Source organism: Manacus vitellinus, unplaced genomic scaffold (genome assembly GCF_001715985.3).
Source record: "Manacus vitellinus isolate BGI_N305 unplaced genomic scaffold, ASM171598v3 scaffold_5_pilon, whole genome shotgun sequence".
NCBI classification, from domain to species: domain Eukaryota; kingdom Metazoa; phylum Chordata; class Aves; order Passeriformes; family Pipridae; genus Manacus; species Manacus vitellinus.
The window spans coordinates 33913598-34057776 of record NW_021940682.1 but is presented as its reverse complement, the minus strand read 5'-3'; the positions used below and the strand labels follow the sequence as shown (position 1 = coordinate 34057776).

The 144179-nt window shown below is 40.3% G+C and overlaps 3 protein-coding genes across 6 annotated transcripts in view; 2 read left to right on the top strand and 1 right to left on the bottom strand.

Annotated features, from left to right (window-relative positions):
* Positions 1–2099: 2099 nt before the first annotated feature.
* On the top strand, positions 2100–27203 carry TBK1 (TANK binding kinase 1). The gene is made up of 21 exons (XM_018080787.3): positions 2100–2185; positions 3042–3162; positions 5000–5140; positions 5944–6073; positions 6641–6822; positions 7637–7797; positions 10686–10796; positions 12550–12729; positions 14181–14377; positions 15601–15659; positions 16384–16475; positions 16908–17009; positions 19557–19635; positions 20515–20636; positions 20743–20819; positions 21165–21204; positions 23466–23567; positions 23657–23753; positions 24780–24886; positions 25191–25262; positions 26032–27203. Exons 2-21 carry the CDS (start codon positions 3076–3078, stop codon positions 26081–26083), a joined length of 2190 nt encoding a protein of 729 aa, XP_017936276.1. The 5' UTR covers positions 2100–2185; positions 3042–3075; the 3' UTR covers positions 26084–27203.
* An 18247-nt stretch (positions 27204–45450) lies between these two features.
* Positions 45451–137430, top strand: RASSF3 (Ras association domain family member 3). Of its 4 annotated transcripts, none has more exons than XM_008926524.3 (6): positions 45451–45752; positions 61312–61436; positions 131370–131477; positions 132800–133067; positions 134108–134223; positions 134580–137430. In XM_008926524.3, exons 1-6 carry the CDS (start codon positions 45632–45634, stop codon positions 134727–134729), a joined length of 888 nt encoding a protein of 295 aa, XP_008924772.2. In that variant the 5' UTR covers positions 45451–45631; the 3' UTR covers positions 134730–137430. The 4 variants fall into 4 exon arrangements, with proteins under 4 accessions (XP_008924772.2, XP_029819448.1, XP_029819449.1 ...); XM_029963588.1 differs by lacking the exon at positions 45451–45752 and adding an exon at positions 59821–59872; XM_029963589.1 differs by lacking the exons at positions 45451–45752; positions 61312–61436 and adding an exon at positions 127333–127401.
* Positions 137431–141630: 4200 nt separating this feature from the next.
* Positions 141631–144179, bottom strand: part of GNS (glucosamine (N-acetyl)-6-sulfatase) — a 20362-nt gene continuing 17813 nt past the window's right edge. The window contains exon 14 of the mRNA XM_018080609.2: positions 141631–144179. This exon is cut by the window's right edge and continues 707 nt beyond it. The gene's annotated coding sequence lies outside the window, so the exon portion shown is untranslated.

Below are 144179 nucleotides of genomic sequence, written 5' to 3'. Positions count from 1 at the left end.
CATCCGTCTCTCCTTGATGGTGAAATTTTACGTTGCAGCTGTTAACAGGGGAACTGTACCTGCTTTGTGTGCTTATCCTGCGTGCCTGAGGTACAGCAAACTTCTTTTATTAATCAGAAGTCAGCACTCCTGCTTCAAAGCATTGCAGTTAAAAAAAACCCACATAAGCAATTCAGATGTTTTCTATTACAATCCCCTCTGCTGATAAGTTAAAAAGTAGTAGCATGACCAGAAGCAGAAAAATATTCAATAAAAAAGCAGTCCCCAAGCTCTTGAAATGCTAATGAGTCACGGGGGACAATAAATCAAACTTGTGGCAGGAGAGATTTCTTTAGATACGTGTGAGGAACTTTCGACTCATCTCATCACAGAGTTAATGACCATAAGTGAGATGTGAAGAAATAGAAAGTTCAGCATTAAGTCTCATGACAGGACCAGTCATACAGTTAGAGCTATTTTTTTTTAATAAGAAGCTCTAGGAAGATATGAAAAGAAAACTTGCCATGCTAAGTGTTTAGCAAAGATCAGTTCTGAATCTGTCAGAGAATGGAAAGCTATTAAATTGAAGGAGGTCTAACATTAGAAAAGTTATTCAATCAAATTATGATAATTTGAAGATTAAATCTGAATGAGACTTTATGCCTTAAAAGTGAAGACTGCTGAAAATAATGTAGACTTTGTTATTATTATAAAAATATTATTTTGACAAATAAAATGTAATACAATACTGACTTTGTTTTGCTGCTGAATATGTACCCTGGAATTAGTATTGGCATATTTATGTATGTATTTTTGAGAGTGAAAAAACCCAGACCTTGATAATCCATTAAAACCTTGCTGGTTTGGGGTTTTTCTTAATATCCACTGAAAGTTATTGAGGCTCATCTGTCACAGACTTGTATTTTGACCTTCCTGCAAATTTAATTAGAAAGTAAGAAGGTAAAGGAAAAGAGATCATGTGCATAAGCTACCTCATCTTTATCACTTTGGGAAATTTAATAACTCAGTCTCTTATTAGGCTGCTAATTTTTTTTGTATTTGAATAGACATTGATGAAGAAATTCTCCACACTTTGTCTGCTTAGAAAAGATTAATTATGTTTCTTTGTCCTGGTATGAATCTAACACATGTTGCTTTGAAGTAAATGACAAAATACAGGTTTACTGGTAAAGTGCAAACTGGCTTCTTACAAGCAGGGTTTTAATTATGAGGATTTTTTTTAATTTGAAGATTTTACAAATTATTTACAGAGCAGGCTATGTGTTATTTCTTTGCATCACCTTTTCCTTACTTTTTGTGTCTGCATCATAGATAGTTCTTTGGCATTTACAGTAATTGCCAGCTGGGAGAAGTTATCTTATTCTATTATTACAAATTGTCTTGTCAGAGTTAACCAGGAATTGTAAGGGTTTGGGGTGTGGTGGTGGTGTGGGGTTTTTCTGGTTCAGATTTGACATGAAACTTTTCATCCCTTCTAGAGGCATTGAGAACTTTATCTGGATTTTACATGTGGTGTTGCTGCATGACTGAATTTATTTTAGAGTAATGTCAGGGCTTTGCATTGTGTCATTGCATTCTGTAGGGCACATGTTATTGCCTGGATATCCTGGGACTGCTTTGGAAGAAGCTTTGCATCTCCCATGGGTGAATAGCTAAATGAAAGTATGAAATCTGCAGTTGGAGAAATGTGTTCAAAGTCATGAGAATATGTGTGTGTCTACAGCGTAGCATGGGTGGGATCAGGAACAGTGCAGAGGTGGATGCTCCAGCTGGCTGCTGGAGCAGGATGGGCCAGTGGCGCTGCGGTGGCTGCTGTGCGGCTGTCTCCGCGCTGCTGCGGTGCACACCGTGAGGCTCCTGGTGCTGTCACCTTATGCACCAGGGAGCTCTCAGAAAGTGCCGGCCACCTTCTGGTAAGAAACGTGCGCAGGCAATTGTCATACCTCTTCCTCAGTAGTTACAGGAAAGGCTTCTTTGTTTGAGTATCAGCAGTTTCCTGTCTATTAACACAGGCACATGCAGTGTCCCCGGCCAAGCTGAGGAAAGACTGCTGCTGTAGGACAGTCCCCTGATCCAGTTGCCATTTTGCTCATGAGATTCTTTAGATTTGGGAAGCTGCGTCTTTGATTTTAGAGCCATTTGCTAAATTTAATGTCAAAATCAGTGCTTTAATTAAATGAAAAAGGTAAGGGTATTCACTCGCAGCTCCTGCTGTTTTGGCAAATGGGAAAATCTAGCACTTCTAATGTTTTGTTTTGTTTCAGTCATTTTAATTTAATCAAACTTTTTTTTTCTCCTTCTTTTGAATCTGTGAAAACCTGAGTATCTGACAGTTTACATTTCAGGAAAGGTAGGGAAACCAGGCTGTCTCTCTAGAAATGATGTGACTGTCTAATGTGAAATTTTAGAAATGAGAAAAATGTTCCTTAATTTCTTGCAGTAGTAATTGGTGGTTCTAGCAAGTAACTGAAAATACTTGCATCAATTGTGACTTTTATCTAACTCATGTAAAAATAGCTATTTGTGAGTAGTTAGTCCAGTTCCTTTACACTTGTACTGAAATGCAACTTCCAGAGCCAAAAGGATTTAAAAGATCTGTATACAGATCTGCTATGTCCATTCTTTGGCATATGTACAGAATAATGGAATTCAGTTACAGGTCTTGATTATCTTTAGAAGACCTTGTGCACATTTTTTTGACGCTTTTCTGTAGTTTTTGTTCCTTTATTGTTTAAACTTTACTGTGTACAAGAGGAAAGGGATTATAAAGCTTTCACTCTTCCAGTTGATTTTTCAAAGTTGGGGGAGTACAGACCTTAAATGCAGAGAGGTGTTGTGTCTATCACATTAGTTTTGATTGTTGGGTTTGGTTTTGTTTCCATGCTTCACCTCTTATTCCTCTGCTTGGTTGTTCTTAATTCTACATGTCTTTGCAGTTATGGTTGGGATTTGGTTTTTTATTTTGCCTTCTAATTAAAATAAGTCCCTTTCATGTATTTTACTAAATTGTAATTCACTGTATTGAATGCTTTGGTTTTAAGGTGAAAAAGAAAACTGTCTAATCAAAGAGCAGAGATGCAGAGCACTTCAAATTACCTCTGGCTGTTGTCTGACATTCTAGGACAGGGAGCTACTGCAAATGTTTTCCGAGGGCGACAGAAGGTATGTGAGGAATTACTAATCTAAGTAACATGTAAACTTTGAATTTTTTTGTATGTGAGTAGCTTCACAAAATCAACAAAAAAAGTTCAAGACTTAGGCCTAAAGCAGATGTATTCATACATAGTTTTTAATTTTTAATATTCGTCCATTGAATTAGAGTTCTGTCATCATTTCTGAGGATTTGTTTTTAATATTGAATTATGTGTCCTTGTAAAATACTACTGTGATTAATTCTTCATTCCTTTATTTTTCAGTTTTATGGAAAAAATAATCCTTGCCCAAGAATTTAAATAGGAATAAAAGACCTACCAGTTTTTATATGACATGAGTCTATGATTTATATCTTTGTTAAATTGTCTTTTTATTGTTTTTCCCTGTTCTTTTAAAACCTGTTATGGTGATTTTTATGATTTTGTACCATAAGTGAAATATTCTTACGGTATTGGATGAAATTGTTAGTCCTTGTCTGTAAGTCAGTGATTTGATGTCTAGGACACCATGTTCTTGGTGACATGCCTTGAGTAATCAGCGCAAAGCAGTACATTATTTTTGCCACGTAAATGATATACTGATGTGTATGTTGCAGCCTTACTGAGGGACTACAATGACCTTGCTTGTGTGGGTCATTCTATTTCTATAAATTTCACAGTGTGTCTCACAAAGCGAAGATCAGCAGGGTTGTGAAAGTGTGTTTCCTGATACTAACGATAGTCTGTGTGGAGTCAGTACAAGTGATTTATAAGCTACAGTGTTTCCGTCTTCCACATTTAAGTGTGAAACAACATAAGCAATAATTTAGCAGTTAATGTGCTTTCCTTGGTGAGTGAATTTCAAGGCAGAATGATTGTCCTGTAAAGTTTATGGTTTCATGGTTGCACCTCTCATCACCCTCACTAGTCTGAGCCTGTGACCTGTGGCTTATTGTCAGCAGGAGCAAGCTTTTACCTGGGCACCCATAGTGCATGTAAGTGTGCTGTACAACACACCTCATCTAAGCACAGGAAGGCTTTGTCCTTAGAAAGAGTCTGTTGCACAAGACTCTAATGTAAGCTTATTCCTAGAGATGGCACAGGGAGGGACTTTGCCCTAAGAGCAACAGGAGTTGCATCTTCAGCTGGTGCTGTGGGTGGCTGAGCAGGTTGGGACTTAGTCCCACTTGAGAACTTAAGTTTGATTAAGCTCACGACTCTGCTTCTGACACTTATTATGTGGGTTTGAACTGCTTCAGGATTTTGCATGAATGGTACGTAGTGCTTGAAACTGCCTTCTTTGAAGAGACAAAATACTAATTTATCACTATAAACAGAACAGTAAAGAAGAAGAGAACAACATTCAACTACTGGAAATTGTCTCTTAACTTAAGCAAGTCAAGATCCTCAGCTGTAATATGTGCTTGCCTCTCATTGATTTGTCTAAATAACTTACCTCTTGCTCAAAAAATATTTTTCAGCTAAGTTTATGGGTAATTCTTAAATGCGTAGCCTTTCTTGTGCTAACTGTTCTTTTTTTAAAAGCACTTAGATTTTTTTGAGCTAACGAGTTTCCATTCTACTAGTTAGTTTGCTTCTAGTCTATATTAAACTAAACCAATGTACACATGATTTTTGTAGTAGAATCTTAATTTTCACCTTCAAACAGAATAATATTTTGAAATATTTCTAGTCTGGTTCTGCTCATATGCAGAAGATCTCAAAGCGATTGGATAATGTCTACGTGACATTATCCAATATTTTACATTATACAATATTTATATTGTATTTATATTTATATTTATCCAATATTTATATTATACAATATTTTGCTTCTGTTTGATGAGTTGTTTGTTTGTTTTGAACAGAAAACTGGGGATTTGTATGCTGTAAAAGTATTTAACAGTATAAGTTTCCTTCGTCCTGTGGATGTTCAGATGCGAGAGTTTGAAGTATTGAAGAAACTAAATCATAAGAACATTGTTAAACTATTTGCCATCGAAGAAGAGGTAATGAATTGTTGTAGTTGTGATCTGAAATGCATGGACATAACCACAGTAACTCTTTGTTTTATCCTAACCTGTAGAGCATATAGTTAAATTTTTAAGGAATGGTAACATACATGATGATTTAAATACTCCAACCCAACCACCACCATTTTCTTCTTTTCTTTCTTTTTTGTTGTTGTTGCTGTTGAAAGAATACACTTGATTTCTGTTGGTGAAACACCTTCAGTGTTTAGGCAAAGGTTATGATTCTTCATCTCAAGAAGCCGCTGTCCTAAGCTTTATCTTGAATTAGGATTTGTAAGCTATATATGCCTATGAATATTTAATACATAGTGGTAGTTTAAGGTGTTTCAGTAATCCTGGCAATTTTACACTTTTGCTTTGCAACCAACTAGAACAATGACATAGGACATGTAAAACTGTATAACAGTATAAATTGCAGTAGTTGATCTAAAACTGAGAATGCTGAGATTAGTAAAGAGTAAAGAAGGACAGTTGGTTCTCTCAGCTTTTCTAGTGTGTAGTTTCTCATTTGTCCACCTATCAATACTGCTGTCAACCTGCTAAGTGCCTAGAACTTGAGGCTTTCTTAGTTTTTTCCCCTCTCCAAGGTGGAATACATGAAAAAATATAAAAATCCACCTGCACTTCTTTTGAAGATGATCACCAGAATGAGATTTTTGATATAGCTACAGACTTTCTTTTTCCTTTCTTTTTTGAAAGTAAGATCTTGTGGTTATATGTAATTTCTAATATTGGTGTCACAGTAGTCAGAGACTTAATATTTTTAAATTTTTTTCCAGACAACGACTAGACACAAAGTACTAGTTATGGAATTTTGTCCCTGTGGGAGTTTGTACACAGTTTTAGAGGAGCCATCTAATGCCTTTGGTTTGCCAGAGTCTGAGTTCTTGATTGTTTTGAGAGATGTGGGTATGTAGACTTTGCTCTTTAATTTTTTGATCGAAACAAACTCATACTTGTTTTGTTTATCTTGAAACAGCAAGAGATAAATTTACATGACTGTCAACTAATTGAACAAATTAATATGGTCATATGGAATCACATCTTTTATTTTTGTCTGTGTTTGTATAAGTAACTGCATTAAGAAGCCATTTCTGTTTAAAGCATTGATATAGTTCTTTTTTCTTTCTTTGTTTCAAGATTATTTTTCACACATTGAACTGACTTCTAGTGATAATTAATTTCAGAAGAGTAAATTAAAAAAATATAGTTTACCTGTGTTTACCTCTTACAAAACTTTCCTCTGTTACTTTATGGGAAAGATATTACTGAGAGCAAGAAATACTGTAATTTAGATGTTTGAAGGGGAAAAAACCCCAATCTCTGGTCATGGTCTTTTTGTTAATTGAGTGTCCCTTCTCATTCCCATTTCCCAAAGAGAACTTGTGTGTCTTCCTAGCATCAGTTACAATTCAGTGTTCGCACAGTCAGTGTCAAAATGTGTACATGAATTCTGTATTTTCTTTTTAATTGAAGTGGCTGGAATGAATCATCTCCGTGAGAATGGAATAGTGCACCGTGACATCAAACCAGGCAATATAATGCGTGTTATAGGTGAAGATGGTCAGTCTGTTTATAAACTTACAGACTTTGGTGCTGCAAGAGAACTTGAAGATGATGAACAATTTGTTTCTCTCTATGGCACAGAAGAGTATTTAGTAAGCCCTTATGATTTCATTTTCTCTTGAAGAAATGTTTGAACTCTGGGGTCCTTTGTGATTAGAGTTGAATAGGTGAAGGTCAGGCTGTTGGGAATTAGTGTTTAAGCCTTTGTATTATAATTGTTTCTATAACTTTCTGCTGGAGTTGTTCACCTTGGGTCATGCCATCTTCTGCTACTCTGAATACATTAGCCTTGAAATAATTTCCAGGTCCAACTTAAAATGTTGCTTTGTGTGAAAGGAGGAACAACAATATTCTAGTTATGAGCATCTTTGCTTTCATCTCTGTAGATAGTTTTTAGTTTGTGGTTGAACTACTTGGATGACATTAGATGGAGTTATGATTCACTTGACACCTTAGTTAACCAAAGAGAGGCAGGCAGAGAAGCATCAAGAACCTTAGGCATTATTTTCTTCCTGCCATGTTTTCCCACATGTGCACTGTAACAGATATTCTCCTCTGCTATGGATCTTTTTTCAGTTTGATTTCTGTTGTTTCAATATCATTTAGAGGAATACTGACTTTCTCCTCTTCTTTAGTGGTGTTTCATACTAGTAGTCACTGTTTAGCTGAACTTTAAAATATTTTTTGCAAACTTTTCAGTAAAAGTGACTGTCATACCTAGAACACTAGTGATAATCTGTCAGAATAGCTTAAGCAAATTCTGTGATACAAGCTAACTTTGCCTTTTGATTGAAGAGCTGAAAGTTTAGAATGACAGTTTATCCTGCTGTGAAAGGATAGACTGGGGGTTTGTTCTTTATATTGTTCATAAAGCAGTTCTAACTTTTTTTTTTCTTTTGTCTTTAGCATCCTGATATGTATGAGCGAGCAGTCTTGAGAAAAGAGCATCAGAAAAAGTACGGAGCAACAGTTGATCTGTGGAGCATAGGGGTGACCTTTTACCATGCTGCAACAGGGAGTTTGCCTTTCCGACCTTTTGAAGGACCTCGTAGAAACAAGGAAGTGATGTAGGTAATTTAGAAGGAAAATTTTATCTGTTGGTAAATAAAATCAATCTGTGAAATACTTTTTAGCAATAAATCCTACACATATATAGTAATAATTGAAACAGTGAAAATAATTAAGAAAAAATGTTCTTTAAATTTGTGATATAGCCCCAGTAGGAGCTGAGCCCCACACAGCTGTTCGGTCACTCCTCTGTAGTGGAATGGAGAAGAGAATTGGAAGAGTAAAAGTGCAAAAACTAGCAGGTTGAGTTAAAGACAGTTTAATAAGTAAAAAAATCCCAAAACAAACAGCAACCCTTGCCCCTTAAACCCAAAACAAAACCAAGAAAAACAAGTAACGCAGAAAACCCCCAGTTCCTCACGGCCAGCCAACTGATGCCCAGTCAGTCCCTGAACAAATGCTACCCTGGCAAATTCCAACCCCTGGCCTCAGCTTCTATTGCAGAGCAATATAGTGTGGAATATCCCTTGGACTCAGCTGTTCTCCTTTGTCTCCTTCCAGCTTCTTGCCTACCACCAGCCTACTCACTGGTGAGGCAGTAAAGAAGTAGAAAAGGCCTTGACACTTTGTAAGTGCTGCTCAACAATGACTAAAAACATGCCTGTGTTAATAACACTGTTTTGGTTACAAAGCCAAAACACAGTACCATACACTATGAAGAAAATTAACTCCATCTCAGCCAAAATCAGTACGAACATTCTGCTTCAACAAGGATTTTACTGTGTGGCAACTTAAGACCTGAATTAAGTATCAGAGCTTCCCCAAAAGACTGATGTTTTTTCACACATCTTTCCTTCAGCATGGCACTAGGCTGGTCTGTTGCAGTGTGGTGTATCATGGTTAGGCTTTGTGTACAAAGATTTGGGAAGGGCTCTACCCACATTTGCTACAAGCGTGCTGGTGGCTGAAGAGGCCAATGCGAGATATGCCCGTTGGCCGTGGTTAACCAACGGGGTGAAGGGTGGAGATGAGCTTTGGTTAGGCCACCTTTTCTAGGCCCCTCTCTGAGTGGAGCAAGCAGTGCTCTCCTTGAAAAAGGCTGCTTGGTCATTCAGGATGCTGCTGAAGGAGACTGTCATCTCTGGGGTCAGTCTCAGGTGACCAATGTCCTGAACTACCTGCATGCAGAGTTGGGTCTGCAGCTTCCAGTGCACCTTTCACCTGCTGTTTCATCCCTCACCTGTTGCTACAGGGCTTTACAAATGTGGGTATAACCTTTGGGCCTGCGTAATGGATTTTTTAGGTGAGACGCAGCATGTGCAAACTGGACCCACCCTTTAATCCTAAGGTTCATCTGCCAGGGCCGAGCGAGCTTGGATGGTGGCAGCGAGGTCCTCAGGATGCAGGTTTAATTAGCGTGTCCTTAGATGGGTGGCCTTACAGGGCTAAGCGAGCTCCATCTGCCCGGCTTTGGAATCAGAGTTGTCCTTCTCCTAGGATGACTGCCAGAAGGCTAGTGAGCCCATCCTGCCCATGGACATATTTTACTACAGGACTTCTCTCGCACTGCCCATCCCCGACCCTCCAAGCAGGACTGCCCTGTCCACCCTCCCGCCCGTCTGGGGTCCCCATGGCCCACTGGACCCCCTCCCACTCCCCCAAATTGGACTGGAAAGGCACACAAGGTAACAGACTAATAGCATAGGAGAGTTTAATAGTAGAGGCAACTGAGTTTAGTGCACAGCAATACGCTCAGGTGCCACAATTAACTAGAGTAAACATAGCCAAAGAGAGCAGAACAATTCAAGGGGCATTTTGAAAAGTTAATCTGAAGACAAGTTTCTTAGTGGGGATTCTTGATCTGCCCCTCACTTTTCTTTAGGCAGTCAGACACATTTCCTCAAAGGGAAAGAAATACAGTGTGGTGTATATAACTTGGATATTCGGGCAAAATTATGGTATTCTGAAATTGGCTTTCAGTGCTGTAAATTTTTGTTGTCCTTTAAATGATTGTCTTCCCAGGCAGTCTTGAAATGCATGCATTACCCATGAGACTAACATTTTAGTACAGTTGTGGACTGTGGCTGAAGATAACAGGGATAGCTTCTGAATGGGAAACAGAAGCTATGTCTATGGCATGATGACTGCATTGATTCCTATTTCATCTTAGTCTAGTTCTATTTTGTTGTTCTGTGTGTTGCATTTGAAAAATAAAACAAGGTGGTACTTGGGAGCTCTAACACACCAATAACATCTCTGTTACAGTATTCCTTGTAAAGCTGACTCCAGTTTTCTTAGTTGAAGAAATTTCCCATCTTGTGATTTTCCTGCAGGCACCCTTGTCATTGCTGCTGCTTGAGAGATAAGCAAGGAACATATCTTTTGTATGTACCTTGTCCTCCAAAAAGACAAAGCACAGCTGAAATTTTCTGTTGCAAAAAGCCTGTTGCTCCTGATTCATTTAATGAGAAGTTTGAGAAATACTGGCCTGTGCAGTACAAAATTAGACAATACTGAATTGTATCCAGATTTCTAGATGTTTCTTCTTTATCCCCAAACCACTTGGTGGTGGCTAAACTTCATCTCTTGCTGTGGAACATGCTAGAATTTAGTTATGTTAATGTCTAAGTTGAACTAAATTGACTTTGATTAATTAACACTTGTGAAAAACTTTGATTTTCTTCAGTATGCTGGAAATATCTCCCAGATTCATCCCCAAGCCCGAGGTAGACAAATTTGTTTCTCCAGCATAACTTTTCACTCTTTGCTCTTTTAGCACTGTTCTGTCAGCTTGTAAGCAAAACTTCAATTACTGCATCATCTACAAATTTAGGCCAACCTGTTGTTTAGATTTATATAATTGCTGGCCCTTTGAGGATAAGTTACTAGAGCTATATATGTGTAAGAGGTAGTAGTTGAAGTCTATTATTTTTGTAATGTTTTGCAGGTATAAAATAATCACTGGAAAACCTTCAGGAGCTATTTCTGGAATACAGAAAGCAGAAAATGGACCAATTGAGTGGAGTTGGGAGATGCCTATTTCTTGTAGTCTCTCAAAGTAAGTTTGAACTGTTCACAAAATGCTTCAGTGCTAATTGATTGCGTTTGTTGAATTATTTTCTCCGGATCGTGTCTTTGGAACAGAGATCTGATGCACCTTTTTTCTTCAAACTCTTCGGTACATCAGTACAGTCTGATATTAGGTTATCAAGTATCTTTTCTTCCAATCTGTTCAAATAGTTTTATGATTGCTAATTTACAAATTGGCACCTGAGAATTTGAAGTGGTATGAGTAGAAGAAAGATTATTACTGTATTTTCTCCACCTTCAGGAATGAATATGAAGAACCAATAACTTTGATGGCTCTCCCTTCTTGCAAGAATGTGGCTTAAGACATGACAAAGATTAGGCAGTAGGAAGGAAATGATAATAAAAGACAGTTCAGAGGCTTACTTTTTGCTAGGAAAAAGTCGCATCAGCACATTTTAACATTTAGTATCTTAAATTTTATCATCATATTTTTGCTTCATAATATTCAGTAGGAAGAGCCATGGAACATATAATCTCAGTATGACCTTAAAAACACCTCCCATAACCCTTTAACCTCTTTATCTTCCTGAGACTTCTTCAGTATTTTAAAGTTACTACTCTTTCATGGTAAGGAGGAAAATAAAGTCGTCTGTGAACCGACTCTAGAAACAAACTTTTCTGAAAGCCAAATATGTAGTTCTGTAAGAGGTGTAAGAGTCAAAGTCTGGTTTTTATCAATTCATTAGTTTACAGTGTACAGAACTTGCAATTTGTATGTATTTTTCATGATACTGCTCAGTTGTTTCCTCTGTTTATTCCATGTAATTGAACTGCTTGAAATAATAAAGCAGATTTTTTCATTAAACATCTGTTCACAGTAATATTTTTAAGTAGGATTTAAACAGTATTTACTGTTATAAGTTTAGTACTAAAGTGAGTTTGAGCACAGCACCCGCTGGCCTCTAAAGGGGTCGTCAGTGTGCTTGCAAGCCACTGGAGCTTGCCTCAAAATGTTACCAGTTTTACCACCGGTTTCAGGTTTGATATGTACATAATGTTAGAACTTGGGGGAAGTTGTTCGTGGTAACACCAGAGTAGGATGCATAAAGTTCCTTGGAATTCAGATACTCAAAGTAGAAATGCAAGAAATTTAAGCTGACCTTTCTCTTAGAATAGTACCGACCGTAAGGCAATAGTATGCTCATTTTTCTTTGTGGCATGTGAGCTGCATGTGTGGAGTACTTACTTAGCCCCATCTCAATCAGGATGAATTCTTAGTGTTGACTCATTTAAATAATGAGTCTTTGCTAACCCAGCTGATTTTGACTGAAAACAACATAGTGTGCTCACACAAGCAGCTCTGCCAGCAAACCATAAATGGCAGTAGCTTCCTTCAAAGTGATACACTGCGGTAAGTGCACATGTGGGATGAGCTGGGTAAAAGGCTACAGCAGTGATAAAAGGTGACCTTGGCTCTGCAGTCTAGACTTCTTTAATTGCATGTCATTTTTGCAGTGTCTGTGAAATTTGCCAAATATAAAGAAAAAACATGTGATAGTTGAGCCTAAAAAGGAAAGAGAGAGTTTGTGTAGTAATGAAAAATGATGGACATTACTGCTGAACATTTTGTTGCTCAGTAGAGGGGGGAAAAAAGGCACTGACCTTCAAGGGATAAGAGATTTGCATTCATGAGACAAGCCAAATAGAGTGTTGCAATAGGTTACAAGGTGAAAAGTTCCAAGTAGATCCAAGTTGTCTTATCTCTGCCTGGTGTCCTCTAGGGGTCTGCAAGTTCTCCTCACACCTGTCCTTGCGAATATTCTTGAAGCAGACCAGGAAAAATGCTGGGGATTTGACCAGTTTTTTGCAGAGACAAGTGACATACTGCACCGAATAATAATCCACATATTTTCGTTACAGCAGATGACCTTGCACAAAGTTTATATTCACAACTATAATACGTAAGTGTTCTCTCTCTCTGTTTTCATTACTGTGCTCTTATTCAGGCTAACAGCACTGTGACCTCAGATCACTGGTGTTACAAGTTCAGTAGCCTTTCCTTGGCAGTTTATCTGAGGAAGTGAAAGGATGCAATTATTCTGTGTGGTCACAGTGCATAGAAGCATGTTGACCAAAAATAAAAATAAAGTAATTGAATCAATGGATCTTAAACTTGGTCTTATTTATTGACAGAACAGAGACTTAATCCTTGACCTGTTAGCAATGTGTCTGTTTTCACAATGAAGACCAACTCATCCCACATTTGTATATGTTACTTATCTACAAAGTAATTTTCTACAGACTGTGTTCAGATCTCGCTTTTCTTATCTTGTTCTCAAGAACACAAAAGGCACACATCATCTCTATCTGATGCAAAACTCTCACAGGGGTTCTGAAGTGATAATTGGTACAGTTTAGGATCTTAAGTTATATGGGGTTCACTTTATGGCCATTAAGTGCTGATGTTAAAAGGTTTAAAGTGTACAAATATAAATGCCTTTTCTCTGCCTTATTACAGATAATACAGACCATATCTTATTCTCTAATACACGAACACAAATACTGTTATTTCATCAAATGTATAAATACAGTTCTGGTTTTTTTCAAGTTTTCTGTTCTGTCTTTTGTATTTTGAGAAAGCCCATATATTGTTTTTGCGGAGAAATCTTGCTTGTAGCTCAAGCTGCTCCTTTTACTTTATTTTTTAAAATTTATTTTATTATTATTATTTACTTTTATGATTATGTATGACCTAGCTGTAGTATTAAGAAGTGGTAGCGTACTGCTGCTGCACAGGAGGCAAACTGGTCCTTCCTGTGGTGGGTTTTTGTGGGTTTTTTTTGGGGGGGAGGGGGGTATAGTGTTACACATTCTTATGCCTTGTATCCACTGATTGCTGGAAATAGAATTCCAGAGTGTCTTCGGTCTTCCTTATCACTGTTGCTTTAGGAAACAATCTGGTTGTCTGCTAGCTTACAGGATGAATTTAATTTTTAAAATTTTTTTAACATGTAAAACACCAGACTTTTCTTTTGGAGGGACCATCCGTCTCCTCTGAAGAAAAGGGTATGCCTGATAAAACCTAAGTATGCTTCCTTCCCCTCATCTGCTGTTGCCTGTTTTTACTGACCTTCAAACCAGAGCAAGTTTGTTTACACAGACGTGCTTTGGAAAATCAGAGGTAGAAAGGAAGTTTGATATTTTGCAGGAAATAGCATTTATTTTTGTAACAGAGCAACCTGGAGCCTTAGGCAGCATGCTGCTTTTTTTCCTAGTTACAAGTCAAATGCTTTATGTGTAAAACCAGTTCTTAATTAATCAGAAGTAAAAGCAGTTTTTATTTAAACTCAGAATCTGAATTGTTGAACTATAGTAAGTCTAACTACTACTGAATATATTGTTTGTATTCCAGAGCTGCTATATTTCATGAATTGGTCTACAAACAGACAAAAATTCCATCTCAGAATCAAGAACTGATATATGAAGGTCGGCGTTTAATACTAGAGCCTGGCAGATTGGCACAGCACTTCCCCAGAACAACTGAGGAGAATCCTATCTTTGTATTGAGCAGGGAACCTGTCAACATTGTTGGATTAATCTATGAAGAAGGTATATATATGAAAGCAGTTTCCCCTTTCTTATAGCTATCTTTTGTAATCGTTTGGGTTATTTAATTTAATCGTTTTATGTCCGTTATGTCTTAGAAATAGCATTGGAAATTTTTCTTTGTTGATACCTGAAGTTCTAAGAAAGTGATCCAATGTTTTTCAAAACTTCTAAGTATCCAGAACATTTGAACAGAAACAGCAGGTGCTTGTAATGTTCCAAGGGCTTTGAACCTGAGCATTTGTGTGTTGAGATGTAGTCGTGCATATTAAGTTCTGAGTTTTTTTTTGAAGCATAGCACTTTTAACAAGTAGAAAGGAACATTATAGAAGGTAATTCAAAGATGGTTCTTTTGTTCCATTACTCACTAAGTGGAAAATCAGGTTTTGTTTATATTTGTCATGGCTATGGTTAGCCTTTCAGTTCCCAGAGAAGGTTTTAATAATTTACATTTACTCAGAAGATAAGGTAATGCTATAACAGGAAAAAAAAGAAATCAAGGTTTTGAATTTCTGTTTAACATTGAGAGGCTTATAGAGGAACCTATGCCAGAGCCCTTTTTTGTATGTGATGAGGTGGAGGCCATGGCTTCAGTTGAGAGATCAGTGTTGCTTTTGTCAATATGTCCTAAATACTGACTGCTCAGGCCAGCTGGCACTCACACAGAAGTGCTGAAAAGTGTGGGTAGGTGAGCTGTTTGTGGAAGGATCAACAGGGCCTTTATATTTTGTCAGAGCCTTCTGAGGGCTCTGAGCATGAGAACAAAGGAGATTCAGCTGACAGAGGCTACCAGAAGTTTAAAAAAGCTCTTTGGTGAAGTCCTGCCCTGAAGAGTCTCAGTGAAACTGAGCAGCCATGAGATAAAAAGAGAATGGTCTCTCATGCAGGCAAACAAAAGGCTGAAGCACAGAACTAAACAGTTGGCTTTCTCAACGGAGAGAGATTGCTAGTGGAGACCTGCATGAGATTTGTGCTGTGCAGCAAGTTCAAAAGTGAGTCTGTAAAAGGAAGTGAAGGTCAGTTTGCTGAAGATACCAAGTTATTAAAAGCATTTAAGACAAAGGCATGAGAACCACATGACATTAAAAGGCATTGCAGTAACAGATTAGATTAAAATCCATGTAGATACGCATAAAAACAGTGTACAGGGTGGGGAGGAAAAACAATCTGAACTTTTGAAGTCTTATGGAAAACAAAAAATTACAGATACGTGTTTTATATTTCAGTTTTACTTCCAAAAGTACATCAACGTTATGATTTGGATGGGGATGCCAGTATGGCTAAAGTGAGTAATTTTGATTTGATTTTATATACCTGACTCAGATAATGATACTGAGATGAAAGCTACTCAATTTTCAGATGAATAATGTTAATAAAACTATTTTAATATGCTAATGAGGATTTCTGATTGACAGAAATATATGTGTTAACAAAGGATCTAAAAGCGTATTAAAGCCTTACTTTGCGTACAAAGTATGGTTGTATATTTAAAAAAAAAACAAACAACAAACCCAAAGTCCAGTCTTCTAAATTTCAAGTGCTCTGTTATTGCATAATTCAGTGTTAGGGGAAAAGGAGCCTGACACTGTGGAGTCCTGAAGTAGCTAGAAGATTCATAACATCAGCTGTGATGATGCAAAATTTAATGTTAGAAAAATAACTGTCATTTTCTCTCAATAGAGAGGAGTCTCTAGGACTCTGCAAAAGGGTGGAATTTCTGTTACCTCTTAGAAATTTTCAGAATCTGTGGGGGACAAGTAGAGCATGTTTCATTCTTTTGGTCATTTTCGTAAAACTCCTGAACTGGAAAAACTCACTACCATGTTTAGCTCTGCCTCCATAATGAGTTGTCTCTGACTAAGGTTTAGGCCAAATTATGCATTTTAAAGCACCATCCTTATGTTGCTCTTTCTTTTATTAATCTGTTTTGCTTTGTTGTGATGTATTGACTTGAAGCAATAGTAAAGAGAATGCCAGATTAGTTCTTATGTTGCTTATTTTTTCTTCAGTCCGTGACAGGTATTGTATGTTATGCCTGTAGAGTTGCCAGTTCTTTGCTACTTTACCAGGAGCTGATGCGAAAAGGAATACGATGGCTAATGTAAGCAATTGATTGCATTTCATTGTGCCTTTTTTTTTTTTAATTGAGGTATGCCTTTATTATCAAAACATAATTCTGTGATCTCTCTGTCTTGGGAGGTTTTCCTTACTCCCTGAATATGAATAGGCTTTCTGAATTTTTTTCCTTCTTGCAGTTATTAGGGAAACAAAAATATTTTTTTTCTGACAATAAGGTTAAGCTCTTTGCAAATTCACTTTCTTCTGTGGATAAGTTAAGTTTAACCTCTGGTAACATGCAGGGACAATTGAACAACTTGCACAAGGTATCTTTATATGAGGATTATGTAATGCATTTCTAACTGAAAGCAATTCCTAGTGATAGTTATTACTGCAGGTATATTGTTCTATTACTGATTGCTAGTAGGATGGCAGTTGAATGCTTTTGTTATGGACTAATGCTTCACTTTTTTAGTGAAGTAATCAAGGATGATTACAACGAAATGGCTCATAAAAAGACAGAGGTTGTCATCAGGCTGGATTTCTGCAGCAGAAACATTGAAAAAGCTGAGAAAATGTGAGTAGAAGCACTACACCAAATTCATTGATTTTTGCATTATCATTTTTAGTGACAATAGTATTTCAAGTTATGGTTATTTGCAGGGGTTTTGCGTATAAAAATTAAATTTGAATCAGCATGGATTTTCTGATGGCAATGACTTAAGCAAATTTAGTTGTATGCTTTTACTCAGAGTATTAATTTTGCTGCTTAACCTAGTGAGAACAAATAATTACTATTGAGTAGTAATTGTGTGTGTTCTTTTTCTCTTTTCTTCTCTGACTCAGCTCATTTGCTGTTGTTGACTCTAGAAGCTATAGTAAAGCCTGGACAAAGAATTGAGTAGCTTTCCTTTCACTAGTGCTTTTGTCACGGAGTTTGGTTGTGTATGACATTAAATACTGCCCCTTTCACAGCTTTAAGACCATAGCATGTTCTGCATGGAAGAAGTTTTATTGTTGAAATATAACATAGAGCAGCTGCAAATGAAACCAAACCCACCCCTCACCCAATTTAGAAAGAAAAAGGTAAACACCCCCAGAAGACAAAGCTGCATTAGGATATCACTAGATCACGGTGCATGCTTGTAGCACACCAGAAATAAACTGCACAGGAAATTCTACATCTGTCGTTATTTTAAGTGCTTGACCATTATTTCTACCTATTTTGGCTAATTCAAATGGAGAGGTCTTTATCACAGAATCTTAATGTTGCCCATATGGACCCATTTATGTCTCTATAGCAGAAAGATTTTTAGAGCTCTTCCTGTAAAACTGACACAATTTATAATTAGGCAACTAAAGAATTGTCTTTTAGCATAAGAGACCTCCAGGTTTCAAAAGATCAGAGAAGACACTTATTTCTCTTGTCTTTCATGTTGAGGAAGCAAATGTTTTCCATTGGTCAGACCGTTCTGCCCTACCTCTCTCAGTCAGGTCCTAGTTGAAGGAGATAGGATTTCACTGTTCAGTTCTCTCTCCAAGTATCATTTTTTCTCTCCTCTTACTTTTGTTTAGTCTTCAAATTCCACTCAATGTCCACTTTACAGTCACATTCTTTTCCACTTTTAAAGAATCCTCACAGTGTTTTGTTCAGTCTTTCCACAAACTAGCAGTAGCTCTGTCTTTGAGGTGTTTTATGCAGTCTGATATGAACTTCAAACACCATCCCTTCTTAGGATTCTCCTATGGGTGTAGTTATCCTATGCAACCTAGTGGCAGTCTTGCCCAAACGCTGTCTTGGTCATAGGATGATTAGTGCACACATCTATAGCCAGTGGGTTTTCAGAGTAGACTTAAGAATAGACTTAAGCCTGTTGGAGCTGCTAATGCATGTGCAAATTGAACACCTTGTACGTAGTAATTATGGATACCCAAGGATTTGACAGATTTGCTCTGTGTGTGCCAAACATACCTTAAAACCCAACTGTGTCGGTTTATATTTGCTTCAGAAAAAAAACCAAAAACACAACAGTGAAACTAGTGAAGTTGGTAGCTAGCAAGGTAACAGTATACCTGTGTAGCCTAGTTACAAATCATTAAGGTGGTAATCCAAATGCCTCTTCAAGCCAGTTTCCACTAGTTGGCAGGGCTGGTTTTTGTTGAACTCTGTGTTTGGTTCATGTAGTTTTTTCCTTCATTGTGCCAGAAGGAAGCCCCTTAGAGCTCAGAAGAAACAGTGTAGGTTCTCATTTGTAACTCTAGTGCAGCAATGTGAAAAAAATTGTTCATTTATGAACGGGAGTAGTTCTCATGTTGAACAGGAATGTGTTTGCATTCATCTTTTGGCCTCAAGAAAGGGCAGGATTTTCAGGTTTTTGACTTCAGAAGACTTTTATGGGGCTAGCAAAGGACATGTCCTCTTGTTTGTCCTTCCTTTTCAAGGCTATGCTTTGAAGCATGACAATGCAAAGTTTTTATTTTAAAAGATAAATGAAGTATTGAACTTGAGCAAAGTATGTATTTTTGAAAGCAGTTGAACTGGTTGTTACTGTATTTTTAAAAATAAAAGGTACCTGAGACTCAACAGGAAAAATATTGTCCTGAATAAGTTGGCACTTAAGCTATGGTCATATGGAAAGCATCAGTATGAACAGATGGTCTTACTATCCCATCCTTTAAACTTTCAGTAGCACAGCCTTTCCAGTAAGTTTCCTTAGAAAAGCATTTTGGTGCACTGAAGTATTAGTTTATGTGTCATTGACTACTTTAAGTAACTTTAGTTTGGTAACATTTCAAAAGTTATTTGATTAAAGGAAGTAGTCCTCCACTTCCTGTGAAGTACAAGTAATGAGACTAGACTAAAGAATTCAGGAATGGAAGCTGCAAATTTCTTTTTTACAGTTCCAACATAGGAAAAAAACTCAAGGAATATTTTTTTCAAAACTAAAATATTTCTATTATTAAGGGCTGCATAACATTGTCAGTGTTTCATGGTTGTTGTTTCACAGAGTCTGTATTTTATAGACAAGAAAAGGCGGTTATTGTTACAGCCTGGATTCAAAAAGTATTTGAGTGTGTTCACTGCTTGTCTTTTTTCTCTAACTGTGGTTTTTTTGGTGGTCAGATATGAGAATTTGATGCAGATCAACTTGGAAGCATCAGAAGTGGATGAAATTTCAGAGATACACACAAAGCTGTTGCGTGTAAGTATCTTACAAAGATTCTGTGTCATTCTGAAAATGGTGTTTCTAAAGAAAAAGCCAAATACATGATAACACAGGTTTCTGTGAAAAACAACTCTGAATTTTCAATGTAATTTCTAGACTGCCCAGTTGTTGTTAAAATGTCCACAGTAATGTGAATATCTTTCTGAAAACAGGGTAAAACCTTTTATATTAGCTCAGTATAGTGAAAATAAGTTCCTGAAAATACAGTCTCGTTTTCTAAAATACCCAAGTAAAGAATTATAACCTGGAAATATATTTTACTTTGCTGTTATTTTCCCTTTCCTTAAGAAATTCTTAACTACTTTGTTGGCTTTCTAAAATGTTACATAGACAAACACACATCAGAGTGATCTGATTTGAAATGCGCATGATGTTTCCAGACAAGTAAGGAAAAATTGAAAATAATTTTACACACTGGTGTCCTGGGAGCAGGTATAAAGTTCTTCATTGTAAAAGCAAAAGGTGATGAGTGCATTTTTATTTTGAATGTTGTATGAACTGCAGAGAAAGGAAGGTATGAATTATGTGGATAGTCCATATATGAATTCTTAAGGAACCAAAAGAACAAGTGTAGAAGTAAATCAGGGATATATGAAAGGTTGAAACTTACTGTTGAAAGATAATAAAATTTAACTAAATTAACAGAAATGCCACCATCAGATAAGATTCTTTCTTTAATAATACCATGCTTTATTTGCTTTTAGAAAAGCCTAGGCAGATAATTGGACTTATTTCTTTAATGGAGATCATTGAAATGAATGGGTCTATAGTATTAATGTGTTTGGACTCAAGTAATCCTTGAGTAATTTTTCACTTTATCTAGTGGTAAGATTGAATTTTCTTGCTCTTATGTAGCTCTCCAGCTCTCAGGGCACAATAGAAACTAGTCTTCAAGATATCAAAGCCAAACTCTCTCCTGGTGGTTTACTAGCTGATGGCTGGGCAAATCAGGAAGGCATGCATCCAAAAGACAGAAAGTGAGTAACTGTATTTATTGGTTACATTGAGTTGAGGTTCATAAAACTCATTAATAGGTACTTGAGTTTATGTGTTAAGTCTCATTTTCTTCTTTTGTCACTCTAGTCCAGAAAGGCTGCAGGCGCTGCTATCTTCCATCACAGACATTTATTATCAGTTCAAAAAAGACAAAGCAGAACGAAGTAAGTAACTTATTTGACTCACTTTAACAAAAAATGTAATGTAAAGGACAGATCAGTCTTTGTTTGACTAGGATATTTGTGGTAGGTATGGAGAGTTAGCCACAGTGAATATGTCTGTTGGTCTTTCTTTGTGTGATATCATCTTAAAGCCCGTATGAATGAAACACCTCTATTAATATCATAAATTTCAATTGCAAGACTGGAGAGGAGGAAAAAAAGTAAGTGACCACTTTTACCTATCAGGAGAAGGAAACTGTATAGGAAATGGGTAAACTCAGTTGACTTTTGCATAAATACAGCTAACAGAATTGAACTGGTAATGTCTGTCATCTGCTCTGATCCTAGGGCTTCCCTATAATGAAGAACAAATTCACAAGTTTGACAAGTAAGTTTTGAAGTTAACTTTGGGAAATACCATGATTACTTTCAGGTCCTTCAGGTACTCTTGCCAGTAACCTCTTCCGCTGATTTTTATTGTAAATTATAACCTCTTTAGGATTGCTTTGTAAAAGACTTATTTTAACTATCCTAAAACATAGAGGTGCCAGGATATGATATGAGGTGCTTTTTAGCTGTGGCATTTCTTCACTGATAGGCCTTCTAAATGTGAAATACCTGTTCATTATCTGGGCATAACTGTTATATAGGAAGTACACTTTTTCTCCTGGTTTTTTTCAGGGAGGAAACAGCCCTCAGTAATTAAAGTTACAAAGAGATAATTTTCTGCAGATAAAAAATGTAGTACTAGCTGAATGAAATTCTAGCATGATTTAATCTTCCAGGAAATATAGCTTGAAAAATAAATTTTAATGCAGTTTTCCATGCCTGTTTAAAATTGTCACTTATGAGAAGTGGCCACATTAAGTGTCTTTGTGTAACCTGAGTGTCTAGACTCCCATTAGGCTCCACTGACTCTATACTGCTACACTTGGTCTCAGGAACGATTTGGTTCCTCATACACAGTTTCCCTATGCCATTTAAGTTGCCCTAAGGTATTTGAGACAGGCAGGTAGGACACAAGTCAAATGGGTAATCTAAACCTTTCTGGACAGATGGTCATAAGCAGGGCGGGGTATCCTTTTTGGAGAAGAGAGGGTTGCATGGAGACCCTCATGGCAGCCTTCCAGTAGCTGAAGGGAGGCCTACAAGGAAGACAGAAAGGGAGTCTTCATCAGAAACTGTAGTGATAGGACAAGGAATAATGGCTTCATACGGAAAGAGGGGAAATTCAGGTTAGATATATTGAAGAAATTCTTTACTGTGAGGGTGGCGAGGCACTGGAACAGGTTGCCCAGAGAAGTTGTGGCTGCCACATCCCTGGCAGTGTTCCATGAGAGGGACATTGGTGATCTTTATGGTCTCTTCCAACTTAAGCCGTTCTATGATTCCATCTCAAATTGTGCTAGATGCTTATATATAATTATTCTTCTAGTGGCTGGTCAGTTGAGTGGTTCCCTAGACTTTTCTAGTGCTATATGAATTTAGATACCACTTCTGTAATTCTCTAAAATGTCTTGCTCTTGCTACCATGAGTGTGGCTTCACTAATGACTACAGATAGAAAGCTGCTATGCGGAGGGCACTGTTTTCTCACAAGCATGCCCCTTGATTTTCCCACAGTGAAAGCTAAATTGTTTAACTGGAAGCAGAAGAGAGATTTTTCTACTACTCAAACCATGTCCTTGCATACTTCAAATAAATAGACTTCATTTTCATGGGTTTGAATACTGGTATATTTTCTACTACAAGTGTCTCCTTGAGATTGATTGTTCAAGTTTATTTGAGATCCTAGGTACCTCTTACTTTACTTGATTCACCTCAGAGAGAAATGGCAGTAGTTTTTGTTAAGGACTGTGCCCTATTAGCAGCAGGAGCTGGCCTTTGTAATATTTACCTCTAAGCAGACAAGAGAGCAGCACTCAATTAGAATTTTTTTTTCTAGTTAAATGATAGGTATGCATTCCTGATAACAGTCCAGCTACACTCTAGCAAGAATTTAATTAACCAGTAGCTATCATGCAAGACTTAATGAAATACTAGAAACAGACTGTAGTGTCCCAGTATCCCTTAGTTTCACTTACTGGTTCAATGCACAGCATGGCAAGGCAGTTACACTGGGATTACTGTCTGCTGCACTAACCAGAACTGGGTTTTGTTTTGCTTTCCTGTCCTTTTCCGCCTGTGTTTTTCTCTTGTCATAAATTTAGACTGAAACAAAACTCCTGTTCTTTTTCTTGCATATATGTTACTCAGTGCAAAGGATTATTCATATATACTGGAAGTTCCAAGTATCTGCAGTAGGCAAATAAGAAATAATGAGGATTTCTGTCCTTTCTATTTAGAATCCCTTTTCCTTAAATATACCAGCTTGGGTAAATACTAACTCCAAGAAGACATCTGACTATTTGTTCTTAACAAATAATTGCAACTAAATGCTTCAAATAATTCTCCCTGCTAGGGAATGTTTTTGAGACATAAACTGTCAGTTCCTATAGGATGTTGAGTTCTTACACATTGCCACAGGATGAATAAAGGTGGCTGAACAGATTTTTAGTTCACAAATCTCTTTTCCAAATTTCAGAAAGTAGGTTAGAAGAATGGGTTCTCAATGCAGTACAACACTGTTTTGGTTGTTTCTGTGTTGCAGGCAGAAGCTGTATTTGCATGCTACAAAAGCCATAGCTCTTTTCAAAGATGAATGTGTCAGCAAGTATGATACGTTTTTGGACAAAGCTGAGGACTGGACAAGGCAAGCTATTGATTTCTTTAATACTTGGTATTATTCACTGTAGCACTGTTATACAGGCAGCTCTTTAAAGCAAACTTTTTTTCCCTTAGGAAAATGCTTCACACAAGGAAACAGTTACTGGCTCTCACCAACCAGTGTTTTGGTATTGAAGAAGAGGTGTCCAAATACCAGGACTATATAAATGAGGTAGAATGCTTCAAAGTTATGTGAAGTATTTGCATAGATAAAAGACTTGCACATATTTTAATGTCAATAGTGTTTATAGTGAGTCTTATATTAATGCAGTTGTATTAAAATACAGGGCTTCATGGATGCAGTGTGTGGTCTCTAGTAACTTCATTGCTGATGTCAGAGTGGACTAGAGAGTGGTGTTATTATTTGAATCATGACAGTTTTGGAGTTTGGGGGGGGGTGGATTTGGGGCGGGAGTTTGGCAGGGTTTGTGGTTTTTTGCTGATTTGTGTTGGGGTTTTTTTTGGTAATGCTGGCATTTCTCCCCAAAAAAATCTGTGCAAATGGATGTGGTTTCATTGAGAAATGTTCTGTGCAACTGTTACCATAACATTATCTGAGGACCTAGAGGATTATCTTAATACTCTTATGGAGCATAAAAACACTACTTCCATAATTAAGATTTAGGGGATATATGCTAAAGGATATAGGTTATACTAATGCTGCTGGTGACATGAAAGAAACTGTTTTGTTAAAATTTGGGCATTGACTCTGCAGGATGCAAGCTTAACAGAATTACCTCAAAACTGAGAGAATTAGAGTATTTTCATGTGGTAAAATTATTTTTTAGAGAGGTAAGATAAATGAAAGAAAAGCACTGGATAAGTTTAAAATCAGTTAAGTAATGGTGAAGAGCAGCATTTTACTTCTTATTTGTATTTTAGTAGCACCACCAAAGTCACTGTTATGATCCTGCTGCCTTAGGATATTTACAAACATAACAAATATATAATACTTCCTTTTGAGAGTTTATTGTGAGAGTTTTAGACAAGAAGATGGAACAAATCAGGGAACTATAAGTTGTGTCAATACAAAACTTGCCATGATCATCTCAGCTTGAGAATATCAGCCACCTTAGTACTGTAATGATTTTATCAGGTATCATAGCAATGGAGAATTTAAAGAAGGATTTTAAGGTGGGCATCAAGATATACATGACAACTTATATTGTAACTTAAATTTCCTGTTTATCTGTTACAGTTACAAGATGCTCTGCCACAGAAAATGTTTGCAGCTTCCAGTGGGATGAAACATACAATAAATACAGTCTATCCAAGCTCAAACACATTAGTGGAAATGACCCTTGGGTAAGAATTTCTTAATGGCATTGATGTAATATTGTATACCTTCTATGCAGGGAAATAGAAAAAAAAATAGGTGACTTAGTGATTGCTGTATTAAGATCAAGAATTTTATATTGCTGAAGTGGTGGTACAGATTTGCAAGTGAGTAAGGGACAGCACTAGTTTATCTTTTGGTAAATAACCAACTGTTATCTGTCCTTATTTTGTATGTAATGGCAAGTTGCTGAAAGCTGCGTGGTGGTGAGTGATCAGAGCAGGTAACTCCATATAAAAACTGTAACCTCTCTTTTGCTTCTGGTTACTACAGTATGAAGAAACTAAAGGAGGAGGTGGAAGGTGTTGTTAAAGAGCTGGCTGAGAACAATCACATTTTGGAAAGGCAAGCAATTGTTATCCCTTTTGGGGCTGATACTAAAACAGGCTTAATTTGGTACATTTTGTAGATCCAGAATTTAAACTGAGGGACAATTCTATAATGTCTTTAACTGTGAATATATTTTGAACTATTGAAATGAGGTGTAACAAAAAAAAATTATTCAAACCCTTGGAACATTGCTGTGAAATCATTCTGACATAGCCATTTTTGTGGCATTTTTGTTTCATGTTACTTAGGTTTAACTAATAAAAATATCTGTTGCATAGACAGATCAGTCCTGAATTTGAACACTGTTGCAGCAATCCAGTGATGTCTTTTAACTCCTGGCTTTTAGACATTATTTTTAACAACTGTGGAATTCTACCAATCTGAATGAATGATTTTGCAGTTTTCAGATTGCTTAAATAAAGCGAAGAGGCAAACATTTCTTATAATCCTGTGAGAGGGTGTTGTTGTTATCACATACAGATTGACTTTGCTTTTTTTCTGTGATGATGATAAAATATATAAAAATAACCATCTCCTGAAAGCTCCATGGTAAGTTGCTGGTAGAGCAGAGTTTAGCTTCAAGATGAATTAGTTATATTTTGTTCCCCGCCCCCAGTCCCATACTTGGACCAAAGCATCCTCTCTTCTCTCTTTGCATGTACAAAAGTTAGGTACAAATGCCTCTGTTGGCATGTGGCAAGGGAAAGGATACCCCACTAATGAATTAAAGGTTGATTCTATAATCTAGTCAACCACCTAAAAAAATACTATTTTTTTGGTTTAGATTTGGTGCTTTGACTACGGATGGTGGCCTGCGGAACGTGGACTGTATCTAGCTTTCAAAGGACCGGAAGAGGACTTGTAAATTTTTTCAAAGGGAAAAAAGTACTGTTGGGACATTTAAAGGCAGATAATAAATCTGTATCTAGGGTTTTTTCCTTCGACAACTGTAATATTAAAAAAAATGTAAATATGTATAAGATGTAAATATAAAAGAAATATATATCTTTTCTTGGTCACTTTTAGGATAGAATTACTTCTGGCAGGGAATTGAGCCCCTTGGAGGATTTCTGAGAAAATCCTAAAGGAAAAGGTGTTGTTGATGAAATTGACCTTTGTCTGCTTTGAATATTGCCTTTTTTTTCAGAATGCAGTTTGGTCTTCGCTGCAAGAGGACTTGGAGAACTCCAGAACACCCTTGTATAAAAGGTGTTTTAGATTTCCTTTAACAACTACTAGTCTAGCTGAATGATTTTGATCATCACAGAACATGACAAATGTTTTAAATGAGATGTTTTTAAATGAGTGTGAGAATAGGGACTAAAAGCGCATAGGACAGAGCGGAAATGCATTTCTCTTTCCGTCACATCTAAACTGTTAGTTCACTTCTACTTGAGAAAGAAAACTCAAAATATTTTTTTAAGCTCTCTCCATATTTAGTGCCATGTTGTCTGTAATCATTTGACTGCTCTCTATATGGAAGTTTTGCAGTCCAGCATGTCAGACTGAATGTCAAAATTCCTTTTTTGGAGTACAGCACTTTAAGAATTTCCCTGTAATCTTATTGCTCACCACAAGAGAAGCGGGTTCTTAAAATAGCTTTTTCAGGATCTTGTTTGCAGGTATAATTTTTAAAAAAAGGTTAAAAATTTATAGGAGGAGAATTTGTGGGTAGTCAGTAGACTGGATAGCATCATGCTTCAGTAGTAACTGAAAATTGGAAAAATAAATTACTGGTCTAGATCTTGAAAAGGGATCACCCCCACTGCTGAGTTATGACTGAGATATCAAACTCAGATGGAAAATTTAGTAAGACTCTATATTTATTTTCCAGCATGAGTAGTTAGTACTTTCAGTATCAGGAACAGTGTGGCCAACACAATCCAGGGAAGTGATCCTTCCCCTGTACTCAATGCTGGTGAGGCCACACCTGGAGTACTGTGTCCAGTTCTGGGCCCCTCAGTTCAGGAAGGATATTGAGGTGCTGGAGCAGGTCCAGAGAAGGGCAACAAGGCTGGTGAAGGGACTCGAGCACAAGTCCTAAGAGGAGAGGCTGAGGGAGCTGGGGTTGTTCAGCCTGGAGAAGAGGAGGCTCAGGGGAGACCTCATCACTCTACGACTCCCTGAAAGGAGGTTGTAGCCAGGTGGGGGTTGGTCTCTTCTCCCAGGCATCTATCAGTAAGACAAGAGGGCATGGTCTTAAGCTGTGCCAGGGGAGGTTTAGGCTGGATATTAGGAAGAAATTCTTTACAGAGAGGGTAATCAGGCATTGGAATGGGCTGCCCACGGAGGTGGTGGAGGTCCCATGAGGTTTTTAAGATGAGACTGGACGTGGCACTTAGTGCCATGGTCTAGTAACCGCGGTGGCAGCGGATAAGGAGTTGGACTTGATGATCTCAGAGATCTTTTCCAACCTGGCTGATTCTATGATTCTGCTTCCAAATATGTAGGAAAGGAAAAAGAGAAGAGAAAAACAAGCAAAATCTCAGAAAACATCCCTTTGTTTGGATCTTACAGGTGTACTTACTTGTTTCAGATGAAGAACATGCAAATATTACAGGACTCATTCATTCCTTTTGGAAACCTGACCATAAGTGTTCAGTGGTGTCCAATAGTACTTCTCTTTGGTATAATACATCTGTAAGTAGAGCTGGACCAAATATATTTAGAATTTTCTATAATTAATGGTGAAACATTTAGGTATAAACTAAACACACTGACCTGTGATAGCATTCAATAGTTTTGTGATGCTTGTTCCCTGCATATCTGTCCAGGTCAGAATACAAAACATTTCCATTTAATTTTTTTTAAATATTTTGATAGAAACTTAACAAAATTTATAATCGAGCGTTTCATTGCTAAAAGAAGAAGAAATTCACTGCCTTGATGTCCCAGACTTGCTTTCCAGTGTTCTTGGTGAGAATCAAATATTAAAAGGGAATTCGGAGATTTTTATACCCATATGAGCAGCTTCTTTCTCTGCAAGCTTTATCTCCCAAAAAACCTAGCTATGCAAAAGGAGTGCAGCAGTTTGTCACTCATCTGTCCTTGATTAGCCATGGCATTCTTAATTTTTTGTTCTAAAATACTGGAATCATGTCTAACTGGAATATTTTAGTGCCTGCTTGTACATTTGTTCATTCACATACACGGTTTCACTGAATGTCAGTAAAACACATGAATAAATATTACAAGAATTAGACTCTCTGTGCATAAATTTTATTTTTTCCAATATTATGTCTGTAATACTTTGTTGTTTCAAAGTTCTTAATCCTGAAAGAAATCAAATGTTTGTTGGAATATATAATTTTAACTTATCTATACTGAAGCAGTCTGAAAAAGAAAGTTAATTGTAGTAACAGTATAGTCTGTATATTGAAATATGTGCAGCATTCTTTTATATGGTTGAAAACATTTCGTTATATTTTACGTTCATTTTAAACATTGCTGGGTTTAGTGTTGCTGAATATATCAGCAATCTTAATCTGGTTAAAATTTCTTTTTCTAAAGCAATTTTAATGAAGCAGTAGCTAAGGAACTTGAAGTAATCAGTTCATAATCTACTGATTACATTATTATGAAGCAAATAATTTTTCAAGTCAAAGTGTAGTGTACAGTACCATCAACTTTTTGCTCAAAGTGTCCTGATGCTATGAGTCATGCTACTGATTTGTCAAAAAAAGTAATAGAAAATAATATATGGTTCTTCCTCCTGAAGCTGGTTTACTGGTTTGTGGGGGTTTAGCTGAATATATTAATTATCGTTACTTGAACAAACGTGTCTTCATACGAACTGTGAAAATGCATGAGCAAATGATTTAATGGCATAAATACATTGTCAACTACTTATTGTACAGTGTGTTCTTCTGCCCTTCCATAATTTCACCTTCTGGTAATTTCAGTATTGCCTGGAGAGTTTTATTTCCTTGTAAGCACAATACAAAGCCTGAAATCTGAAGTAGCAAATTGCAGCAGCTGTCCAGAAAATGTGCCCTGCACAACAGAATCACTAGTATAGGTGATATGGTAGAGTGACTAATCATTTTTACTTTAATTTTTTTTTAAACTACTTTGTTGATATATGTTCTGAACAATATTAGTTCTCTGTAATGGTGGCAAAAATCCTAATCTCTTCTCAGTGTGAAACAGTCCACTGGAGGAGCTCAATCAGTACCAATTTGGTTAATCACAGTAGAAACGGTAATTATAGAATAGTTTTGGATCTAATAGTATGGCAAGGATTGAAAAAGCTGAAAGGGAAAGATTACTTTTTGTGGGTTTTTATGCTTGAAGGCTAGAAGATGAATAAGCTGCAGTTGCATAAACTTGCTTGAGTAAAACTAAAGCCAGAGCTATTCTTAAGTAGTTGCACAGCCTGCTGTTATTCTGAAATCCCTTCCAGAGAGGGCACAGTAATGGGTCTGAGTAGCCACATTTGGTTAGCTACACCTGTGCTGGCTTCTAGCTAAGGACCTGAAAAACGGTGGGATTCATGCCCACCCCCGTCTGTGCAGAGGAAAACTTGGTTGCCTGTGACCAGCCTGATGATGAACACTTTTAAACTTAAAAATTAACCTTTTAAAACACTTTCAAAATTAAAAGAAATACTGGCCACTTAAAGATAATTTAGGAGAGAAAAGAAAAGGATGGCTGGGGTCTGGAAAACTCACCTGAGTGGGACTGGGAAAAAAATGGGAGTTGTTGGCTGAAAGAAGGGAATATTGGAAGGAGAAAGCAAAAGTCTTTGGTAATCAATCTAAAGGCTGTTACAGAAGATCAGCATTTACCATGTCTGCAGTGAAAGGATTATGGATTATTAATATAAACTGTAATGCCTGAAACAAAAAAAATCCAGCTTACAAGTTTGGAAAAATCTTTCTACTAGTGAAGATAGGCCAGGTGCCAGAACAGATTATCCTGGGAACCAAGCAATATCGTTTGAAGAGGGGTTATAGGAACAGGTTAACTGTTGGGAGCTCCTGTAGCCGGTTCTGGCAGTGGCAAGGCTGCCTCACGACCTAATCTTCTGTGCTCTTAACAGCTTTTTTTGGGGGGTTGTTATTTGTTCCATCGATCATTAAAAAAAAAATGTGGTTAGGGGTAGTATCCCTCAGTGGCGTTTGCTATTTTGACACTGGTACCTGCCCAGTCTGCAGTAGTTGTAGATGTACATCTTTTGGAGAACTTCGCTGCTTGTTGGCAAGTAAGGTCGGCAGCGGCAGGTTGAGCTGCTGATGCGTTGCAAACAGGGGCACGCTGCGCTTGTTCCAAGTTGTGGTCTGCTCCTGGAAACGGACACAAGTGTTGAAGGAGCGCTTTGACTACCCAGGCTTCCACCCAGGCTACCCTCCCCATCCAGGTGTGGGTTATGTCACCGCTGTCCAGCCCTGGGAAACATTTCCCCTAGTAGCTGCTTTAAGGCACTGAGGCATATCATTTTAATGGGAATCTACTGAAGCGCATCGCCAGCTCCTGCCAGCTCCCCCTGTGCCAGGGGCTGCTTCAGCATCCCCGAGTGCGTCTATGCCGAATGACGCGGAGTTTGTCCCTCCCGGGCGCGGGGCCGGCAGACCGGCGAGACGTTTCACGGCGAGAGGACTCGGGAAGCGACGCGACGGCCGCCAGGTCGAGGGAGGACGCGGGGGCAGTGCCTCTTTCCCCTCCGCCGCCTCCCCGCTCCCCTCGCCCGCGGGTGTCGTGCGTGAAGCGGGGAGAGGCGGCGGCGGCCGGCGCGCCCCGCTCCGCATGGACCGGCGGGAGAAGCCGCGGCGGGGCCGGTGGTGCTGCTCCCGCCGCCGCTGCTCCCGCCGCCCGACGCGCCCGCCGCGCCCCGGGCCCCGCGTTCGCCGCCGCCCGCGCCGCCGCGGCGCCGCGGCCCCGCCACGTCCGCACCATCTTCGACGCGGCGCAGCCGCCAGAGCCCCCGCACCGGTTCGGGCCGGCGGCGGGCGGGAGCGTGGTGCGACCTGTGTGCCGCTTCGTCCTCTCGCAGGGCCTGCGCTGCGCGGGTGAGCGGCTCCGCGGGGAGCGGGGCCGGGAGCGGCGGGGCCGGGAGACCTCGGGGTTCACAAAGCCGAAAGACGCGGGGCCAGGGCGGGCGTCTTCCGATCCGCGCCAGAAAACGTGTTCCTCGGCCGGCCCGGACGGGGGCCGCTGTTTCCCCACGTGAAGCGCTGGAGCACGAGGGGTGCCGAGCGGGAGCTGTATGGCCGGGAGTACGGGCCGGCCTGGGGGTGGATGCAGTGTGATCCAGGTAAAAGTGGTCCGTCCCCACCCGACAGGAAGGTAACGCGTATTACAAGGTGTGGGTAGTGCTGCTCCGAAGGGTTCGTGTGCGCTCCCACCCCTGGCAAAATCCATGCGGTCTGCTCCCTGTCCGTGAGGTGGAAGGAGGAGGAGGCTGTTTCCTGTGGTGTCCCACGTCCCATGTACACACCACGTACATGTCCTTTTGCTCTCTGGGCTCTGACTCATAGAAAGCAACTTTTCTGCTTTCCATCCCTTTCATTACCACTGCTATGCTCTAAAATAGAGTAATTTTGTTCACCTGCTAGCTCCTGTCCTTTACAGTAGGAGAACATACATAATCTAGTGCTGGTGAAAAGTCCTCTTTTGCCATCCTTTGATTTGAAAAGGCTTTGGCCACCTTGTTGGGTTTCATGGTGACCCCAAGAGTTATTCCAGCACGGAACCCCATTGACGTGCTCACTTCACTGGCTGTTCCTCACCCATGGCTGCAGTGCTGCTGCACTTTCTAGGACAATCTAGTGCTTTCCCTAGTGGAGTGACACGTTAAGGTGTGTGGTTTGTTTTGATTTATGTCACTCCTTGTTTAACAGCTGATATTTGAAACACAAGGTGGGAAAGAGAGGTCAATCTTTTATTTTTTTCTGTCTTAAGGAGATGTAGTAACGTCATATGTCTTCTGCTGATATATAAAATTTCTGTTATGAGACTGTTCTCACAGTTACATTCACTTTCAACAGCTCTATTTTTACAGTTACTCTGGGAATGGAAATACTTTGGCTGTGAAAATAAAATATTTTTTATTTATCATTTGCATTAGTGCACTGTTTGTTCTGACAGGATGTGTAGTGCACTGATGTGAAAATAGACCTTAGAAGTAATATTTTTTCTTTTATGATCAAATGCTCCATGACAAGGACTTCAAGTGTCACACTGGATTATGTATCTTCCAGCAACATTTTCTCAGAACAATTACAGTTTACAATGCTTTTCCCTTCTCCTCTGTGACAAGCTCCATTTTTATGAGGCATATTATTTCAAGCTGCTCTCTTAAATTGCTTTTTAAGTAGCAGAGGAAACATTCAACTTTTATGATCTAGCATGAATATAGTATTTAGAAGCTGTAAAGTGCTATGGAGATTAAAGGAAACAACTAAAGCAGCAAGAATTGCTGTGAGAACCTCTGTTCTTGCCCAGTTTGCAGGTACAACCAGCAAGCCAGATTGATGAACAGATCTGGCTGAAAAATTGGCTGAGGGCAACAAAAGAGTGACTGAGTCAGGGCAGCTCAGTGGCTGGAAGGAGCATGTGACCGGCTGCCCTCCTGGCTCAGAGCTGCTAAATCCACTCTGTGACCAAAAGTCAGTCTGCACCCATAGTCACCGGCTCTTTTGTAAGCAAAGATAGGACAGGAAGATGTCCCCTGCTTTGGGAAGCAGGCAGACACTGTTGTGCTCAACATCTAAAGTGTGTCTAAACTGGCCTTGAGAGCTGATTTGGATACATCCAAGACTACAGCTGAATTTGTGGTAGCCTCCATAAAAATGCCATTGTCTCCTTTGGGTATCCCTTGGGAAGCAGAGATTACAATGGAGGTTAAAATTGTAAGTACCTTTGCCTGGCAAAGTGTCATAGTGCTGGATGGTTCCCAGATAACCCTGTGTTTTCCAGAGGCCACAAGTGGTAGAGAAGTTAATTTTATATCCTTTAAAAAGCAACAGCATCTTCCAGATGGCCCACTGCTGATAAAGAGGGAGGAACGTACTGAATTGTCATGATTCTGAGTCACAAAGACATAGTATTATATTTATTTAAGTTACCGTCTCTGAGTATTGATTGAAGTCAGTCCTCACTAGATCATTGCCGTCAGACATAATCAAAGTCAAAGGTGGTGAATTTGGTGACAAGAATTAAAAGCCATGAGAAATTTCCTCTGGGATAGGGATGCAGTCAAAGAGCACATCAAAGGAGTAATTTTAAAGTACTTAGATACAGACCTTTTTTCTAAAAGAAAAGATCTGTGACTTCTTTATGAGAATGGGTGTTTTCTTTGAGTGTCTCTGTCCTGCCTTCCCTACAGTGATAGGAAAAATTACTGAGCTGAACTTCAGCAGAGACTAGACTTTACTCTTACCATTTTTCAGTGTGGCTGTGGTCGTCTTTGGGGTTTTGTACACATCATAAAGTGAGGTGGGATCCCTGGAGTGAATAAAGAACTACTGAAAAAAAGTCTTTCTGCCTTTTGTGAGATTTTTGTTTGTAATTCACAAGTTTGTTTTCAGGCTTCTGCTAAAAATTGAAAAAATACTTTCATTTAATTCAGGGAAGAGAGATCAGAACAGAAAAAAAATGTCAAGGAGATGAATGATTGTCTGTTCTAATGCAGTGCACAAGGTGCACATTATTCAAGCAACTTATTTCTTGAAAAAAAAATAAGGCAGTGCTGATATTTCTGGACCCCAGCCCAGGAAGAAAGCCAAGTGTAATGAAATACCTCTGAAAAGGATGCTTTGTAGTATCTGACCTCTTGCTGTTGTTTTGGATTCCTTTTCAAGAGAGGCTTAATTGGTTTAGCAGTCCAGACTTGCTCTGCTATTCACCTTTTCACCTCTATTATTTGTGGTAAAAATCTGGTGCAGATGCAGAATTCCATTGCCTGGCCTGACTTCTCTGCACAAAGTCATTTGAAACAGAAGCAGTCAGGATTATTCCATGTTATACAATGGAATGGTGTACAGTAAAGAGGGTTTTTTCTTTTCCAGCATTCAGTTTTTCTTTCAATTGAAGAGTGGTCTGGAGTGAAAAATCTTGGTTTCTTATATCTTATTGATGGTCTGTAATGTTAGGTAGTGTAGTTGAACTGGGGTTCTTGTGTTGTTTCGCCATGTCATTTGGCATTTGAAAAATGAGGCATTTCTCATGATTTTAGATGGAAGTCTGTACTTCCAGGCTTTGGAATTCAGTTTCTGAACAGTCTTACTTTCCCGATAGTCTGGTCAACAGACTGGGTGTACCTAGGTGGTGGGAGTGTGAAAGGAATTACTTTGTGGACTACTTACTCCCTAGTTAATTTCTGTAACTTTTGCTTTATATTTTACACTTTTTCATTGAACCAAATGGAAATGTTGCTAGGCCTTTTCAGAAGTTTTATTCTTCATTTAAGAGAATATAGAGATATTATAGGTCCTACATGACTTTCATTTCAAACTTTATAAGGTATTTAAGCAGATGATGTTTAGATGTGCCATGGAAACCAGATTGCTCCTTTCCTGTATTTAGTGATAAGACATGGTTGGGAATTCGTGGATTTCATTAAAAGCACTGGTGAACTGATATTTATTACTCTTACCAACTGTATATTGCCCATGCAACAACATATGTATTGGTGTACATTCTAGGTTTGTGTGGCAAGCTTGGAGGGGCTGCAGGAGTGAGAAGACCAGGACATTGTAATACTGTAAGGACCTGAAGCAAACAGAGACTCACAAGTATTTGTTAAGTGGCCTGTAAAAGGTTACCTGCTACTGGAAAAAACAGAGTATTTCTGTCAGATTTCTGGTGGTTAGAGTCCTTTATAAAAGTGCAATTGATGAGCATCAAGTCAGTGGGTATGCTTTAAGCAGTAGTTGGAAGTGATGTCCCCCAGCCTGTTTCCTGCTTGCCTATAGCGTTACTGCAGCATTATGCCTGTAATGGTACCTGGGCGTTGTGTGATCCACACACAGGCAGATGCCACTGTCCCAGGAGAGAAGCCTCTCCAGTTGCAAGGTGCTCTGCAGAGGTGCAGAAGCCCATGGGAGCAGATAGGACTGCAGTGTCCTCTTCCTCTCAAATCTACCAGGCAGGCATTTCAACTTTGTTCACTGAATCTTCTCTACATCGTTCTTTTACGCATTTTTTGGACTTTGTTTTTTGAATGACTTTCCCTTGTGAAGTATATAGCTTAGTGTCAGGGTCTGTCAGGCCCTTCTGGTTGGTTTTTCCCTGCTGAAATGGGTAGTTTGGTGGGGGCCTTGTTCAATTTCTAACATGTTTTTATATTGGCTCTGAATATTTCGTAGCTGACTCCTGGTTTAGTGCAGCTGAAGAACAGAGGTGTTATGTTTTAATGTGTGATATAGCTCTCCTACTACAGGGATTTTTAAATATCTGTAAAAACAAGCAAAGCTCAGAACAAAAACCCTGGAAAAAAGTAGAGTATATTATCTATATGCCTCCTAATTGTCAAGAATGACAAAGAAATAGATTCCCTTACAGAGCATAAAGTGCAGAGGAAAGGAGCAAACACAGGGATTAGCAGGATTTTTTCCTTCAGGAGGATATTTTTTTGACCATCAAATTTCTGTAACATATTTTTTATTATTCTTAAGTAAAAGAATAGCCATTGACCATGTATCTCTGCAGTAGGAGTACATCCGTATTGAATTACATGTAATGAGGGAGTTAAGATGCTAAAACTACTACAGATACAACTTGAATTACCAAAACTGTTCAGGGTTAAAGGAGCCTCCTAAACTTTTTATCTATAGAATGAGGACTGAAAGTCAGATTAAAAGTAATGGTGGTAGGAGCCTGCTTCCCTTTCCCATTCTTTCTGCAGAGAGTTGTTTAATGATGCACAGTTGCCACAATGCTATATATTTTCTTTTAAATCCAAAATTACTACATTTTCTCATAATCCTTAGGGGCTGGAACAGCAGGAGGTAGTAGGGTTTACGTTGTGCTGGTGGAGCTCAGCTTTGAAAAAGTCCCACTTTCCTCTTTGTGGGATTTGAAGGAGGGTGGATGGTCTGCTGTCCCAATGGGGTATTTGCTGGAGCTGGTGGAGCTGGAGAAAAAAATTATTCCCTGTGCAGCGCAGTGGGCACTGTGCTCTGCACTAGGCATTGGACCATTCCTGGTGCAGAGAGGAAGGCAGAGGTGTGGAAATGGAAAGCAAGAAGCAGCTTTGGTGGAGCTTGCTCTTCAAGAGTAATGCTTGCTGTCTTCTTGGTGCCTCTCCACATCCTGGGGCGTTTCTGTGGTCTCTGTAGCCACAGCAAGGTTTCCACTGCTGGAAAGCTGAGCCGTTTCCCCCACTGTTTGCAGAGAACAGTAACTTCTCACCAAGATCCTTGGTTAGTGTGGGTCCTGTTTTCTTGGCCTCTGACATTTCTTTTCCCATGTGAGTCCATCTTCCACCCTTAAGCCATACGTTTTCATATGTAGAAGCTTTCACCTGTTTTGGAGCACCTCTTCCTTTGTTGTTTTCACCATCTCATGAACAGTTAATTATTAATTATGGTGTTCTTCAGAGTTTGGGTGTCCCAAATACAACCCTAAGAGACTACAGAGAATATCAGCACTTGTTTTCAGGTTGCATAGCAGCGAAGAGAAAAATTTTCAAAATCACCCTGTAACATTCAGATGCCAACACTGAAAGGCTCTGAAAATGCTGTGTGGTTTTCCCACTTGTCTTCCTCATACGCTTTGGAGCTGCTCTGTAGGGAGTTCTTGTGGAGGCTTTTTTGAGTGAGCAGAAGCCCCCTCTGCCCAGGGCATCTTGACATGGAGATACCCTGTGTTTCATTTCATATGCAGGGGGGAAGGAGACCAGATGCTGTAAGGCTTGGTTTCGAACAAACGAGCATTTGAGAGATGATACAGAAGTAGAAAGGAGTCTGCTAATGAAAAAGTGATAAAACAGGTGTTTCTGCAGGCAGTGTTCATAACCTTGGATGTATTCAAGATGTGTAATAAAATATCAAAGCAATGATGTGTTTAGAAAAGCAAAGAAGATCTTAGTGCTAAAAATGTTGCCATTGCTCACCAGCATGATAACTCCTGATGGTCTGCTTGCTGAGAAAGCCTTGGGGAATCAAGGAGAAGCTTGACCTTGTCACGTGAAAGCTTTGAAGAGCTTCCTGTGTCTTGATGCCTGTTTAATGCAATCATACCATGCTCAAAGTTCAACAGATGGTTAGCACTACTTGGCCAGGAGTTTGGGTCATTGTAGGAGGTAATTATACAGGTGCCTTTTAAATGATGATGTGCCTGCATGCTATATACGCATTGCTAGTATCTGTGCTTTTAACACACTGGTAGAATTGAAGGTTTTTCTGAATAGTGTATTTTATGATAAATGACCAATACAGTTCATTACTAAAGGGGTTTTTTCAATAGCTTTTTTTTTTTTTTTGCATTTACTGATAGCAATATCAGTTGGTCACACAAGTCCTCGATAGAGAGTATGCTTGTACAGGAAGAAGCAACCCCCACTCAGAAGGGCTATGAGCAAAGCAAACAGATGAAAGCACAGAGATATGAAGTGACTTTTTCAGTGTTACCTGTGAGGTCACTGGCCAAGCCAGCATTAGAGTTCAGCTCTTGTTCAGGAACTGTGGTCGTCTGTTCCTTCTGTTGCTAAGTAGTGTTGACCAGAAACCTCCAGCCTGCTTGGAAGGCTCTCTTTATCCAGACAGTTAAATGCAGGTCAGCAGTGTGGATTTGGAGCTGTTAGACGTGACTGTTTTATCTGCACTGTACTGAGTGCTGATGAATGCCTTTTTTATTTTGCTCAGTAAGGGAGGAGTACATTGTGTACAGTAGCTTGGGTATAGCCTGACAGTGAGTGTAGGAGCTCGGAAGAAAGGATGAAGTGCTACACTGAAAGTTCTTTTGCATATTTTTCTCTTATAATCCTGTTCTAAATACTCACCTATTACCTAGGAGCTGCCATGGCTAAAGTAAGAAACAGTAGAAATGTACAAGGTGCACCCTTGTTAATCTCAAATGCAAACAGCATCTTCACTCATACTACATGCAGATATCTAAATAAGGATGGTTACGACTAGTTTGTACCCTCAAAAATGATCAGGTTTTAATCAGACCAGATTAGGATGATCAACCTTAACTGTTTTAGCAACATTTAACATATATTTCAGTTTTTCTGCCTGAATCTGATTTCTCTTAATGATAGTTCCATGCAAGCTCTCACTGAGAAGTCTACTAATTTTGGCACAAAATCACCCGAAGCCCACAGGCAAGTTGGTCTGTCATGTGCTGAGTCAAATCCTATGTGTCAAACTGTGTTACGAGGCAACTCAGTATCTTCTCTCTGGTTTTAGCCTTGAGTTTTATTTTTCTTGTACTCTTAAAGTGTAGCTGTTTATGTACAAAAGTGTTTTTTCTAAAGACTGTTCAGTAATTTCCCTGAATTTTCTGCAGCTAGTATAATATCTACTACAAAACTAAAATTAACAGTAATCTGTTATTTTCACATTGCACTACTATTCTCTGCATTTAGCTTTTTAAGCTTATATTCAACTTTAATTTTGATGCACAAACCTGCAGACATACGGTAAGCCCATAACCAAACTACATTAAAATGAAAATGTGCAGCGCATGGTACCAGCAGCAGTCTCCAGGAGATAGTGCATCATCTTCCCGATGCTCAGGTGGATCAAGGCAGCAATGCCCTCTCCCACACACTCACTTCCATCACAGTACTGTGCCCGTCCTACCTGCCTCTGCATATTCCCAGCATCTGGAAAAGAACATAAAACAAATTACAACAAATTTTACAGATTGAAGTATTCTAAATGAAACCAGGAAAACCATACAGTACAATGGATGATGCTGAAAAGAATCAAGCAGACATATTGCTGAAATACAGAGAGATATTCTTTTCCAGGTAAGCATGTTTGAAAATGTTTAGTTACAGTGTAATGTGTTGTAGAGTGAAATGAGAGCTAACTAGATGTGAACAAATGTGCTTTAGCACTGTGATTTTCTTCCTCAGAATCCAGGGGATGTGTTTCATTGGACCTATTGCCCAGAAGAAACCTTCCTACTCCTTACCTCTTCAGGGGAGTAAACCACTTATTCTCTAATAGATAGCCTGTAGAAAAAGCAGGCAATTCATCTCAGAGGACCTTGAGATGTGATTGATAGGCTGAATTTGTGTTACATATTTTATTTTGAAGAAAGTTAACTGAAATACCACTACATTTTTGAGAGTGCTTCCGTGTGTTTGTGTCACAGTTTTGAAATGTTACCTGCAGTTGTTGGTTGCCTTCTCTGACAGAGATGGCATACCTGAAAAACCTCAGGATTTTTCTTTGAAGACAGTCTTAAGCTCTGCCAGGGGAGGTTTAGGTTGGATATTAGGAAGAAATTCTTTACAGAGAGGGTAATCAGGCATTGGAATGGACTGCCCAGGGAAGTGGTGGATTCTCCGTCCCTGGAGGTTTTTAAGATGAGACTGGATGTGGGACTTAGTGCCGTGGTCTAGTAACCACGGTGGTGTTGGATCAAGGGTTGGACATGATCTCAGAGGTCTTTTCCAACCTGACTGAGTCTATGATTCTATGATTCTATATGCTCTGCCACAGAAGAGTCAGGGCACTGCTTCTTTTCTGTGCTGCTGCTCAGAGGAAGTGATGAGAAGGGCTCTCCCAGCCTCTGTTCTGCTTTCTACAATGGCATCCTGGCTTCTTCAGAAACTGTGCAGGGCACAGTTCATCTCATGGATTTTACAGCTTTACTGCAGGATGGGAATGAGTATGCCCAAGAGGCACTGGACTTTCTCTACTGACTGCAAAGGGAGCCGTGACGACAGCTCAGCTGCAGACATCTGTATTCCACTAGACAAAGCCTAACTACCTGCTCATACAGAGAGACTTCCACAGGCCTATGAAAAAGGGTTGAAGCTGCTCATGCTCGTTTAATGCTCATTAATGCTCATTTGCTTCCTCTCCAGTTTCATCCAAATCTCATTATATTTTACTTAAAAAGTCATTCCAATCAGGAATATGTCTGGACTAGAAGCGGTTTTTTTTTCAGAAAAAAAAGGTCAAATGAGAATTTTCCAGCAAACCCAAGCACAAACACAGGCTGGACAGAAAATGGATTGAGAGGAGCCTTGAAGAGAAGGATTAGGGGGTGCTGGTTGACGAGAAGCTCAACACGACTCAGCAATGTGCATGTGCAGCACAGAAAGCAACCACATCCTGGGCTGCATCAAAAGTAGTGTGGCCACCAGGTCAAGGGATGTGATTCTGCCCCTCTACTCTGCTCTCATGAGACCCCACCTGAAGTGGGGCCCCCAACACAAGAAGGACATGGAACTGTTGGAGCAAATTCAGAGGAGAGCCATGAAGATGGTCAAGAGGGCTGGAGCACCTCTCCTTTGAAGACAAGCTGAGAGAGCTGGGATTGTTCAGCCTGGAAAAGACTCCAAGGAGACCTTAGAACAGCCTTCCAGTACCTAAAGGGGACTAAAGAGAGCCAGAGAGGGACTTTTTACAAGGGCAGTAGTGACAGGACAAGGGGGAATGGCTTTAAACTGAAAGAGGACAGGTTTATTTTCGATATTAGAAAGAAATTCTGTACTGCGAGATGGTGAGGCACTGGAACAGCTTGTCCAGAGAACTTGTAGATGCTCCATCCCTGGAAGTGTTCGAGGCCAGGCTGGATGTGGATCTGAGCAACCCGGTCTAGTGAAAGGTGTCCCTGCCCCTGACAAGGGGGTCATAACTACATGATGATTGAGGCCCATCCCAACCCCAACCATTCTAAGATTCTGTGACACTGTGATACAGATCTGGTAGTGATTCAGTTTGATGTGCAGCAAGGTTTGGGTTGTGTGATCTTTTTGTGGTATTTTTGTCTCATCCATAGTGCTTCTGTAAGATTTTCAGCACTTCTCCGATGCTCTTTTGTCAGTAGTAGATCATTAAATCTGATAACAGATGTTTTACATCAGTTTGAATGCTACAGTTCTTCAATTTCCACCTCAAAGTAGGCAAGATTTTGGAAGTTGCAGATTGCCAATCACAGTTTAATTTTTAGTAATTTCTTTTTGTGTATGTGCAGCTGCTGAGAACTGAAGGTTTTTTTTAGAAAGCTCACAAATATAGCTGCGTATTTGGATTAGGGAAGGATGAACAGCTGAGCTGGAAATTGGAAGTATTGTTCTAGTTTTGCTGAACTAAGGTAAAATGCAGCAGTTTTTTGTTTCTTTTCTTTTAGTAGTTGTGTTCTTTATAACCTTCCTAGCAACTGCATAGCTTTGTCACATATGACGATATTATAAATTATGTTTTAATATGAAAACAATGATGCTGTCTTGACAGTGTCAGGCTAATGCAGTAATGCTGAAGCCCAGGGACTAGTTAGGCAGAACCCCTCTCTTGACAGTTGGATAAAATTTACTCTGACACACAGCTGAACAGGTTTTAAGGAAGGAAGTGGGTTTTGTTTGTAATTTCTAGATAAATATGTTTCACACATTCCATTTTGTTCAGTGCATGGATACAGTGTTTCTCTGCATAACCCAGTTCTGGATTGCTAAAATCTTTTAGTCCATTTCAGATCTCTGTCAGGCAAAAAGTGAAGAAAAACAGCTCATGGAGGTCTGGAAGTCTCTTCTTTCTTCTCTGAAAGTTCAAGGTCCATTGATATGGAAAACATCCTTGTGAAGGCTGGCTTGTGAACACTTCTCCACACTGAACAATGACTGTTGGTGTGGCATATAGCATAGTGATACATACCCACACGGTAACAGGTTGGAAAGACACCACCTCATTTTCCAGATACTTTATTGCCTACAAAGAAAGCAAAACCTCATTTTGAGCCCAGTTAATGGGGCCATTTGCTAATGCACACAAACAGATATTCCTTAACACATTTAGCTTTTCCTGCACAGAGCTCTTACTGTGAAAAGGTATTTGTGATCTTTGTTCGGGAAACCAGACTAAATGGAGAAGTTCCAGTTGAAAGCAAATGAAATCCTGTGCTCATCCCAGCCTTTTGCTACCTAAGAAGTGGGGGGAGTGGAAATGGCCATAAGTCCTCACTGAGGAAAAATGCTCTTCTGCCCCCGAACAGAGAGACTTCTACATCTGCCCCACATCTGGCACAACTGTCTGTGCTCCTCCTCATTGTTAGACTTCATTTCTGTGGTATCTCAGCACTGCTGTGTTGCTCTACAAATGCTTGTCAGCAAAGAATTTGCTTTATATAAACTCAACACACTCCAAGAGAATATTCCCAGTCAAACACCACTGGTTTTTTACAGTTCATCATTTCAGACTATTTTATGCAACAGTAAAGGTTTGTTTGGGGGTTATTTAGTTTTCTCAGCTCTGTCAGTGGGCATGGGAGGGCTGCAGTGAGGCAGCCACCAGGTCACTCTGTATCCATCTGTGTTCAGAGCTGGCCTGTCAAGGGACATGTCTGAACTGCTGGATGTTTCATGAGCACCTCTTTACTTTCCAACTGGTGTGCACAGGTTTCCATGTAAAAAGTGGGTTATGGGGCAGATGCTGAGAGCAGTATGGTGTGCCTGGCTCTCCTGCCAAGGTGGTGACTCCCCACACATCTCAGGCACCACACACATGGAGCCTGCATGTGCCATTTCTGCCCTTCTCAGGGGCCTGCTGAGATCTGACCTTTGCACTGGTGTGGGGAGGTAGGAGGTCAGAGGCTGCCTGCATAGCAGAGAGGACAGCTGCTCACCTCCCTTCCCAGGCAGGTGGGATGGCAGTGTGGGCAGCAGTCATTCCCTCCCCTACTCCAGACACTGCTTAGATGAGCAGAGAATGACCTGGGGGTTGAAGTCTGCTGCATGAAAAAGCCTTACATGGCTTTTTTCCTTAAAGGGAGTCAGGGATCATGAGCGTGACTCTGCTCACATTTCAGGTCCTTCTGTCCTCCATGGAAAGTATCTCTGTGTGCTGTCTCTTTGTCAGAGTAGATTGAAAGGTACACATGTAGCCCTGTGTAGTACCTTTTTAATACAGTGAATTCTTAACTTTAGTAAGGCATTGGTGTAATGTGAGGAATCAGAGTTGTCTTAGGAGGAGCTGTGTGGACTTTCCTGAGCCTGGTTGATGCTGGCTGACAGCAGTGCATTCCTGTGCAGAGCACAGTAGCTCATATTCTAAAGATGACAGTTCAGGTTGGGAGGAACCCCCATCATCGTCACAGACCCCTCATGAACTGTGGGGGACAGGTTATTGTTCATTGGCTCTACATTTTGGCCTAACTAGGGCCTAGAAATGTAAAGTGATGGGGCAGTTATGAAATTATTGGAAGGCTAATTACTGCTGCTGTTCAGTTTAGCTTGAATTTAGGTCCGTATTCACATTGGTATTAGTTGGTTTGTTGCATAGCATAATTGTCAGATTCATCCCACTGACTTTTTTTGTATGGAGTAAGTTCTGTTTGCCTTTAAATAATATAGAGTATTTTATGCTGTTGCCTATTTTTTGTTCCTGTAAGGCACTAAAGGTATAAACCTCCTGTAAGGTGTGTATATATATATATATATATATATATATATATATATATATATATATATATATACACAGGTATATATACCTGTAAGGTATAAACCTCCACAGGTTTGTTATTCTCATTAGCAAAGACAGTTTATCCCCTTGTATTGTTACAATCTGATATGTCTTACTAAGTATTTTTTTAAGCCTCAGAAAATGCCAGTACAACAAAAATACTGTACTGGTATTTCTGTTAAGAAAAAAAAAAAAAATTCCTGTGCCCTTCATAGCCTGCTAAAGGTCAATATATCTAAATGGATTCTTTATCAAATTACAAAACTAGTCATCTTATTATATATTTATATATGGTCTGAAATAGTAAAGGTTTTTATGCTACTTTGATTTTCATGAAATTTTATATGTATAAATTTCAGAAAAAAATAATTGTTTCATCTGGTATTTGGCAGATGCTCTTAAACATTCAGACCTGTGCTATTTCCTGAGAGAAGCAAGTTAGCTGTTGGGTCTTTAACTGTGCTCCTTGCCTGTTCTGAATTGGGTGACAGACCTCCTACTTGTGCTAAAACCATCACTTTGCTACTAAATTCCTTCTGATATGACGGAGTGGAGCTGAAACAAGAGACAAAGTCCAGTGGCCTGAATCCCGCCTGCCTTCTGCTCTTCCACTGACACTGGCTGAAGAATTATGGCAGATACAGTATAAATGGAAATGTTTATTTGTTTACAGAGATATGTGGACAACAGGAAATGCAATCTATCTAGCTTGTTCCCTAGAAGCCGCAGTATGTTAAAAAAGTCAGATGTATAAAATGGGGTTAAATACTTCAAATATTTTAGTGTAGAAAAATACATTGTGAATTCTACAAGAGTTATTAACTATGTGCTGTGAACGTAGCTGCTGTAACAAAGCCCTTACTTTCTGTAGTTCAAAGGTTGATACAAAAGGATCTTTGTTTTGTAATGACATTAGTCATGATTTTTCAGGGGTTTCTACCATTCAGATCTAGCAGAAGAAAAAAATCAAATGTGAGAAGCTGAAGAGAAGCTTGACATACTCAAGGAAATCGTACCAAGCTTGGGAAATGGTTACATAGTCTTGCTGTTAAAAAATTGTATGCTAGAATTCCTGATAAATGTTACAGGGGGCATATATTAGTTCATAGCATCTCTGTATTTATAATTTAATATGTATTGTGCTTGAACCATGTGTAGTCTATGTACTGAGATGTTTTTAATTTCTTTGGGTAGTGATATTTTGATAGATGCTCAATTCTTAAGTAAACTTTGGCAGTGAATGATTTGGCTCCTATGTTTGCCTTAAAATGCATTAAGAGTAAAGTTGCATTTTTAACACCCTGTGTATCTCTGTTAAATTTCCTGCTAAGAACCTTCAGAAGCAGGTCTTTGAGAAACACTCTCTCTAGAGAAAATCCCAATGATTTAAATCAAGGGATTTTGAAATGGACTTGTCCCTATCAGTTTTGGTATTTACTTGTTTACAGCCTAGAAAAGGTAGCTAGAGCTGAACAAAGGAGCTCTTCAAAGCCTTTCTGCAGAAAACATGTTTTAACATCATTGGAAACACAGTAACAGGTTAAGACTCCCAAGCATTGGTCTTTCTTTAGCCAAAGCATCTATTAATATAGCTGCTTCTTGTAATAAAGAGGGAGGTCTGGAGGGCTCTGAGCGGAGTGACGGAGAGGGAGGGGATTTAGGACTAACAGGTGGTCCTGAGACGTGCTGGCTGACGCTGAGCTCAGAGCGAGCACACTCTGTGTGGGTATTCGTGGGCTTTCCTCTCTCCAACTGGATATATGTGCCTGTTGTTCCTGGTGTAGCTGTGGAGCCCTTTCAGCTATGGCAATAAGAAATGACTTGAGCAAAACTATCAGGAGGATAGCACGGTTTTTTTACTGGTTTCCTAAATCATTGAGCAGTTCGAGGAGGAGGACAGTAAAACTTCTCTGGAAATCTGCTGGTAAGTCTGCTGCTCTATTTCTTCAGCCTTCTTTTCCTGCTTAAAAAAAAAAAATCAAAGGGAAAAAAATATTAATTTCCATTCAACTGGTTAACTTTTTTGGTCCAGCATTGTTTGCATTTTGCCATTCTTTGAGGCTCATTAGACAAAACCATAAAAATATTCTGGAAATGCAATAGAAGTTCATGAGGCTTGTTCAGATAAAGAATTCTCTTGCAGATGCATAATTTATTCTTATTCGTGCCAGTGATATTTGGTGTCCTGTTTTTTGTAGACCTTTTTTCTCCCTTAGGTATGTATATAGGAGCTCTAATATGACTCAAATAATTGCCTGAAATTATTTAGAATTGCCTTGAGCTGTTAATTCATCCAGAAGGCTGTGTAAAGACTGAACTGACTAAAGACCTCCATTAATTGTACCAGTGTTGACACAAAGCAGTGGGCAGCATTGAGAGGGCTTGTGTTCAGCAGTGATGCACTGGCCTTCACTTCCATTTTATCAGCCGAAATGCCTCTCAGCTCACCACTTAGTAAAAGGCAGTGCTCCTCATGACAATTCAGTGCTCTGATCCTTGTCCAGTCCTGGCAGAAAAGTGTTTACATTTGTCAGATTAACATGCTCAAATACTGTTTTGTTCCCTTAGCATGGTCTGTTAAGGCCAGTGCTGAGGCATATTCTCAGGGGGTTGGCAGAACACGCACTGCCATAGTGTAGGAAACTGAGTTCTTTCTGTTCTTCTTAAGGGACTAATGGTACAAGATCAGTTTTCTTTTGATTGTGACTCTTTGGACCAAAATGGTGAACTTGTCAATTCTGCAAGTATTTCAACATTAGTAGCAAATTTTTATTTGTATGAGATGGAATTTGTGTCATTTCCACAGTTGAGCAATTTAGTATTGTCCTTCAGATAACAATCTGTGACTCTTGAGATGGGAAGGACAAGTTGTAACTTCTGAAATCTGTCACAGAAACATTGTTGGGCCACATGTCTAAATGACATGACTTTTTCCCTTGGGAAGGAGACCACACATTTCAAATATTGAGGGAAGTTCCAGCTCATCAAAGTCTGTACAAAACTTTCCTTGATGAAGCTAAAGTTTTGATTAACCTCTCTTTGAATACTGGTAATCATCTCAAGTCTCCTAATACATAAAATCATCGTGAGTCCTCATAACACATCAGATCATTCCTGCTTCTCTTTTGTTACTGTAAAAAGTATCAATAAATGCTACTGAGAGCTTTGATTGCTAGCAGAGTTACACACGTGAAAATGTTTGCATGTATTATCTTTTCTCTCAGTAGTACAAAAAAATAATTGCATCCATGACTTGTAACAAGAAACAATGTGAACTCTGAGTTCTTTAAAAATAATACTTTTTCTGGGTTTTCTCCCATCTTCCTCTACATCTACTGGTTAGAATAAAATTTGCCTTTTTACTATTATTTTCACGTAAGTATCAGCATCTCTTTTGAACTGAGTACTGTTTGAAGTGCCCTATATATCCTTTTCTACCTGTGCAGTGAGATGATTACCACAAAATTGTGGGTTTGATGGAAAAGTGTATTTTAACAGACAATTACATCTGAGCAGAAAAATCTCAATGTGAAAATTCGACTCAAACTTCACATAAATTTAGAGAAGCCAAGCTCATTGAGGACATCTGTAATAAACTGGAAGCTGAAGCCTGGTGCTCCTCACACAGGGGAGGACATACAGCTCCTGCTTGCACTGATGTTTGCTCTTTAGTCTTTACAAAGACAGCGAGGGGCCTGAAACCTTAGCTACCCTGAAGTTCATGAACATTTCTGCCTTTTTCTGAAGTGTCCAGAATTCCACTTGGGTTCTTGACAAATTACAAAATTACTCACCTGCTTCCTCAACTCTGAAACACCACGTTTTTGTAACACTTAACCAAACCGTCCTTATGTCCTTCTGAGAGAGTTCTTCAACACATAAGCTTAGTCTGAGCAGCATTGACCATCCCTTGGTACACAGAGAGATTTGTTCTTACCTCCGGCACACTAGAGTCTTCAACTCTTTCTGTGCCTCTGTCTTTCTCGTGGGTTTTACTCCAGGATTGGCACTAACAGAATTTTTTATTCAAGATGAGCCAGGACCCAGGATGAGGCAGCAGAACAATTCTGGATCACTGGGCTTATTCCACAGATGAATAACCCAGCTGACAATTAAAGCTTTCAATGATCCTTACTGATAGTTTTTAGCTACTTATGCTTTAATAGAAAAATTAACATTTTAACAACAACAAAAGAGAAACTTTCATGATTTGGACATGTTAGGAAGACCAGGGATTACATTTTCTAATATGCTTTGTCATAGACTTTATGTGATATCATTCATCATGTGAACCAAGAGGTGGGCACTGTGCCTCTGCATAGTACCCTCAGACTTGTTGCTTTTGTTCTGCTTCTGTCCTTTCATATCTCAGGATGCCTTGTCCTCTCTGCTTGACCCAGAAATAAAATCTGCCAAAGCACAACATTAGTTTTTAAGCATGACAATGAATTCAGTACTGTTGTAGGTCATTGTGTTCGGGAAGTTGCATTTGGTGCAGTTTTAGAAAGAGCTATCAAAGCATAATTAGGAAGCTGTTCCTAAAAATCCTTAGTTTTCCAGCCTGTCCTTGGATGGATACTTTGGGATTGTTGACCATGGACTTTTGCCTACAGCTAATATGTTCTTTTCTAAGTACTAAAAGAACAAAGAAATTTTGAGAGTTCTCTTCAATAGCTGGTTTTTATTAAATTGCTTACTAAAGGACTAAAAAAGTATCCTAGACATGCTTCAGAGTATATTAAATGTAGCTGATAATGTTTTAAGTGCATTTAGTTTAATCAAGGGTACATAAAATTTTATAAGAGGCTTAAACTGAGGGATGTAGTAGTTAGGCTTCTGGAACCTTTATTTCTTTGAAATATGTTTCCTACAACATCTTAATAGAATTTGTGTTGACACATCATGTGTCTGGAAGTTTTATCATGATAAAGTACATACATACAGGGAGATATATTGAAAGACAAAAGAATTAGAAAAAATGTGGAAGACCAAGATAAGACTATAGAAAGCAGTGATCAAAAAAAAATCAAAATAGGCAAGTAGCTCCTATTTTCTCTGTCTTATAGCAGAGGAATAAGGTGAGGGGTGACAAATACAAAGGAGATAAAAGGATTTTTTATTATTTTAAATCCAGCATGTAATTAAATTGTAGGACTCATTACCAGAGGATGCTGCTGAGGTCAGGAATGTAACAAGATTTAAAGAGGGTCTGGAAGAATAAGAATATTCAATATTATGATAATTGAAGCTACAATAAGAGCTTTGAAATACATACATCTTTTTGCTTCAGGGTTTAAGCTAATTTTTAACAATTAGTGATTAATTTGAGATAATTTTGTGGCTCAAATCCCACAACTGTTACTGTTTCTTGCAGTTTCTTCTGAAGCAACTAATGCTATCTTTTGGTAGAGATGATTTTATGATCTGCATTGATTTAAACCTTTATGAAAATTTTCAGGCTTCTACAGGAGAAAACCAGATTTTGAACCTGTTTATAAAAGAATCCCATAATATCCTGTGGAAAACATGAAAAGCACAATGCTTGCTGTCATTATGTTTTACTTTGCAAAACTGCCCCAGGGGCAAACCCTGTTTGCTCTGAAGCCATTATAATAAATAAATAACTACAGAAATCAAGTTGATCTGAGGTGGGTGATTTTGTGTTGTTGTGTTTCTTACCAAATCCTGCTGGTTCATGAAGAGCTTTATTCTCAGGTCTCAGCTGGGGAGAGTTCTCGTCATTTTGAGCTACTATTTCTACTAGGTACTTTGGAAGGCTCTTTCAGAGGGCAGAAAGTGAGGATTTATTGACAAAATCTTAAACTAACTGTATTTCACACAAATGGAATTTGATTTTTACCCTTTACTGTTGGTTGGTGTTTTTGCAACTTTCCTTCTCTAGGGAGTTACCCCTTTAGTCTTCCTCTAATGTTAGAGTATTTTTATTGATTTTGAAGGACTTTTGGTCAGCATGGTCAAGCATCCAATATAAAATCACGTTTACATAAGAATATGTATTATGGAAAATAAATGAAAACCTTTACATGGGTATGATATCTTTTAAACTTGTTACTTCTTAAAAGAATTAACATATAAAGCTTTAACTGATCATACAATAAGAAAAGTCAACTTTGAGCTATCTCTCTAAAATATATCCAGATGGCAAAATAGATCTATAGCACATATGGGAAGGGGGAATATAATTTTAGCGTGATATGTCAATTTAGAATGTCTTAGTTTAAAATATTTGTAAATTCTCTTTTTTATTTTCATATTTGGCCTGCTAACATTTGATGCAAGCACCTGTGTCCTTATGTGGTCTCTTTAACTGGGTTATTCTGGGAATAGTTTGGGTATGTAGAGGTAGCATCCCTGTCATTTGGGAGACTACATAGCTGGGAAATTAATAAACAGATAATGCCACTGTATTTCTGTGTTCTTGTCAAAACCCAGTTGGTGAAAGCCATTGCCTCCTGGCTGCCTCAGACCAGTGGCATGTCACACCTCTGCAGTCTCTACAATCAGATCTGTGTCTTCTGCACAGATACTGCAACTGTCCAGTGAGCATCTATAAGTCTCCTGTGTTTTTAGCTGAAAAAAGTTCACCTGGTCATCCCCACAGTTCGCTGAGGCCCCTACATATCTGGGTTCACCAAGGCTCTTGCAGGCCAAGCTTTCAGGGCTTGCAGAGGGGTACTCAGAAGGAGAGTGGAAGTGATGGAAAGAGTTTTGGCCTAACACATGATAAATGGAGTGCAGAGGCATTTGGGAACTGTGGCTCTGGAGCATTCAAGCTCGTGCGTGTGGATAAGATGATTGCCTCCAAGGGAATATCATTTGAAGGATTAATTAGCTGTGTTTGGGAGAGGGAGCTGAAGGAGATTGTCTCAGTGGAAGCCAGCTAGGATATAAATCAGTTATATTTCAACCGAATGTAGTAGAAGACAAGGTGAGTTTATGATTGCAGGTGGCTGTTCTGGAGCGTGGATCCAACGAAAAAAGGTCACATCTTGTTGAGACCTGCTGGGGTGGGTAACCAAGACTTCTGATCCAACTTCTTCAGACTGCTGTACCTGTTTATTTCCTGAACTATGGCTGTGATTTACATAGTGCTGGAGATGGGTAGGATACTGCAGAAGACTGGAAGCAGATAGATGATGGCATTTTACCATCAGACCATCAGGGTGTGTAGACTTTTCCATTTATTTTGTGCATCTACTTTGGACATTTCAGCCCATTTGATTTGAATGTTCTTAATCATCCTTTAAGAGCCTGTGTCCAATGTTCATTGAAGAATACAAGGATTATTGATGTAAGTGTGCCATTTAAAGATCCTTTGTGTTGTGAAAGCATGATTTTATTTCTAGTCTCCTTTTCAAAAACTTCTCTCCATATGCTTTTCCTATGTCTTTTCATTTTAAGTAAATATATAAAATATTTTCCTTGTATGATGTGCTTAAAAGTGCAGTTACCTAGTTAGAAAGGAAGCTGTGCCTATATCTGTAAGAAAAATGCATTTATTAACAAAATGAAAAAGAAGATGAGTGTGGGATGTTAGTGTTGCCGGGTCACCAGGCTAGTTTAAAGTTAGTTGTAGAACACTGTAGAAGAAACACATCGTACTGAGTGACTGCACAGTAAAACATAGCTCAGTGTGGATAAATATGAACTAAACCATATGGGAAAAATGCTGGATGCACATATAGAGCAGTGGCTTCTAATTTAGCTGTTATCACTTGGAAAACAGAATTAATCAGGTGGACAGTTCTCTGAAGAGACTTATCTCAATGTTCAAGAAATAAAGTGAAACCCCAGAAAAACTGTGCTGTGCCTGCATGTCGCATGAAGCAATTTAGTCATCCTACCCTCATATAGCAGTATTTGAAGATAAAACCAAAGATTTTGAATTAGCTAGGAGGTTAGTAAACTCTTACAGACCAGGGCTTCTTCACTTGGTAAGAGGCAACTTGAAGAGAATATACGTTTGTACTAATAAGAATAGTGTGGAGAATTGCAAACAGAAGAGTTGTTTACTGTTTGTCATAGTGTAAAAGTTAGGGCCACATCATGAAATGGCCAAGCAAGGGGCTCTTTCAAATACATATGCATGTACATAAATTCAGTAGTGGAACTGACTGACATGGGATGTTTAGGAGACTAGAAGACTCAAATTTGTTCAAGAAAGGATTAGATAAATTCATGGAAGAAAGAGCCATCAAGGGATATTAAATAAAAAGATGCAGATACAACCTCTGGATCATTTATTTGTTTGAAGTTGCAGATTGTTGGAGAGTAGAAAGGCATAAGGGGGAAATATCACTCAAAAGTCACTTCTGTTGTCATATATGTGTTCCCTAAGCATCTTCTGGCAGGCTCTTCCCAAGACAGGATACTGGCCTAGATAGATCTTTGGTCTAACTCAGTTCATCTGTTCTTGTGTTTTTCAAGTGCAATACTGATAAAGGCCAGGGAATACGAAAGCCTCTCTCACTATTGTTGTTTTCTGTGTGACTCCCCACCCATTAAATAACTGATGGCTTTTTTGTTATTTGTGAGTCTGAATCTTTCCAAGAGAGATGCATTCTGTCAGTGTCTAAATAGTCCATGGCATGTTATTCTCTGTAGTGGTTTTCATTCATTGCTCTTGCCAGTCATGTGGCTTTTGCAAATTGCATCATGTGTTGTTTTATTCCATTTCTCAGATAATTAGATGAGATGAATGTGCCCTTCCAGTAAATTTCTTTTTCTTTGGCTCTATCAGTTTTAAATGAGACAAGAGAAATCTCTTTGTCTAATCTGCCCCCCTTCCAAAGGAAAATCCTGATTTGTTCCTGGAGATTTATTCAGATTATCATAAGCCTGTGATAAATGTAAGAAAAAAAGTCTGTTCAGAGACTGAATTTCATCTAATGGGCCCAATCACTGCTTGGATGAGGGTTACCAAAGTGAATGTCTGTAACACACGAGAGATGTCAGTATCACCAGGAATTGCTAGTACCCCTCATGTCTATTGTGGGCTTGCTCTTCTGAAGTATTTCAGAAGATTTAATTTTACTTTCTGTTTTTCTGCTGCTACATTTCTTGTTTCCTTTGTCAGTGTCAAGCAATAAAGGCTGAAAGATGCTGTTTCTCTCCACTGCATCCCTGTGCTGCCCTGGGAGCTAGAAGGAAGATGAGAGAAAAAAAGAGGATGATCAAATGTTGTGCATTAAACTAAGCAACTCACCAGTACAGCTGCCTCAAGGTCCACTATTGGGGTTGGCGAAGATGACCTATAACATCTGAAATAAAAGCTATGGATTGGTCACTTATGAAGAGTAACATTAATAAATTAGTAGTGTGGAATTACCTGTTTTAAAGAGATAATGTAACATTAGAGCCCAATATGTAAACATAGACCAAGCTTGGATGCGGTCTGCAGTAGCATGTTTAGAATTGAGCTGTACTCAGCATTAGAGGTGCACAAACACAACTATTTTTGTATTAAGCTTAATTTAATTTGATGGGTTTGATTCAACTTTTTTTCTCATTTCACATTTAAACATAACAGACTGAAGGTTTTGTTTGGCAGGAAGTTCAAGCTTTTAAATTTCATGTGATCTGTCACTTAAATGTCTGGCTTCCATCCTGCTAGGATATAATTGCTGTTTTAACTCCTCTAATGGATTGATGATTAATCCTTCAGCAGCAATTCAGAATGAACACCAGTATTGTGGCGAGGTAAGGTAGGAAAATCAGATTTCTTCTGAGCTCTCAGGACTGGTTTTCTGTGACCCATCTTCTCCATGGACTGGAAGTGGTATGTCTTGTTTGCTATTAATTCCATCAAGAACAGGGAGTTTGATAACTCAGGTCTTGTCAGGAACTCACAGTTCTGGGAGTGTCCTAGGCAGCACAGACAGATAGATCTAAACTATACTTTTCTTTCCAGTTCTTCCTTTTTGGTCGTGTTTCTCCTAAAGGGAAAACAAAATGAAGTGCTGATTTGTGAGTATGCTTTATGCTGGCTATTTTGGGGATTCGGCAATAGAGGGCACTAGAGTAAACGCTTTCAAAAAGCAGTGTTTTAATTGGATTTGCATACAAGAGTGAGAGCTCACTTCGGTTTTTTATGTGGAAGAGATTTTCTACACATTTGTTTAGTTTTTAACACCGGAAAGAGGATAACAGCCAGAGCAAGTGGAAGTCCCAAGATACCAGCATGACACGTAGTGGAACTATGTAAATACTTTGGATCCATTTTTGACTGCTTAAACAGATATTCTTCTGTTACTTTCAATCACATTTGCAGTGCAGAAGTGTATGCAGCAATGTGTTCCTGAGCCAGGTGTTTATTGAATGTAGAATCTGATGCCTTTAATTCTGTCAAAGGTGTATTTCAAATGAATTTTATGAAGCTGCCCCAAAAGGAAAACCAGGTGTGAGAATCTGTGTGCACCCACATCCCCATCCTTGTTCAGGCTCTGTTCTCTCAAAAGTTGGGAATTCAGCATATGCTCTAGACTGCTGCATTTTGTGGTTTCCACATGAAAATTTAATTTAAAGACAACCAGGGCTGCTTTTAAGCTATTGGTAGAATGTACTGGGTCTGGTGGATTAGGTAGGGAGTTGGGATTCAAATGCCTGTGGACAGGTTTGTCAGAGGAAAGGGTCCATAGCTACTATTTTACCATCATAGCCACTCTGCTGCCACATTGCTGCTGCAAATATAGATCAGTGCAATGCCAAGGCACTGTTCTGGCTGCCTGGCTGTGGGAAAAGTTGGAGAGAAGCATCCAGAACTTGTTGGGGAGCTGCTGTCCCTCTGCCTGCTTCCAGCCTGACTCTGGGGCTGCGTCAGGTGGGGGGCTCAGCCCTCTGCTCTTCTCCTGTGCTGCTTAATGATTTGTAAAGATACCTAACAACTACTGCAGTCTTACACAATATAAGCTTAAAAGGAAGTATTACTAGTTCTGTGGGAGATCAAATGTAAATAAATTCTTGTAAATTGATTTCTAGGGAAGGTCAAATCTAGAATTTTATCTACAGGGCACTTTTGTGTGTGTCTGTGTGTCATAACTTCACTGCAGTTTTAACATCAGAAACAGAGAATCAGGTTTGTTTTCTGTGCCAGAAACACAATCGTTTTGCTCTTGAACTGAAGGAGAAATACAGCTCCTTTGTGGTACATTGGTGTTGTCACTGCTAGACATGGTCAATAAAACCTGTCACTCTCCAGGTTCATCAGATTTTCGCTGTCATTTTCTCCCATTAGCCTGTGTGTGAGGGTGTGTGGTTTAATGTGTCTGCAGTACAAAAGCACTCTCTGAAGTCTGTCATGAAAGGATAGACAAGGTGATGCATCAAGTTATCTGCCAAGTTTTGTCTCTAATTCCTTGTTTGGAGTTACTGCACAGAGGAATTTGGCCTCCCCACCACTATCTGGCATGGAGAAGTGGGAGCCATAGGCTCTGTCTGCTGGACTTAATGAGCAGTTGTTTCTCTGGGGTCTCGTCCCTGGAAAGGTGCCAACAGAATCTGAGCACTTAGTCATTCCTTTTGCCTTTGATGCAAAGCTTGAGTATGATTTATTAGCCTTTGAATTTATTAACAGGCTGAGTCTTACCAGATCTCACGATTTTCACATGTAGAGCTCTGGAAGACAGCAGGAACTGCAGTGCTACAGGGTGTTGAAAAAAATCAACTAAATCTTAAGGTTATCTTAAGGTTTTTGTCAGAGAGGGACAGTGTCCCTACAAGGGGACCTCAGAAAACTAGCTAGGTACATGGGAGGAGAAGCTTGCTTGCTTGAAACCCCTTTTTCCCAGTTTCATCGTTTCATGTTCAGTCTCACAGTCTCACAGCTCAGAGCTGTTCAGTCTCACAGCCCAAGAAGGTTGTTTCTTAAGTTGTAGCCTGGAAGTTAAAAAACTAAAGAATGCCATAGATATGTGTGTATCAAGAGGAACTAAGGAGAAATGAGGTCTCTCCTCTCCCTCTTGTTCTTGTGCCCAGGTACTTCCAGAGGAGCCCTTACAGGGAGGAGGCATTTCAGGCTGGGGAGGGAGAGCTCAGCCCTGTACCCCTCAGTTTGCCTCCCAGAGACTGGCATATCTAAGAGCTCCCAAAATCATGAGAGCCCTGGAACAGTCTCAGGAGGGTATGTATTTCAGCTTTCTAGCTAGCTGTGATACTGAAACAGATAAATGAGACTGTGAGAAGTAAATATAACCTAAACTTGTATTTTCTTGTCTTGTGCTTTTCTTTCTAAAGTGTTTCCACTATTGCAAATTTATGTTTTAACCCTTACCTCAGTTGAATGAAATAAATGTTTTCAGCCTTGTTTGCAAACAGATTTTCTGATTATTTGCCAGGGTGGCCTGGCAAACAGTGGGTGTTCTGTTTCTGTGGGAGTGGTGACTGTAAACAGGACTGTATGCAGAGCATTATCTAGCCAAAAGAGGTGCAGTAGTATTCAGGAGCAGCAGCCTGTTTATAGGCTGGTTGTGTGGAATCCCAGGTTTGTGCAAGAGTGTCCTGTGACAAGTCTTAGCTGGATCCTGTTGGCAAGCACTGGAAGGAGGGAGAAGACTTTAGATTGTTGTCATATTGATAAAAATACAAATGAGCTTTACCAACAGATTAAATTTACATTAATTCTTTAATACTTCAGAGTAAATAAAAGGAGTTTGTGCCTGTCACTTAGGCTGAGGTGCTCAGAGATGTTTAAGCACCTGAGAACCAGGGTGGATTTTAAGAGCTGAAAAGCCCTTCCTCATGAATGGTTTTTACAGTCACTGGCATCAAGAGTGAACAATCCTCCCTCAGTAATCAGGGACCTTCTCTGTGGCAACTGCCAGCAAGCTTACCTGCCTAACAGTGGTCTCTTGGAGATGCCTAATCTATTCAAACACCTACATCCCAGTTCTTCAGTGTGCAGCTAGGTGGCAATGTCTCCTTCCACTCTTTGGACAGGCTGGTAAGCTGCCCTGGCATGCCAGTCCTGGCCAGCCTGCCTCACAGCCCCTCCCCCCGGGCTAAGGATGACTTTGACATAGAACGCATGTGTCTTGGTGTTTGCCATTATCTAGCAAACCCTCTGGCACGAACCAGGTTAAGATAAGCTTGTACAAAAAAAAAAAAGTATTTAGAAGCTCTAAAATAGACTACAGGATTATAGAGGTTTGTTAGAGGTACCAGCAGCAGAAACTGAAAAAAATTCACTTTAGGCTCTTTAATCTAAAATATCTGTCATTCCGTCCTGTTTTGCAGTTGGGTAGCTGAATTTATTTGTTAACCAATTATTTGCTATATGGTGCATACAATCAGAAGTATGGTCCCTGTGTTCCCAGGCAGCAGGGATGTTAGACAGTCCCAGGCTCATGCAGGCTGCTGATTTTTATACCTCTTCCTCTCCTTTGGACCTCGCTTAGAGTTCTCTGTCAGTGATTCACTCAGGGAAGAGTTTTCTCAGCAAAAGGCTGATTGCTCCCTTGGGCTTTGCAAATGTAATGTCCTTTGGATGTGGCAAAGTCAGGTTGTTGCCTGCCTAGAATGATAAACACAGCTAAAAACTCTGATTCTTAAATGGGTCAGTCATACAGCATTTTTTTGTGTGGTACCCAAACTCGAGCTTGGTAAGGCACTAGGCAGACAAAACTGAGTATTTGGGTTGGATCCTGGACTGTTCTATTAGAGTTAAAGCACATGCCTTCTGCTGAGGTCCAAATATATGAACTCATGATTTTGCAGGTCTGTGCCATAGGCACTCTATCTCAGTCACCACGAGTAGCCTGTTACAGGAGCTTATCCTGTTCCCAGGCCAGGGTTCCTGACCCTGAATGGGGCCATGGCACTTATAGATAAAGTTGCAGTTAAAGTTCAGGCTTCTTGGAGAATTTCCCTAGGAAGCAAGTTAAGCCAGTTCTATGGTCTTTCTCTGCTTGGGAAAGTGATAGAGGATCCTCCCTGTGGGAAGTGCCCCATAGAGGGCTTTATGACCTGTGGCCATGAATGGCCAGTGTACCTGCTGAAAGCAGTCTACAGAGAAACAGCAGAAGACCTTATGTGGCAAAGTGGTACTTGTGGATAGGCACGTGTTTACAGGGGTTTGGAAAATGTGGGCGTTGCTGGATCACAGTCTGATGTAAGGCTTATGTAGCTCCACAACAGAGAAAGAGCACAAAATACACACAGAGATCCCTCGGGGGAAAGGATGGCCGTAAGGAGCTTGGAATGGCCATAAGGAGACTGTCTTATCTGTAATAATAGGGATCCCTTAAAAATCACTAATTGGGTAATATGGTTGGCATGGACTTTATTTTAATCTCAGGCTGAAGTTAAGTGTGACTAAGATATAAAAAATAATCAGAAATAAAGGGAATTCCTTAAAGATAAAACCAGTGTTACAGCAGGGCTCCACCCTGTAGCAGCCGTGCTTAAACCTTCCTAAGGGCTGTTTATTCAAATAGGTTTCTTGTTCCATTATAGCATTGACTGAAACGGTTAAAATCTTTATAGCAAGGTAACTCATCCTCCTTAGCAAAACACCTCAGTCTCCTTAAACTGAGACATCTAGTCAAACCACTGTTGCAATAGAATAATAAGGTTCTTTATTATGTCTCAGTAGTTGACAATGCAACTTTTAAAGCATAAGATTTGTATGTTTAATAAATCGACACTTGCTTTGCATTTCCTAACAATTCAGGACAGTTATGCATATGCAGTGTTCATTGATGCATCAGTTTCATAAATAAATGCAGTGTACAGGACAGTCTGAGCATTAGTAAAATAAACCTGTTAGCTTTTCTAGATGTCAGGGAATGCTTTTATCAGCTGTGCCCAGTTAAAGCCTCCAGATCTTTGATTTCAAAGAACAGAATTCATTTCAGATCACATCAGGAAAGAGCACCTGGTTCTGATTGCTTTTCAAGCAGAAATATTATGGCAATCCACACTCTGATGACCAAAACAGTCTTTCCAGAATAATAGCTACTTTTTGAACTCATGGAAATTTTGGGAGTGCTCCAGTAAGGGATTACCAGAAAGACATATTTTTTTTTAATTTACTGCTGCCTGGACCTTTGTGAAACATTGTATGCCACGATTGGAATAAAATAATCTATTTAAAGCTAAAACAAATATGAAAAAAAGATTTAAAGTATTACTGTTCTAGGAAAAAATCATCCTTTTTCTGATCTTTCTGAACTTATAATCAGTATGGTAAAATCTAGCTTATGATTGAATGTTTTATAGATGAAGCTTTTACATTTTTTGCAATTATGCCTACAATAGCAAGGTGGAAATTATGAGCTTGTCTTACAAATAATATTAGAGACTCACAAATTAAAATGAATATAAATGACAAACAAAACAGCATTGAGAGTTAATGTTTCCTAATGTAATAAGTAATTATGTTTCAGAACACTGTTTAGCTGACAGACTTTTTCCTAATATTATTTGTGAAAATGCGTCTTTAGAATTGGGCATGCTCAGTATATATGTTTGTGTAATCATAGAAAGTTGGGGAATTAGCAAAGGCTGGTGTCCTACAGATTTGTGCCCCATTCCCCATAAGCTCCTCACCATGGAGGTGATATGCAGTAGCTAGTTGTCCAGACATTGCCAGACAATGGTGTAATAGGTGAATTTTGCCAGCCTTGCCTTGAGTGTGGGTATTAGTTTGGGTCTCCCTCCTTTAACCAGGAGATAATTTTCATAAAACTTGTATGAACTTAATTAGCTTTTAGGCCATGTGTAGTTGAAATAGTTAGCTCTTGCAGAGTTACAGGGGGAGAACAGAAAGGTAGACATGCAGTATGATCTCATAAGCATTTTTTCTACAAAAGAAGGTAACTCAACTTGCAAAGTAAAGAACTCAGAAATAAGGGGAAAAAAAAGAAATTCAAAGATTACTTTCATTTGACCTTTTTTTACTTGTGCATGAGTTATATTGGTATATTACTTATATTTTTAATGAAGTGCTCCCATCCTGGTATTCTCATGGAGCTACCCTGTTCCCTCACCCAATGAACAATGGCTCCGAATTTTATTTATTCCTGTCAGGTAAAGATGAAGCTTTTCAGCTGTGTTTTAGGGAGTCCTTTCCCAAGCAAAATAATTAAACTTGCCTTAGTGCACGTGTAGCACAAATGCTGTATCAGGCAAAGGAATGTGATTGCATTACCCACATTTTAATTTTGACTTTTGGATGATCTGCTGGTACAGGGATCTTACATTAAAGATCCAGTTCCCAGCCAGAGGAACAGCATTTCAGAGAGCACTGTCCTGTCTTGCCCCATAACACCACTGATGAATATGAATTGGAAGTGAGAATGTTCAAGAATTTATTTTTCAGGCACTGTAATGGGAATCTAATCAAACATTAGGGAAACTGGTCTTTTTGAGAGGTTGATAAGGGAACAAAAAGCCCACCCAGAATTCCTCTTTTACTATAAATCTGGAAAGTGTAAAGCTTTGTAACAGAAAAAAAAATAAATTTAAGTGTAGTTTAGTTAGACAAAATGAAAGCATTTCCTCCAAAAGTCATTCTTGGAAATGGCTGAATTGTTTTAGCTGAAATGTTCTAAAACAAACAGCATGATGTTCCCCAGCATGGTAACTTGAAGTACAAGTGGTTGCTCTTTGGCAAAATTATAAGCAATTTAAAACCTAAAAATAGAAAGTGACATTCAGTGCTAGACAAAAGTGACATCATGAACTCTGCTCAACTTACATAGAAAACTAGCAAATATAACAAGGCTTCCAAGCAAATACAGGTTGTTTTTGTAAATACTCTTGAAGTGATTCTCTCTTTGAGATTAAAGGGCATATGAATCACCTGATTTCTTACTAGAGATGGGGTCATCTGCCCCTGTTTTAATGAATTTACATTTCTAATAGCCATCTCAGTTGACTTCGCTAGCCAGGAAGTGAAATTTCTGAATTGTTACTGAAGGCAACTTTGTGATTTACCAGCTTAATTAGGCTTCAGATAAACCACTCATTCTGTTTTCAATATTCATTTGTATATTAAGAGAAGCTAGAGCTTAAAACACATAAAACCAACAGTAATTCTATGTGTGTAGAATTTTTTATCTGTAAATCAAAAATATTGCATCTTTTCTGAGAATGGCCCCTTTTGTGCTTACATTACAACAGCTAATACCTAGTTTGTGCACGGACCTTTTGAAAAAACATCTAAGTGAGGCAGCCCTGATCTAACCAAAGAACTGCTTAACTGCAGCGCTGCCAGTGTGACACTGGGAGGTGTGCTGTGCTGTCACCTTCGCTCCAGTGAATTTACATCTCCGCTAGTATGTAGCTATTATTATCTTTATGTGCGGATGGGGAGATTCAGTCGAGAGGTGGTAGTTTCTCTGAGGTCACGTAGCAAATGAGGATGTGTCTCACTCCTAGGTTCTGCCTGCAGCAACCTCATTTCTAAACACCACTTCTGTTTGTTTTTTTTTTTGTGTGTGTGTGTCTGTGTGGGTTTTTTTAAGATTGCAAGTACACCTGCCATGCTCACTGCCAAGACCTGGTGCACCTGGGCTGCCGGCGGAATGGAAAATTAATGGACTGCCTCGCTCCGCATGACGCCTTAGATTCATCTTGCAACAAGGGTCAGGTAATAGATCTTGTGTTCTTGTAATTACTGCTTTCTCTTGTCAGCTCTGTAATGAAGTGTGGTCTGCCTGCCTCACCCAGATGCTCAGGAAGAATGTCTCACTTAGGCATGGCCAGCAAACCTGGATTTCTCACTCAGTGCTGTGATTTTACATTACCGCTGGGTCAAGGTGCAACTGGCTGCTGCCAGCTGAGTCACTCCTGCTCCAATTAGTTTTCAGTTTTGGACTGAAAAGTAGTCCAGCAAAACTGTGTTTTTCCTGTTGGTTCGGGTCACTGTGGGGTCAAAGCAGGCATGTACAGCAAGGGATGAGAACATGAGGACAGAGCTCCTCTTCATACAGACTTGTCCATACCACAAGGCAGTTCACAGAGTGATCATGATGGCCCAGGTGCCCTGTGCTGCTGGGTGTAGTGTCATAGGGAGGCAACTAAAACTAAGGGTGGGGTTATTTGTGACCATTAGAGATCCTACTTGTTTAGTGTTAATTCCCCAGTTCTTATCAAATCCCTGTTAGGGTAATTTCAAATTTCCTTGCCTGGATTCCCACTGGCTTCAATGGCTCATTGGTGTGCTTCCTCATTTCCTCATTTACTGTTTGTCCTCCACAAAAGTCCATCCAGTCTTAATCACATGTTACACTCTTGAACATTTACACCTAACCAGTAGAAACTTCAGAGAGGGCACCTGTGATAAAATAGAGACACACTCCTTTTTTATTTTTTGGGGGCAGGAAGGATAAAAAATGCATCGGGTTTTTTGTGTGCAAGTTTCTTTCTTCAAGCCTTTTATTTAGGCACCAAAAACCCCTTCATTAACCAAGGTCTGGTCTAGACTTAGACTTTTACTGGTTTAACTGGAAAGTGTTATTCAAAATCTAATTAGTGAAAATAAGTTGGTATATGCATATTCACAGTGGTCAGTTTAGCCTTTATACTGTTTTTAGAACTCATATTCAAGAAATGTCCTTACTGGGGGAGAGGGAAAAAATCCCAATCGATCCCAGACCCAGCTATCGTTGGGAATGTTCATATTATTCACTGTAAGAATCAAGTGATTCATAGAACAGTCAGACCCACCTTGGCTTTCACTATCCACAGAATTTCCAATCACAGACTGCACCATCCTGCAAACTATCAGCTGTAGAACTTGTGCCCACCCAAAAGTCTCCTGTCTCCAAGAAGTCTCCTCTCACTTCAGCCCCACCGTAAGATGCATAAATGCATAAAACACACCAGCTGTACACCCTATATGGCTTTTCCTACCCAAAGGATCTCATGTTAGCAGGTTTGTGGGGTGGGTTGTTTGGGTTTGGGTTTTTTTTAAATAATATTGTACCGAATAAGAATTTTTCCATTTAAGTTAAGCATATTTTGATATCTTACAAATTTTTATGTTGAGGCCTTAAAAGACTATTCTGTATCTCAAGAAACTAGAACTCTTGGGTATTTTTTCTTGCAGTATTGGTAATTTTTAGTATAACTGCCTTTACAAGCTGCCCAGTTATGTACATGAAAGACTGTCCCATAAATATGTTACCACACTACAAAAAGTACCATTTTTAGACAGTAACTTCTGCTTAAAATTTTTGTTTCCTGAAATCAGTCTGATCTGAGGAACCAAACTGATGCCCCTTGTCTTCAAAGTCATTACTGTTTTCCTACTCCAGTTTACCAACTTGTCTGACATGCAGTCACAGTTCATTGTAGTAACAGCCTTATTTAAAGGCAGATACTAAATAATACCAGGGAGGACAAGGGAATCCTCCTTGAAGATAACAAAAGTTTATTCTAAGTCAGCTCCGAAGTCCAGCTACACAATTGTGAACCAAAGATGATGTACTGCCATTTCAGTGAAATAGTCTGAGGAAACACAAAGCAAAGCAAACTTAACTTAATGGAAAAAGCAGCAAGAAATGTTAACATATAGTTGAGATAAACCCCAGGACTTTAATTTCTCTGTGATGATACTCACCAGTAAATCAACTAAAATATTTTAAGTGCCTTCTCAGAGGATTCCAAATTAAAAAATAGCACAGCACTTTTCCTTCTCAGATTTCTCTTAAGCAAAATTTCTACAGAATATATAGAAGGCCTAAAATCTGGCTAGAAAACATGTGTGATAAACAAAGTTAGACTTTATCCTCGGACCTTGCCATAAGCATGTCAGACAAATTCCAGGAAGCATTTTTACAATTTCATTTTTTTTAGCAGGAAAAGAAAATGGAACTTGCTACAGACATGTAAAAAACAATTTTTATGAAAACCTAATTCTACCAAAAAAGTAAAACAACCCAGATAATTAAAAACCATATCTTGTCACACAAAGATTGTAATGACTTCCAGTGAACAGAGAATGTTCAGCACAGTCATGGAACAGGCTGCCCAGGAAAGAGATGGAATCACCATTCTGAAAACGTTCAAAAAACAAGTAGATATGGCACTTAATGATATGGTTTAGTGGGTGTGGTGGTATATTTGATCAGAGGTCAGACTTGATGATCTTGGAGGTCTTTTCCAATCTTAAAGACTCTAGGATTTTAAAATTTCTGGGAGCCCTTGCTGAGCTTTCTGTGTGTCCTCCAGGTCATCACTGAATTTTCTCTGCAAGTGCAACGTTTTATCTTGTAGGAGAGATGCTGCTCCAGCCACCCAAACTGTGACTGAGGGCAGAGTGTCTCTTGTGAGCTCCTCATGACTTGCTGTTGGAAAGAGTGAGGGGAATAACTCAGATGCTGAAAGCAAGAGTAGCAGGGATGGGGACAAGGAAGGACAGGGCAACATAGGTTTTGAAAGTGCAGGTGACTGTCAGCAAGACAATACCACTGGAGCAGAGAGAGAAGGGCATTAAAACTGATTTTTACTCGAAAAGACTCATACAGCTTGGCTGTGAGAGATCTAAGAAAGAGCTAGTGCTGTCTTGGGTATGAATACTGAGCAAGGAAACTGTTTCTTGCTCTTTGAGGCTTACAGTACTTAGGGAAGCCAAATTTCATGTGCATTTGTTTGTGTGCAACAAGATCGCATCAAAGAAGTACTGGTTTTTTTCCTACTGATTTCCTTCCTCTTGGAAGAAGTCACACTTTGGCTGCTTGCAGTGGATGACAGTTGTTGCAAATCTCCTCTTTCCTCACTAGCTGTTTGGGTCAGTGCATGTCTGACAACTGATACATGTAAGATGAGGATTCTAGTGCTGTTTTCAGCATCCGTCATCCGTTGCTTTTGAAGCAGCAATCATTTACGTGCAGAAAACCTGGAATGGTTCCTGTTGGGTCATTTTCTTTGCACACAGCTGTCCCTGATGCACAGCGCAGAGCTATCCCTGGAAACTGCAAGGTTTGAATTCACTCCTTCCTCTGCTACTGACCTGCTTGTACCTCTTTGTCTTTCTAGGACTTGCCTAGAAAGGACCTTTCTTGTAGGTAAAAAAGGAATTAAAATTTTTTAGGAGAATTTTAAGATGTCTAAATGGGAACACTGTTGCAAAAGCCGGCATTTACAGGTTACTATTTAATTAGACACTCCCAGCTCAGTTGCCTTCTCAAAATTACTTTCCTTCCATGCTAACATTTCCTGGACTTACCAACATTAAGGTGATTTTTTCCTTTCTGTTTAAAGTTTGAACCTACATCTCATATATAAAACTGAACAGGTGGTTTGTATATGATTGTGAAGGGGTCAGAGGATGGGAAAAAGACTGAATCTATTTTCTTTAGAAACTTATTCTTGCGTTCTTATTCTGTGGATGGTGTCTAGTCTGCAGAGTTTTAGTTAGACACAGGATCGTGCTTTTGAAGCACATCATCCAGTCATCTTCACTTCCCTTGTTTTGGTTGATATCAGGGAGCAGTCTTAGGGCACATAAAATTAATTCCACTTCAGGTGAAAATTAAACTGTTTCCTGAAACCTCTGAGAAGAAGCACTCCAGGAACCTACCTAACACTCATGGTCCGCAGGATCAAAGAAGAGATTTTCTTAAGTAAAACCTATGAAGTGTTTGTAATTAGGACTTTGGATTCTCAGCACCACTCACTTTCCTTTACAGAGCCGCTTGTGTTGCACTACTGTATTTGCTAACATAGGTGTTAGATTCTTGGCACAGAACAGTCCCCAGTGAGAAGCAAACTGATATGTGTTCCAGCAATGCCCGCTTTTGCTTTATCTACATCGTGACTTTGAAAATCACATGGCATGCAAACCCAGATAATTTTGCATGAGCTATGCTAGTCAAATGCATAGCTTCAAAGATCACACATGTATTTAGGATTGTCTCATCCATACAGTGAGCGTCAATTTAAAATGTGAAGGGATTTTGCAGAACTGCTCGAACTTTATAGTATTAATAGAGAGGAATTACTTGCTAACAAGCCTTAGTCCTGGGCTTTGTGCCTTTTCATCCTGCTGAGATAACCATTTTGTTTTGAAGTGCAATTTGTTTATGTGGGCAAAGCACTAGTTTGAAGTCATTATATTGGCATTCTTGTGCTGGTACAATTTAGATCTCTTCTTGTGAAGGTACATGGCACCTCTTTATTTGTATAAGTTCCTCTACACGGGTAGATTATTACTTTGAATATGATGGTAGACAGTGCTTTGAGCCCTAACTCTATATGGCCTAAAACCATTTTAGCCTGGTTCAGGCAATGTGAATATATATTCTGCTTTTTCCGAGTGGTATAAACTGCACTTCATGACCTGGTGGTGCCCTGAGTGCAGCAGAACTTGCAGCTCGGTTGTAGTTCCGGTCCTGAATTCTCGTTCATGCCTGTACACTTTTGCATGTTTCCCATGCCCTTTCACTCCCAGTGGCATCTGCACTGCTGCTTTTGGACAATGCTGTTTTAAAATGGGTCAGGAAAATGTTGTAGCTTCTGATATTCGCTCTTGCAAAGCTTGATCAGCTCTTCAGTTCACAACACAGCTTGTGAACAGTGCTGTCAGCACAACAGGGACTGGGTGTTGTGATGTGGCTGGAACACCTTAAACTCCAAATAACCCTGAACAAGTATCTTGTTGAGCCAGAGTTTGAGAATCTGGGTTTAGGATTTCCCTTGTGGGGAAGAGGAATTCCATACAGGCTCTTAACTGATTTTGCAAAGGGAGTTAAGAGATTTCCAAGGAATTTTCATCCTGTGCAATTCTGCCAGCCACTAGAGCACTTTGGTGCACACGAGTGTTCAGATAGTCTCAGAATCTGCTTGACTTTGTTAACAAGTAATTGAAGCAAAAAACCTGAACTTTGAGCTCCTTTCTCTATGTGTGGAAATATATATGTATACCTATATATATTTAATTACAAAAAGATCTAGAAAATTCCATGATGCAGCTGTTCTTAGAGATCATTAAGGCTGCAAGGTTAAATACTTGAAAATGAAAGTCACAATGTCAAACATACTGCAAGTACCCAGTGGCAGAAATATATGGCTCAGATGAAAAGGGGATGGTGTTTTGCTAATTGTGTGGCCTTAAATATTTCCCTTCTGAACAGACTTCCTATAGTGATTAAAGAGGAAATGATGGATATAGGTTCTCTGTGGTCTTGTAATAGAGCTCAGAAAGAACTGGGGAAAGACTTGCCATTTTCTTCCAGGAAAAAGCAGAGTGGGATGAATAAAGCTCCCTTCCAGCAACCCTCTCCTGAGCTACCACATTGCCCATTACAGGCATACCACCTCTGACTGACAGTGCCAAGGCCTTCTCAAAGTCTAAGAAGTACTGAAGCCATTATGTGGACTTCAATTTTTTCCTATTTTTCTATCACTCCGGATGGATCAAAATGTTGCATTTTTTTATGTATGAGCCACAGATAGAATTTATTTTCTCCTTCAAGATGACAAGCCTTCCGAAAGAGGTCTCACTGCACTCAAATTTTCCCAAAGGCAGAGGGTGGTCAGAGATGAAGTTTGTACAAGACCTGAGGCATTTGGTAAAGCATAGGAAGAGATATAGGCTGTCCCAAATGATTTGGACAACAACACCCCACAGATTGCTTTAAATTGCCTGAATGCCATGGAGAACATTGAGAGGAACTCACAGTGTCAGTATAGAAACTTCTGGACCTGGGAGGGCACTGAGGTTGTCACCTAAATGTAACTGGAACTGAAAGGGGTTTCAGTTCTGACCCTTCAGAGATGCAGTAGCTGAAAATCTCTTTTCAAAAAGAAGACACTGAGAAAAAATTGACAGCACAGAGCAGAATATCATGATTTAGATGTGTACAGCTCTAGATGAATAATGAAAGCTACCATTGAGCTATTGATTGCTCTCGTCTACTAACTCTTGGTAGTGGTATTTCAAATCTCTATTAAGCTTGGTCATGCTTGGTAGTAGTTGAAAGGAAAAGAAGAAAAGTGAATTATGTTTGTTTTGGCAGACAGAGTATGATTTAATTTTTGCCAGTGACTGAAAACTTAAACCAAACGTGAAGCTCATTTCAGTTCTACTTGTGTATATTGCTCACGTTACTATTATGGAAATCTATTTGCTGAAAATAAAAAACTTTATAGACTATACAAACTGGAAATTACTCCCAAGCTTTCAAAAAATAATTTGAAAGTATCCACAAGAGTTCCTGGGGCACTACCGTCTGCAGCCTTTTCTGACAGAGATATTATTAAAATGGGCTTTGTACAATACTGACTTAAGATCTTTAAATCATAAATCAATTGCAACATTCTATGGAGTCTAATTTACTATATCAGCTATTTGGTCTTCTTTAGTATTCTTTGGCATAAGCCTCATGGAATAGTCTGTTGGGTTTGCTAGAGCACACTGAAGAAATGCTCAGGCTGATGGTGACTGAGGCAGCAGTTGAATATTGCAGGTAGGATGAATCCAAAAGTCATATTTAAATGAGGAGGGCTTTTTAGAACAAAGAATAGATTTCAAAGTCCAGTAAGTAAAGACTGGATGGGGCATGTCGGGAGGGGACTTGTATCATCATACCACCAAATAGTGTTAATTTTAAAATTAATATTTTTGACAGGATGAACTTCAGCTTGTTGGCACCTGGTGGAAATTTTCAGCCCATAGAAGCAATCTGAATTGTGATCTTACACCACCGTTTTTTAAACATTTTTTAAAAACCACAGATTTTGATCAGTAAATCTATCTTTAAACTTTTTTTCTTAAGTTGGGGTTGTTGGGGCTTTTTTCCATTTTAAGTACATGGTTAATATTCAGGCCTGACCTTTCAAACAGAAAGGTAGCAAGCTCATTGCTTAAAGCACACATTGCTGAAACCTAGAGATCAGTTATCAGTTGGTTAGCAACCAGATCAACTCCAGTCAAACAGCTCTGATTTTCTAGTCCTGTAGAAGTCAAATTCAGGAAATTTGTTTCAGGAAATCAAATTACAGGATGAGGGGAACATTTAAAATGAGTTTTTGATTTTTGTAGAGCTGCGTGTTTTCATATTCAAGAGGTTTGTATCATCTTCCTAGAAAATGATATGTTTCCCTAATAATGTAGGCAGCTTCAACCTGCTGTTTTGTCAGCTTTCACTGTAAGATCAATGTTTTTCTTCCACTATTTATTTCTAATACAGACTATTCTTACCACACACATTTTTCCACCATCCTTTCTGGTTCCTGCTGTCAGTGTTGTTGGCTGAAGGATGTAAAATATACCAACTGTATTTTTTTATTGTGTGAGTTTTCTTCCTAATTCAAAGTTTTTAATATCTTCTCAGTATCTCAGCAGGCTCAGCAGAGCACAGATGATTACATTACAAATGTAATACAAGTAATACAGGCTTGCATGTCCTGTGTGTTCCAGGTGGTTCTCTGATATTCAAATAGCATTGCCTAATCATGCTGAGAAAAGGTTCAAGGAGAACTGATCCTCTAAAACATTAAGTTCTGTGTGTTGTGTGAGTTATAAAGTGTGATAAGTTGCAGACTGATGTAAGGGGTGGCCAGGCTTTGCTGGAGCAAGCAGAGGGGAGGCTGGCAACACGCCAGGATCCTGAGGGTTGGGCTTGTGATAGTTTGCAGCAAAGGGCTCAGAGAACAGTTTCTGTCTTACCTTCAGGGTAGATTTTCAACATGCAGATCAGGACAGTATGTTTTGATGTGATGTGTGTAGGCAAATGGATGTTGCATCAAAATTTGGCGTGCTTGAAGATGGGTATTTTGCTGTTATATGTTGTAGATTATGATTGTACATGGAAGTTGCCCACTTGCTAGCTGATAAATCACTGACTATGATAGCATCTTGAGTGCCTCAGTCAGCCCTCAAAACATGCAAAGAAAATGAGCACTGGCTGGGAAATTGTTGAGCAGGGGGTAAATGCTGGCCCTTGCAAGTCTCTATCCCAGTGCAGTCCTAAGACTGACTTTTCTTAAAAGTCCATGGGCTGTAGATGACAGATGGACGACTGAACTTCACCTTTCAGTTAGAGACAGGCTGGTAAACAGAGTGACAGTGGCTTTCATTCCACCCTTCATGGGCTGATTATTTATTTTATATCCATTAAAAACACCAATCTAAATGGAATTACCAGAAGCCATGTCAGGTCTGTCCGATTTATTTATCCACAGAGGTGACTGGTTTCCAAACAGAACAAGGGTCTGAAGAGATATTTAATATCAGACACTTTTTAGTGCATTTATTCAAGAGGCTGATTTTATTCTGCATTTGAATGTTTAGGAAAGTAGCTGGGCTGGTGATGTGACTGCAGACTACTTAATTCATCCCATGTAGACCTGCCCTGAGCAAATAACAAGATGGCAGTGAGAATCGATTAGAAGAGAAAGTCAGGACTGTTGTGAAACCCATATCCCATTTTCTCAAATATTCATGGATCTTCACTTTTTTTTTTTTTCTTACAGTTTCAGCCTTTTTTGTTTGAGTTATGGCATTAGCAGCTGTTGGAAATATACACAGAAGAGATTGCTTCTGCCTTTTGATTCAGTGCAGGAAGGGCATGATGCAAAAGCTTCCCTGGTGGGGAAGGAAGGTGGGGAGTGGTTTTTGATTATTTTTAATGATAACATTGCTGGGTGAAGATATGAAAATATTTGTTCCCAGACTTTGATCCAAGTAGCTTGCCAACCAGCCACCCCACAGACAGCTGTTAGGAAAACAGGTAGGCAACAGAGCTCTGTTTGTTCTGTTTGTTTATCTTACGGGAATGTAAAGCCTTGTTTCCCAGAGAGCAGGAATCAAACGACAGCAAGTATCATTTTTTTCTTACTGATTCATGGCTTCCTCTAACTGGTGACGCTGCCTAAAAGCTGCTCTCCAGACTCTTCCTCAGTGCAGAAGAGCCCACCTGTTTGCATAAGCTCAGTTTCTCCCCAGTTATGTGTGTGTGCTGCATGGTGGTTCTTTTTATTTAAGCTATTGTAAACCTCAATTCCTCAATTCCTGCATAGGTCTCAGTGAGGATCCAGCACCTCTGGTTCCTGAGATGTCATGCTCCTTTACTGCCAAGTGAAGGAAGCTGCCTAGATTCAAAAGGCTGTTGTATTGTTTCTTCTGAACACAGGAGTCTACATCTATGTAGACTCCTAGAAGATTTTTAGATCTGGTTTGTTCTACAAATAATATGCTGATGATCAGCTGTCATTGCTTTTTTGTTGGGTGGAGGTTTTTTCTTTTGGTTTGTTTTTTTTGTTTGTTTGTTTGTTTTTTGTGGCTGTTTATTCCACAAGTTATGTAACAACCCTTTCAAAAATTATATAAAATCCCTTAATTGCTTCTTTCAAGATATACACCTTACATTATGGTTGTGACATTTCAGATGAGATTTTTGATCCAACAGTAGTTTTCCATCTTGATCACCTTTCACCTATGACCTTTAGATTTCTTATGACTTGTGACCTGGTTCCTAATAAAAAAGCCCCTCCAATGGGTGAGTTTTGGATCAGCTCCTGGCCCAGATGTTCTGGAGCCATGCTGCATGGAAGCTGGACAGTGCCCCAAGAAGATAAACCCAGCTGGTCTCTGCATGCCTGCCCCATGTGGATAACCCCTAGAGAAAAACGGAAAAAATCACCTACCCTTTACATTTGAAAAGAAAACATTCATCATGGAATCCCAAGAGATCTTCAGACACATATGTTACAACTAGTCTTGTGAACCAATGGAGAGCTGAAGATGCCCATTTCAGGTATTTTGCCTTCTGATGTGCTACAGTCAGATGGATAACTGGATACAATTACTTGCTTTGCCTAAATCATATCTTATGCTTCTCCATCTCTTTCTCTGCTGATGCTTGCAAGTGTGTATGTAACCGTGGTAAATCTCCTTTTAAGGCTTTGTCTTCTCTGACAGAGTGTTTGTTTTCAGCAAGATAAATACCATCATTGATTATTTTGCTTTACAACCCTATGTGAGAACAAAGCAGTGATGATAGTTACCATGGGGCATTGGGATGAGGTCAGCACTGTGCATCCTGCCTGGGGCTGACCTCACCTAGCTGGCTTCAGGATAAAATTATGTTGTCTTAATTTCACAAGGCTTTTCTATCACAATTACTGTCTAGGGAAGGAAGACCAGTGTATCACAAGCCTGAACACTATTTTACATTTCCCAGTACTCCTACACTTGTGTTTAAAGGAAGATTGCTCAGTCTACACTCCACTCCGAGTTTTCCATTTGCACTGTTCTTTTCCCTCAACCTTCCTTTTGCCATCCTAATATTTTCCTTTACAGTAACCTTGAAGAAAGATTTCCTTATCTGCATATATGACTAATCAGTGAGGTCTTATTATTATAAAGCAATTTGTTGGAGGTGGGAATTAGAGCATGAAACTGGAATCAAGGAAGCCAGATTTGCAGTCCTTGCTCTACTAATGACTGATTAGATATGGCCTTCAGCAAGTGAATTTGGCCTTGGTTTTCAGATGTGCTGATTTAATTTTTAGTCTTTTGCCTCCAGCTTTCTTTTCTTCCTTCTTTTGGGGTGAGGGAAATGCCCACAGTATGCAAACCTGCTCTTTCATTTTACATAAAGATATGTCTCAGTCTGGGGAGTCAGAAGTAGAAGTTGTTTTTGGAAATGGGAACATGGTAAATAATGTTCCTTTCCTATCATCACACTGAAGATGAGCTCTTTCTTATAAAGTATTATTGGTGAATGAATGCACTATGTGGCACAGAGTTATGTTCTGAGAACTAGATTGTTATGAATATTCCTGAATTTTTTAAAGAATCTATCATCTGGGGAATAAAAGCAAAGTTGAATTCTTAAAATTGAGGATTATAGATAAGGTAAATTCCGAGGTAACTCAGTATGAGAGAGTGAAAGGAGTAAAATCTCTGACAGCTTCATTTGTGAACTATGATTTTACTGCATTCTTCATATTATTTTCCCCACAGTTAGCAGATATAGCTAGAGACAGGAACAATTTATTGGAGTGAATGAATATAGGAAATGTTTTGGAAATACACAGGACCCATATTTCCAGTTGTCATTAGGCAGCTGCTAATGAGAACTGTTTGAGAACTATTCCTAATGCTACTCTTCAGGGGTAGGTCAGGAGTCCTCTCCTTTGGGTGGACCATCTTTCCGAGACCTCGTGCTCCATCTCCCAGCAGGAACCTCCCAAGCTGTGCCAGGCTGCACAGCTCCCACAACTTCCCCCCCATAAACCTGCACCCCAGGCTGCTGGGTTTCACCCCTTTGCTGCCAGATCCTTCTGCCCCATGCAGGAGTAGCCCATCGTATGTGTACATCCCCCATGGTGGGGCCAGAGAGAGGAGAGACCTTGACTAGGTCTCTAGAGAAAGAGGAAGAGAGAAACAGAAAAAGGACAAGAGAGTCTGACATGAGCCATCTGGATTTTTTATCCTTGATTCCCTCTGTGTCCCATCAAGTTGTCTGGACCTCCCAGAGCAGCCCCACTCTTGGGGATTCTTGAGAATCACGGCATTAGGTTAGACAGTGAAAAGGAGATGTAGGGTCCAGCAGAGTCAGCGAGAGCACAGTTTTGCCCCAACAGATCCAGTTTCACTAACGGTTTGCAAATATCTAATAACCATTTCCTTTTTTTCTTTTAAGTGTCCTCAACTTGTGGTTTTGAGCCTTCTTTGGACTGAGATTGCCTCATGGGGAGTCAGCTCAACATGTCCCAGAGCTGGGGCCCAAACTGCCAAGCATGCCAAGCCATGGGGCCTCTGATGTGAGGAAAGTACATGTGCCTCCATCCCACACACTCTCAGGCTACCTGAATTTTAAGATGAGCTGGCCATGGTCCAATGGCAGCATTTCATAGACAAGTCCTCTAGACTGTGCTAAAGCACTGTGTGTAAGAGCAGTCTTATTTTACACTCTTCTCCATGCTTTCATTTCTTATAAGTCACCTGTGGCTTTTGGCTGCTACTAAGAAGGAAAAAAACCTGGCAGTTCTGCTGTAGTCAGATTTGGCAGTTTCACTGGTTACTTCCAGCAATTATCTCCATGTCACAGATATGCTCTTCATGCCAGTTTTAGGAAAACCTTCCACCTTTCTGATGTCTGGGTGAGGAAATGGATTCTTTAGGAAATTGCTTTGGTCCAAGAACAGCCCCTTCTTTACAAATGCTCTCACTGTGATCTTTCACAAAAGGCTGCATTCAAAATTTGAAATATGCTGATGTGCAAATCATTTCAATAGCTGACCTGCAGAATCTGTTGGCAGGGCTGCTACAGGCAGTTTGCTCTGCTTCCAGCCTGCCTGCTTCATTTTGGCAGCTGCACAGTTTATGGCCCAGATGCCTGCAGCCTTTTGTCCAAGTTAGGAGCTAGACAAATTTTACACACTGTCCTGTAAGTGCACCTCAGCTTATCATCTACACGAAGAATTAGACCTAAAGCTTGGGCTGCCTTTTGCCTCCCAAAGTTATTTTAAATGCACCCAGTAAAGCTGGATTACTGATGTACACTGGTGAATGTGCCTGCTGGAGCTCCACCAAGGAGGGGGGCGAATCATTGCATTGCCTTGTAAGGATATCTGCCCGAGTGCAGAGCGGTGGTGAATGCTGCCAGCCGTCCTGAGCAATCGCAGGAGGCCTTTGAAAGCAGCCCAGCACACAGGGGCAGGTCCTCCCAAAAGACCAGATGCTGAAGCAGATGTCAAGGCCACATCGAGGACTGCTCAGTGCAGCGTGGGGCGGTTGTGGCAAGACATTTTTTCCAGGATATGGATGTGAAATTCTTAGGTACAACTTGCAGTATTGGTGTGCCCCTCTGTTTCAAATCCTCACAGCCCTGCCACAAAATTATTTTTAAAAGTTTTGCAGAGTTTTCTTAATTTAAAAGCAGATCTTTCTAAAAAGATTTTCAGACCCGAACAAAATAAAGGTAGATGCCCTAGTGCATACAGCGAAGAGCATGAGCTTTTTAGCACTGTTCTGCTGCTATCATAAGTGACTTTTCTGACATATTTTGAGGTCTGCAAATAGACTGCAAGTTCACTGACCATGTTCTGACCTTGAGGGCGAACCCATCTTTCAATTATCCTGTGACTCTGGTAATTTGGTCACATGTCAGGGGAGGGGAGGAGCACCCACAGTGTTAAATTACCTGCACATATGGACATACATCTGTACATCTGTTGAGTCATGCAAATATAACCTCTCTTTGACAATGCCTTGTTCTCCAGGTCTGCTCTCCAGACACCAACTGCAGTCATGAAGACATGGTGCTGCCCCATGATTATGTGGGGATCTGGTACTGCCCCTGTGGAACAAGAGTGGAGAATAAATGATAAAGACAGCGTATGATTGATGGGAATAAGCACTGATCCGCAGAACTCAAAGGCAAGGTGTAAGGAACAAAGACCATCCCTTTAAAAACAAAAGTCATGCACTGTTTATGCTGGATACAGTTTTTTAACAGTTGACATTGGTTTTGGGATTGCCTTTCTGATGGCAGCTACCTCGACAGATCTGAGATCTAGTTGGAAAATGGCATAAAAGAAAGTGCTTGTGGCTCCTGCAGTCTGACACTTTGTGTCCCAGAGTACTTTGTGTTCCTCTTCTATGTGGAGCTCTCCAAACTCTGACTAGTGACATCTTACCTTGGTATTTCTACAGTAGTCACCCCTGCCCTGGTGCTGAGCCTGTTTTCCTCTTGAGGAGCTCCATTTCTCCTGGAGGGATGGCTCAGTTGACGAGCTGCGGTACTGTGGCAGATTTCAGCCTGGTGCTATTAAGCAAAAAAAAAAAAAAAAAAAAAATGGTTCCAGTTTATCCTAACCATTTAAGCCCTAAATTAAGACAGTTCAGCAGCTGTCTCACGAACAGCTGAGCTGCCTGTGCAGAAGGACTGGGAACTTCTCAGAGAGGAACAGCTCAGATTGATAGTTAAGGGCAGAAGTAACTGCTTGTGTCATACCTTAGTCTCTAGGTGCAGAGATTGCATGGCACATTTCAACATAGTAAAGGAAACTGGAGTTGCAGGACATGTCTTTGTGAGTCTGTAACAGAGCATTTCTATGTCAGTGACACAAAAGAGAACATATTGAAACAAAGTGTTCAAATGTTGTAGGAAAACAGCTATATTTAGCTGCTCTAAAAATTGCTCAGCATCAGTCATGAAGGAAATGGCTGTGGCATCCTACGCTCCTCCAGTTTCACCTGTTGCAGTGTTTCTTAAGCCTAGAAATATCTATAAAATAGTAATATAGCAGTTAAAACTTTCCCAGAAGAGGCGTAAACAAACTAAATTCACTTGCTGAAACAGCTATTGCTGAACTATGAATTGACCTTGAGCTGTGTCGATTTGCTGTAATGCAAACCATCTGCACACTGAAACAATTAAAGCCTTCACATCTCCTAGGAGTTTCCTTCCTCCGATTATACTTGCGTGCTTTGGTAGAAGCACAGAGGTAAACAGCTAGTTAGTGTGGCCCTCTGTGTCTGTGTAATTTTATGGTGCAGCACATACAAAACCATTTTCATTTGATGTGGCAGTCAGCTTTCAAGTAGGAAATACAGCATATGCTTGGTACCAAATGCTGGAGTCATAGCTTGTAGAACAGCCTGAGTTAGACACATCTGCTTTGCCTCCTCTGCTTCCCTTCCCCCAGCTTCTCCTTCAGTTGTACCAAGATTTCATAAAGCACTGGAGAGGCAGCGCTTAAATACAGACAGGTCTGGTATAAGGCCCTCTGCACGTGCCTGACTGATACTCACCTGCCTTCTGCAACAGGGGTACATAAGTACTGCTTCTGTGCACCAAGTCTGAAGAGAAAGCATTGGATAGCAATTACAAGTGATTTTATAAAAATCTTACTTTCCAGCTAGTTCAGGTTCCAGAAGCTCAGAGTTTACACCTCTTTAAAGCCTTAAAAAAAATCCATCTACAGCCATGGCATCAGAGCTTGGACATTGTTGCATTGGACAATGCCAGAGACATTGCTTCTGTAGGATGTCTCTACAATTTGCTATGTCCCACAATAGCTATGTCTCTGCACTATAAAACCTCTTTTTACGCATTCTTCCACCATTTCTGTCCATCCAGATGATAACAGCATTAAAACCTCAGATGCTCCCTTTTCAGATCACAGGGAAGAATAATCATGCAAGCTTAGTAAAATAAGAAAATAATTTTATTTTGTAAGAACAGATTGGGGTTTTTTCTGATTTTAGAAAATTAGTTTAGAAAATTGTTTTAGAAACTCATTTTTAGAAAGCAGTCTTAATGTAAACATAAGCAGTGACTGTAAAATAAAAATAATTAAATACCTTGCTTTTAAAATTAAGTCTGAAAAATAATATGTAGATGCAGCACAGCTTCTGAGCCAGCCGCAACTACTTGTCTCTGTGGCCAAAGGCTTCCATTCCAGGGAGTGACCCCTGGCCTCAGGCCAGGTACTGTAAAGTAACTCAGATCCACATTTCTCAGAGCAGGCTGTGTCCTACAGCCCTGTACGTGTGGACTCAAGATATGGCATGCATGTTTTATCAGTTCAAACATGAGGGGAGGCTGAGTGGGTGACACTGGCTGGGACAGTGTAAGAGGATGGTGAAGTGCAGAGGAAGACCGGGGGGTCCACACTGCCATAATGATGTGATTTCTGTTGCTGACTACCCTTGGAAGCACCTCTGGGTTTTGTTTTGAAGGATATATACTAATTTGATATAAAATAGGGCCCACAAATGAACTAACATGAAATAAGACTTTGAGAACACCAGAACCTGGGACTGAGCTTGGCAGTGTTCATTGGTCCAAGTCCTATAAATTCTGGGTCATATACATGTTATGTATAAAAGGTTATCTATAACAAATTGACAAAAGTATATCAGTTGCTACATTTACAGTTTCCTTTCTGACCTGAGTACTGACCCATGTCTGACCTGTGCTTCAGGCTAGAGAAGTAATGAGGGTCTTGGTCATGCCCTGCATGTGGGGGGCTTGGGGGCACATGTTAAGCTCGAGGCAGTCAGTCTTGAAGAGGCATTTCCCACCTTACAAGTATATGTCTTTGAGACCCAAATATATCTCCTTTGTGTTTATTTTTTATAACATTGGTGGGGGAGGTTGTTAATGAAACAGATAAAAATAAGTGATGTCAACTTCCCTGCATCAGCCCAGGGCTCAGGCTGTGACCTCCTCACCCACTGCAGGACCAGACATGGCAGTCAGCAGATACATAAATAGCTTCTTTTCCTTGGGGTGGGATGGTGCTTCTGCTGAACTTAAGTGCATATGTTGTTTTTTTTCCCTCTGGTCATCTCTTTTTTCCTCCAAAATGCTGTCACTGCATCTGATTGATAAACTGTAGGTAGAAGAGAGCAAGAACTGTATTGAAGCAGGACATCTCTGACAGGATACAGCCCCATGTGGTCTGCAGCTCTGCTGGACTTCTTGTTGTATAAAGTGTCCACTTCTTCCCTTTCTCTTCCCTCCATATTTGAAGCCAAGAGGCTGACTTTAAATCTCCTAAATTGAGGATTTGAGATGCTATGTGTACAGCATTCCACAATTTTGAAAGAAAAACAGAGGCACCATATTTTCCTTTTTTTATTTTCTCTTTTTTAGTTCTCCAGTATCTTCTCAGCCCTGATACATATGCTTTCCTTAGCCGCCTTTTCACAAAGTACTTTTTCCGTAATTTTCATTTCTAATTTTTCAGTATGTTTTTTTCTCTAAATCTTCCTTCCAAATTACAAACACACATCTCAGCTTTCCTAAACACATGCCTTTTTTCCACCCAGAAATCTCCGTGAACATTTTGTTTTGGAATTTTATGGAATTCTGGTGAGAAAAACCTTATTTTTATTCCAAAATATTACCTTTTTTATTTGGGTTTTACTTTTCTGATTTGCCTATTTCTCACTTCTGATTTTTTCCATTCCCTGCACTCCTGTCTTTTCTTCAAACTGTCTTACTTTTTTCTCCCCCCGCACCAGCATTCTTGCAGTGAGGGAGGAAGAGCATGACAGTGAAGGTGGGAATCAGAAAGCTCTTGGGCCAGTGAATGTGTCGCAGACCAAATATGGAAGGAGTTAGCGAGATTTAGGTAAAAGAAAGCTTGATTTAAGGCAAAATTTTCAAAGGTGGTCACATCCTACCGAAAATGTGAAAAATGTTCATTTGCAGTGCTGCAAAAGTACAGGGGCCAGAAAGCAAGTACCTGGCATTAGCAGCTGGCAGCTCCTCCGCTGCCTGCTGGGCTTGCAAGTTGGAAAGCGAGTGGGCAGGCACGAGCAGGCAAGGGGGTCTGCCTTGCTGCAGTCCCCAGCATTTCAGCTGACCAGGCTGGATCTGCAGGCAGAGGGCACTGCACTTTCAGGCGATTTTTTTCAGATTTTTCCACCTAAGGGTGGACTAGATGGATCAGGCAACAAGTTGTCAGATCTGTTGTCCTGTCAAACAGCCCTGTCTTTCTGGGACGCTTATCTTCATGTACTGTTGTCAGGATGATTTCCTACAAAGTCCTAAACTTATGTGGACAGTTTCTAGGGAGTTTGTACTATATCACAGTCAGACTTATTAAACAGAGCAAAATGTCATCTCGTACACAGTATGACAAGACAATTTCATGTTCTTTGTCTAGGAAATGACAATTGGAAAGTGATTCTCAGACCAGAAGGCCCCTTCCCCCATCAATTCACCAGTTTGAGGACAGATGCTTGGAATCAGATTGCAGCTACAGTGCATTAGGGCTCACATTTTCATGGTATCTACAAAGCATGCTGAGCTTCCACAGTTGTGGTTTCTATACTTAAAACAGAAGGTCCTCGTTAATTTTACTGCCCCAAGTATTTTTATACACTGTTAGCAATTAGGAACTGAATTAAAAGTAGGAGAAGGTCTGTTTTCTGTACATTTTGTTACAGAATATTTCCTTAAGATTATATTTTCTTGTATAGCAGTTCTACTGCTTACTCTGGCAAGGCATGGGTGCTTACAGAGAATTGGATGACAGCACTACCAGGCCTCTGAGCTTCCCTTATGCCAACCTTCGCTTATACTTATGTCTGACTATTCTCATCAATGGGACTGTGTGAGTAAGGATGTTTATTCACCTGTTTATTGAGGTAGGGCTTCTGGGCTACATCTAGGTACTGACAAACTTTATCTGAAATTTCTGGGGCTGGCTACAGCATAAGCTAAAAAGGCCATTGCTGCAGGGAACAGATTGCCACATGGAACATGGCTCTCAGCTTTGAATTCTTACTGCTACCAACATATGCACTGATCTGTCAGTGCCACAGAAATCCAGCCTTTGAAATGAGAGTGAGAGGCAGGGCAAGACTCACTTCAGTATATTTGTGCAGCTCTCTGAAACCCTCTGATTAAACATATGACAGACATATAAAATACCTGATCATCATTTATATTATAAAATCTACCTTTTCAGATCTGTGACAAGAAAGTACTTGTTTAGCAATGCATTCTATATTATTAGTCTATAATCAACAGGAGAGGAAAAAAGGAAAATTACTAACAAATCTTTCTGTTTTGGAGAGCACTTCTGCCTAACTGGGATGCAAAAAGAAAAGACTGATAGAAAAATGCACGCAAGTACAGGTGAAGATTGCTTTATGAGCTTTATCAAAATCCTTTCAAGGGCAATGAGAGTCTTTCAGTTAGTCCCAGTGGGTTTTGGGGCGGGGCAGGATGTAGGAAGGTGCATGCTGACACCACATGATGAGGCCAGACTCCATGGCAGTGTCTTCAAACTGCAGAAATATTCCCTTAGTGAAGGTTGTATTTGTCATCTTATACTAGCTGACTTTGAGTCATCTTGCTAAGCTGAATTGATGACACATCTTTTTGCAATAAACAGGGGTATAGAATATTCTAGAAAACTGTCAGACTCTTAACACAAGGATGATGGTAATTCCAAAATTGTCAGGAAGGTAAAGTTTTATCTTTATAGCTTTACATAGCAACCAAGTCCCCAGTCCTCCAAACTATGTGCATGTTTAAAATTATGAGTAGCTCTACTGACTTCAGTCAAACTGTGCATGTAGGTAAGTGGCCACATGTTTGCAGCATTGCAAGAAAGGAGACAAGCACAGACTTCTCATTCCATCTGCTTGCTATCCCCCTTCAAAATAATGAAGGTCTGACTGCTCCAACCACAACCCCTGCAACAGGGAAGGTGAACTTGCTCTGATTTCTGCTACCTTCTGAGCAATCCAAGTATGGTAGATGAAGAACACAGATTTGGTGCATGACTGCAAGTGTGCAAACATGTAAGAAAGTGATTACATGGGTTATTTTTCATTTCCAGCTATCCCTTTCTTTTTGAGGATTTTGAATGAACAACCTGCACCAAGGGGGCTTAAGGGTTGGGCAGAATCAAGACTTTTAAGAGGCAGAGAAGAATTCCTGACAATGCTGTCTGAGGTTGTATCTGCTATAACAAGTACGTGTCTCCATGGCATTTCTTCCCCAGGATATGGGGAGAGGCTGTTTACCTGGCTCCTGTTTGTTTTCAGTCTGCACTCATGTGCCTATGTGGCTGGAATGACCTTGTTTGAATTAACGATTTGCTGAGTATGAATCAAAGGATAATTGTCATTGCTGCCAGTGGTACTAAACAGACCTGAGCTATTAATTCAACACAAATGGGAGAAACGAGTAAACACAAAGTTTACTGGTGTAAGGAAACTACAGGCCTGAGTGGATATTCTGGGTTGGTTGTATTTCAACTTCATTGCTTTGCTTTGATCATCTGAAATTACTACTGTTTTCAGCTGGAATGCAGAAAAAACTAAACCTACACAATGAATTATTTATTCAGATTTTAAAGGGACAGTTACAAACTCTTTTCCTCTGCAACTTGTTTTTAGTTAGTCTTTGCTATACACATATAATTTAAATAATTAAAATAATGGGTTTCAATCCTAAGAATATCTTAAGATTTAGTATGTCCCATAGGACTGTACCTGAAGCAGCTCTTGGTTAGGGAAGAGGGGCTGACTCCATAGTTTTTTTGCAGTCCCTTCTATACTTCTGGTTTTCTTTAGTTCTTTAAGATTTTGATCCACACTTGGACGAATGTCTGCACAAAAAATCTCAAAATCAGTATACTCAAGCAGGTATTGGCTACAGCACTGTCTCAGTGCCGGCACAGAAACAGATTACCTTTACTCCTTTCTTTTCCAGCCTCACATCATGCAGCCCATACTGTGCCTAGACCAGGAACATCATTACTCTTTAAATACAGGGAGTAATTTATTAAACATCTGTTGCTACCAGATAGCAACCAGCCCTAAGGTGTCCCTAAATTTTGAAAGTCCCTAAGTTTTTGAAAAGCTAAAAAATTTATTGAGAAAAAAGAAAAAAAAAAAAGGGAAGAATGACACAGTCGTGCTGAAGCTCTGATAAATGATAAAAGAAAGTAAAACTATAGTTGGAAGTCAAAGGCATACTTTATATCGATAAGGCTATGTCCACGGTTAATCCTTTATAGGATCAGGACCAGGGTTTGCAAAGACATGTGAAGGCAGAAAATGAGAGGGGGAGAGAAAGAGTCACAGTACTCCAGAAAAGACCAAAACAGCCAGGGGTTGGGGGCATCTTGCAAATTCATAGCAATTAGAATTAAATACTGCTAGGGTCATTAATGAAACTCTTCCTGCAAAGCACTGATGAAACAGGGAGGATAGTAATGCAGGTTTAGAGCGGGGTGAGAAAGTTGAGTGTCTGCAATGACCCTTTCCCTCGCACAGCCCATGTCCTGCTTCCTTTCACTCCTCCCATCCCACCAGAGGCTGCTGCCTGCAACTGCGGGACCTGCTTGCCAGAGAATGTAAGCATCCTTGCAGGGTTTCACCTGGGGGACTGAAGTCAGGGGAGGTAGAAAAGGAGGAATCTGTCTATTCTTCTCTTGAGATCTCCAAATTATTTTTTTAATTGTAATAGAAATATAGTCTTAAATGCTACAGGACTACCCAAACCCGTGCTCTATCTTGCTTTTAGCTTTCCTGATCCTTTGACCCAGTGCCTTTTGATGTAGTCTGCCACAAGTCTGGAGAGAAGACCAAGGCTTGTGTGCAGAAGTGAGTGTCTTGGTCCTGGGGCTCAAAGCAACATTACTGGCCAAGTGAATGTTTAGTGGCTTTCCCATTTGAATGAGTCTTCCCAGTGTCTATGTCAGAGGGTGGAGAGGATGTTTTTGATACATGTAAACATCATGCAGTTGCTGATGGAGTTAATGTAAACTCTATAGGATGTGTTATCAGTTGTCCCTTTGTTTAGTCTGGGAAGCAGAAAAATGGGAAGAACAAAGAGTCCCCAAATACCCAAAAAGTTGCTCTAAAAAACCAGCAATGGACTGTTCTCCCTCTATTTCTCTTGCTAAGAAGCAAACGGGCAAGGTTAAGGATTTAAAACGAGACGTTAGGAAAAACTTTCTAACTCAATCAATAACTTAAACACTAGAAGGGATGGCCTACAGGGGAGGTGCTACAGCACCGTACTGTGTTTTAAGAACAGATTTCTAAAGGTCTTTTAGGGATGGTGTAAAGTTGGGTGCTCTTCTTCAGAACAGGAGATGAATGTACTGAACTACCTCTTGTAATCCCGTTCAACTGTATTTTCCTGTGGTATTGTGATTACTTCAACAAAGTGATATTTTAATACAAATAAAGTAAGGAAGCTGCAGGACCTTTTGCAGCAGTCCACCTCTATGCAATTCTGTGCCTGGTTTTAAGGGTTATTTCAGTCATGGTAGTTCGAAGTCCTAATTCTTGCCAGATTCATAAAATTATTCACACCTGTTTTGCCATTTAGGAAGTTCAGCTTTTATTTCCGCTTTTCTGGAAGCTATGCTTGATGTTCCATTTCTCTGAACTGACTCTCCTAAACCACTAAGTGATTTAAAGCTGAATTTTATCCTGAAATGAACAGTCATTTTAATCATTGTTTCCCCCCCTCCACAACAAATAGCTGTATATCACACAGGTTATCTTTGCCTGTGATTGCTTTTTATTAATATTTTATTAATGAGATTCTTGCTTTGAAACACAAAGTGCCCATTACTATTTTAGGTTCTGTTACTTGAGCCACCACTTTTAACTGGCTACAGTTTAAAAATACTCTGAAATTCTATCTACGTCATCAACCTTTAATTAACCCTCTCCCAAAACTTCTTTCTTCTTTTCTTCACGGGTGCATTTGTAGCACTACTTGCTACTAGAACTTAATTATTAATTGAAAAAAAAAGGCATCTCCCTCTTCTTGCTAGCTGCCTGTGCGATCATATGATAACTGATTGCCAGTTTATTTTCTCACGGGATTGAATTATTTCTTGGAAGGACTGTTTGAGAGCCTCATAGTGCTTGTCTGTGTTGTAGATCTCACTCCTCTGCCACATTCCTTGGCTTTTAAGTTATTTTTTTTACCTAGTATGCTTCAAAGAACAAGTATGCTTTCAGAAAGCTTATTACTAACTTTATCTTGAGACATGGCTGTCTTTGTTTTCATTATTCAGTGTTGTTTGGGGGTTTTTTGATTATTTAAGAGGCCTGTCAGAGCGAACCAAAAATAATGCAAGTCTGGTAGTGTAGATGTTTAAATGCAGCACCTAACAAAGAGCCTTGAATGAGTCTTACCTAGGTAAGATCAAAAAGTCAATTTGAGAAGGTGGAAGAGTACTTGTCTGGGGACAGAGACTGTAAAAATATGGACAGAGTAGTCTGGAGACAGTGAAATCAACAGGGGTACCAATTAATTTTTAAGTATCAGCCTTGCAAAATACTCGATAGGATTTGGTTATGTTCCTTGCCAGCACTAAATAAATAAAAATTGAAAGGCATCACATCTGTTTGTACCTTCATGTGAATTATTTGATTCAGTGCCATGTCTGAAAAAAATTAAAGTAAAAAAATCTCTGTCAAAATTAGTAGGCTTAAAAACAGAGCCATAATGGAGGAGTGAACTCATACTGGAAGATATAGCACAGAGAACTAAGATGTATTCTCTTCCTCATTCTTTGTTGCAGCAGGAGAAAACGGTACTGTGAATCTTTCTGTGTTATCGATATAAATGATGCTTCACAGACAAGGTGAATGCCTTGCCTTGCTGACAGGGAACATGTAGACTCCAGCCCAGGACTTTCAACTGATCTTGCACAGATGGACTGGAGCTCCCTTGCAGCAGCTTATTGTCTTGATGATCATCTTTGCCAGCTTAATGGTCCACCCACGCACTACCAGGCTTGAGGCTGCAGCCAAGCAAACAAGTTACAAACAGTACCTTTTTTGCTGGGGAGTCTGTCAAGTGTGCCAGCAGGTAGTATTTAAAAATACCTTTGTAGTTTGAAAACACAAATCCCATTTTGTAGCATATCTCAATCACTTAAAATCCTTCACCTTAATTATGATCATGGTCAGGGGCTTTTTTTCCGAAAGCTTTGTAAACTGGAGTTACTGGGTCTTGGGCAGGTTCAGAGGCGTGCCCAGCAGGTCTCTGGTGGGACTTCCTTTTGGCATGGAGCTGGGCTTGGCGAGCCAGGTAACACAAAGCTCGTTTGTCTAAAACAAGCATTTTAACATGTTTTAGTCGCATTCAAGTAACTTGGCATTCAACTTAAAGCTATCTTGCATACCATGGGGCTTTACAGTGCCGACAAGTAGGCTCAAGGTCTGACACATCCGCATTTACGCTATTAGTCTCAATTATTTGTTTCAAAAGCTGTGCAACCTTCTAATCTGCCAGATGCCAAACTCCATACAAAAATCTGGAAGAATCAGAGTTGATGGGAAAGTAAAGATTTGACACCTCTCAAACTGATTTGACTGGTTTTAGTTCTCAGTGTGAGTTGTTTTGTTGGTGTTGATGTGCCTTTATCAATATGTAAGGATACTGGTGTGGAAAGAGAAGCTTAGTGGCAGAAACAGACCCAGTCACCACTCAGGTGGGGGATAGGAACAGCCACACACAGCAAATGAGGAGTGTGTGAGGGGCCAGAGAAATGGGGATCAGTAAGAGAGAAAGGAGGTGTCAGCTAATGGTGTAATGGTGTCCCTGATATATCTCTGTCTGAGTGCTGAGACCATGGGAACTGGCTTAGATGTGTTGGCTTAGATTGCAGTTTGGTAAACACAAAGCTCCAATTCTGTTTAATCTAAGGCAGTGCTGCTGCTGAAAGGTGTTGCCTGCTCTCCTCTCTGATCCCGAAGTCTCCAGAGGTTTGCTCTGGCAGCAAGTGGCTGATGTGACTCATTTCCCCTCTTGGGGCCACTGCTGTGGCATAGGGGACAGAGGGAACGCTGGACTAAGGGTGTGCAGGAAAGGCAAGTCTGCTTTTATGGGCAGCTGCAAAGCTTTAGGAAGCGGTACCTTAAACCCAGCATCCTGTCGGTGACAGTGACCAGCCCTAGATAAACTAAGGGAAGACATGAGAAACTCTGAAGCAGGTAATTACGGAGCAACTTGGCCTTCACGCATTGTCCGTCATTTCCCCCGTTGGTGATGAGTCTGATGTTTGCCCTGTGTCTTATCAGGACTTTTGTGCTTTTAAATATGTTTTCCAGCTGCAGCTCCGGATAGTCTTGCTATCTGTACACATATCTAATCTCTGCTGAGTCTTCACAAGCCTCCCTCCTCGCTACCTCCCGGGGCGATGAATTCCATCGATTTAACAGTCCGTGGGCTGCTGATGGTGCCGGCGCGGCCGGGGCCAGGCACCGCCGCGGCTGCGAAACTCGGGGCTGTGACTGCTCAGCGCGGTGGGGCTGCCGCCGGGCGCGAAGCCTGAATTCACGGATTGCTGGGTGAAAAGGCTTTCGCCATTGTTTTGCCGTCGGTTATTTTTTAATAACTTTGTTCTTACAGTGCATAGAAGGTGAAAGCGGGTAATTATTGGGGAAAAGTTTGAGAACTTATTTCTTCAGCACAGCCTCCCCCTCAGCTGCCTCGTTCCTAGTAACTAACATGGGGACACGACATCGGGAAAGGGGGTCAGGCACTCGGCCGCCCCCCTGCCCGGGCCTGGCGGGTGTTTGGAGCGCGGGGGCGGGAAGGGGCCAGCCCTGCCCCTCACCTGCTGCCCGGGCGGGCGGAGACGGCGCTGCCCGCGGAACTTTCGCGCGGCAGAAAGGGAGGCCCGGAGGCGGGGCGGAGAGCGGCGGCAGCCACAGCCCGGCTCCTCCTTCCTCCTGCTCCTCCTCCTCCTCTCCTCCTCCCTCCTCCTCCCTCCGTCTTTGCGCCCCGGACCCGCCGGGCTGGCGAGAGCGGCAGCGGCGGGGCCCCATGCGGGCGCCGGTGAAACCGCGCTCTCCCGCCGCCCGGCGCCCACCACACGTAGCACCGCTGCCGCCGCCCGATGACTGGACCAGCAGTATGAGGCAGCGGGTAACATGCAGCCTGTGAGGAGAGGAGTCTCCGAAGAGTTCTTTTTCAAACCGCCCGCACCTCCTCTTCAGGAGGCCGCCGGGCAAGTCCCGCGCCGCCCCGCAAGTAAGTGCCGTGCGCCCGGGGCCTGAGGGCGGCTGCGCCCGCGGGCAGCTCCGCCGGCCGGCCGGCCGGCTCCCTGCCGGCCTTGGCCATCCAGTGTCCGCTGCCCCCCCCCCACGGGAAGGACCGCGGAGCCGCCCGCACCCGGGACGGAGCGGGGAGCAGGCGGCCGGGCAGGGCTTCTTCCCTCGCCAGGCTTCCAGCAGGGCTCCCGCGCGGGCGGGGGTCTCCGGAGGGGTCTCTGGAGGGGCCCCCGCCGGCGTGCCCCGCTCGGCGGCCGGGCTGAGGGACCCCCAGCGCCCGGCGAGCAGGGGATGTGAGGAGGGATCACATGTCTGTGGTAACCGCGCTGTCGGCCCCGCTGCCGGCTCGGCGGGCAGCGCTCCGCCGGGGCACGGCAGGGGCTGCCCCTCGCTCCTCTCGGAGCTCATTCCGCGATGAACGACAGCCTCTTCAGCTGGTTTGTTGGCAGAAAAAGGCCCTCAGAAGTGTTTAAGTGTCTTGGTTTAAGCATTCAGGCTCAGGCAATGAGCTGCAAGTAGGCTTTGAAGTGAAGAACTGATTAAAAACAAAGCAAAAACCCCGAACCAACTCCTATTGTGGTCAGCGTTGAAATTTCAGTAGAGGACCTGTCTGATCCAGAGCAGTCATTAAACCTTATAGGGTAAACGTCACATTTCTTTAGCTGAGCAGTCCATCCCCTCTCATTTCTCTCATCCTAAAGCGCAGGACGTTTTCGTAGAGGTGTTTTGTGTCTTTGGAAACTGGAAGCTAGCGACCTGTTTTGTTTATACTAGTTCTTCTTCACCTGCTCCTACCAGCATCTATAGCTTCTTTCTGTTCAGCGTCTGTTTCTTTCTACCAACTCTTGGTGTTTTTCCCCACCGAATTTCGGTTCCAGTATTACTGCTGCTGTGGGGACCTGGTTATAAACTTGCTTGTCAAAGCCTGGGTACCACAGCTGCCCTCTGGTCCACCCGTGCCATATGTCAAAAACCATCATTCATTGCCCACAGCCATTTCTGTAGGCTGTGTTCTGCTGCAGAAAGCAAATCTTGGTTTATGTTTCTCTGAGGTTGTCCATCTGTTATGCTCCGTTTCTGATTTGCTTAAAACTGAAAGCCTCTAGCTGCCCCTCGGGAAACTCTTGCTCCTGTTTGAGGAAGTGCACAGAGCTCTCTTGAGCTTTTACTTCCTTTGCAAAGTTTGGCAAGGAGCCTGGGCACACCCTCTCCCTACACCTGAGCTTGGGCACTTGGTGCAAATAGGCTGGGACCAGCTGCTTATCAGGTCGTGGCTGCTTGTGCAGTGTGCTCCTCTTAACACCTCTTCAGGGGTTGTCTTTTTCTCATCCATTTTGAGTTTCTGCCTCCCACTAACCTCAGGTATTCTCTGGAAACTGGCGAGTCCTGCAGAGTGTCCTTGAACTTCATCTGCTAACGTATTTAGCCAGTGCTGGTTGCCACCTGGCCCTTGCAGAGGAGAATCGTGGTGTGACAGTACTATGTGAATAGATACCTGACTGCTGTCAGGCTCGGTGTAGCTACTATATTGTGACATGTGAGAAGGCCCAGGTCTTGATTCAGATCTAAAAGCATACATGTGTCTTTATAATGCTATTGTATGAGTTGTTTTACAAAATACTAGCTGTATAAGTAGTAAATTGTGCAAATGTGTAAATTGCAGTATGTGATGATGTTTCCAAGCAAGAGGGACTGGAAAAAAACCCCAAATCGCAACTAAAATTTGTTATTCTGTTCTAGTAATGTTTCCCAGGAGAATACTGCAGTGAGGTGTTGCAGGGTACATGTTTAAGTATGTATTTAGTAGGCTGGAATAAATTAATCCGTGTTGCTGACTCTGCAGCATCAGAAATACTCAGCTAATGTTTCTAGTCATAAAGTTATTACCAGTTGCTCTGAGCTGCTGATTTATAGAGGAAAGAAAAAAAAATCCCCAAACAATGCTGAATGTAGATTTCAACAGTCATGTGGCCAGTAAGAGTGAGTTTCCCCTTCCAGCAATAACAGTCATAATAAGCCTCTTTGTAGGGAAGAGGATGTTACTTTTGGTTTGTATTTGAGGTTTAGTCAAAAAATGCATACTATGTCCCCTTGAGCAAACAGAAAAGAGGGGAGCTATTAGTTATTGTTTCTGTGTGTTTCTCAACTATACAGATATTAAGTTTTGCAGTGTGGGTTTCTTTTTTTGTAGAAGATTTAAATGCTGGCCATTACTTTTATCCCTCTATCTTAGCTCCCTCTGCCCCCTTTCTTGGGAAGAAATGGGTTAGAGCATTTGGCTTGCAGCTGTGCCTGCAGAAAAACTCAGTACTAGTGTTTAGCCTTGTTTTGTATGGATTTCCAAAGAAAAGAAAGAAAGAAAAAAAAGGAAATTCACGGGTTTAAGTAGTGAAGTTTTGTCTTCCATTTAATAGGTCAAGGATGGGCTTACATACCTCAGATCTGCAGCTGAGACAGGATAGCAATTATGATGTAACAATCTTGTGATAATACCTTTGGTCTTTGCCTATGATACCTAATCTCTAGAGTTGTTAAAGATTTGTCTCTTCATCTCTCTGTACCACTTCTAAAATACTTGCAGCATAAAACCACTGCAGCATGTGATAGGCAGCATGATGTTTGGGGTTGAGCTGTGGCCCCAAAGTTTTTTCTTGGGCAAGAAATACTTCAGTCTGAGGGCAATATAGATAAAAGGCAGGTTGCTTTATGCAGTGTTGCTGCTCATGAAATTTTAGCTTTATTTAAGGTTTCTTATCTTCTGTGGCTCTTGTAAAATTTAAATATAGATTAAGCTCACTGTGGCCCTGTTTTGTGTTTGCAATGACTCATTTCATAAATGAAGAAGGAGGAACTGTAAATATATTTGTCCTGCCAGTATGACTGCTCATGTGAGGTAAAGTTATCCATGTACATAGGCTTTTGCAAGATCAAACCTGTGCTTCTGTATGATCAAGCCTTTGGAAATTGTCCATTCCCTGTAGAGAAAATACCAAAATAAGATGTTTGGTAAACTTCTGAAAGCTGACCCCTTTCTCTCCCTCTTTTCTCCAACCCACCCCCATCCTTTCAGGAAAATTGAAAACAGTCATGCCTGCTGCTGAAAGCCCCACCATATGTTGGAAGGATGCACATCTTCCCGTGCGTGTTTTCTGCACTTTCCTTCGACACCCAGTTCCCTGAATTCTCCTACTTTGAACCACTTTGGGTTAATGTAAATCCTTCCAATACTTTCCTTTCTCAGGGGTCTTGATGGACAGTAGCTTTTCAAGCATTTTAGTTGCTGTCTGAGTTAGTTCCCAGCCTTGCTGAGCTCATATCTTCCATGAGGATCCCTGTAAACGCTTGAGGATATCCGTGTACTTGGTTCTGCCTGCTCTGCATTTGTCATCCCCTCCCAGTGTAACTGTAAGGGTTAGAAACATGAGAAGAGGCTGTGGTCAAGATCTCTCTCTGCCCTTTCATGTGAGGGATCTGCGACAGAGGACACCACTGTGCCTTGGGAAACCTTGCTTCAGAAGCTGGCAAGTGCTATGAAGGTCGTGTATCCTAGCTGTTAGAAGAGGGCCAATCCTGCAGCTCGTCTTCATCATCTGAATTGTGAATAGTTTGCACACAAAATGTGAGAGAGTTCTGCTTGATGTCTAATGCAAAATAGCTTGGATATAGGAAGTTTGTTGCTTGGATGCTGCTCTGCTCTTTGAAAAAAAAAATGCTACTGTGTGTTCATGCTCTGTCCTACCATTTTGCAGGGGGCTCCGTAAAAGTATTTGCAAGAAAAATGCACATTGCTTCTGTTGGCAGTTTCCAGAAATGCATGCGTTCCTCCTGCACTCAAGAAGGTGCTCGATGCCTTGCTGTCAACACTGGTCCTTCTCTGTCTGAGGTCTGATTTCTCCCTCTCTCTTCCCCTTTCTGGTCTCAGTCTTCATGGCTTCCAGACCCGCTGTCTAAGTTCCTTCCCCTGCACCCTCACCCAGTGCCCCCTGCCATGACATTGGCTTTCTGACTGTCTTTTCTGCCCATCAGCTGAATTTGCAGGTGTGGTAGTGGAGGTGGGAAAGGAAATTCATAAGAAAGCTGGAAATGGAAAGTGGATAGAGAAGAGCAGAGGAGGTATGAAGGGGAAAGGCAAAAGGCAGAGGTTGAAAGTAACATCCCTAACTAGTCCTGGCAAGGTAACCAGCCATCTCTCATTTCACTGTTGGAAGAGGAGGTTTGCAGGGAAAGGTGTAGCAAACTTTTTTTAATGGGCGAGCTCGTGCAAGTGTGAAAAAGTAGGACAAACTTCTGGGTTCAGAAGCCTTTCTTTAGGTCTGATACACATGAATGTGCACAGTAGGTTGAGGCATTTCATTGAGAGGAAGACAGATTAAAAAAAGGCATTTTATTTGGGAAGAAAACAGTTTCTAGGAATAAAATGCAATTTGTAAATGCTCAAATCTAGTTAAGATGGCTTTGTGTTACCAGTGGCTGTTATTAATGTTTCACGTTGTTTGACCATTACGACTCTTCCTGGGTTTCCTTTCCGCAACATTCCCTAGGGAAAATGGCTCTCCTGACTACCAGAAAAAATGAGTTTCTAATTATAGGCTTGCTTTGGAGCCAAAAAGTTTAGGTTTTTGTTTGACGAGTAGTTGTAAAACTTATTTAAAAAATAAAAAAAAACCCTAAAAATATCCAGTAATGTTTCTTTTTTTTTCTCTTTTTTAAATCCATTTGGCAGTCTGTGAGTACTATGGGATAAACATTGTCGCAACTAAAATGCTTGAAAGTTAAGAATTGAAGGAATGAGCGGAGTAGAGATTGTGTCTATTTTAAGCTCACATTACTGTGAAAGTAAAATAGTGGTCCTTATTTTGTGTTTCTGCCTCACTCTTGGAGCAGTTGATGTGGCATGTGTGTGTCAGTAGCTTGAAGGGGCTTGATGGCCATTTTGGGGTGAACTCTTGAGTCCCCTTGTGATATCTGACAGCCTCTGGAGGCGAGATGAAATTTGTGCTCTGTGCAGAGGATGCTGGTTGCTGTATGCTGCTTTATCATCGCAGTTGGTTCTTGGAATCATCAGTTTAAATTTTGGGGACCTAACTGTATGAAATGGTAACTACCAGCATACAAAAATTTGAGAAACAATTTAGATGAGCTGGATTAACATACTGTCCCAAGTAGAGCTCAAGTCACTGAGTGCTGTTGCATTCAGCAGTTTAAGTGTCATGAGTGCAGCACCAGCTGCAGGCAGTATTCAGACTAGGTGACAAACTCTTACATTTCTACTTTTTTCTTTACTCTGTTGTGTTAATACTGTATTAGATGCATCTCAGGCAGTTACTTCTCTGTTAGCATAAGCTTCGGAAGCACAGACAATGTGTTACTATCTTTGTTATTGATTCTTATTTGAATATCACCAGATAAACATGGATTTTTTTCCTTCTGTTTGGAGAAAATAAGGCTTTGATTCTTCTGTCTGAGTCTTGGAGTACAGTAGCTAGGCTTCACATTGGTAAGATCAGGAGTACTTAGTAAGTGTGGGTGTTTTGTGATTTAAGTGATGTAATTGAGTTGGGATAATCCTGCATCTTTAAGTGCAAAGCAGAAGGGCAGAGCTGCTGGAGCTTTGGACTTTCACTGAAGTCAGAAGATATTGGGCACCTATGGCCTTATGGTCCAGAATGTTTAGACTTAGACTTCTTTAGACACATGTGAGTAGACTTGCTGACACAAGGAGTTTTGTTTTAACTGAAGAATTTGGTGAATCCAGGAAAGTGCTCTGCAGAACAACAGAGCTCAAGGTCATCTGAATACACTAAAGAGATTTTAAAAAATGCATAAGCAGTTACTTAAGTAGAGAATTTGGAACCCCATTTTCAAGATCTGTTATTTCAACTGTAGACTAGAGTATAAGAATAATATCAGAATGACCACTTTGGAGGAGGTTCTTGCTGGTTAACATTTAGCCACTGCAAGAGCAAAATTATGAAGAAAAACTGAAGTAGAAACTGATACTGCAGTTTATCCCTTGTGTAAAAAAGCCAGTGCATCACTATTGGATTAATACATGCACACAGTACTGGCTCACGGGTCAGGCACAAAGGATTATAGTGAATGGGGTAACATCAGACTGGCAAACTGTCACTAGTGGGGTTCTGCAGGGCTCCATCTTAGGTCCAGTTCTCTTCAACATCTTCATTAATGACTTGGACACAGGACTCGAAGGAGGAGCTGTTGACTCCCTCGAAGGCAGGGAGGCCCTGCAGAGAGACCTCGACAAGTCAGAGGACTGGGCAATCACCAACCATATGAAATTCAACAAGGGGAAGTGCCGGATTCTGCACCTGGGATGGGACACCCCTGGATGTTTGTACAGGCTGGGGAATGAGATGCTGGAAAGCAGTGCCACAGAAAGGGACCTGGGGGTCCTGGTCGATGGCAAGTTGAATATGAGTCAGCAGTGCCCTGGTAGCCAGGAGGGCCAACAGTGTGCTGGGGGCATCAGGCAAAGCATCGCCAGCCAGTCGAGGGAGGGGATTGTCCCGCTCTGCTCTGCTCTGGTGCAGCTTCACCTCGAGTGCTGTGTGCAGTTTTTGGAGCCACAATTATAAGAAGGATATAAAGTTATTAGCACCCAAAGGAGGGCAGTGAAGATGGTGAAGGATCTGGAGGGGAAGACTTATGAGAAGCAGCTGAGGTCACTTAAATTGTTCAGGGTGGAGAAGAGGAGACTGAAGGGAGGCCTCATGAAAGTCTACAACTTCCTTGTGAGGGGAGAAGAGGAGGGGCAGACGCTGATCTGTTCTTTCTGGTGTCCAGTGACAGGACCCAAAAGAATGGCCTGAAGTCATGTCAGAGGAGGTTTTGGTTAGACATTAGAAAGAGGTTTTTCATCCAGAGGGTGGTTGGGCACTGGAATGGGCTCCCCAGGGCAGTAGTCACAGTACCAATCCTGACAGAGTTCAAGAAGCATTTGGACAATATTCTCAGGCACTTGGTGTGATTAGTGTACAGGGCCAGGACTTGGACTTCAGTGATCCCTATGGGTCCCTTCCAACTCAGAATATTCTATGATTTTAAATAAACTGATTAGCAGAGAATTTTAGATGAAGTTGTAGATGTGTAGTGCAGCATTTGCCTGTGACACTATACAAGTGAGCCAAGCAGCATAAGTTTCAGGAAGATAGACATGAGAGTGACAGGTCTCTGTTCACCTCTTCTCGTGGACAGACAAAGTCCTGTGGACTTCTGCACACAGCATGTCAGGCTAGGCTCTTCAATATGTCCTGCATTTCACTCTTGGGTAGAAATAGTAGGGGTGTTATGTATGCATGCATAGATACACTCACACTTTAAAAAAATAAACATATACAAACACTGAAAAAACCCAAATATATACATTATATATTTTATATAAAAATATTTAAAAAATACATTTAAATGTAACACGCATATGCATACACACACGGATTTGTACCTTTTGATACCAACATTCAGGAAAAGTCTTAAAACCAGCAGTCCCACAGGTGTTCTGGGCATGCCCTGGTAGGATTGAAGCTACCCCAGCATGCTGTCATCCCTTAGTTTCAGTGCAACACGTACCTGACTGCAGTGTTGTCAAGCTTTTGTATGGGTTCAGGTGCCTGTAACAAAGCCTGTACGTCTCTATAGACAGGTGCGAATTGACTTGGGGTGAGTCATTGCTGCCTTCCTTCTGATTTTGGCACACTTGAGATGTTGATGAAATACTGCAGACAGTTCTGAGGAGACTGCTTCCTATGCAGACGTGTATTTGGCTATGCTAAGTAGCCACATGTGATTTATGTAGCAATTAAGATTGCTTTCTAGTTGCTCATCTGTGTGTGTTCTGGAGAGGAATTTGTAGTAGTGTATGCAGAGGAACCTATGCTGTGCTGAAAATAATAGTAAAAGCAGCACTGGCTCATCTGCCTCAGAGGATGCATCAAGTGTTAATGTGGGAGTACTCGGCATGCTGATTGTCAGCTTCTCTGTCTTGTTCTTTACCCACTAAATAATTGTGGAAAATGCTGTTTGCAAGTGTGTTTCTTTTAGAAATTATATAAAATAATATATTGGGGCAAATTACAAAGGCGGTTGTCTCTAATCTTTTACAGGTATCCCTGTTGTCCGTAATTAGGACTGCTTGTCTTGTTTTTTGTCTCCTCATTGATCAGAGGTGTGGTTGAGTGCATGGATACACAGTCTAACCATGCTGAATTCTTCCTGGTAGTGCACAACCCTTGTATCTTCTGTTTGCAGTACACAATCAGTATGGTCTCTCTAAAGCCTAAATAGTTGTAATAAAAACTGAATATCAAGTTCTGCTCTGGTTGAAGATGATCGCTTGCCAAATAATTAAGTACTTAATTTTATTTCTGCTGAAGCAGGAATCTCATGATTTGTCTTGTCCCCCTTGAAGTTTGTAATAGAACAAATTTGTTTATACTTCACAAGTAGCTTAACAGTTTTATTGATGGCTAATAACCTGTTTTAGAGGTTATTAGTAACTTTTTATAGTCAGTTGTGCCTAAATCACACTAGCCTGTAAACTTGAAAGAGTTTAATTCAGGTGTTTCATTTAGAGCATTACTTTTCTTTTAGCGGGTTCCTCTCTTCTGAAGAATTATGCTCCTCAAAAACAAAACCTGCTTGTCTTGCTGTTCAGTTCACCAGTAGCTTGATTTAGTGTGTTCACTTAGATACATAAGCTGAGATATGAAAATCTTTTTGTACAGAGTTACTCATCTCATTGCAAAGTATTTTCATGGTTCATCTGAGAAGGATCTGGTAAAGCCATATAAACTCCAGCATCTGCACTAGGGATTTTGGCATGAGCCATTGTGATTATGTGTACAGAAACCAGCATATTCTTTGACAGTGCTTAAAAGATTAAGAATATGGTGGTTGTGTGTTGCATAATGGGAGAATTGACTTGCATTGTTTGTCCTAATGTCTGAAATGAGTAAGTTCAAGGTTCAGTGTTATTGTGAGATCAGCATAAGAGTCAGTGCAGTTTTTTCACAATAGATGTAATTTGAACTACTATATTACAATTTTTTTATTACGTTGTTATTGATGTGTGCAAAGGTTATGTAGTGTAGGCATAGACAGGTATCTTGTGTTACCGTTTATGATGTAAAGAGTAAAAAATAAACTTCTGTTTTTTTGCGTCTCCGGTTAGTTTGTTAGTTGTAGAGAAGTTGTCATGTGGTAAGTGACCTAGGCTGTGCCTAAAGTGTACAGCAGGTACACGCTGTACCAGCTGCAGGCACTGATCCCCCAGCTGTCCAGACTAATGCCTTAAAGACTGATCTGTCTCTATTTTGTTACCATATGCTTTAAAAAACAGTGGAGAGAGAGGGTTTCTGCAGAAGCATTTCTGGATCCATCAGGCTAGGCTGTTGAACCTAAGTGTTGAAGACTAAGGAACAGAAATATGAGCAAGAGAGTAGTTCTTTTTAATCCTGCCAAACATGCAGGCTCCCCATTTCCAGCAGCAGGAGTAGCTGTGACCCAAAAATTAGAGCCATGTGATGGCTGTGGTATAGTATAGGGGTAAATGCTGCGATAGGGAATGCTCCTGAAAACTGCTGAAATCTCTTACTCTACATGTGGCATTGACCTGGCATCTGAAAGCTTGAAGTAGGTGTAGCTTTTATATTTGATAGTTGAGGAATGAAAGAGGAGGAGAAGGAAGGAATCTTTGTGTAGAAGACTTGTTCCATCTGTTGCAGAATGATAAATATGAGCACTTAACAAACTGCTGAGAGCAAATTGGAGTAAATGATCCTGGTTGCTATATGAGGCATGGTAAAAGTCTCATTTGAGATGGGGAGTTGATTTGTGACTCGCTTGTCTTTCAGGAGTTCTGAATGAAAAAGGAAGGAAAAGTATTATATCTGTCCTGCTGTAAGTGTAGGCTGAAGAATGGCCTGTTCATATTTCTGCACCAGGGAACTATGTCTCGTGTCCTGTGGAAAAATGTCCAGTTCAGTTACAAGTTCATACGTGACACAGCTGCTGTGTTAGGTGCCCACGTACAAGTGCTGGCAGTGTAAGAACACCAGATGCAGAGTCAGGGGAACATCACTTGTGCAGGCAACCTGATGCAAGCAGTAACCAGACTCCTATGCAATCTGCACAAGAGAAATCTACTGTATTAAGGAGAACTTGATCTTTCATTAAAGAAATCTTTCTCTGGTCATAGTACTCATAGCTTTCATGAAGCCTAATAGCACAGTGTTACTTTTCTTATGCAGCGTCTACACAAACTTGTAACTCTAAAATCTTATTTTCTGTATTTAGAAGTGTATCCACATCTTTGGAGCTAATTTTGTTGTAAAATCTAATATTAAGGAGAACTTGCCTTTTTTGCATGAGTTAGCAGCTCAGTTTAAGATGAATTGGGAATATTTAACTTGATATTCAGGGGTCCTTTAGTTGTTGAATTGAGGGAACAAAGAATATGCAATATGGGGGGATGACTAATGACAGGAGTCTTAATCAGCTCTTTCTGTAATGAAAATAATTCAACTGCTTTTAGAGAGCCAAGTGAGTGGACCTCAGGGTCTAAGTGGATGAAGTCACAGTAGCTAAGTTAAGATAGTCAGTCTCATGGAGTGGGGCCATTGTAGAGTTCAAAGACTGGACTATCTTTTTTGTATTTGCTAATATAATTTAGTTATTTTCCTGGGAAAGTGACTCTTAAAATATTGAATTGCTTTAGTTACCTTTTAATTCACTGTAGTGATAAGAGACTACTGCATGTGCATATGGCTGTCTGAGGAGACAGTAAGTACTTCTGGACATCAATTAGATAAACCTCTGAATCAAATCATCACATTATTTTGAACTTTGTTTTTCTACTCTCAATGAATATAAAATTGAATTAATTTACCTAGAGAGTTGCCTTTCTTAAGTTTTTTTTTTTTTTCCTTTGGGCTCTATGACTATGTAAAGAATTATTCCTGAATAATTTTTTTTCCCCTCCTTATTTTTCCTTCAAGGTCCTAGCCAAGCGAGAACTTGTTTTATTCTTTGGGTACCAATTAATTTCCCATCTCCTTTTAGTCTGAGACTGATTTGCACTACTGTGGTTTGTAACAGAATTGCTGACAAATCTAAATACCTTCTCTCAACATTCTCTGCAAAGTATTGCTTTGAGGTCTGATTTGGGCTTCCTGGGAAGAAGTTTGTTTTCACAGAAATTGAAAAATGGTATTAGTGTTCAGTTGACCATGTCATCCACTACTCTGAACTTTTGTTGGTCCCTTGCTATTTTTACTGCTTTTAAAAAAGTATAGTGTTGGCAAAATAAAATTCAACTTATCTAAACCCACCACATTTTCATTAAAGTATGCTAAAGAAAATATCTTCTATAAGACTTCTAATTCCATGCTGTAAATTGCAAACTTTTTCTTGAGAAAATATTCAGTAGACTGTGTTATTGAAGAGTATAATAATCAGAAGAATGTCCTTATTGCTTGCTCAAACCTGTGAGCAATGTCCCCTTCATGAAGTAGATTTGGTTGTAGGATTTCTGGCTTTTTGTCACTTTAGTCAGAATTTTTGATCTGTAAAATGAAGCAGACATCTCATATGCTTAGAATGATGAGATTTTTATATTCTAGATTAGGCTGGGTGCTCATTAGCCAGCCACTGTCTACACTACAAAGTGTGGACAGTTCCTACATCTTAGACCTGATCACAGCATATGTAACTTTATCCCAAATAAATGCCAAGTATTTAGGCAAGGAGGAGAACCACTGATGCTGTGTAAATCCTAGTGGCTTTGTTGCCAGTGGGATGTGTTCCATCAGGATTTCTCCTTTGGTTTGTTAAACCATAGGGCATTTGTGGTTGCCTTGATATTGTGATGGAAGATTTATTATAAAATACAGAAGTAATTCCCGATATACACCTTTCTTGAGTTCTGAATAAGAATGGAACTGTCCGTTAAACAGTAACCCTAAAGAAGTGTCCAGCTGTCAGAAAATCAAGTAAGTTGGCTTGAAACATGGCAGGTGGTGTAATGCAAATTGGTTTGACTTCTTTTTGATCACCAAATCACAGTGAGGTTCCTGGGAGTTTAATCCTGTGTTTTGTCACCAGAAAACCCACTTTGTGCTCACCTGTGCCTGAGATGAACTTGTGAAGTGTGTTTTCAACCGGCAAAGTTATAGGAACACCCCCTTGATTTGGCTCACTCCTGTTGGGTGTCCTTGGTTCTCCAGTTGCCATTACCCTGTCCCCCAATGGCAGCAGTGGGCATGGAAGCTTTTGGAAGGAGTGTTGCACCTGCTAAGCTGAATCCTAGGAAAGAATTAATTTTTGTCCCTTAATATTCTCCCCTGCAAGGGGTCGTTCCACTTGCAAGGGCTTTAGGTACTCTTCTGGCAAAGACCTTTGCTTTGATGGTCATAGCAGTTGCCATTTTGGGTATCCAAAGTGTTGTTCCATTGCCTCTCCTATGACTGAGAAGGGATAAGATATGCCTTAATACAAATGTTGAAGGATTTAAATAAGTTACATATTATTTCAGTAAACAGAAGTTACATATTTAGAAGTATCCTTCTAAATATGTTCTGCATTTGCACATTTATGAGCAAGAGTGTTTAATAGAGTTATATCATAGGTTTTGTTTTATGGGTAGAGTTTGTGGGTTTTTCTACATTGACAGCTGCTTTTGAATTGGTTACATGTTCACATGGTAGGAAGCTTATCTCAGGATGGGGGAACATGACTGTTTATATTGTGCTAAAAGGCTGATATGTGAAGTGAAACATCAAAGCAGTTTCTAATGCTCTGAACTTTAAATCTCACGGTTGATTTAATTAAAAAATAATTAAAAGGCACATCTTTCCCCACCCTGAATACAGACCCCAAATATTCTTCAAAGCATATTTGATTTTAATGATTTGGTGATTTCCTCCCTGAGGCGTTTTTTAAGTTACCGCTGGCATATAAAGACGTAGCTCTGGGTTGCGATGGTAAATAGACCATTAGTGCAGCAGGTGTTTGCATCCTAAGACAGTAAAATGACATGTTCTATGGAAAGAGCCTGGTATTGCAAAAAAAAAAAAAAACAAAAAAAAAAACAAAAAAAAAAGTTACAAACCTAGTGACTTTTGCTGTAACAGCCACAGTTAATGGTAGACTTCTTTTTTTTAGTGATTTATAGCTCAAACCAGCTCCTGAAGCAGCTTGGTGAAGCGCATGGTAAGGAATGCTAGCATGCCACCCTTGCTTTTTCACTTTTTTCTTCTCCCCTTCTCTGCCCTTGAATTTTAATGAAGGATCTTGTTTTAAAATTAGTTTGGTTTTAAATCAACCTTTATGACCAATGCTGGAAAAACTGTGTATTATGTAATACAGATTTTACTGCAGTAAGTAGTTATGAAGATGTTGTGTGGAGGATTTAGGATGGGAGCTCCATGCTATTTGTCTGGACTTAACCTGTGTGTTTTCATCTTCAGAGATATATCTGTAAGATACAGGGGAGGAAAAAAAACCTTTCAGGAGGCAGTTCACATGTGGTAGCGATTGTGTCAGAAACAAAAGGCAGCAGAGAGGAGTATTTATTAAAAGGATTATAGAAGCTGCATTATTAGTAGTAGCATTGCTATTTCTTTATGTTGTAGGTATGAGCTTTACAGTATACTAAGTGCAGTCATCAGAAATGTGGTGCCATTCCCTGGATATGGGAAGTAACTGGACTTCCAGAGAACCTTTCTCATTCTGGACACGGTCCTGAGTTATGTGCTCTAGGGGAAACCCTACTTGATCGGGGAGGTTGGACTGGATGACCTCCAGTGATCCTCTCTAACCTTACCCATTGTGTGATTCTTCCGTGTTCCCTAGCTATGTGCTGCCAAATGAGCATCAATACTGCCCTTCCAGAGAAATCCAAACCTTTGATCTGACTGTTCCCAACAGATAAGCAAAAAAGTGTGAAATGGTGGGAATGCCATACTGAAACTCTGAGCTGGAATTGGATCCCTTTCTCTTCCAGATGTGTAACACCAGGGCACACTTCCCTGGGCAGCACTTGCTCTGTTCCCTCTTTGTTGTTCTCATGGTCTCTGTGCAGTTTCAAGGCTGCATGCTCACAAAGAGGTCTTCTAACCTGCAGTAGGCATTGGATTGCTAATCCACACAGGTTATCTGTAAATAGGTAGGTAGTATTTTCTTTTGGGTTCATAACTTCTTCATACTTCACTTCTGGTAAAGCAGATGTATGCAAAACACTGGTGAAAACACAGTAAACTAAATGTTAAACATAAGTTGGTTCACAGGATGTAACAGGTTAAAACACAGGCCTGGTGCAACTCACAGCACTCTTTGTTTAGACATTTTGTAGGGAGTGCCAAGTACAGCCAGTTTTCCAGTCTCCTAGATTTATCCTGTGAACCAGGAGGAAGTGATGTCTCACAAGGTAGAACACAGAGATCATCACAGAGCAGTTCATCCTACTTCTGTTGGCTGTGCCCTGTTGCATCTCAGCCACACGCCTACAAGGTTGGAGCTTGGAGGCTGTTTCAGAGCATGGCTGTCATTGCTTGAGCAGAGGGTGTGGTTCCACTGCAGCTTCAGTTTAAACTAGTTAAGTTAGTTTTTTTTTCAGATGCCTTCCTTGAACCAGATCTGTCTGTGGTTGCAAGAGGAGCAGTTCTGGTGCTAGAGCAGATGGAGGAATGTGCGCATGGGGAGGCTGACAGGGCGGGTGGGACCTCAAGAGGCTGGGCTTAGCTTGTGGAGCTGAGCTTTGGGAGGGAAAGCCTCAGTTGATGGTACAGTGAAGATGTGCTTTAGAGTGTTCGGACAGATTTCTTAAGTGGATAGAGATGCTGCAGGTAAGCAGAAGGTAGAAAAGTCTGGGCTTTTTGGGTTTGTATAGTTTAAGTTTGGCATTTTTGGATTTGTTTTGTTTTTTAAATGAGTAATGCTTCTGAAAGGTAATAAACAAGGATAAAGCAGTAGAACTTGTTGAATGGAAAAAATGGTTTATGCTTTAGTATTCGAGAGAAAATAGAGGAGCATATAGGATTGCAACATAAACCTTGGATTTACTTGCAGGTTCTTGATTTTCAAAATGCATTTTGCATTTGCATATTTCTAGCTCTTTGTATTTTCCGTGGCTTTAGAATCTTCCCTTAATTGTTCCCCGTAACAGGTTTAACAGGCCAGCTCATCCTTTTAGAGAATAAAGTTGAGGGCACTACTTTAAACATTGAAATGTATTTTAAATGTTATGCCACACCAAAAGGTAACTGCATTGTTTTCTGTGCTTAGACCAGCTTCAGTTTCCAACATTAGAAGACTTTTTCAATGCAAGTGTGAGCCTGTTAATGGAAATTGAGTCTCAGTCCTTCGTTTGTTGCCTTGCTTACCAGTTTTGACAGAATGTTGGGATTTATTAATCTATCTGACAAGTCAATATCTATTTTCATTCCACTTCATAAACAGTTTCACAGTTGCCCGTGGTAATCATTGCCATAATCAACCTTGTCCAATGATTTTACTTGTTGTTCTGGGTTTATTGGTTATAGCATGAACAATTACTGCTGTTTTCACAAGTGTAAACACAGGCAGCTTTTTGGACACTGTAACTGCTCGAGAGGAAGAAATATCTTTTACTGGATGGAAGACATAGAGAAATGCAGGTGAAAAAGAGGCTATAGCAAGGGAAGAGGCAGCTGCTCTTGGCAGGAGATCTTGCTCTGCTGGTGGACCATTGGAAGAAGAGAAGACTGATCTGTGCACTCCTTCTGCCTTTCTTGATTCACAAAATGGCAACATTTGAGCATTTTGACTTTTGACTGTTCAGTAATTTAATTTGCTTGTTCCAAAGAGGGAGAACATCACCTGATAAGGTTCTGGACAAACTGGAAGGCATCCCCACTGTTCTTTTTTTCTCTTCTTTTTTCGTCTCTCCCACAAGGCTGATGATAACAAATAGTACAGGACTCAAATGAGTATGGCACTAGTATTGTCAGGATCATGGTAAGTAGCAGAGCTGTGTGTGCTGTTAATGTAAGAAAAGTATAAAGTTTAAAAAATACATAAAATGATGCCTCATTATATGGCAGATTAGATCTAGTTTTTTACCTTGGTTGTTTTTATTCTATGAGGCACAAAACGTTCCCTCCTTTCTTTTTTCTCTTAGATCTTTCTCTTACAAATGTGTGATTCTGCTTCAGGTACTTTGTTAAAGTAAACAAGGAACAAGTATGGACAGCGACCAGCGCACTGGGGAGCACCAGCAGGAGCAAAAGGACCAAAACCTGACTGACATTGCCAGGGCCTAAAAGCATTTCACAGTTTCAAGGCAATCTCATTTTGTAATGGTTTCTGAACTCGGCACTTAGATGAATGCAATGCAGTGGGATGCTGAGAAGTCTGTGTAAACTTACATTTATGCACAATGAATTTTGGTTCTGCCAATTAGTAATAATTTTTAGGAGTTAATTGTAAAGTTCTTTGTATTTTATTAAGAGCTGGAAAAGGGAGCAGTGACCATCAGCAGCCATCAGACTGGAAGAGCATGTGTATGTCTAGCCCTCTGGGGACATGGTGTGTCCTAGTCAGGGCGAGGAGGCCAGGGGACGTTGCATGGCCTCTGTCTCTTCCTTCTTCCCTGGCTCAAAGCTTCTCTCTGTGTAGCACCTATGTGAAGAATTAGAACGTCTGCCCTGAGTGCAAGGCTGATGGGAGCAGATGTAAGAACCCCCTTGAGTGCTCCAGCCCACCTGTGTGGCTGCAGCTCAGTCTTCACTCCCAACAGGCTGTGCCTCTGTGCCAATGCAGTGTGCTAGCTTTAACAGCGGGAGACATTGGGACTGGGGTTCGTGCCATAGCCTTAGGGAAAAGGCCACTCTGTCTGCTTTCCAGAGAGCTCCACAATGAGCTGGATGGGGCATGAGGCACCTGAGTGACTAAGCTGCCTGGAAAGAAGGGGCAAGCCCTGGGTCAGCCTCTCTGCAGGGAGAGGGATGCTGGGGTTGGGAGGACGTTGTGAGCCCTGTAGTTTGAGTGTTCAGTGCATTCTGGTTAGCGCTGTGGGAGGCTGGATAAGCCAGCATGCTGGGCCCCTTCTCCTAAGCAAGGGGAATCCAGGGAGCTGAACATCAAGGAGAAGGATGGCCCAGGGAGCTCCTCCTGGGAACTAGAGCAGAGCTTTGCACAGGCACTGGGTGCTGTGGGTAACCTCAGTGGGGCTGGTGGCCAGGTGGAGGTGGTGGTATATGTTGCAGCAGTGCAGGTGTTGGGTTGGTGGAAGCTCTGAAGATGAAGTGACCTGATCTGGAAGAAGCGATGAGTTTGTGCTATACAGTGATGCTTATGAGACCAGCTTAGGTATGAGGAAAGGGGTGGAGGGGTTTTTTTTGGCATCTTTTCTTCCACTGCCTGTTTTATTTTGTTGTATGTCAGGACTGGCTGGACTGGCTTTATGCTGATACTATCAACTTAACTTGTGTGTGTTCTTTTAAACCACTTCCTTCGTGGCTATGATGCCTGAAGAGGTCACAAAACAATACCTTGCATGCAAATGCTTTTCTGATGATTTTTATCAATACCACTTACCAGACATCTGTTAAGCACAACCCTATTTGTAAGCTCTGGTATGTTGGGTAGTAATTAATTGTAAATCCCTCCCTTTTGCATCTTGAAGTTTGAGGATGGTTACTGATAGCGGACAGGTGGTTAAAATACTTGTGCATGCTGAAGTTCAGTAACCAGAGCCTAATATCAGTCCATTGACTTCCTTTTCAGGATTAAGTATGTAGAGTTTAGATGTAGTTTGATAGTGAATTTGAAACCCCTTCTGTCAGAGTGTTACTGTGCTGGAAATCAAACTGACTTTCTCTGGCAGGCTTCAGGATGCTTTGGCTGTTCTTCAGAGAACTTATTTGAAAATAAATGTAGAAAGCAGAATTTTTTTTCCCTGAGTTAACACAACAGATAAATGAAGTATAAGCTAAATATAACAGTATTTAAAATTTGGGTGTTGACATACAGTGATATTGTGTAAAAGTGGGTGAGAGACTGAAATTTGTAAAACTGCTGTCCACTAATTGCACTTTTGTATTGCATGCTTGCCAGTAAAAATTAAAAAGTGCATAATTTAATTTTTGGCTAGACAGGCAAACACAGACCAGTTGCGTGGAAGTGTTTGCTCTGGCACCCTTCGTTGCTTGTGAGAGTCTTTGCTTATGACCTGAATTCTGGGAAGGTGTCCAAGCCCTATGCAGGCTGAAGTGCTTATCTCTTGATTTTTTTTTTTCTTATTCCTTTGCACAACAGAGTACACAGACCTACTTAGCTAATGCAGACCTACTTAGCAAATGCCCATGCAATTATAGCTCTGTGTCCCATTTCAAATTCTCCTCCTGCCCACAAAGGCTATGCATTTAAAGCTCTCCTTTCAAGGAGGTCTTGTTCTTCAGTTGGTTTGTTCTTTTGCCTTGAACCTTGATGGTGTCTTTTTTTTTTCTTTCTCTTAGATTGAAAATGTTCTGTGTTAATCTTATGGCTTGTTTTCAAGGTGACCTGTCACCTTATATTCATCTCCAGAGGAAAAATTAATTCTCGGAGCAAAATAAGTTGTCTTCTGTTTTTATTTGAATAGCTGCACAATTTACATAAGTGCATGAAGAATTTTTTTTGCTTTGTGCTTTTGCATCCATGTTACTGATGTAAAAATAGCCTCTTGCAAGAAGCTGCTATGAGAGTGGTATTTCTGAAACTTGTGAAGTCCCTTTTCATTACTGTGAGAGTCATGTTGGTATAACAGATCTGTAGCATTCACACGGAGCCCTCAGCTGGTGCCTGGGGAGGCTGAAAGTTCTTCGTGCCTGCACAAGTAGAAACACGGGTGGCAGAAAGATGAGTGGGTTTTGTGCTGTCTCTCAGTGTGTGTAACTGTTTCGAAATCAGTTGTTGGTGTGGAAGAGGTACCACTTAACACAAAACTTTTCCTGACTTGCTGCTTGTGGTAAGATTTCAAAACTGTCCATTTTTAGCTCTGTTTCCTGCAAAAGTGACACTTACTGCAATCTTTCCATTCCCTCTCCTAAGCTTAGATAACATGTTGACTTATGGAGGGCTGGAAACACGCAGGTATTGTAGCTTCTACAGATATTTACCTAAGCTGTGGGCAGGTTTTGCAGAGAAACCCTGCTGGTTGTCTAGCTAAAAGAAGAGCAGCAGTGGGAGCAGATACAGTTTGAGGCATTAGGGCAGCTGCTCAAAAGAGAAGCTATATAGTTTATACAAGGGAGAAGAACTTCAATCTCAAGTTACCTCTTTGGAGGCAACCATGTAAAAGTCTCATGCAGTTTAGTTTACAAGTTGTATGCAAGACTGTGGTAAAACAGTCTCCGTTAGTTCCTTTGCAAGCAAACTATTTGGTAGTTTCTTGTTGCTCTTTCGGAGGCTACTGATAGAATTTTCAATATTAAGTGGACCTGTCTCTGACCTTGGGTCATTTGAGTCAGAAAATGTTTTGAGAACAGCTTTGCTTTTTTAGAATAAAGGATGACCTGGAAGTTTTGAAAAGTTGGGTAAATAAGACTGTGTTTGTATGGCCTGCAGCAGCCTGGACTCTTTATGGCAGAGAGTATAACAGGAACATTGTTCAACATGTCTGTCCTGGCTTTCCCTCTGGGATTGGTGGCACCCTGTGAGTGTTCCATCTAGGGAAGGGAAGTGTGTGGTGTCCACTGCTGCTGACTGCGGCTGTGCTGTTGTCAGTTCTGTGCGTTTATCTGGAGAAGTCAGTGTGCTTATTCTCTTACACAGTTCTTTGGCATAGTTCAGTTCTTACCCTAAACAATCCAGGGGCTGTCTCGTTAGAGAAGGCTATCTGCTTTTGTCTCAGAAGAGTGGAGAGCTGTGAATACTCCCAGCAAAAGAGACTTAACATTACCTTTTCCCTGGACTTTTGTGTATTTATTGCAGTACAGAGGTTACCCCATTACCCCTTTCCATTTGGAGTGGATACTCGAGCTTCCTTCCCATCCTCCACTTCTGCATCTCTTCTGGTATGAAGTGCTGCATGACTTCTTCAAAAGGCTTTTTTAGCTGTGAAGCTCCTGGGCTAGCTGTCCTCAGCAGCAGACCTGTTCTGGATTCTGCAAGGATTATGAATGCCTGCTTTCCCCATATCATTTCTATCACAAGACATGGGTAAAAATGGACAGATGCATCTTTAACAAATTTATAAATCTCAAAGGATTTGACTTTCTTTTAAAGCAGGCATCTGGCTTTCCATCCCGTGCTTTGGCTTCATTCGTTACTTGAAAATTACCGTGTGCTCCATCCCCTCACTCACTTTTTGCAAGGTATTGGAGATGATTTCCTATGATGAATGGAATTCAGGAATGGTTTTTAGAAGGGATGTGACTTGTTTTTGCAGAACTAATTTTCTTGAATAGCTTAATTTGTCATTGTTACACTAAATGACCCATGATACCTTTTGTGAAAACTCTGCTTGTAAGTCCATTTTGTGGCGTATGGCAGAGACTTGAGGGCTCTTCAACAGGCTAGTTTCCTCCAGTTGAAGCAAACCCTGGAAAACCTTTTATTAGGAAAAACAGATCAAATATGTCTTCATTACAACCACATCTTTGTTTTTTTTGTTTATTTGTTTGTTTGTTTACCTCAGCATTTGATGTAAGAAGGACAAGGTTGAGAACCTTGTCATAGGTTAAGCAGCTCCTCCCCTGGGGGAGCTAGGGTGGTTAGTCCCAGGAGAGTTTCCTGCTGAGGGACCAATTGCAGCTGTTCTTTTTTGGTCCTGTGAAATTAGGTATTCACAACAGCCGGAAGTTGTTGGCAGTTTTAGTTGTGCGTGAGGGAGAGAAGCCGGAGGGGTGGACAGGGGTCCTCCATAACCTGGGGGGGGCCCTGTGCCCCTGCGGCCCTGGCTCGGCCAGAGCTGGAGGCAGCATGTAGGAGTGTGTGTGTGTGTTGTGTGTAAGAGAGAATTGGAAACACGAGGGGTGGCCAGGGGTGCCCCCGAACTTGGGGGGGGGGGCTTCCAGGCCTCCTTGGCCTTGATTCAGCCAGGGCCGGGGTGGTCTCCTCGCCGGTTCTCCCCCTCCACTGCACAGGAGAGGCGATGAGTGGACTCGGAGGCCAGCCAGGACAGTTGCAGCTATCTGACCTGACCCCCCCCAGCAGGCAAGAGATGGGCCAGGGGGGTCCGGAGCCTGGAGAAGTGGCTGTGATATATGCAAAAGCTGGAAGAACTCTAGCTGAAGGAATTGGAGACGGCCCAGAGGGGCTCGGAGATGGCATACATTGGGTTTGGATGTGGGCTACCGAAATTGAAAGCTGCAGCAACTAAAGAAGAGTGAGAGAGCCAAACCAGCAGGTTTTTCTGGGTAAAGACTTTTTGATGAAAACTGTTTGGGGTAAAAACAGAGACCCAGGAACCTGCGACTTGGAGAATGAGAATGAAGCATCTTATTCTCTGGGAGGAAACCTTCACAAACCAGGGGGGAAGGACTCAGCTGACTCCCTGGACCTTTTGTGATGAAGATCCTGATGACGCAAGTTGTTTCCCTTGCAGCTCAGGATAGGACCTCAGCATGGAGCTGAGGGCTGGTGGGGGTGCACGAGAACCCCTTTCCCTCATACCCCAATGAGAGAGAGACTTTTTTTCACTATCGCCCTGAAGACCTCTCCTGAACTGATGTGGGAGGGGCCAAGGGGTGATAGGATTATTATTAATGCTGTGCATTTGTTTACTCTTTAGGTTCTATAGTATCTATTGTGTATAGTAATAAGTTGTATATATTCCATTCCCCCATACTGAGATGTACCTGTCTGAAAAATTTTTTTTGGTGTTAAGGTAAATTGTGGGAGGAAGCTTGGAGATTGGATTTTTGTGGGGGTAAAACCCCCACAGTGGTTTATAAGCAAAGTGTTCTTACAAAAGACTGCATCAAATGGATTTTGAAAGCGAAAAAGGTTTTCATTTTGCAGTTTGTGTGATGTAGGATTTAGCCTTATGTGATATGCATTATATGTCAGAGCAGAGGATGCTGTATTTTCTTATCCTCTTTGCTACTTTTATCACTTCCATCTTTGGAAAACATCATTCCTTTTGAGTTCTGTGTTACTGTAAGCAGCTCATTATAGCTGGATCATGCAAATGACTGTCCTTAGCAGCAAGTGGATAGGAAACATGTTGAAGTCTTACCTTACTTTTAAATGTACTCTGGGATGTCAGTAAACTGAGAGGCTGTTGAGGAAAGCTGGAGTATTTGTAGTTTCAGTAAAAATACCTCAAAGCAGGAAAGTGTTTTTGAATAAAATAACAGAATATTCAAGTTTATCATATTGCTAAATTTCAGTATGTTCTGCGTATCTGCCTTTTATAGACATACTTCCTTTCCCATTGAGAATGTGTTGCTTCATTGTCACTTCTCAGCAACTGCATAACATGACTTCAGTGTTTTAAAGAAAGATGGTTCATCCTGCAGGGTGGATTATAAGCAAGTGATTTATAGGCAAATCATGAAGCACAGTAGGAAACTTTTAAACATTAAGTCCGATTAGAAATATTAATAAGGAAACACTTCTGAATGCAGGAGGAGTGTGACATTTGCAGTTCTGTAATTTTAAAATAGTTTCTGGATAAACCTTTCTCATTATTTGTTTCCAGTAGTAGTTGTTTTTTATGTTAATAGTTAACTACTAGACATGTGAGATTTGCATGTAAATTAATTAAATGTATATCTTTTTAAGTGAGTGTGTGAAAGTCTTGGGATGCATGAAACTTATCTCAGTGATCCCGTAGTATTTTAATGGGCACATGGTGATTTGTGTCATTTCAAGTAGCATTTTCCCATACTAATTCTCTTCATTGCAGGCCCTAAGTCAAAATTGGAATGGTTCTTTATCTGATAAACCTCACAACTGTCCCTTGCTGGAGAGCTGACAGTTCATTCTGGATGCAGAGGAAATGTATCATCTGACTGAAGAAGTATTATGGTCCAGACTGGGCAAAACTGCACAGGTGTGGTTCTGCTCTGGTGCAGAGGAAACTTGTTAGGTCGTCCATTAACTCCCAGTAAAAAAAAAATCACCTGAGGATAGGTGGTTTGCCAAGTTTGAAATTCACATAGTGAATTTCTAAGGCTGTCTGTTGTCTGCTTAGGTGTGCCAAATGGCTTCAGTATTACAAGTTCTGCAGTTCAGGCTTGCAAATCTGGACGAGGATTGGATTGTCCATGCACAGGGGCTGTTGTGGTTGATATAGTCTTTCATTATTATTTGGACTCTTGGGTTCTCTCTTGATAAGACAAGCAGCTGCAGTCCTGGTGACTGTTGTACTTTGCTACTAGAGCTGCTCTTGAAGGCCTTTGATCTCTCTGAAGTTAAGAATGAATAAATATAGGAAGAAAAAAAAATCTGTGTGTATAGTCAATTTGATGCAATTTTTCAAATAGCTTCAGTGGTGGTGAACAAATCTTTCCAAACCCATGTTAATATGTCTGAAGTCTGGATTTCTTTATGGATCTAATGGGTCCGCATCCTTAGATTTTAAACTTTTACCTACTGAGTTTTTGCCATAGTGATTTGCTCAGATAGCATTTTGAACTCTTCTCCAGTGGGTAGGGGGAGGGAAGACGGTTCAAAGAGCAATGTAAAGGATTCCAGTGAAGACTAGAGCATGTTATCTCCAGTTTTGCGTGGAAATGCCTTTAATTTCTTGCTATTAAGAAGTAACCAACCCAAACCCTAGAAACCTTATTATAGGGCATTTGGCACACACAGTGCGAGTGGGTCAGGAAGTTGTTGACTGAGCGGAACAGCTGCTGAAGAAAAATCTTAGACACTCTGTCTGTGTACTGCCTCCTGTACTGCTTGCACCTTGTTTTGCTAGCTTAGCTTTTCTTCTAAAGTTAGTTTCTTGATAGGTGAGCTAAATTTCCCTCACCAAAGATTTGAATAAATGCTGAGAGGAGGTGAGACCTCACAGCTATAGTGAAGGGGCCCCCATTTGTCCTTGAGAGCAGCAAGCCGTTGGGTTGTGTCACACCTGGGAATATCTTAACACTCATGTTTGACCAAGTCTGGATGGTAATGCTGTAGTGCTTGCTTTCCACAGCAGATAAAAGCCATTAGGAATATAGTATGACATGGCTGTGTTGCCCACTGTAACATTGCTTCCATCCATCCCTCACTTAAACTGATACAGTGTTTGATGGGGATGTATTATGTGAGATCAGGGAACTCCAGTACAATTACTCATCTAGGAAAAAAGAGGCAGTTGGGGCCATTTGAGTACCTGTGCCAGCAGAAAAGAATATATCTCTGTTTGGAGCTTTAAGCTTGCCAGTCAAGATGCCTGGGATGTGAGAGGGCTAATTGGCGTGTGGAGAGTTTTGCAGTGTGTGGACTAGATCCTGCACTGTAACTCTTTGCAGTGACATGTGTTGCACCCTGATGCTGAGGCATTTGCGATGCTGGGAAATGCTTGTGATCTAGGAAAAATGACTGTGTTTGCCTTTCACTTACACCAGTGGCTTTGATGTATTCTTGATTCCTCTTCCCTAACCCTACTTTAGCTGGTCCTTTTTGCTCCCTGTGATGATTTCTGCTCACGCATCTCTTGGGTGCAGCAGGACTCCCTTTTCTACCATGGCCTGAGCACTCCCTGGTCTTTTCCAAGCTGTTGTAATGACTCAGCCTGGGTGGGTGTCTGCAGCTCCAGCCTGTAATCTCCTCCCTGCTCTACTACTTACTGTTTCTTTGATCTCTGGTACCTCCTAGAGGCATTTCTTTCCCTGGTCAGATAACACAGCTACTTACCTGCTCTCCATGCAGGTGCTTGCAGCCTTGAGTATTTGTTCTCTCTAACTGCTTTCTTTCTGTCAAATGCCAGTATTTCTGTTTTAATCCATATGGGATAGTGCAGATGATCATCTGACCTTTCTTCCTAACCTGCCCTAGTGTGTGATAACCAGATGATTTATGTTCATGAAGTCTGTGGCTTTCAGAAACTCTGTGTAGGAGGCCACTGTGTTTTTTCAACCAGATGTATTTGCAGGAGCCTTCGCTCCCTGTGTCAGTTCAGCCACATCATAGGCAGACACCTGCACTTTGGCTTCCTGGCTTCCCCAGATCTGATCTGAGGAGGTGGGCACAGAGCCAATTACTCTGTGGGTGGCTATGAGAAGTCCTTCAGATGGTAAAGACAAAATGTGACAGGAGAAGCCTCTCCCGCAGGGAGGCTATCAAAGGGACTTCCACTCTCCTTCCTGCTATGGGAGTGGAGAGGTATTATGAATTCCTCATCCGTGTCTTTCTGTAGCTGACATGACTGGGGTGGTTTTTCTGTTTACCCTGGTAGTATATACTACTGTTCTGATCTGCTGGCAGCTGTTTGGAGCATCACTATCCTGCTGTGTAGCTTGCTCTTTATCTCAGGAAAAGTTCGTGATCCAGTATCTCTCCACGCATGCCTCAGCCCAAGGGTTTTCTGACAGAAGGTTGTAAAATCAGGGCAGTAGCAGAATTTACAAAGTGTTGAGGGAAACTCACTGACTTTGGATAAAATGGAAGATACTTATCTTTATCTTCTAATTTCTTGGGGTGTAGCTGTGTTGGTGCTACTCAGGGCAGGATTCTCTGACTCTGACAAGAGGGGCCAGTGCGAGGAGCAGCGTGCTTCAGGGGATTGTACGGTTTAAAATACACCCGTGCTTTAAATGGCAAGAGGTGGTGGTGGGATTCTTTGAGGTGGATTTTTATTCGAACAACTCTTCCCTTACCAGCCTCTTTATCAATGCATGTTTCTGGAAAAGGTGTGAAATTGAAAAGGGAAAGTTGACTTTGGTTTTTTGTTTTGCAGCTTCAAGGGAAACACTGTAGGACCTTTAGTTTCTTTTTTCTGTGGTGCCAGACATAAATTGTTTGCCTCTTGCCTGTACCACTCTATATTACTCAGATGAGAGAAATGTAAACAAGTGTACAAGTGGGGTTTTATGCTGTTTCTATGTATTTTTAATATATACAGTATATGTTGAATTGGCTAAGGATTGCCTGGCACTCGAGATTTGGTCTCCCCAGTACTGAGGAACACAGAAACCACCCTGTTAGTTTCTGACTGATAATTTTTCATTTGTCCAGGGAGGGCATCCTGTTATGTTGGCTTCTGTGCAGTATCCAATTACTCCATGAAATGTGAATGCAGTCTTGAACTCTTGATCAGATACCCTATCTGCTCATACTATGTCTTTTTAAGTGGATTTGTTGTTGTTGTGTTTTTATTTATTTTTATTTTTATTTAATATCCTTTGCAGCAAGATGAATGGTAATTCAACTGATTTTCCGTTTAGATCACTCTTTAACTGGTATCCCTACTTAGATAAGGTCATATGTATTATGGGCTTAACTTCCCATGTTTCTACTTATTTCTTTCTCTGCCTATATTCAGGTAGAAATGGTGCCCTTTTTTTTTTTCCCCTCTAAATTTTTTTTGGTCTTTTATAGGAGGCTATTAATGCTTGCTGCAGTTGAAAAATAGATGTTATGAAATAGTCTTTGTCCTTGAATGTTGTAAACAGAGGGGATAATTCTTGCCTTTTCATTTTTTTGTGGCCATATAGCTTAGTTTTCATGTGCCTTAAGTGTGTAGGATTTGCAGATTTCTCTTGACCTGTCAAAATGAAAGCCAGCTATAACAATTTGATATCTGTCTAGTGGGTTGAAACAAGAGCTGGCTTCTCAACAGCTTAGCCTGGCATTCCAAATAGCAGAACTTCTTTGGGAGAGTGGAAGTTGCTTTGGGAGATTTCTTCCTCCTCCCTCAACAGAGACCTTGGAACAGCTGCTCTCTTTAATATCTTCTGTATGTGTGATGGGTTGACTGCACTTTCTCCAGTCAGGGCAGCAAAAAACTTGTATTACTTGCTTTCTCTGTGGGCTTCAAATAGACCTCTGAAGTAAGCTGAAGATGTTTTTAGTACTAAAACACTGACTTCAGATTCAAGACTTGTGCTTGCAAATTGTTCATGCAACTTGAACAGGAGAGAGAGGAACGTTATGGTCTTGCTAAACTTGAGGTAGCTCCCATCTTGTCAGGTGGCTGGACAATGCACTAACATGGTGCTGAGACAGAACAGAGGAGAGCATCAGTAACAAGAAGTTCAAGTGTCTTTATAGATACTTAATGAATCCTAGCTCCATGGTATTCCAATTCTGGATTGTGCTTTCTAGGTAATAAAATAATTCCTTTATAAATGACCACTTTAAAGGGGGGGTGTGTGTGTGTGTACTTTTAAAAACACCTGATAGCTAAGTCAAATTGTCTCTAGTTTGGAAAAGCTAGCATTATTACTCTTCCCAGTTTCCCTGGGTTAGGTTACAGCTTTTAATTACATTATTGCCTGCCAGCATCCCTCCCACAGACTCTGTGCCTTATCCAGCACACTAAATAAATGATACTAATCTTGATGAGTCTTTCTCCTTCTCCTTATTGTGGAATATGTGGCATAAGGTCATAAATTTCCTGCATGGTACTCAAAGCTTGCCCTAAAAGAAGAATTAATCAATTCACCATGGATTTTTGTTTCCTGTGATATTTCACAAATGTTTGTGAATGTGCTTTCCAATAATAACAACATATGAACAACAACTTCTTCCCTTCTGCAAGTACACCACTACTCATGTTTCTGGCTTTAACTTAAAGCCCATTTTGTGTTGGGGTTAAATTGGGTGATCCCTTGCTGTTTCACCTCAGACTCTATGCAGGTCTCATCTGGCAGTCACCTTGGTTAGCCAGGGCTTGGTTTGGGACCTGCTGTTTCTTTCTTGCACAGTGGTGATATTCCCATTCCATATGGATGCTGAAACGTAAGAAATGTGGATGAAGAAACTTGTATGAAGTCAAAAGCAAGATCTGTCTAGACACGTGTTTGCAAGTGTGTGAGGAAAACGGTGCTATATGGAGTGTAGAGAATAATATGCTGATGGTAAACTATAAATGAATTAGTTTGTTCTATGATTCTGTTTAATTATTGATGAGAAAAAGTCTAATGATGCAGCTCAAAAGGATGGATGCATTTATTTAAAGAATAGTGGTCTGTGAATTGAGCAGAAATTCTAACAGTGCTAAGTGCATCTCCTTCAGTACATAGTCCTGACTTACTGTGCCTGTGCTAGCTTTCCCTGCTGGTTCCCTCTGTCATCCTCCTGGACTCCACAGCTTTCCCTTTGCAGTCACAACTGCTTCAGGGACAATCAGATGAATTTCTATTGTGGACTAACCCACTGTTTCCCTGCAGCTTCTTCCTCTGCTGCAATGGAGCAATTCTGGCTGGAGTTTTGAGAGGGGGATAAATGTATTCTGAACCCTGGCTCAACCTTTTTAACGTTTGCTGCAGTTGCAATCAACTAAAAAATAGCTGTTGCCATCTGCTGCAGTTTCAGTCAATACACGCTTGTGTTCATAGAGGTAATGGTTTGTGTTCTTTTTAAATAATCTGTTGTCAAATTTGCAACAATAATTTGCAACCTGGATGTGTGCTCTATTTGTCTTCTGAAAGCATTTATAGTACCTTTCCCTAGCTTTATTTCCAGTTAAATTACTTAAACCCGTTACTTAGTTGTTGTGTTCAAGTTCACAGTAATACTTATAGGCAACACTTGCTCAGCGCTTTACTTTCAGGGGGCACACAATTAAAGTCTCTTAGATTAAACCTCATATTAAAACTGCATGTAGATTCATTGCAAAATCTGAACTGGATCTTCATTCCTGGTTTGAGTGCTGGAGTGAAAAATAGTGACTTTTCCCATTATCCAGCTGCAGAGACAGTAAATGGGAGGCCTCTTAAGGGGCCAGGTGTCCCTTGGCAGCATTTTGATGGCTCTTGTTTCTAATAAGCAAGCGGGAGATTGGGAGTTTCTAAGTCAGTCTGGATGTGGGGGGAGTTGCGTTGTTATTTATAAACCTAATTGAGCATTGCTGTGCTCTCTTGGCTCCTTTTTCTTACGTTAAGTCTTTATTTAAAATCTGCGTTTGTTCAGTGCTTTTTTTACTTCACAACTATGCAGTCACTTAAACAGCTTGGATCACAACAGCAAATATCAGTGAGGGTTTGGATGCAGAGAGAAATCACGTTCTGCAAACAGCTGTTGTGGTGGAGGGTGGCAGTAGCCCTTGCAGTGGGACTATTCTTTCTGAACTGAAGCAGATCTTGTAATGTTAGAAGAGTTAACGTGAAGATCAGTGTTCTGTTGCCAGCATTCCTGATAACTTGGTATTCCAAAATGTCCTGTTAAACAGATCTATGGGACTCACTGTAAACTGAAATGCAAGAGTGCTGAGGTTATGAGTGCAGGGATCATGTTTCCTTGTTCTGTGTAATGTTTAGAAAGGGTTTTCTAAGCCTACCGTTTACAGCTGATTTGCAAAATATTCCCAGGAATCTCCAGTTGTGCTGGCAAACTGTTCTCTTAACCAGTAGTGGTTTGCAAAGAGATCCCAGAGGGAGTAGGAGTGCAGGTTATGAGAGCAGTCCTAATACACAGGAGCATATTTCCCCCCAGTTCATGGGCAAGATTGCACAAAGGGCTTGTACTCCAGTGCCTGCCAGTGGAGACCCTCTCTCCACCCACTGACTTTGAGAGTGTCACCAGGTAGAGCAGTCAGTCATCTACTTATCATCTATTATTAACATACATAAAAGAATCTGCTTCTGAGGTGAAAATTGTTCTGTTAACCCATTTTATTGACAACACCTGAACTTGTTAAAACAAGAGCATGACCCCCTGGCAGCATTACACCTGCCTGTTTAGGTGCACATGAATTTCTTTCAAAGCACTTTGAAATCAGATTGGGTTCAGGTGTCCTGTGTGGGCAGGAAAAACAGATAGTGGTAGCTGATGGTCTCCTGAGATATGCCAAGCAGGAAAGGAGGGCAGCTCAGTGTGGTTAATTCTGTTGGAAAAAATAGGTATTTCTTGCCCAGTTTCATTCTTTGCAGTTTGGGGCATGGAGCTGGGACTCTGGCAGCAGGAGGAGAACATGATGCAGGGTCTATGCAGTGCCTGCCCTCCTTCCAGATGCAGAGAGTGCTTTGGAAAGCCTCATCCCAGAGCAGGCTCCTTGGCTTTCCTGTGTATGGGCTCTGTGACCTGAACCACCTGTGTGGGAGGGTGCCTGGGAGCAGGGGTGCTTCATTTCTAGTATAATTTTGTGGAGTACAAAGGAGGGGACAGCACTTTTGATCAGTGTCTTTGCTTAGGATAGAACTAAGCTTCTTATGACTCACTAGAAATGTGGTGTTTCCTAGTCTGGTTAAGCCCATAAGGTGTTTGGGAGTCTTGTTAATTTTCCAATAAGGTAAATTAGTAAGATTTACTAGATTGAGAAATTGCAAACAAAATGCAACTTACTAAAGCACAAATGGAAGGTGTGGTGGCACCTCAAGTTGTACACCTCACAACATTATCTTTTCTTAGGATCACTTGCATGCTTTGTAGTTTGCTTGTTTAGATTGCCTCTGCTCTTTTTCTGAAATGCTGAAAAGCTGTGGCTGGCTTCCTCCCACTTGCATAATAAAAATCATTTGATTAAAAGCACGTAGTAAGCTTCCTTTAGAGTCCTGTGTTTCCACGCTTTGATGTTGTGATGTTATTTTTTCTGAAAACGTATCTTTCCTGCATATGTGGGCATCAATGTGTGTCACCTTAGCCTATGTAACTACACTGAAGTTCATTAAAACTTAGTGATTAATAAGTGACTGCATGAATAATCCTATTGATTTCATTAGGGCTTACTGATGAATGGTCCTGATAATCGAGGACCAGGCTCTGCTATCTTGAGAGAACTTTCTTAGGTTCAGGGGTGCCTTGTAGTTTATGTGCAAAGGTGACACTTATTACTATGCTACTGTAACTTTCAGCATTCATAATGTGGAACAGAAGTGATTGTTTGGATGCTAAATTAATGCCTTTTAAACCCCTTTTAAAACTGAATTGTTTCTTTGCACTGTTCTGTTGTCTGCAGAGTCCAGGTCTGCTCCTTGTACTATAATATGGTACTGACTGGCGCGGATGCTGCGTAGGAAACAGCAGCGTGATCCTCTACTGCTTCCCTGCGCTGTGCAACCAGGCATTACAGGGGAACTTCTTACATGAACTTGTAGCATTTGTTAATTTGAGAAGTTTTTGCTGTCACGTTATACAAAGGAGCTACTGGTAGAAATTTGGCTGAATTTCAGTGTGCTGACTAAATTGCCTGTGCAGGTTTGGAACAGAAACAAAAACCAAAACGGTAATTCATTACGTGTTTGGTAGAGGTGTGTAAAGCTGAGGCCCTTCACTCACATGTGGGAAGTCCGCAGTTAGAAAGGTCTTGTTAGTGCACCTGTATTATATATGCTCACTGGAAGAGTGGGTGTGAACTGACTGATCTATTTACAGGACTAATGCTTTTGTGTGCATCAGAAGTTCCAGATATGTTCCTAATTTTTCCAGCTCTTGAAAAGACTCTCCTTGACTATATAGTTTAAGGATGCATGTGGATATTTGTAAGCCAAGAATGGCTCCTAAGATTGATAAACGTCTAAAAATATAAAATAGTGGTATAATTTAGTAACTTAACAAGTTTAAGTTTATAGTCATAGGCAAATGCAGTGTTTCCAGTTGGGCAGTGGTTTGTTTGGGTTTTTAAAAAATCTTTAATTTTGATCCCCTGTCAAAATGGAGTTGAAATCAGGTTGCTTGCTTTATTTTATCCTCTAAAATCGCAGGTGCTTATTTTCCATTAAAGTACAGAAAATGTTAACAAAATATTTCAGGTACTTTTATTAAAAAGCAATTTGTGAGTTTTCTTTGCAGGATTTGTTGTTTTTTTGAGGAAATTCTGTTTGCTTAGCTGATGTTTGCCCATAAGGTGGCCCATCCTTTTTAATGTGTCCTGTCTTCTAAGAGTGTTTTCTCAGAGGGTGTGGTGAGTACTGATTATCCCTATTCTCTTTAACATTAATCAGGATAGGTTTTTTTAATGAGAAATTCTACCAGACTCTCTTCTGCTTCCACCTGAAATGAATATCAGCTCTAACAGATCTCATACCTTCATGAGCTTCATAATTACATTTCCTGAAACAGAAGTCGGGCTTAAGGAAAGGTGGAGTAGGCAGCACTTCCTTGTGCCTGTAACATCCTGCCCATAAAAGCAGGGAAATAGCTGTTTGGAAAGGAAAAAAGAACGACTTTTGAACTTTTTGTTGTAAAGTCAACACCCAATTGCTGCTTAAGAACAAAGCATGTAAACTTTTTTCCCCCTTCTCTGTTTTCCTGGTGGCTATTCTCCAGGATGGCAAAATAACTTGTGTTTGGAAGTGGGCCATAGCATCAGGTTATAAGCAAGCCCTGATCTCCAGTGCAGCCTAATTGCTGGTCTCCAGACCTTTCCTCAGAAGGAGAGTTTGTTTATCCAGCTTTTCCAGTGGGATATTCGTTAACTGTGTTCTGAAGTCTTCTGTTCACACCTCCCTTGAATGCCTACCCGTTGTGACCTCCTACACTGTTCTCCTCTCTCCACTGTATCCTGTCAGCATTGATCTAACTAGGACTGGTATCACCCCACTCTTATTGATGTCATTAAAAAAAAAATGAGTGTAACAATTGTCCTGTAATTCTGAAGTGATTCGCTACTATGGAATTGTCTGCCCTGGTACAGAAATTGTGAGTTGATGAGGAGGGAGCAGCATACTCAGATCAGCACTGGAGATGTTAATGGTGTAAACTGTCTGCTGACACATGGTATCAGGCTAGCACAGTGTTAGGGTAAACTGGGACCTGTGGCTGAAGTGTTTATTGCACTGTAGTTCTCTTATGCTGCAGACTTGGTTAATGCTTGTTTATGTATCTGTGGCTTCTTTTTAACCTGTACAAAAATAAAACCTTTACTAATTCTTCTGTTTTCAATTTGTTTATCTTGTTCTTTTTCACCTGTAAAAAGAAAAAAATTACCATGTTCATTCTAATTAAGAAAGGAGTCTGTTACTGGACTGTGACTGCTAACACTGGTTTCTTAGACAGTGATAGCATCCAGCAGAGGAGCAGGCATATGGCTAAAAGCAGTTATCTTTTAAATTGTCCCAGCATGGAAGGCATCTAGATTCATTTGTAAGAAATAAATGTGTGTGTTCTGTAAAATAAATTCATACTGAAACTGGGCAGCAAGCATATTTTTGCAAAAAGGGTTGAGACAAATAAGTTGGTGGCAGTTTTCAGTTTTTGTAATGCCAATAATATGTCTCATCTGTCTTTTTAGAGAATGTAGGAGTTTTAAGGAAACCTTATCCCTTTGTCAGTCCTGCTCTGCTTGCAACTGAAGTGCTTGGTAGCCTGTTAAATGTGCGAGTGAGTAGTAAAAAAAAAACAAACAGGTGATAGAAAAATGAGATGAAAACCCCTCAGAAGCAGATTATCATTACCATGCTGATGAGTTTATTCAAGACATAATCTTGCTGAATCAGTTGGTCGGTTACCTCACAATGCAGAGATCTAAGGATCGAGTACCACCTTATCAATGTGAACAGGACATGGCCTTCGGGTGGTGGCATGGGGCTGAATGGCTAAGGCCCAGCAGCCCCCACTGCCCTTACCAGTTTCTTCTTGTGTGAGCCATGAATGCTCTGCTGCATTCATCGTCTGCAAGGTGAGAGGAATAACTTTAACCAGAGAGCTGCAGCAAAGTTGAATCCAAGATTGGTTCAAGCCTTTTATTTTCCTTCTTACTGGAGGAGCAGTCAAATCTGAGCTCTGAAGCTTTGCTAAGTTCAAACTGGAACTCCGGTCAAATTGAACGAAGGGTGCAGCCTTGAGATAGGTACTTGACCAGGGGGTTCTGGTTTTTATTTTTAAGCATTTGACCTCTCAAGGCTGGGGATACAAAAGAGAGGTAAAATCTTATCATTAAGGTCAACTTAATTTGACACTACAGTAGTACAAGGTGGCAGTACTGAGATGGTTGCCTAGTTTGCCCCCTCTCCTCTTCTCTCTCTTGAATTTTTGCCAGATTAGATCAGGCAGTAGTAGGTAAAGCTAATGATTGTAGTTTGCTGCTTTAGAAATACCATTTCAATACTATCAGATTTTTAATAAAACATGCTAATATAAAGACTTACAGAAGGGTGCAGTCATTACAGTTTTAATGGTTAATTAAATGTGGCAGGTGATACAAATTCTCTGGAGTGTGAAAGAAATTTTTCATGCAGGCTAGACTGCAGGAGTGCCTCCTTTTGTCTGTTCTATGTGAAATATCTAATTTGGATGCCTCTTTGAAGAGACTGGTTTTTTAATATTTTGTGGAAACTGTGTAGAGTGCAGTGAGAGATGTAGTATTGGTGTAAAAATATTTCTTATGGACTTACTTAATAAAAACCTAACTTGAAGTAGAGCTACAGTCACTGTAAACTTTATTGGATTTTAGATGGAGTTAGTTTTTAGCTTACTGTTTTGTATATATATGAAGCAGCAGTTACATAACTTGATTTTAAATGCATGCAGTGGTTTTATCGTGATCATATTTAACCTACTAAGAAGATACTTCTGCTACTTTGGCTTAGAGGTTGTGTATTTTACTGAAGATACCAGTGATTGCTTACAACTTTGAACGTCTCCCAGCCCCCCTCCCCAAAATTATTGTTATGGGCTTTTGGGGCCTTTCAAATGCAGACTTCATTTGAAAAAGAGAGAGTTGTACTTCCTTAATTTTGTGGGGTTTTGAGATGCATGTGTGGTGGAGGAGGGCTTTTTCCTTTCAGAAAAGTTTCAAATGTGATATCAGTGCCAGGTTGATAAAGACAGTAACAGTAACTTTTTGAATTTGAAGACTGTGTGTTCTTCAAACAATATACTCCCCCCTACATCCTCCCCATGGCCAGTATCTTCTTGACAAGACTGGACCTCTTTCTGAACATTGTTTTCACTGCAGTATCCACAGTGAGGGAAAACTGTCAGGGTTGCTCTATGTCCGAAGAGCCAGTGAGTGCATTGCATGATGTTTCCTCGATGAGAATGGTTACTGTGCATTTCTGAGGTTTGTGTTTTTTAATTGCTTTGAAGTGGAACAAATCCAAATAAAAATGACTTGGTTGGTGGGACTGTGACCATGTGCAGACTCACCATTTCTGTCTAACACCAGCCCTAAGGCTGGGCCTCGTTATGAAGTTGTTGCCTTTCCTTGATACGGGCAGATTTTGTCAGGAGGCTTAAAAAATAATTTGGTGACACAATCTTTGAACTACCCAACCGAGCCCAGGAAGGGAATGTTGCTCTAAAGATAAAATGGTGTCTGACACACTTGGCAAAAGCTGGGACGTTGCCCAGCTTCTGCTGAGACAAGGCCCATGACTGAGCTTGCCTCAGAGTGGACAGTGCTGGCAGTAAGCACAGGGAGAAGCCTGCATGCCTTGGCCGAGCATGGGGCTTGTGCTTCCCCAGGAATGGCTGGTTGGTTTCCAGTACCAATTTTAATGTAAAATGTAGGTAGCTACATTTGAAGACTGGGAAGGTTGTCGTTGCAAACAACCCTTTCCTTCCTTCTGTTGGATATGGAGCATGTTGTATTCTTGCATTGCAGGGTCACATGCAAATACTGTGGTGTAACAACCCAGAGCGCTAATACCACTTAAGTGTTTGATCGCTACTTGTTTTAATAGCCTGGGTTCCAGACCATACTTAACCTTCAAGATATACTAATTAGTTTTCAATACAATACTTTGTATAAACTGGTTTCCTAACTGTCTGTTAAAAGCTTGATTTTGTTGTACAATTCACAGAGGCTGGTAATCCATTTTAGTTCATTAAATCTCTTATGAGCTAAATTAGCCAGCAGATAAAACTCACACTTTCTAGAGAGGAGACCTGAAGGAGATTTACTGTTTGTGATGTTTCTTACATCTAGTTTTACTGAAATGTGCAAAACTGAAACAGCTGTTGAATTTTTTTTAAATCACGTAATATATTTCTTTAAAAATATGTCATAATATGGAGGGGGGAAAAATGTACACATACGTGTAAAATCTGTAGTGTCTTTGCAGACAAAATGTAATGCTAAACCTCAGTTACTATTATTTGTGTAGTTGGTTTTCACTTTAAACAGATGACTGGTTTTTTGTGAACTGGGTTGCATCCCAATAGTTGAAGTACAGCCATGTAGGGTATGACAGGGTTTGTAACTAGGGGTTTTCAGAGGTGAGGTCATGATAAACTTAAATGAAACTTAAACAGCAGTGTTAATGTCACTAACAAATAGTTTCCTTTTTCTAGCCTTCCTTTCACAATTCCTGAATATGAACTGTGTTTGTATTGCCTCTGAAGGAAAATAATTTCTTAAAAGGAGTAAAGGGAAGTCACAGTTCTTAATTTGTTTCTCTGCTGCTTAAAAATATTCACCATGTAAACATCTGAGTGTTTACATCAGGGGAGTCAGCCAGGAGCCATAATACTTTACTTTGTCATTCAGTGCTTTCATTAGCATGCCTAGCCTCATGGTGGAAAAACTGAAAATAGTCTGCAAGTAACTTATTACCTGTAATGCCTGTACCTTGTAAAATTATGATAAAATTATAAGCTGTGGTAGTTGCATGGAGATTTCTTTAACCACTATGGAAGAGCATTGGAAGGGAGACTTTTCACATTGCATCACAGATAAAGATTTTTATAGACCTGTAGCATGCAAGATGTGTAAACAAAGAGCACCTAAGCTTTGGTGTACTTAGGTCACAAGTTGTGATGCAGCTCTGGTCCCCACATCCCAGGAAGGGCTCACCCCTCTGTAAAATGATTGAGAGGATGGAGCTACTTAATCTTAGTAAAGATTAAGGAGTTCAAGGCTCCTCACTTTGGGGAAGAAAAAAAGGAAGTGTGTGTGATTGTGGCTTACCAAATCACAAAGGTAATGTGTAAACCGAATGTGAAACTCGAGTTCACGAGGTCCTGCCATATTAGGATTAAGGGGTACTCAATGTGTTTAAGAGAAGTTGTCTTAGTAGAAGATCAGCTTAAAGCAGATGGCAGTACTTCTTCACACAGCAGTCATGAATGTCTGGAACTTGCTGCCACAGGAAGTGTAGGGACAGGCAGTGTTGGCAGGTTCAAAAAGGGTTTATGTGCATGCATAGGCATCAGTGCCTATGTCCATAAATGGACACTAAATAGACTCGGAAGGGAGGTGCCCTCTGAATTCCTGCTACAACACTTGTGGATGCCAGCAGAGAGGCTGCAGAAAAGGCTCACGTGCTTGCTTGAAATAGCCTTTGTTTTTGCTGCTGTTGAAGGCAGAATATCAGAGTGGATGCACCGTACCCCTCATACCCCTCACCTGGGAGGGTGCCACTTCTCTTGCTCCCTCAGGAGGACATGATGCAGGATATTCTTGAACTCTCTCTGACTGTCAGGATAATTGTTTAAGATTCAGGTCAGCCAAACCTGCTTAGAAAAACAAAATGTTTTTCTAAAAAAGAGACTGCTTCCTTGCCCTATGTGCCACTGGGGGAACTGGATCTTACTGAGTGCAGAAAGCAAACGTATCACAAGAAGATACAGAGATTATTCTGCCCACATCCATCCAGTTAGAAAAATTCCCCTTGCCCTGACCTAGAGAGCAAACTCACCCTATTCAGGAGGATGCAAACATTTCCAGGTGCAGCCGTGTGGTGAGGTGCAATGCTTGGAGCTGTTTGGATGTTAATGCTTCTCCCTGGTTACCCTGCCCCCATTTGGTCTTCTCCATACCTTTCTGGCTACTAGTGTCTCTGACTGGCTATTTGTGGATGGATGTGACCAGTGTCTCTACCTGGGTTCCAGATGAAGGAAGAGCACATATCCTAAGTTCAGGCTTGCCCCAGGGTGGAAGGAGAGATTGCTGTCACTGGCAAAGCTGCTCTGCTCTTAGAAGTTAGGATGAGGGAGAAGCAAAATGTGTTTCAAAATAGTTTAATTGCAAGGTTTCAATTTCTTTCTTTCCTGTGGGAATGCTGACAGACTGTAGAAAAGAGAATGTTCTTGCTTGTAGAAGGAGCAACAGCTGAGATCAGAATTCCCTTTCTCTATTTTCCTTCCTGTATTCTCTGTTGGGCTTTCTTTGTTGTATGATAGCACCATTAGTTAAATCCCTTCTCTGATATAAACGTGATATAAGTAGGGTGCACTAGCTGAAATTTTTATGACTAAACAAGACTTTTTTAAAAAAATGTGTATTAGGCTGCATTTCTCATTTGTCAAACCCTCAGTGCTTTGTTTCAAAAATTATTCCTGGCCACAATTTATAGCAAGATCAGGGCATCTTCACTCATCTGACTGAATCATGGTCACTGTATATGAGGGATAAATGGGAAAGCTGGAGATAGGAACTCTGATATGTCTTAAAAGTTGGCTTGAGTTCCCATAGGTCTTTGGTTCTTCAGATTTCTTATAAAAATACTTTATATGTGTTCCAGGGATAGGTTTAACTTTTCATCCATTATAATTTTTCTTTGTCTTCCAAGCTGAAATATTAAGAGTATTTAGGAGGAGCTTGGTTCCCCATTCCTCAATAAATGCTAATTTCTTGAAGCTTTTTGAAAATAATATGTTGGATAGAAGAGAGAGACTTTTTTTGTATCCCTCTATAAATAGAATACTGCAGTAGCAGTTTGGGGAAGCCATGCATCTGACTCTCAAGGCAAGGATCCTGAGGGGAAACAGGCTTCATGGCTTTGGAGTTTTCTTTGTTTGTGGAACTTTTTCTCAGCCTCATCCCATAGCAGATTGCTAGCTGTTGAGTTTATTAGCCCTTTCTTACTGCCTGAAGGAATAGGGTTTGGCAGCAACCGTGAGACTTGGACTTTCATAAAGTCCCTGATGTGATATGATTCTTCTTTTTCGGGACCACAAGTTGATTTGCACTTCACTTTAATTGTAATTTGTGCAGTTTTAGTTGTGTTTCTTGAGGATTCATGCTGAGCTAGTCTCAGCTAGGCCTTTGCAGTGAGCATAAATGTTTGAAAAGAGAGTGCTGCTTCTCTAAACATCTGCGCTACAATAAATGGGATGAGCATGGGGGGTGGAGGTGATAAAGAAAAAACATTTTCTGCCCTTTTTGTTGAGAGGAAGCTCAACTGTGAAGAGGCATTGCATCATGAGCTCTAATGAAAGACCAGCTATTCCCCTTGGGAAAATGAAAGCACTTGCCTCATTTCCCTCTTACTGGCAGCTGTTGGTGAGGAATTTCATTTGAGAATAAATGCTGCTTTGGTTGACCTGAGAAATGGCTTTTATACAAATGGCTGCCAGTGGTGTACACTCTAAGTGCTGGAAAGGACAGCATGATTTTCGTAAAAGTTAGTGGCTCGGACTAGAATTACTGTGTTGGTCCTTATCTGTATGGATTCTCATGTATTCAACTGTCTCCTTGAGATTAGTTTTTATCTTCTATATTTGTGCTGGGCCGAGGAAGTAGCAGATTACATGAGGAGCGGGGAATGGAAGGAGACTAGGGAGTTCTGATGGGGAAAACACTTCCTTGGGCCTGGTAGAGAAAGGGAAACATGGCAGACATTACTGAGAGTATAATTTGTCTAAGTGATAGAAGTGTCACACTTAGCTTCAGTTCTATATATTTTATTTTATTTTTACAAAAATAACATTGAAAAGTTTGTGCATTGTTTTATAGAGTAAGTTCATGGTTCGAACAGTAGCACCCGGAAGTGCTGTTGTTAATCCCAGCAGTGTCTAGGTCTTGGCTGACAGAAGACACAGTGTGAACTGCTCTGCTGGTTGTGCTTATACTTCACTCTGCTGCTGTGACATACGCAAGGATCTGTGGTTAGGAAACTCACCACCAGGCCTAACTTTTGAAGGAAGACATTTCACAATTCCCAGCATACAGGCATTGTGAGGCGTGTGCTGGGCGTTTTGTAGGGAGCTGGAGATGAATCAGCTGCATCTGAATCGGCCTGGAGCTGAATCGCGCTCCCCTCGCGCCTCAGCAGCGCAACTGACTTCAAGAAGCTGTGCCATGTCTCACCTCCAAAATGCCCAGGCTCCTTTGTTTCAAACAGCTGACTTTGGAGTGAGTAATGGCATTCCCTGTAGTTGCACCCTGAGCAGGTGTGGCTTCAACCGCTTGGTAGCCATTTCGGGAGCAAGGTGTTAGAAGCACATTGTAAAGCATGGTAGAGATTAATTAATTACTGCTGTTACTCTGCTGTTGTATTGGATGACTCAAGGTCTTCACAAGTAATACATTTACCTGCTGAGATAACAAAGTGGAATTTAATCTGTTAGACAGAAGCAAGTTAGCAGAGGATGACTTTTCTTTTAGTGGGTCCTGATATGAAGGATCTGTTATTTCAAAATGAGTTGCCAAGTCTTTTTCCACCCACCTAAGTATGCTGGTGGAAGAAGACTTACATATTTTAACTTCTAACATGGCTAAAACAAAGCTGTATGTCAAAATTTAAGTGCCAGCATATACTGAGAGCAATTCAGCTCCAGGAAAGTTGGAGGAAAAAAAACCTGTATAACATCTTGTCGGCTTCTCTTTGCACGTTGGTTAAGTATAATTGGGGAAAATTTGAATACACAGGTGCCTCAAATCTGCTTGTTCTGCTTAATAATACCCACTAAGAGCAGCTGACCCAGTGAATCATGGTGGGCTGAGGCTCTCTTGATCATAATAAACCTAGTGAGGTGTTCTTTTGTTGGCTTTCACTTGACAGCAGTCATGTGGGACAGTAAACTGTGTGACAGCAATGTGATTTTTCTGTAAGTGCTGCTGTCTAACTAGTGGTGAGTTTTTCTTTGCTTGTTTGAAGTTATGTGTCTTGATGTGTGAGCAGTTGGAGTGTTTAGAGCTTTTGTTTGGGAGCAGGAGGGTATCTCCAAATTAATTAATGAAGATCTCAGGCTTAGGTTTCCAGTGGCCATCAAGCTGTTTTGTGTCCTGGGACACGTGGCTTCACTGTTTGCTGTCAGTGGTCTTGATGGTCAGAGATGGTGGACTGGGATGAAAATGATGATTAAGGTAAACACCGTTTCTGCCTATTATGTATAGTGTTTTTCTTGAATGATTTTGGCTCTATTTATTTGTTTTAATCCCTGTAGCCCTTCTTTGTATTTAGTTCATATGTTTATATAATCTACATGCTGTTAAAATTAGTCGAGGCACAGGCTTTGGTTGTTTAGAAAATGAGTTATAGCTCAGAAGGAGGTACTCTCAGCTTTTGTGTAAACACAGAGACGTGTTTTCTGCGTGCTTAATTAAGCTTTGCCAAAATTGCCCAGCCTCTAGTGCCACTGCAAGAAGGCGGAAGTTCCTGTGGTATGTCCAAGTATGGAATCATGTCTAACTCAGTTGAGTGAGTGAATGACGGCTGCACCGGTGACGCCCCACGACCCATAGGCAGAGCCACACCTGACAGGGTTGACTGCAAGTCATCACCAGAGCAAGTCTGTTGGAAATTAGCTTGCTTGGGTGCTGTGCTTGGGTTTTGCCTGTCATGGCTGGTTCCATGGCCAAGGCCCAGGACTGGAGTGATCTCATGGGCTTGTGTCTTTTCCAACCAGACCAAATATCTGTCACTTTGTTAGAAAAATATGTCATCTTGGGAGAACAGAAATGTACCTGAAAACTCTCTTGTATGAAAACAGGAGAAAGTTTCTTGCTATCTGTTTGTACTTACTAATTCACCAAGGTGGGATTGTTTGTTTGGTTTTTGGGGGTTTGTTTGTTTGTTTGTTTTAATACCCAGCTGTCAGTCTTGTGAAGTTACCCTATGCCATTACCATTAAAGGCAATAGATTCTTTTTGTCATCTAAGTTGATAAAAGTCCTTTTTGAGAAATTAAACTTCAAGGTGCACAGAAGTTAATGGAAGTGGTTGTTAATTTGTTAATTATTTCTTATACAAAGTTTGAGATTTGAACACAGGAAAGGTGAGTTTCTTCTTCTTTCCTGGTTAGTGTTTTTGCTTGATGATAGTGGATGTTGTGGATGACTTCAGTAAGCATGGTGACAGTCGGCTCCAACAGGGTAGGTACCTGCTTGAACAATCAGAATAATAATAAATATCAGAATTAATAATAAATATTAAAACTGAGGTGTCCATTATTGGAAGTTCGATATCAGTAGTATTAACAGATTGGAGAGGGATGTACTCCACAGTGTGCTTGTCTCTGAGAGGTGAGTCTTGGCTGGTGTCTATATGAGGGGTTTGTCTGCGGTTAGACAGACTAGGAACGTTCCAAGTTAAAGCTTCAGTTCTTGAAATGCATCATATGCCAATGCCAGAGGCCTGCAGACTGTTTCCTGTCCCTTTAGCATCCACTTCTTTTTTTCCTTCTGTGGCTGCTTTGTTTCCCCCTGAATAAAATACTACAAAGCTATAATAGCCTTTGGAGAGATGAAGTGGGCAGTTTAGATGAAGCTGTGTCTGTCCTTGTTACGGCAGTTTTGGGGAGGGGGAAGGTGAAAAATAAAAGAGCAAGAAGGCTTCATTTCTCTGCCAAGAATAGAGATTTGAATTTTGAATACGTTCAGTAATCTGGTATTTGTAATATATTAGGTGGGATCTGGCAACTGTGCAAGATGCTACACAATCTTAGAGTTGTGCTTAAGGAACTAATAGAGTTGTATTTCACTAGTGTTCTTTTTTGCCTTGGTTTCCTTACCTGTGAAATAAAGGTATGTTCTCTGTGTCATGCAGGAAATCAGTATCTGAGCTCAGATCAGAATTCAGGGTTTCTGACTTGCAGTTCCCCATTCAGACCACACCTTTCTTTTTATAGCTATGGGAAAAAAGTCTGCTCCAGCATGTCATTTAGTGAAATGCCATATAGGAAAAGAAAAACTAAACCCAGAAGAGCTAAAAGTAGCTGGTTTTAAATTAGGAGACATAAAAAGTTCTGCAGATTCTTTCTGGTAAATGGAAGCTTCCAGTGCCACAGCAGATGTGCTCATCTTCGAGGTCGTGCTGGCAAACTGAAGTGCCTGCAAAGGTGTGTGCCGAGTAGTGTCCAGTAGACTGTGATACAAGACTGGCCACTGAAGTCAGGGAAATCCTTTCTCAGGATAAGCTCTGCTGGGATGTGCTTGTGAGGACAGATGGAACACTGTGACTCAGCTGTTTGTCCATAGAGTGAATGAATATTCAGATGTTCTTTTTGAAAGCGTAAAGGTTCTTCAAAGCTTCTCCTTTTCTAAGTGAAGTCTTAAATCATTAAAGCTGAGAGCTGAAACTCTTTCATACTATATATGGCATTTGTGCTAGTGGTACAAACCGGAGTGTATTTATAACACTGGTTTGCTGCAGGAGTATGGATTGGGAACAAATGTTTGTTTGGAAAAAATCCAATTCTAGGGATTTGTTTTAATGCTGCAAGTAAAATCCATAGCAACCTCATAAAAGCAACAGTTGAAAAATCTCAATAGGCCTTCCCTCCATGGAAAAAACATAAAATTGGTGTAACATTTTGTATCTGGAGAGTTACTTGTGATGGTTCATGTTGTAGGTAGTGACCCTGTAACATACTGTCTGTGGCCTTGGAATTCAGGGATGCTGTGGTGTTGTTGCCACATGCTGGGATTGTTGGTGTTACTTATTTAATACATTATGCTGTTGTTTTCATATGTACTCTTCATTTGTTCAGAAATAGCTACTGATTCAGATGTACCAACTAATATCTCATGAAAATTGTAGCAGTGTTCTTAACAGTATGGCATGGCATTGACATGAACAAATCAAGCCATAAAATGAGCTGAGCTGTTTTGTACACTGCTGCTAATATTTGAATGAAAACAGCTGGCAAAAAAAGGGCACAAGTGTCTTTTGGGTGTGTTGATTTAACCATCTCCCTTCAGTCCAAGTGTTGTGTTTGATTTGCTTAACGGGTTAATCCTTTATGTTGCTGTACGGCTAATTACTGTTATGTTGAGCCTCTGTGGAATAATTACCACTTGGACTAAGAATGGTCATATCCAAAATCTTAAAATAATTATTTTTATTTTGTTTTCTAAAACTGCTGCCTCTTGTTTTTGAAGGATGTTCAGAAGGAGAGGGAACCTCATGTTTATCTCAGTAAAGAAGAAGTTAAAGAGAAGATACAAAGCTATAATTCATCTGTCACCGATAAATTAAAGATGACCTTGGTAAGTTTTGCATAGAATTCCTGTAATTTTTAATAGGAGCAATTCAGCTGTAACTTCGTAGCACATTGTAAATCATTTTAGTATCAGCATCTTACATATCAAACTGTCTCTGTTTTAGTGATTTTGTAAGAGACGTTCCCTTGGATTCTGGAAATTAAATCTCATGTCCGAAATGTTCTTATTCATGTAATTCTTTTATATGGATCAAAACAAATTGTAGTAAAAACAAATGGATGTAATTTGAAACGTGTTTGAAATAAACTGTCAGTTGACACTAAGAAGTAAATTTGTTAGATGAAAATGCTCAGATGGTAAAAACAGAGATACATTTATCTTGTTTGTGTAGATAAATTTTTGTTGGTATCTCTCCGATCAAGATGCTCAACCAATGAAGAAAGTTGAAATATGCATTATTTATTACAGGAGACTTAATTTTCAGAGTAGTCATAGAGGTTTTCAGCATGAGGAGACTTTCCCCCTGCCCCCAGGACACAGACAATATGGACTGGAATACATAAGACTTCTCATTTCCAAGGATTGTGAACCAGGTCAAATACTCAGTCAAGCCTACTGAAGACCATACTAATAAAACTCACATCTATCTGCCTAACAAGCTGTTACTCAGTTGTTACACTGTCTGTATTCCTGTGGGTGTATATGGAAATTTTAAAATTCTGTTATATCCTAAACCATATAAATATGACTATGAACTAAATAAATTTTTGTTATGTGCTTCCATGTGGATCACGACTTACTATGCTTAAAACCAGATTGTCCAAACCTTTCTGGCTCAGTAAGGTTTGATCAGTTTTGTCTTTCAGAAGCAACTGGAATAAATAATTTCACATGTTGATTGGCATTTATTCTGGGTTGGTTTTTTTTTTCAATTGCAACAGGATTTGAGCTGTTAAAGGCTTTAAAGTTGACAAGCACAGCTAAAACATGGGAGATAATTTCTGTATTTCTGCACAAAATCTGTTAAAGATGGGTTTAATGGTCTTTTTCACTTCATAGTTCTCTCCTAATGTGAAAACTTACCACTAGTTTGTCATATCTTTTGCTTGATGAGGTCCTAATATTATTAGAATTCAACAGTTATTAATAAGAAAAAAAGTAATATTCAGTAAGAAAAATTAATATTCAGCAGATAAACCAGAAAGAATAACTGAATTATTGAAACAATACCTTTCCTGTGAGATGTCATGTATTGCAGTGGCATTTAAATTCTCTTCACTACGAGTTTTTTAATCTGCCTGCTCCACTGTTACGTCACAATTGGTCATTGCTTATTTTAACAGTCGGGTACTTTCTTTCTGCTGCAGAACGCAAATGGGATTTACACTGGCTTCATCAAAGTCCAGATGGAACTATGCAGACCAATCACTGTGCAGTCTTCCCAGAGCCAGGGGAGGTGTGCTCACAGCAATAATGAAACTGCTTTTTACTTGCCGGACGGCTGCGTGAATACCCTGCACATCAGCAGCACCAACACTGTGCGCGAAGTTATCGAGGCCTTGCTCAAAAAGTTCTTTGTGGCTGACAACCCCGCGAAGTTTGCACTTTATAAACGCTGTCACAAGGAAGATCAAGGTATAAGCCAAGCTTGTGGCATTTCAGTAGTGGAGGGGCTTGGTGAGGGAGTTGTGCTATAGTAATACTTGAAATAAGCCAGGTGGAAGGACTCAGATAAATGGAGGTGACAGTCCCACTCTTTTTTTCCTTATGAGAAGTAGTATGTGTAACAGAGTAAATGATTTGGGGATGTTGCAGGATAATTCCCAAGAGACAAAGTCACCTGTCAAAACATTTATACATTTTATTTTATGCCCCGTTATAAGGCTCTAACTTTCAGCTAGCCTTATACACTGCAGAGTTGTGAGATTAAATTACAGGATAGATTTTTAAAAAAAAGAAACCCTGGTGTCTGAGGAGCCTGAGATCCTTGCACTGGCAGACAGCTCTCGAGGTGCTGAGCGTCAGTTAGTGCACGTGGCTCTCCCAGTTCACTGGCTGCTGTTAGGGGTTCGTTGTATGTTGTTACTGGGAAGACAAGAAGATGGAATAGGTGTTTTTAGGGAAAGGTGCGTTTTGCCAACATTGTTTTCTTGCACTTAGAATCCACCTTCTTCCATGGACATTGAGAGCAGTTTCAGGAGTCCAGATGTTTCTGGCTGTCAAGTCACACCAACTATGTCAGGCAGGCGGAGTTGTCTTTTAGACTTTGTGTGTGAGATTTTTAAGAGAAAAAAGTATCAGAATAATGTTCCTGCAGCTCTGATGTCTAAAAGCTTAGATATAGCAACAGATCTGTGTTGTATTTTTTTCTTGTGTTGTTTTTTTTTTTTTCCCCTGCCCTGCATGTATTCAGATGGTGTATTGTGTTGACTGGAGGCCATTTCATTCCTATGTGAATGCAGTGTTGCACTGTCACCATCAATCACCTGCTCAGCTCTTCCCTGAAACTCATTTGTTCAAAACCGTTATGTAGACTTAACACATACAATGTGTAAATTTTGTGGCTACCCATGCATATCTCCGAAGTTTTCTCACATTAGCTAGTGTTAGTCATTCAAACTGTTTGAAACATGGTTGGTAAAGATGATAATTACTGTGATTTCCTTCTCCTGCAGTTTATACATGCAAGCTGTCAGACAGAGAACATCCCCTCTACCTGCGCTTGGTGGCAGGCCCCAGAACAGAAATGCTCAGTTTTGTTCTACGTGAGCATGAAACTGGAGAAGTCATGGTACGTCAACACCCGTGCTGGTTCGGTGGGCTTGTGTGATTTCATGGATGGGCGTCTGTTCGGTCTGTGCTGACAAGGCAATCCACTTCTTGGAAACAGATTTAGGGGTTTTTTTCTTGTTAATTTACTTGGTGCCTTTTGCAAACATTTCATTTGTAGTTAGACTGACGTGTTGTTACTTGCAGAACAGAAAAATATTTAAAAGAGTAAAATGTTTTCCGATTCCCTAAGGGGTGCAGGGAGGGTGCCCATTACTGTTCCAGCTTGAAATTTTTTTGAGTGTTTTGTTTAAAAATACTGTGTCTTGTGTATTTCCTGTTCATCTCATCCATTCTTTTCGCTTTTTGTCTTTCCAGTGGGAAGCTTTCAGTATTCCTGAACTGCAAAACTTCTTGCGTATACTGGACAAAGAGGAAAACGACCAACTGCAGATCTTAAAGAACCGTTACGCAGCTTACAGAGGCAAACTTGAAGAAGCCCTTCGAGGAGTGTTTAAACCTGGCTAAAAGGGGGCCAAAGGACACTCAGGAAAAATGCACGCTACCAAATGTCAGTATAGCATGCCAAACCCAACGTACAAAGAGCAGCAGAGAGTAGTTTTCCTTATTCAGAAGACTGTTTTGTGATGCCAGGGTACCTGAATTTTGCTATAGACTTAGTTCCATAAGCCAGGTCACTTAGCATCTTGCACCCGCAAGTAAGGGATTCTGCATGTTTGTACATCAGTTTGCAATCCTCTGTGTTCCTAGAGAGTTTTCCAAGTTACCTTGGTGCAAGCTGTGAAACTGTAAGCAATTTTCTAGGATGCTATGAAATAAGATTTTTTTTTTCTCCTTTGCTTAATGGTAGCTTTACAAGTAAGGATGTGCAAATTGATGGGTTAAAAAAAATTAAAACCATCTGAATGAGAATTAGTTGGAGAACTATCTTTCAGATGAAATTGATTTGCACTACCTTTCTGTTTTCAGATAGTTACTGTATAATTTGTGAGAGAACTATTATAGATGAAAGGCACACGAGATCTTGTGGTTTGTACTGTGAAATTTGTGGAAAGCTTTCAAGTGGCCTTTCTGGAGAAGGTAAAGAGAAAGTTGGAAAGAAGGTAAGAGTTGAGGGAGGAGAACTGTAGAAGCTGACAGAGGAGAAGGCTGGTTTTAAATGGAAATAGTATTTACACAGAGGAAGTTAAAATACTAATTCTACAAGGTTAAAGTTTTAGGATGCTTATAATATTGTGAATAAGTGTATGGTTTTTAACTGTGTAAATCCACACTGGAAAAGAAATAAAGATAATAGAAATAGTGGGAAGGAATGAGAAGCAAAAGCTAAGTAAGGATGGAAATGAAGCTGCACATACAAGTCACTATGGGAGAAGCGGGTTCCATAAACGCATAGTGGGGGTTTGAAAAGTGTGGACAAGCTAAAAAGCTGCTTACTTGAATTCTGAAAAACGGTCCATGTCTCAGATAACTCTGTGAGAAATACCCCTCTAGTGAGTGTTCAGACATAAGCTACAACTACAGATGCATTTGGTCTTTATTTTAAGTCAGATCTTTCCTCTGGCTCAGCAATCCATTTTTAGGCTGGATAATTTTGAATTATCATATCTGAAAGGTAAAAATAACTTCCTCTGCTTCTTTGTTAAAGGCTCAGTCAGGCAAAGAAAGTAAAATGTCTTGTTCATATTCCCAGCTCAGCAGAAAATTAACATTTATTTAAGTCTGTGTTGATGACTGAGCTTATTATGCTTTTAGTAATTCAGAAGGTTTTTCCCTTAAAGTTTTTAAGCTCTTAATTGAAAAACTGATTACCAAATTCTGCAGACTGCTGATTTACTTGATTTAAAAGTAGGAAAAATGTAGCAAGAAAACTTTTTACTTTAGTGTAAATATAATTGTTGGTCTTTCAGAGTTATTTATCTAAAAAAGCATGTTCAAAAGAAACCAAAGAAGTGGGTGTGCAATAGAAGCATGAGGCAGATTTGGGTGACTGATACTTTAGTCATTATCATGCCAGAGAGGAAATGAGTTATATACGGGGGGTGGGGGAGTGGAGGAGTGCTAACGATTGAAGAGCAGCAGAAGTTGTTTTAAATTCCCAAGGAATTGTTAAAACTTTAGTGACATCTAATGGATACTGTGTGAAACTCCAAGATGCTTCTGTTCTTCCCCTTAATTTGATGTAATTGTGCCTTTGTTTCCTTTCCTTAGTAAGATTTTTTAAAAACTCTTCACAGATTTTTTTTTTTTTTTTGGTAAAAAGAATTTGCAAGCTTATGAGACAATCATAATGTTTTAAAGGGTTAAGAGAAATTAAGAGTAGTACTAACGATAAAGTATATATAAGGCATATCTTGTTTTCTTAATTTCACATGTAACATGGTAGTGCATGTGTGAGTTAGTAACATTATCTTCAAGTGAGACACTTTATAATGGTTCAGGGAATGTTTTTGTGTTTTGTTACAATTTGTTTTTCTAGGAATGCAGCAGCATGTCGGTGGATATTGTTAACATCTACTTATGTATCTGCCCATAGCTATGTAATTATTACATAATCACTGTCAATATTGAATCATTTGTTGCTCAGATTCAAACACTGTTTGAGTTTAAAAGTGGAGTATAAAAATATGTGAATTTTTTGGTTTTACTTGAACTAAACGATCAGTCTTTTTAAGTAGGCACATCTGCATTTACTTTAGCCAAAAACCTCAATCAGTGTTGTATGCACTATGAGTCTTGATTTGGGGTGGAGGGGATGGGGGTGGGGGACCAAAATAAACTTATATTTTAATTTTGTCTTAGTCCACAGTTAATTATTGTAAGATGTCATGTGTGGGGTTAACTTTTCTCATTTTTGTTCTACACACTGGCAATTACAGCAGCTTTAATTTAAAAGAAATGGTCATGCCTTGTCAGTTTTATCTTTTTTTTTTTTTAATTTTAGCATCAAATTGAACTATCAAAGTTTTTGTTGCAAAACTGTTTTCATATAATTGTATGATGGTACCAGAATGATTAAATGATAGGGGGAGGGGGAATGCAGGGAAACATTAAAATGTATGTCTTTAAATACAAACATTTAAACTATTTATAATTTTGACAAGCTTAGTTTTATTTTTGTAGGGAAGTTTTTATTCCCCTTAAAGTTATTACTGAAATGGCAAAAAAGCGATGGTTCAGTTATTAAAGTTGAAGTTGGCAATACTCAGTTTCGTGGCGTGTGTTTGGTTTTTCCTTTACCTGATGCTGGTGTTGTGATTGCTTTGAAGCCAAATGGATTTCCTTGTACAGCAGCAATAAATGCTGTGGGCAGACACAGCTGTAAATTAAGGTTTGCCTGGAAGAAGAGGAAGGGAGCCAAGGGCAATGGGGCCGCCACATTTTGTCTCACAATGGCAGGATTTTCAGATCCCCTCATGGAGCCGAATCCACCACAGAAGGAATGCAGCCATGGGCACATAGTGGTGCTGGGTGGGAAAACCCATAGGCCAGAAGTTTCCTTCTAGAAAAAAAAAATACCTCACAGAAACACGAGGCAAATACAGCAAGGCTGGAGGTGATACCCTGGTCTGCGCTCCACAGGAAACGCATTTCACTCCTTCTTATCTTTGATGACTTTTTAGTGGTTTCCTCCAGTAACGTGTGTTTAATTTTCTGGTACTTATTTTGTGATTTCAAAACCAGTTTAATCCTCCCTAATTGAATTGGTAGAAGGAAGCTGCTGTGCTGCTCACCTTGGTCTTCGTGGCGCTTCCCTGGGCACTGCGGCCCTGCAGCAGAGGAGAAGGTAGTGGCTCAGCCAGTGCTTTGAAGGCTGGTTTATGTGAGACCTCGCAGCTTGGTATGTGCAACAACCACACTACAGCTGTGTATGCACTTGGCAATGCCAAGTTAATACCAAATAGTCCAGCACTCAGCCAGGGTGAGATGGATCAAAGGCCTTAAAGATAGCGGAGTCAGTCAAGTTCCTGACCACACAAGTAACTGCGTCGTGTCTCTGCCTACAGCAGTTATGTGCTACTAGAAGTACAACTTGGCAAAAGAAATCTCCTGTGTTTTGGCTGGTTCAGCAGCAGAATCATCCATCCAGATGGAGGGCAAAAAGAGAGGGCAAATGCAGTTGTTTTAAAATTTGCATAGTTCTCAAAAACCTATTTTTAGAGCAGCTCAGAATATGAAAGAACTTTTCACTGTAATATAAAATCTCTCCTTACCTATCCATGTAGTTCATCTTGGTTGCCTGGAAGTGAGGTGGCAAAACGGTAGGTGCAGGAACCTTACAGATGGTGGGAAGCAGAGGGCCATTGTTTTACATCTTCCCAACAACTCTCTTACCCAGAGTGTGATGCAAGCACAGACTGTGCTGAAAGTTAGAGGCTTGACACAGATCACAGACACACTGTGCTTTGCTGTTCAGAAGACAGGTTTAGTACTGTGAACTGAGGACTACCCTGTTCTGGAGGAATTATTTTCTTCTTGATGTGTAAGTAGATAAAAGAGATTCCTGCAGTAGCTAGTAGGCATCTCCCAGTCCAGAGCAGTTTGAGCCAAGCAGTTCAGACACCCAGCACCTCTGCTGGGAGCTAGTTTTGTGGTGTTTTTCAAGGAAGTATTGCATAGGCCAAGATGTGTTTGAAAGGACACCTTGTTGTGTTGTGTGCTACTGAGGTGAGAGCTAATCATCTGGAATGTTCTTTTTTGCCATTGTGCAAACAAATTAGAAGTGCGTTCAGTTGCAACAATGGAGGCCTGGAAGGGACCCAGCTTAACACCTTGCACTGAGGCAGCCAGTACTAGCAAATGACTTCTCAAAGCTGTTTCTTTCCTGCTTTCCTCAAAGGTGCTTTTTAAAATTGTCTTTTTGCAAGGATTAATTCTGCAAATGCTCAGTGCTGTCAAATCTAACATCTTTTATGATGCTGTATAAAGTACTGTCTTGATCCTATTTTTCTTGAGTGTGTTTTCCATAAGACAGGATATTATGGATAAATAGAGGAGTTCTGTTTTGCCTTCACTTTACTACAACTACCCATGAGAGAAGTCAAGTGCAAAGCCCCTTCTTTTGCACTAGCTCTATAAACCTAAAAATAGCATCATAGTCTTGTGCATAGCATGAGAGAAAATAGCAAGTCTAAGATTTCTCTCTTTAAATACAGAATCTGGTATGTGGTCAGAAATTTCAGCTGTTTTCAACGTGCCTTGGGAGGCATTAGAACACCAGTATATTTTATGACACCAAAGTTCAGCCTCTTGTTTTTTTACCAAGCAAAGTAGTTGTATTGGAACAGCGGCTCCAAAGTTCTCCCTTCAGATAAACAGGTGCTTTCCATATGCCAGTAATCTTAGACTGTTCTACTCTAGGTCTGTCAACTGAGATTTTCAAAATCTCTGCTCTTTGCTCACAACATTTTTCCATAGATGTGTGTGAGCAAATGTTAGACATTTTTGTATCTGTTTATCTACTCTGGTTTAAGTGCTCATTAGACACAGTCAGAACTTCTGGGTTTTTAGTAACACTGGCACAGAAAGGCAGAAGTTGTGCAGAGTATCTTTTAACACCTGCTGCAAGTGAGAGCACTCATTTTTAAATGTAAACGAGGCTGACTGAAAATGCAGGACACACATTAAAAAACAATGTCTACTTTAGTTCAATCCATGTAAATAAAAGACAAATCAGACAAATGTTTCCAGACAATTAACAGACTTTACACCAAAAGTGTATTTTGTTGCACAGTAAGTCTAGGATTGGTCATGTGCATTGTACTGTTTCAAAGCCTGGAGTAGCCAAAAGGTAGGAGGATGCTATTTTTTACTGCCTGTGTTTTTCCTTTGATATTCCAGAGAAGCTTTTGGAATTACAAATACCATGTCAAAAGATTTGAATACTTCTGGGAGGTTTTTGCCTTGTTACTTTAAACACTTTAAAAGCAGAGGATTAAAAATACTGCTAAGCAGGTATCCAAGTGCAATATTGCAAACTTACACATTTTTGGTATTATTTTGGTAGTTCAAAACCAAAACAAAGCATCACAGCTCAAAAAACCCCACACATTTTTTTTTTGCTTAGGATTTCAATGCTCTAGGAGAAGGGTTACTTTCCTGGTTTGGATTGTTTTGTTTTCCATTGTAATGTTTTCCTTTTATCTACTGAACATTTTAGTTGGCTGATAATGTGGCAGAACCCTCAGAACAAAAAACCAGAGCATTTATGCTCTGCTTATGCTTTCACTGATTTTCATCAATGCTTTGAGAATATTTCTATGACTCCTTAGTTCCATCCTTGATACATTTGTTTACTGCCAACCCAGAGGAGTCTGCAAAGCCATTCTTACCAAGCAAGAGCCATGGAGCTGGCTTTTCCACAGAACTTGCACAGGAAAAATGCTGAAGTTGATGATTCAGTTGTCTTCCGTCAAGTCACTCTAATTCCTGTTTCTAGAAAATGGCTGGGTTTTGGCAGCTGGAATAAGTTCAGACAACTTCCATACCTTGAGCAAGCAGGCAGTGACTACATTTTGAGATTTGTGAGCAATTACTGAACTCCAGCTTTAGACACAGTCCAGTGGGTATTATCAAAAGATTAAGTGACAGCTGAATCTGACTACAGCAACATCTGGAAAGCAATATATTAGCACTGCCCTTCTTTCCCCTGGAAATTCCCCTGGAATTCCCCTGCCTCACCCCTTGAATAAAGTATTGACACTGGTTTCTTTTTCTAAAACAGGTGACTCCTTTAGCCTTGTAGCAGCAATTGTCTTCACAAATATGGCTTGTTCTTAATGGAAGACTGCTACCTTCCTTGCTGAAGGAGAAATGGTTATGCAGCAATGCAAATACAATGCAGAAATACTTGTTTCAGTAGCTTGTGAAAGCATCAGACCTAAATAGGTTGAAGGTGTACCAAATCACCTTCCTCTGTAGTTCAGAAAAGTTATGTATATATTTTTAAACAGAATCGTTCAGGGAATTCAACTCTCAGGGATTGAGGTGAGTAAGTAGCATTTATCTTGCTGTTGCTCACAGTTCCCATGTTGGAAAAAGCCCTTACGTGTGATTTTATTCTTCCTCTTTCCCAGAGGCAGAACACACTGCTCTTAATTATGAACAGCAGTTTCTCCACTGTGCTTTTTGTTAAAGTTTCCCATCTATTCACCTACATCAGTTTCCAAGGAACTCTGAGCAAGTACAGTTGCATTTCAATTTGTCCTCTCACCTCAGTGTTTCTTCCTGGTGCAAAGCAGTCAAGTGTTGTCCTGTATACATGGTTCCCTGTGACCATATGAAGTAGCCATTGTTAGGCAGCAGGGCAGTAAAGCAGAGAACAGGCTTATAAAACAGGAATTCAGTCCTTAGACATGTGACACAGCTTATTCCTGTGGAAAGGTTTAACTCAAGCTCAGTAACAAAGTTAGGAAGTTTGAGAGGCAGTTTATTTTTTCCTTCTCCAAAAGTGCAGCAGTGAACAGGGTCCTCTGGAAGGGCACTTTCTAAACAGACATTCAAAACAGCAGAAATATGCTCACAACATGCTACAGCAAAGTATGCTCACATACAGAGAGAGTAATACAAAGAAAATTAATTTTAATCAAATCACAACAAATGAGAGCTGTTTCATTATGTTGAAATATTGTATTCAGCTTGTTGAATCAGTCTCAAATTTAACTTTATTGAAAAGGTATTATAACCTGCTTTGGCTGTGTGCTTCCAGGTATGTGTCTCTGTTACAGCTTTATTCCTCAAAATGAAGTCCGGTTTACTGGGCTGATGCTGGGTAAGCATGTACTAGCTGTATTCACTTATGCTGAAGTGATGATAATATTTTTTGGTTTAGGGTAACGTAATGAAGTTATTAACTGCATTTCTCCCTGTATAGTATCTACCTTACCAGATCAGATCACTAAAAGTTCACAGCTTTACTTTCACTAATAATGATTTTTAAAAAAGTAAAAAAAAAAAAAATATCACATTTTATCTAAACCCAACTCTGTACCAGTAAGGCCCTTTATTTAAAACTGTACATTTAACATGAATGCCTTTGGTAACGAGGTACAGGTACAGCCACAGTCAAATAACACATGAAATGGAATATCCCAAAAGACCATTTAGTTTTAAAATAACTTAGTTGGAAATTAGATCTGAGTAAGAGTCAAAGTTCCTTCATAGTGGTTTTTTAATCAAAGATAAGAATTAACACTGTTCATTTGAGGCTCTTATGCTTTATGGCAACAGTTATTGAGCCTCATTATAAAATGCTTTACAGGTATGTGCAGATAGCAAGAGTATTAATTTGGGTAAAACATCTGGTTACTCATACTGACTAATCTACATCTGCATCAATTCTGTCAATTTTCATATTACTTATTAGGTAAAAAGTAAATTTCAAAAGAAAGTTTCCTTCTTATGGCTTAAGATTGCTTTAAGAAAAGACTGTATGAGTTACACATCTGTACCCATAACAAAGTTGTTTTCTATTAAGGAGCAACAGAATGCACATTACTTGCACTAAAACTTAATTCAAGCAGAAACTTGACATATGACCCAGATTTGTTGGAACTGTTGAGGGTTTAATGTGCAGCTATTTCACACTAGCCTCCATACCACTACCAAAACAAAATTTAAACAAAGAACAAGTCTAAGTTGCTGGAATTCTCTGAGCAAAACACTACATACATGAGCTTTAGGTTTAGCTCAGTGTGCAAGAGAACACTTGAAAACAACTTTGGGGTTTTTTCTAAAGACAAAACAGTTTATGAAGGAAACCAATGGGCAATGCTAAGGTTTAAGAAACAAAAAAACAGGATAAAGCTTTAGTTGTAGTTAAGGAAAAAAAAAACCCAGTCCTGAGTATTTGAAAGCATGGAAGTAGTTTGCATATCAAAAAACTTCTGTGTTCATACAGATGCTCCAGCTGAAAAGTTACCTTTCAAGCAATTTTTTTCCCCTCAAAATATTTGGTCACTTTTAGAGATTTGAAATAAAAGGTCTATAATATCTAAGCTGGAGACCACCACAGAAGTTTGCAGCTATAAGCTACATGAAGGACAACTGGGGTATGCACCTTCACAGTTTTGAAAGAGTCATACTTTGTTGCCTACTTAAAGATTACTTACTACAAGGTATTATGTGACAGAAGTTGAAATAATCATGCTCTACCGGGGTAAGAGATGTGAAATAACTAACTGAAACTAAATAATTTCACCACACTTTGTTTGACAAGGGAACAATTATCTTGCTGATAACACAGTTTATTTGCCCACAAGCAACAGGAACTTGTCTTGCAGAAGATCCACAATTCAAGTGTTTCCAGACAGTGTTTTGCCAATGAATCTTTACAGAAGTAGTACGGTAATGGAAGTTTGGGTGTTTTTCAAGATTTAGAAAGATACTCAAGTTTGGGTACATGTGATAGCTGCATTTCAAATAAGCCTAATCAGAAGGTTGAAAAGACAGCATACTTTCAGAAGGAAACAAAGTGATTTCTGACGTGTAGACCTTTGGTGTGAAGGCCACTTATTGCAGGTTCCAAGTAGTCATGTCTCAACCAAAAAGCAACACTGTGAAGCACTTAAACTGCCTAAAATAGCTCTCTTAGCCTAATGTCTAGTGAGCAATGATTCTGTGATTTACTTTTAGCTAGTTTGCTTTCAAAATAAATTATCTTCAAGAATCTAATCAACATAAGATGCTAGACAATTTAAGACATTTGGAAGTTAAAAACAGATCAACTCTACTGTGGTGCCCTGGTTGTTGGATTTTGTTTATTTTAGTATTACTTCTGTTTGTGTATTAAAAACAGACTTAAGAGTTAGCTCAAAGCACAGGCACACTTACTTGAATACTTACTAGCCTCAACACTCTCTTGTTAAAAATAACTAGGAAGCCTATCTTAAACAATAAGAGTTTTTTCAGTACCCCATTCCAGCATTTCAAACTAAAAGGAGCCTGACATTACATTCT

What these genes read in the sequence shown, in the direction of transcription:
- TBK1 (XM_018080787.3), top strand. Translation starts at nt 3,076, where the DNA reads ATGCAGAGCACTTCAAATTACCTCTGGCTGTTGTCTGACATTCTAGGA. An exon ending in CGTAGAAACAAGGAAGTGAT is followed by an intron (nt 7,798 to 10,685) that starts GTAGGTAATTTA and finishes AATGTTTTGCAG; the next exon opens with GTATAAAATAATCACTGGAA. An exon ending in TTAGTGGAAATGACCCTTGG is followed by an intron (nt 24,887 to 25,190) that starts GTAAGAATTTCT and finishes TGGTTACTACAG; the next exon opens with TATGAAGAAACTAAAGGAGG.
- RASSF3 (XM_008926524.3), top strand. Translation starts at nt 45,632, where the DNA reads ATGGCAATAAGAAATGACTTGAGCAAAACTATCAGGAGGATAGCACGG. An exon ending in CATCTTGCAACAAGGGTCAG is followed by an intron (nt 61,437 to 131,369) that starts GTAATAGATCTT and finishes TTGTTTTTGAAG; the next exon opens with GATGTTCAGAAGGAGAGGGA. An exon ending in ATAAATTAAAGATGACCTTG is followed by an intron (nt 131,478 to 132,799) that starts GTAAGTTTTGCA and finishes TTTCTGCTGCAG; the next exon opens with AACGCAAATGGGATTTACAC.